Source organism: Cnephaeus nilssonii (assembly GCF_951640355.1).
Source record: "Cnephaeus nilssonii genome assembly, chromosome: 21".
Lineage (NCBI taxonomy): Eukaryota > Metazoa > Chordata > Mammalia > Chiroptera > Vespertilionidae > Cnephaeus > Cnephaeus nilssonii.
The window spans coordinates 36,445,007-36,580,627 of NC_137092.1; the positions used below are offsets into that span (position 1 = coordinate 36,445,007).

The window sequence follows — 135,621 nt, forward strand, 5'->3', positions numbered from 1 at the left end:
GACTGGGTAAGAAAGGGGACAGGGTCTCCTGGGGTCAGAGTTGGGAGCGGAAGAGGAGCTGGGCAGTGAGAATAAAGTGAGACCTCCAGTCCCTTCAGAGTGGCCTCTGGTCCCCTCACCTCAGAGATTAGATGCACAGGACTCAAGCCCTAAGCTTGCCTGTCAGTCCCCAGCACACTCAGGCGTCTAATTGCAGTCCAGTGAGGATTCCTTCTTTTTTTATTTTTTATTTTTAAGATATATTTTATTGATTTTTTTTTTACAGAGAGGAAGGGAGAGGGAGAGAGAGTTAGAAACATCGATGAGAGAGAAACATCAATCAGCTGCCTCCTGCACAGCCCCTACTGGGGATGTGTCCACAACCAAGGTACATGCCCTTGACCGGAATCGAACCTGGGACCCTTGAGTCCGCAGGCCGAAGCTCCATCCACTGAGCCAAAACGGCCAGGGCAATTCCTTCTTTTTTTAAAAAAAAAAAAAAATTTTTTTTATTGAGTTCAGAAAGGAAGGGAGAGGGCGAGAGGGATAGAAACATCAATGATGAGAGAAAGTCATTGATCGGCTGCTTCCTGCCTCCTGCAGGCCTCCCACTGGGGTTCGAGCCTGCAACCCGGGCACTTGACCGGAATTGAACCCAGGACCCTTTAGTCTGCAGGCTGACGCTCTATCCACTGAGCCAAACTGGCTAGGGCAAGGATACCTTCTTAGTTCTAGCTAAGAGAGGACAGGCCCCAGGTAGTACTTAGGGGCTGGGGCTGAATTGAGGTTTCAGGAGCAGTTAATAGAAAGTGCTTTTTCTTTTACCTCCCATAACTTCCTGCCTCCATACAGATGGGGACAGTGATTGGAGACTTGAGGAAGCTTTTACTTTGCGGGGGGGCGGGGGGGGGCGCAACTGGGATCAGAGGCTCTACTTTCTCATTGTTCCAGTTCCAAGGACAATGGGAATAATCTCCAGAGAGTCATTGTTTCCAAAACTGAAAATTGGGTAGGGGATTTCCGGAAAGTTTGAATGGAGGCCAGGCTTGGCTGAGAGGAGACCTGAGGAGCAAGAAGGGGAAAAGGAAGGAGAGGGCAGTCTGGGGTTAGGGGAAGCTAGTACTGGCCTCCTGCTCTCACTGCTCTGAAGCCAAGACTGCTTTTGGTTTGTTTAAATCCTCACCAGAGGATATTTTTCCATTGATTTTTTAGAGAGAGTAGAAGGGAGGGTGAGAGAGAGAAACATTGATGTGAGAGACACACATTGATTGGTTGCCTCCTGCACGCGCCGCCCCCCCCTCCCCCGGCCCCCTGACATAGCTAGATGGAGCCTGCAACCAACCAAATACTTGGCCTTGACCAGGACTCAAACCCGCAACTCTTCAGTCCTTAGGTTTACACTCTAACCCCTGAGCCAAACCTGCTAGGATCAAGACTGCTCATTTTTGTTCTGATTCTTGCTCTGCCCTTCTGCCTAACCCCTTCTCTAGCCAAAATTAGCTCTAGATTCTTAGTACTTGAGCATAAAGAGCAGCAAAAACAATTTGTCCATGCCTTGAGGGCAAGAATTGAGTCTGATCCACCTGCAACCCTAGCCCATAGCACAAAACCTAGAGCCCAGAGCATAGTACAAGCTCAGGAAATGTGTAAAAAAATGAATAAATGAAGACAGCATAGACTCTTGACCCCAGAAAGTCCCTTTGACTATTCCAGGATTCCTAGGAGGGTAGACAGGAATGGAAAGTTTGAGGTGAGAAAACCTAAAGGTAGGAATAATGAGGAGTTGAGGGTAGGGCAGGCGCATGGTACAGAATGTGAGGTGGATGTGATTTGGGCAGCAATGCAGACAATATTTTGCCTTTAGAATGAAATCCCCTATCTCAAGCCTCTTTCCCAGTTCACCCAACTACCTGAGCTATCTCTCAGAGATACAGATGTGATCACATTTCTCCTCTGTGTAAAACTATTTGGTGGCTTCCCCCTGCCTCCAGGCACATGTGAGTCTTTGAAATTGGAACTCCTTAAGGACAGAATCATCTGGATTGTTCCCTGTACCCACCACAGGTAACTGGCACCTAGCCAGCACTGGAGCCATCAGTACTAGTAAACCTGGAGCGGAATCAACTGGCAATCGTGCAAGTTAATTTTGCCAATTCTACCGTGCTCCCTGGATGGTACTGCAAGTTTGGTATAGTCACTGATTTTGACACTTAAATGTTTTATCCATTTTTATAGCTATTGATTTGATCTTGGAAAGGAGCCAAACACTGTGAAAATCAAAACACTTACATTAATTTTAAAAATTGAGACATGTCCCATTTAACTAAATATAATTGAGATTTAGAAAGTAAGCTAATGTACAATGTGGAACAACCAAAAGTGGTGGTATAAAGGCAATATATTCAATTTATTTGAGATGACAAAATATTTCCCTTGAATCTAGGGATGACCAATGTAATATAGGTGGAAGAGGTGAGGTGTGTCAGAACTTCCCCTAAAGGGGGTTGGCTCCGGTGGGAAGCATACCTTTTTGCCATTTTTACCTTCCTCTTTGTCCTGCTGAATGTGGCTGCAATGACTGGAGATCTAGCGGCTATCTTGTGACCATGAAGAGACACTGAGTTTGAAAACTTTATGTTAAGGAAAGCCAAACAGGAAAATAGAAAGTGCTTGGGTCCCTAATGACTGAGGAGCCACAATACTAGCTTCAAACTGACTACCTATAAAGTTTATTTATGTGGAGTAAAAAAAAAAAAGCTTTTATTAGATTACACCCTTTTATTTGTCCCTTTATTATTAGGAGTCAAACACAAATCTCTCTATTGCAGTAGCAGAATTTATATGATGAGGAAATAAATTTCTATACTATTTCTGCGTGCTGAACTGGTAGAAAAAGTGAAGGAGTCGGAAGAGAGATCCCATTGTGTACTAGAGCACGTGAAATCCTGGGCGTTTTCAAAGTGAAGCCTTGAGTTGAGTTTGGAGGCAGGGGCTGGAGAGAGCACAGCTGTTCTCCACCATCCCGAGGTGGCTGGGAGCAGTGAGAGGCGGAGGAACAAGCAGATTGCTCAGGGTGGTTATAGGGGCATGAGAAAGAAGAGGCAGCTGATAGCCTGAAAGAAGAGGAGAGAGAAAATCTCTAAAAGACACAGGAGCTAACAACAACAACAGAAGTTCCTTAGAATCAATGACACCCAGAGGAAATCCAAATAGTTCTATAAATTTCATCAGATGCTTTAGGAGCACCAGGCTTTTGCAACTTTACACAAAAATGGATGATTTAAAATTTCGTGAACATGTCATCAAAACAAGTTCACTCTATTTGTAATGCAGAAGCCAAGTTCTGGGTTAAGACATCAGGTGGAATGGATGCTGAAACCTCCTCCCCCTTCCCTGAACACATAAAATAGATTTAAAAACCCATAGTCACATTTTAAAACAAGAAAATAAAATAAACAGTATGGAGTTTCCTCAAAAAATTAAAAAATGGAACTGCCATTTGACCCAGCAATCCCACTTCTGGGAATATATCCTAAGAATCTTGAAACACCAATCAGAAAGAATATATGCATCCATATGTTTACTGCTGCACTATTTACAATAGCTAAGATCTGGAAACAGCCCAAGTACCCATCAGTAGATGAGTGGATAAAAAGTTGTGGTACATTTACACAATAGAATACTATACGGCTTTAAAAAAGAAGGAACTCTTACCCTTTGCAACAGCATGAATAAACTTGGAGATTAATATGCTAAGTGAGATAAGCCATTCAGAGAAAGACAAATATCACATAATCTCACTTATATGTGGAATCTAATGAACAAAATAAACTGATGAACAAAAATAGACCCAGAGACATAGAAGCATGAACAGACTGTTGAACCTCAGAGGGAAGGCAGGGGAGGGTGGGTGGGAAGCGATCAACCAATAAACTTGTATGCGTATACGCATAACCTGGACACAGACAATGGGGTGGTGAGGGCATGGGTGGGGGGGAGGGAGCAGGTTGTAAGAGGTTAATGGGGGGAAACGGAGAGCCCATGTAATACTTTCAACAATAAAGATTAAAAAAAAGATAAACAATAGAAAAGCAGCTCATGAACATGTGCAGAGTGCATACGCACTGGGGAAACTCAGCGATGTAACTTAAAGGGGCGGTTAGGACTCGGGGCTTATATAGCTTCTTAATAAAGAGCAATACGTTTGTGGAGAGTGACAGACGAAAGAAATGAGTTCAGGTTTTAGGGGTGGCAAACTGTGGCCAGGTAAGTATATGGAGAAACTAATGGAAGATAAAAGTTTTTTCCATTAAAAGGGTCCACCCTCGGCAGAACCTTTTCAGGACTGTCTTCATGGCCATAAATCTCCTCTGGAGAGGAAAGTTATGGCAGGACTCACTTTTTCAAAATGAAAGTGCACCAAATAATATTGAGCACATAAAACCATTGGACAGTGAGAGGCTCATGAAGAAATATGCTTACCAACAACTCAGGAATTTTCAGTTATCAAGAAAAATTGTGAAAGGCTTTGAACTGGATCAAAGAATTGCCAGGTATCTTCAATGCGTTTTTTAGAGCATAACCTTCAAGGTTATCTGATTCCCTGGGGTTTGCATCTTTCATTGTCTTTGAACTATTTTACAACATTGCAAATTGTAGATAGCAGAGCAGTGCAAATAATTCTGTTTTATACACATGCGACATTGTCCAGTGAAGGGACCATTGCTTTTTCTCCCCTGCCCTCCCAAAGCTAGTTTTGCATCTATTTGTAGATTCATTTTATGACCTACATGTACTAGTATGTCTGGCCTTTGAATTCTCCTTTAAACTGCTTGAAACATCTTAATTATTCCTTCATTAAGTAATGAGTTAAATAAAATTGTTGATTTGTTCTTTTCATATTTATAAGGGTGTATGTTTAATTTTTTTAGTGGTGTGGTTTTTTAAAAATACATTTTTATTGATTTCAGAGAGGAAGGGAGAGGGAGATAGAAACATCAATGATGAGACAGAATCATTGATTGGCTGCCTCCTGCACTCCCCCAACTGGGGATTGAGACCGCAACATGGGCATGTGCCCTGATCAGGAATCAAAATGTAAATGCCTGATTCATATATTTTTGCAAACATCCTATATAATAAAAGCCTAATATGCAAATTGCCCCCTCAACCAGGAGTTTGACTAGGAGTTCGATAGGGGGGCGGGGCCGGCTGGCCAACCTCCCATGTCCCCTCCCCCCTACCCATACCCCCTTCTTGGCCTGGCCCCGATCGGCCCCCATCAGGGTGGGCCAGCAAGACACGGCTGGACCCCACCCATGTACGAATTTGTGCACTGGGCATCTAGTATGTTATGAGACAATATTTTGAATTATTAGCTGTTGCCTTTCCTCATGAGTTTTTCCTTGACTCACACACCATTTGACCCAAGCTTGTTCCATCAGGTTTTTCCTCTTAGTAACATAAATCCAAAGGCAACTGTGAGTTCTCAAGCTGGGGGGTGAGATGATGACTTGGCAGTGTTGGGGCCACCATCTTCCGTGGGACTGTGGGTGGAAAGTTGGGAAGGTGAGCCCGGCTGGAGGAGGAGAGAGGAGAGGAGCCCTCAGCTCCATTCCAGACTCTGCCCACATCCGGACTCTCCTGGTGGCCTTTGATTTCTGAACATTATTCTGCTGGAAGCTATCCATTGTCTACACTATCAAGAAAGTGCAAACAGGGAACTTGGAAGGCTGATGGACCTTGAGCTTTAGCAAGGGCTAAAAGCTATGCACCGATTGTTCTGTTGAGACAATGGAGGCTTAAGCAATTTCCTGACCTAATAGTCTCAAAGTAAATCTTTACTAATATTTACTGACCTTTAAGATAGTCTGACTGCTATCAGAACTGCCTGCTTGACTAAGAGCAAGATGTATATTCTAAAATTGAATAAAAGCTAACAGGGCCTGGGCCCCAGTGAAGCCTTTCCACTAGAGAAGGGCTTTCCGCCTAGCCCCCCATGCCTTCTAAATTCATATTTCTTGTCTAGTGTCTCATTTGTGCATGGCCCTTCTCCAGATCCTGAACCCTAGCCATGCTGGTTGCGGCTTCACATTATTCCGAATTATTCATGTGAGCTGATTTCTCTTATTTGCAATCAGAATAAAACTTTAATCAAAACGAAGTGGAATCAAGAAGGAGGGCATCATACCATTACCCTGGTTCACTCTAAGTCTCTGTCTGTCCTACCTGGATCCTTGTGGCTGAAGAAAAACTCCCAACCTCACTAACTTGTTCTCACTTCAAATTCATGATTATCAGTCTCAGTGAATTTTCATGATGTCCAGGATCACCTTTTCCTTCCCTAGCCTATTCTCTCTCCCACTGTCTCCTCTCTCCTCATACTCCCAATCACTCCTCCACATCAGCACCCTGGGCAGTAAGCCTGACTTACTTCACTGAGAAAATGGAAACTATTATAACTTTTACAGATTATCACCACTTTCACTCACACAGCTTCCAAGATGTAATGATGTCTTGGTTTCCTTTCTGCCTCAGATTGCTCCTTCTCAGTCTCCTTTGCTACTCTCTTCTCCTAAAACTCTAAATCTGTGCTGTCCAAAATGGTAGCCACTTGTCTTGTGTGGCTATAAAGCACTAGAAATGGGCTGGCCTGAATGAGGCTGCTGTAAGTATTCAACACATGCAAAACTTCAAAGACTCACTAGGAAAAAAGAAATATGCAACATTTCATCAATAATTTTTATAGCTCAGCTGGCATGGCTCAATGGTTGAGCCTTGACCTATCAACCAGGAGGTCACAGTTTGATTCCTGGTCAGGGCATATGCCTGGGCTCGATCTCCAGCATGTGGCATGCAAGAGGCAGCTAATTAATGATTCTCTCTCATCACTGATGTTTCTATCTCTCTCTCCCTCTTCCTTCCTCTCTAAAATCAATAAAAATATATTTTAATAATAATTTTTATAGTAATCATATGTTAAAATGATAACATTTTGGATATCTTAGGTTAAATAAAATATAGTTTAAATTAGTTTGACTTGTTTCTTTTTTTTTTTAATGTGGCTAATAGAAAACTTAAACATAATATGGCTCACATTGTATTTCTATTGCCAGCACTGCTCTAAATGTTGTTGTGCCCTGAGCTCAGACTTCATCCTCTATCTCTCTCTACTCTTATGCTCTCATTCAGTTTTATGGCTTTAAATACTTTATATTTGTCAACATATATCCCAGACCTCTCTCCTGCACTTCTGACACAGGTATCCAATGGCTTGCTCAACTTCTCCACTTGGAAGTCATATGCATCTCACACTGGCTCTCTCTTGGCCTTCCCTATCCCAATAGATGACAACTCTGTCCAGTGTTTCAAGAGAAAGCCTTGGAGTCATCTTTGACTCCTTTCTTTCTCTCAGATACCACATTCATTTCTTCTGGTGGGCTTATATTCAAACTATATCCAGAATCTAATCATTTTTCACTATGATGGGGTTCAGGATACACTATCTGAAAATACGGCACATTGGCATATGGAATATTTTAAACTGAAGGAGTTTGAGAAACAGCAGAAGTAGGAAGGCCACTCTGACTCCCCCCTACCCCCTTTTCCTCAGAAGCAGGTCCTAAAATTTTCATGTTAGAGGATCCCTCCCTAAACCCTGAGGAAAGGAACATCCTTAACAGAGGAGGGACATGGACATGGAGAAGAATCTGAAGGAACGGGCCTTGCTCGGTTTTCTCCACTTTCCACACTTAGCTCATACTCTTTGCTCTATCATATCTTTCCATGACTTTCTGATCTTCATATTTTCAGGTCTTCATTTCCTTATGAATGCTCTCCTTCTATTAATTTTATCAGTTTGATTTTCAGACCCAACCAGGGGACCCTAAGAGAGTCAAACACGCATTTTCCTCTCCTACAACCACTTTCCCTGCTAGGACCATCATTTCTTGCCTGGCTTACTGTGATAGGAACAGGTCTCCCTGTTCTATGCTATCACTCTGTTTAAAATCCTGCTGATGTTCCCCATGTCACGCAGAGAAAAAACCAAAATCCCCCTGTTATCGGCGGAAGTGGGGTTCTTGAGGTACTGCTGGAATAAGCATTTCCGGAAGCCCCCATGAGAGAATGAGATATGGTGGAAAGCTTTATTTTCATGGAATTACATGTTTGGGTTTCCAAAGTCCCATTGCCCTGAGTCCAGTTGTAGAAGTGTAGCTGGGGTTTTAATAAAGCGAGAAGCAAAGCCAGTGTCCGGAATTTCTTTTCCATGTTGCAGCTGGGTCCAGTTCAGTGTTAGGCTAGTTACAGCCCATGAGTCCATGGTGTGTGGGGTCCACATAGCTGTGGGCCTTGTGAGTGAATGCAGGGGAAGTAGGAGCAAAAGAGCCCCACAAGCCCAGAGTCACACGAGTCCCAAGAGAGCCAAGAATACAAGAGGGTGAACTCCTTTGTTTAGGGGTTAAGTACCCCAAATCTTCATGCCCTTGCAGTGGCCATGCCCATTCTGGCCAATCATCTCTGTTCCCAGGTGTGATTGATAGCAAGCACCTTCCCTATGTCACCCCCAACTGTATTGGGGATGCCTCTATCTTCCCTTTGTCCAATCCCCTTCCCCCAATGTTTTACAGGGAACATGTCTGTAATGTCTGGCCTTCCCTTCATTCCTTTTCTGTTATTAATAACTAGCTAATTACTATGGTTTCACTTATACTGGCTAAAGGCCCCCATCACTTCTCTGACCTCATCACCTGCCACTCCTGTTCCCCCTGTTCTAGCCACACAGCTATTCCTTAGCATGCCAGGCAAGCTCCTGCCTTAAGGTTTTGGTATTAGTTGCTCCCTCTGCCTGGAATGCTCTGCTCCTAGAGATTTACAAGGTTGAAAATCTTTGATATTCACATAGCTGAAAATCTTAGTCACATGGCTGAGTATCTAATTCATCTCTTTCAAGTTTTTTTTTTAATTTCTTTATTGATTAAGGTGTTACATATGTGTCCATTACTCCTCCCATCCCCCTACTCATGCCCTCACCCCCCTGATGTCTGTGTCCATTGGTTAGGCTTATATGCATGCATACAAGTCCTTTGGTTGATCTCTCTCCCTTACCCCCACCCTCCCTTACCTTCCCTCTGAGATTTGATGGTCTGATCTATGTTTCTCTGTCTCTGGATCTGTTTTAGTTCATCAGTTTATGTTGTTCATTATATTCCATAAATGAGTGAGATCATGTGATATTTATCTTTCTCTGACTGGCTTATTTCACTTAGCATAATGCTCTCTAGGTCCATCCATGCTGTTGCAAATGGTAAGAACTCCTTCTTTTTTACTGCAGCATAGTATTCCATTGTGCATATGTACCTCAGTTTTCTGATCCAGTCATCTGCTGACGGACACCTAGGCTGTTTCCAAATCTTAGCTATTGTAAATTGTGCTGCTGTGAACATAGGGGTGCATATATCCTTTCTGATTGGTGTTTCTAGTTTCTTGGGATATATTCCTAGAAGTGGGATCACTGGGTCAAATGGGAGTTCCAATTTTAGTTTTTTGAGGAAACACCATACTGTTCTCCAGAGTGGCTGCACCAGTCTGCATTCCCACCAGCAGTGCACGAGGGTTCCTTTTTCTCTGCATCCTCGCCAGCACTTGTTGTTTGCTGATTTGTTGATGATAGCCATTCTGACAGGTGTGAGGTGGTACCTCATTGTCGTTTGATTTGCATCTCTCGGATGATTAGTGACTTTGAGCACGTTTTCATAGGCCTCTTGGCCTTCCTTCTGTCTTCTTTCGAAAAGTATCTACTTAGGTCCATTGCTCATTTTTTGATTGGGTTGTTTATCTTCCTTTTGTTAAGTTGTATGTGTTCCCTGTAAATGTTGGAGATTAAACCCTTATTGGTGATATCATTGGCAAATATGTTCTCCCATGCAGTGGGCTTTCTTGTTGTTTTGTTGATGGTTTCTTTTGCTGTGCAGAAGCTTTTTATTTTGATGTAGTCCCATTTGTTTATTTTCTCTTTAGTTTCCATTGCCCTATCCTTCAAGTTTTTGTTCAGCTGTCACATTCTAAAGGAGGTTCCTCTTTAAAATTGCAATCTACCTCCTTCCTCCCAATCTCTTTACTCCCATCTAGATTTTTTCTCACAAGTACTTACTTATCACCTTTCAATATCCTATACAATTTACTTATTTATTATGCTTATTGTTATTACCCACTGTCCATACCACTAGAGTGGAAGCTCTTCTGGGGCAAGGAACTTGTGTCTCTTGTTTCTTGATATATTCAAGTGCTTACACTAGTGTCTGATACATAGTAGACACTCAATACGTATCTGTTGAATGAACATTAGGCTAATCAGAGAGGGCTGATTTGCTCCTTTCTTGTTTAAGATTGGTTGATACACTTGAGTGAGAAAATGTGGGATCCTGAATATGGAATATGGGAAAAGCATCAAGGGTTGCTGGAATCCTGACCCTGGCCCCCTAAACAGCCTCTTTTCACGCATGCCTTTCCTGAAAGAGGCCTCCCATTCCAAGGCTCGAAATGGAATGCAGTTAGTGGGCAAGGGCAACATTCCTGGGGAGATTAGAGAGGATAGGTTCCTTTCTACCTCTTTGTTCCGGGCCTATGCCTGGAGGCTAAGGCCATTAAGCAGAAAACAATTGGTGATGCTAAGAAATGAATGACCAACCAGCAATCCTGTCCAAGGCCTGATATTTCAGCTCAGTAGGGATTGGGGTACAATGGTAAGGCCCAGCAATGTTACTAACATTCTTTCATTTATTGAGTTCCTTTGTTTTGTTTTGTTTTGTTTTGTTTTGTTTTGTTTTGTTTTGTTTTGTTTTGTTTTGTTTTGTTTGAGTTCCTATTATGTGTCAGACTCATGCCTGACCTTGAGGAAACAATGGCAATTAATATAAGTCCCTGTCTTAATGGAGCTGATGTTCTGGTTGGGGAAACAGAAAATAATCAAGTAAAATATGACTAAGATAATTTCAGGTCCTGGTACTTGGTAGGCACTGAGAAGAAAATGAAGATGAAAGTGTGATGGGAATAGACTGCTTTAGATATATGGTGGTCAGGAAAGACCTCTTTGAGAAAGACAACTTTTCATTTGAGACTGTTAACGTAAGAAACATTCAAACCTGTACAGAATTTTTATGAGTTTATTTGAGCCAAACTGTCGACAATTGTCGGGAAGCAGAATCTTGCCGTGGTCGGCAAACTGCAGGCTCGCAAGCCACATGCGGCTCTTTGGCCCCTTGAGTGTGGCTCTTCCACAAAATATCACGGCCTGGGCGAGTCTATTTTGAAGAAGTGGCATTAGAAGAAGTTTAAGTTTAAAAAATTTGGCTCTCAAAAGAAATTTCAATCGTTGTACTATTGATATTTGGCTCAGTTAACTAATGAGTTTGCCGACCACTGTCTTAACGTATTGAATTAATGCTCTGGTTTTTCACCTATTTTTATAAATTACCATCAAAAGAGGATACACGTAAGTGAGTTACATGAAATCCATTCAGGATAGATTAAGGAGGCGGGAAAAAGCAAAGGGGGAAAACTCTGGGATTGGGTAAAAAGCAAAGTGATAGGCACATGCTTCTTTCACATAGGCAGGTACTAGATAGTTAATAGTCAACAATTAACATGATAATAATAGCAATGGGGGAATTTGTGGTCCCCGCCCTAGCACACCAATATGTTGGCTGTGCCCTGAAGGGTCCAGAAAAAGGGAAGTTACAAGTTACCCTGACATTCCAAAGGTATGTTATCATAGATGCAAAAAGACAATAGGCTCAGTTAAGCTCACAGTTGATCTTTGTCAGGGAAGATACCAGTCTAGCACATGACTACCCACCATAGACTGTTTTTTAATTTAAAAAGTTTTAATTTCAGACCATCCTTGTGGTTACTTTAGATCTCTGAGTTTGCAAGGCCACCATGCAGGCCTTCCCTAAGTTAGTCAGGTTAGCATATGGCCCTTTTTTGTCCTCAAGACCTAGATGATGAAAAGGATCCATCATGTAAAGAACACTCAGGTAGAAAGAATAGCAAGCACCAAGGCTCTGGATTGAAAAGGATGTTCATGGAGACCAGAGGAAGCTTATGAGGCTCAAGAGTAGTGAGTGAGTAGAAAAGGAATAAATGAAGTGGGAAAGATCAGATGAGGTCAGACCATCAATGGGCAGACACTGACAGTTATAAAGAACTGAATATCATATTCTGACTTTAATTTTATAAATACTACTCTATATTGTAGGGACAATTAAAAAACTAGTTCAATAATTCAGGTGAAATAACAGCTTGGACAAGTGAGGCAGTAGTTGTGATGGAAATAAAAATACATGAATTAATTAAAAAGATATTTGATATTGTGGAGTGTGGAAGACAAAATGCAGTGGACAATTAACCAAAGTAACTTCTATTTGATGGAGAAAAGTAAGAGGTGTATAACTGTGTATTGTCTGTCACATATCAGCATTTATACACTTCCCAAAGGGCAGATATAAACACATTCATTAAAAACCAAAGATACAATCTTTCTGTAACATATAAAAATAAGAAGCATGTAAACTTAACGTTATACCTAGTAATCTGTAGTTCAGTAGTCTATCAGGGAAATAATCTAGGTGTTTAATAAATATAGCTACCAGTTCAAGATTTTTAAGTTCCCTAAGATTTTTGAAATTAACTTAAATCTAATTATTAATAAAATAAAGTTTGTCAGAATAATTATTCTATGTGATTAAACACAAATTTATACTTTTTGTAATTTTAAACATTAAGCACAGTCATGAGTCACTTAATGATGGGGATACTTTCTGAGAAATTCATCATTAGACGATTTTGTCTTTGTGTAAATATTATAGAGTGAGCTTACACAAACTTAGATGGTTCAGCCTACCACACACCTAGTCTATATGGCATAGCCTATTGCTCCTAGGCTACAAGCCTGCACAGCATGTCACTATAAAAACAACATGAGATTAAACCAAGCACAACCGAAAATGACGCAATCAAGAAACCTGGTAAACACATGTATAAGGCTGCTCCTGACATAACATGGTAGACTGTTTTACAGCAAACATTTTTTTATAAGTAGAAAAAGTACATTCTAAAAAACCATAGAAAGTGTAGTATAGTAAGTGGTAAACCAGTAACATAGTTGTTTATTAGCATTATCAAGTATTCTATACTGGACATAATTGTATGTGCTATACTTTTAATTTTTATTTTTTAAATAGATTTTTATTGACTTCAGAGAGGAAGGAAGAGGGAGAGAGAGATAGAAACACCAATGATGAGAGAGAATCATTGATCAGCTGCCTCCTGCATGCCCCACACTGAGGATCAAGCCCGAAACCCGGGCATGTGCCCCAACTGAGAACCAAACTGGGACCTCCTGGTTCATAGTCAACACTCAATCACTAAGTCATGCTGACTGGGCTATACCTTTTTTTAAAATATATTTTTGTTGATTTCAGAGAAAGATAGAAATATCAATGATGAGAGAGAATCATTGATTGGCTATCTCTTGCATGCTTCCCACTAGGGATCAGCCTGCAACCTGGGCATGTGCACCAACTGGGAATCGAACCATAACCCCTGGTTCATAGGTCCACACTCAACCACTGAGCCACTGTGGCCAAGCTGTATGTGCTATACTTTTATATGACCTGCAACACAGTAGGCATGTTTACACCAGTATCACCACAAACACATGAGTAACGCACTGAGCTATGTTATGATGGCTACATGGTCACGAGGCTGTAGGAATTTTCTATCTCGATTATAATTTTTTGGAACCACCATTGTACAGATGGTATATCATTGACCCAACATCATTGCGCAGTGCATGGCTGTAGAAGTAATGCTAGCTTATTCAGTCAGTAAACCTATATAAGTTTAAGAACATATCGAAGTAGAATATATTATACTTAATGCCTATGTTGGGGGCTAGGGCAGGCCACCTCCAAATATCCTACAATGGCAAATTGGTTACTTTGAATTAAATTTACTTAACAAACAGCTGGTGTGAAAAGACACATTGGTCCTCCCTTGCTCCTTGAATGCAGGAAATAAATCTCCCCTGTGAAAGATGCCTTTGTTGCTCATGGATTGTTGAGAGAGATAACCTTGTTGTAAGAGTTAAGGAATCCAGGGCTGAAAACCTGTATACACAAACCTTATTACTCCTTTACTAATTTACTATCCACAGGTAAAGTTTGTTTATATTTCTCACTATTGAGAAACCAAACCTAAATTTATTTGTCCTGTCAATTTTTTTCGAATTTATTGTTTGTCTAAAAGTATAAATACATACCATTTCTCTGAGATTTATTTATTTATTTATTTATTTATTTATTTATTTATTTATTGTCCTTCCCTTATAGGGAAATGAGCCAGGAACCCACCTCTCCATGCTCCATAACTGTACTTAAGTATCACTTGTATGAAAGAAGCTTAAAAGTATAAGGCCATACCTGACTGTAAGGGAAGCATTTCTTATAGAGGAGGTGCCCACAGATCAGATGCCACAAACTATGAGCATGGTAAAGAGGATTTAACCTCTTTCTAGGTCTAGATCAGTTCTGGCCAATAGAAGTGTAATATAAGGTACAAATGTAAACCACATATGCAATTTTAAAAATATTACAGTTCATCAAAAAGTAAAAGTAAACAGGTGAAATTAAATTTAATGGTGTATTTTATTTAACCTAAAATGTCCAAAATATTATAATTTCAACATATGAGAAATATAAAAAGTATTAATGACATTTTCATTTTTTTTTTTTTTTTTATGGGCAGAATGACTCTCTTGACCTAATCCCTGGAACCTGTGAATATGTTACATTACATGGCAAAAGGGACTTTGCAGATGTAATTAAGATTAAAAATAGAGCCCTCGCCGGTTTGGCTGAGTGGATAGAGCGTAGGCCTGAGGACTGAAGAGTCTCAGGTTCAATTCCAGTCAAGAGCACGTACCTTGGTTGCAGGCTTGACCCCCACCCCCACCCCACCCAGATTGAGGTGGTGCAGGAGGCAAGGAATCGATGTGTCTTTTTCACGTCGATGTTTCTCTCTCTGTCTCTTCCCCTCCCTCCCTCTCTGAGCATCATTTATGATCTCCTGTGTGCAGATATTAAATTGGCTTTTCTCCTGTTAATCTGGTCTTATGTTAACTTCATTATTAGTCCAGCCATAAGAACTCAAGAGGGGTGAAGAGGGGAATTTCCCCCTCTCTGACACATACAGCTCAGAGAAAACATATGTATTTTTATTAAACCAAAATTACTAACCTAGTTTTGTTTGCCAGAGATTTATCTAAATTATCTTGAGTTTTTAAAAAAAGGTTTCGGAGTTAGTTTCTACAAAAATGCCTCTTTCTTTCTCATTAAAAGTATTAGAAGTTCAATTTTCTTAATCTCTTAGAATTTTAGGACTATTTAATTTATATAAGTGCTTATTATCTCTAAACCAATCAAAATAGAATTCTAACATATTTTACTTTTTTTTGGTTTTGTTTTTTTAATAAATTTTTATTGTTCAGATTATTAAAATTGTTCCTCTTTCCCCCCCCCCCCCTTAGCTCCCCTCCACCTGGTTCCCACCACACTCTCTGCCCTTTCCCCCACCCTCTACTGTCCTCATCCATAGGTGTACGATTTTTGTCCAGTCTCTTCCCGCACCCCCACACCCCTTTTCCCCTAAGAATTGTCAGTCCACTCCCTTTCTATGCTCCTGATTCTATTATATTCACCAGTTTATTCTGTTCATCAGATTTTTTATTCACTTGATTTTTAGATTCACTTGTTGATAGATATGTATTTGTTGTTCATAGTTTTTATCTTTATCTTTTTCTTCTTTTTCCTCTTCTTAAAGAATACCTTTCAGCATTTCATATAATACTGGTTTGGTGTTGATGACCTCCTTTAGCTTTTTATTATCAGTGAAGCTCTTTAGCTGCCCTTCAATTCTGAATGACAGCTTTGCTGGGTAGAGTAATCTTGGTTGTAGGTTCTTGCTATTCATCACTTTGAATATTTCTTGCCACTCCCTTCTGGCCTGCATAGTTTCTGTTGAGAAATCAGCTGACAATCGTAAGGGTGCTCCCTTGTAGGTAACTAACTGTTTTTCTCTTGCTGCTTTTAATATTCTCTCTTTGTCTTTTGCTCTTGGCATTTTAATTATGATGTCTTGGTGTGGTCCTCTTTGGATTCCTTTTGTTTGGGGTTCTCTGCACTTCCTGGACTTGTAAGTCTATTTCTTTCACCAGGTGGGGGCAGTTTTCGGTCATTATTTCTTCAAATAGGTTTTCAGTACCTTGCTCTCTCTCTTCTTCTGGCACCCCCATAATTTGGATGTTTGTATGCTTGAAGTTGTCCCAGAGGCTCCTTACACTATCTTCAACTTTTTGGATTCTTTTTTCTTTTTGCTTTTCCAGTTGAGTGTTTTTTGCTTCTTTGTATTTCAAATCTTTGACTTGATTCTTGCGATCCTCTAGTCTGCTGTTGGATCTCTGTATATTATTTTTTATTTCAGTCAGTGTATGCTTAATTTCTAGTTGGTCCTTTTTCATATCCTTGAGGGTCTCACTAAACTTATCGGCCTTTTCTAGGAAATTCTTGAAAAACCTTATAACCGTGTTTTTGAACTCTATATCCAGTTGTTTGCTTTCCTCCATTTCTTTCATTTGTGTCCTGTTTCTTTGACTCCACATTTTGGCTGCTTCCCTGAGTTGAAAGAGTGGCTTTGTGTGCTAGGAGTCCTATAGGACCCAGGGGCTCAGCCTCCCCAGTTACCTGAAGTGGACACTCTTGGTGCACCCCTTTGTGGGCTGTGTGCACAGTCTTGTTGTAGTTAAGCCTTGATTGTTGTTGGTATCACTGGGAGGAATTGACCTCCAGGCCAATTGGCTATGAGGATCAGCTGTGTCTACGCTGGGAGAACTTCTGTGCTGGAGACACCCATATGAGACAAGACTTGCAAAAGCCTCTGTGCTCAGCTTGGATGGGGTGGAGTCTCAGGGCGGAGCAGACAGCAATGGCTTCCCGTCAGCCCTCCTCTAAGAGGGCCCCTGTGTCTCAGTGTCCCCCGGTAATCACTGCAAGCACCTCTGAGATAAAGCTGCCCTCGGGTTCCGCCTGCTGCCAGACAGTCCAGTTTCTCCCCGAATGAGTTTGGGTCCCCAGAGTCTCATCCAGAACTGGAGTTCAGAGCATTCGAGAGCTTTTGTTTACCTCCCGGTTGAGAAAGCCAGCTGGGTACTCAGTTGCCAGCCCTCTCCGCACATGTGCCTCCATACCTCTGCCTTCTGCAGCTCCTCTGAGTCTCAGTGTGCTTTTCTCTTTCCTTCTAGTTGTAGCATTTCCACTCAGCCAGCCTTCCTGTGGTTCTGGATGATGTTCGTTTTTTCTTTTAGTTGTAGTTTTGAAATTGTTGTGTGAGGCAGCAGTTTAGGTTTTTACCTATGCCGCCATCTTGGTTTCTCCCCATATTTTACTTTTTAAAATACATTTTTATTGATATCAGAGAGGAAGAGAGAGGGAGAGAGAAAGAGAAACATCGGCTGCTTTGTGTAAGCCCCCTGCTGGGATTTGAGCCCACAACCTGGGCATGTGCCCTAACTGGGAATCGAACCATGACCTACAGGTTCATAGGCCAACACTCATGACCTACAGGTTCATAGGCCAACACCGGCTGGGCATAACAGATTTTATAGAGGTGGGAAAATATTACATATTTACACAATGAGAAGTAAAGGCCTCCCTGACATGAAAAATACAGACACACCAAAAGAAAAGCTTAGAGCTTCAATTCTAAAATTCACACCACGGGTCAAGCATAACCATGAAGTGGGCCACACAGCTAAAGAGTGGGAGAGCCAGGATTCCAACTCTAGCAACCTGACTCCAAATGGTCAAGTGAACCACTTGCAGTAGTCCTAACTTTACAATAATGGAGACAAGCAGCTCAGTTACAATAAAGATTTCTTCTTGGAAAAGGAGAACAAACTGCCAGGACAGCTAGCTGCACCTTGATTACCAGTCACGCACATGCCAGATCCTTCTGGACAGGGATACGGAAGTAAAAGACAACACCTACAGGTTTTAATGGTTTTAGGCCAAGTATTTGTTTCCTTGATCAGAGATTGGATATATGTTTCCCGGTCAAAGAATTCAATTGCCAAAAATTCTGTCCTCTGAGAGGCTATATTCCCTTCAGACCATACCAGCATACTCGGAAGCCTGCTACCTGTAAGTGGTAGTATCTTTTGGTCCATGGCCCAACCAATGGCTGCAAAACTGCAAAAACAATACCTCCTTTTACCAACTAGTCTCAAAACTAGTGGAACTTCTGAGTGACTTAGGTTAAATCTCTATAAAATCTCCACCGCTCTTCCTCAAGGCAGACACCCCTTTGGAAAGGTTCTCACGCTCCAGCATTCTGAATGAGACGTATGCTTCCCAGGATTATGGTTGATTTTCTTTGACAGCTTCTGGTGCCGTAACCTGGACCCTCTGCTGTTCTGCATAGATCAAATACAGTAGAAACTTTTGCCATCTCTCCTCCTGGAAGTCCCAGTGACTGGACATCTGAATCAGTCCTATTCCTCATGAATGTGCCACTCTCTTCTATTGAGTATCATCTAAGCCACTATTCTTTCTCTGTATTGTCCTTGGTATAAGCTTTAAAATACATATATATATATATATATATATATATATATATATATATATATAAATATAATTTATTGATTGATTGATTTCAGAGAGGAAGGGAGGAGAGAGAGATAGAAACATCAATGATGAGAGAGAATCATTGATCAGCTGCCTCCTGCATGCCCGCTACTGGGCATGTGCCCTGACTAGGAATCAAACTGTGACCTCCTGGTTCACAGGTCAATGCTCAACCACTAAGCCACATTGGTGGTGCATTTGTCCCACTTATTTATGCCATTTATTGGTTGATTCTTGCATGTGCCCTGACAGGGGATTAAACCACAACCTTGCTGTGGCATATCGGGATGATGCTCCAACCAACAGGGCTACCTTGCCAGGACAATACCTCTTCATTTACCTCCTAACTGGTAAACTATTTGGATTTCTGCCTGAATCAGTGCTTCCCAAATACTTATTCTTTTGGATCTCAAAGAAACCCTTGCCTCTCACTTTGGCCTTTCATTTTTAGGTTAACGATGACTACAAGATGGTGAAATTGGGTGATTATAGGATTGTTTTGTGATTTATAAATTGTCACCAAATTACTTCTACTATATAAGGAGCAGTTCCTCAAAAAGGGAAGGGAAGTTGGACAGACACAAACTAGAAATCAACACATCACCTTGTCAGGTCCCTCTGTTTAGAACGTGCTCATCTAAATCCTATTTGTATTTCAAGATAAAGGTCAGATTCCACATAGAATCATAGACTCTCAGTAATGGAAAGGAGCAGGAGAGAGGGAAATAATTTATATTGAGATTTATTATTATGTACCTGTTTGGGTATTTGAAATTCATTCACATTTAATCCTTACAGAAAACTAGAAGAATTGGTTTGTTATCCCCATTTCATAGACTAGGAAATTGAAGTTCAGAGAGGTTAAACAACTTACCCATTGTCATCATACAAGCTAGAGGTAGAATGAAGACACAAACCCAGATCTTTTTCAGTTGAAGTCTATGTCCTTTGCATTTTACTATACTACCTTAAAGTTCACCTAATCTAAATAAGCGCAGCCCAATCTGGTGTTCAAATCCTCATTAAGACGCCACCATAAATGTTTATATCAGCCCGACCCTGTCCAGGGACAAAGAAATCCACACATTTTAATGCAGTCCATCTCTCTACTGGCTGCATTACAACGTTTCTCTCAATATGAAGCTGACATAGTTCTTCTGAAACCCTTACCCATAATCCTAATACCCTTACTAGTAAATCCTAACACCCTTAAACCGTGGAGCACAATGAGCTCGTGGAAGAGATTGCTAGTGGGTACCTACTCTCTTTTCTTCTTTCATGGGAATAGAATTTCTCCCTCAGCACAGAGGCAGATGTACCGTGAAGTTCATGAAGCTGTAGCTTGGGGCCTCACCCTCCTGAGCCCTGTGAGTCCTGGCTGGGGGTTGTGGAGTGTTCCAGATGGATGGGGAACAGATTGCAATTAGGAAGCATGTTTGGGAAATTGACTAAAGAGATCTCAGAAGAAAGGGACCTGAAACTCCAAAGCTCCAGTAATTTTTTGTGATTTATTTCTCATAATTAACACATACTTTCATACTGGAAACTTTGTGTTACTTTCCTTAAAGAGGGCTCCAAAAATAGCGCTCAGCTCCACAAAATCTGCCCTGACCCTTGGTTCAGTCCATTGCAGTCTTGTTATAGTTGCAATACTGTCTTTATATCTGAGACTTTACACAAGAAAAATTCCTATTTTACTTATTATTCTGGCTCTATCATAATAGCCAGACCAATATCGTGATACCGAACATTCAATTTTTATTCTGCCATCTTCATACATGAGCACCACTTTCCTACCACCTCTAGAGTCGAGTCAATTGGTCAGGGGAGGGGAGGTCAGGCCAGACCAATAATTCCTTGCCCACAATTTTCAAACTGGGACTGTGAAGAGTCGGTCCCTCTGGTTACCTGCACTTTAAGTTGTATAGCATTGGACCACCTACATGTGTGTCTCTTTACAATTGTGTCGCATTGCTTCCATATAGAGAAGCCAGAAAGTGTTAAGAGAACATGAGGGAAAGAGAAGAAAGGAGAAGAGCTATAGAACCTCTGCATTTCAGTTGTTCCTTGAGCTCAGATGAATTTCTGTCCTTCTTATAGTTTGGTTCATCAATTCTCCCTTGACCAGAGAATTATACAAATATCATTCCAATAAATTCCCGGGTTTCCTTAAGCTACTTAAATAGGTTTTCTGACTTTTACAAACAAGAAACCTACTGATTAACTCGTCATGCACTCTATTAAGGCATATAAGAAGCAAGCCAGGAAAAGGCCCAGGGAACGCCCACCCTGTGCCTTTCCCCTTAACAATTTGCCTATGACTCTATCTCCTGATCTAGATCCATAGATCCGACTGTCTAACTGACAGGATATTACTAATGTACCTCAAGCTCATTGTCAACTTTCCTCTCAAACCTCTGCCTCCAGGGCTCCCTGTCACAGTAAACGACATAACTACTCACATTCAGGAGCTCAAGTCACGAACTTGGATCAGGCCCATGATTTATAAAACCTAGTGTCCTGGCCCCTGACCACCCCTCTAGTTGAACTGCGTGCTGTTCCTGCCTACATTCTCTACCTTTCAGCCACACTGGCTTATCTGAAATGACTAAGGTAACATCTCCATTTCTTCCAGTGTTCCTCTTTCAAACCTCTTTTGCATAGAACTTTCCTATGCAAAGCCATATCTCCCAGGAAAAGCACTTACTATGGTCAACTATGGAAGTCCCTGCACCTACAGACTCCTCTGCCTTCCCTGGGTCTTTCATATCAAAGATAGAGAGACAAGTACAAACGCATGTACCAGACCCAGCTCTGAGAAATAGGGCATCCCAATCCTCATACTCACAGGGCCCCTCCTCATGGCTTACCCCAGCCAGCTCATGGCATTCCTCTGGCCATGGAGGTTGCTTTGCAGTTGGCATCTCACCCATTTCAGACCCATGCGATGTTGGGTAGGTTTCAGGGGTTGTTGTAAAAGGATATGGGATGGAAGAGTCTCATTCTTAAGGTCTACTGGAAGCCAGCTCTCCCTCTTTCTGGACAATTTGATTTAGGGATATGAGGCCTCGAATTACTGCAGCAATTCGGTCATCATGAGAAAAGCTATGCCCAGATGAAGTTAGCGCAGTGAGATGCAGAGTGGAGATATGGAAGGCAGCGAGAAACAATTTCACCAGTCCCAGAGCTTGCGCACTATACCTCTGGATCTTACAATTAATTACGTGAGCCAATGTATCATTTAAGCCAGTTTGTTTGTCTAAAAACCACACACATCTGACAAAGGACTTGTATTCACAGTATATAAACAACTCCCTAAACTCAATAATAAAACAAACAAGCCAATTAAGAAAATGGGCAGCTTGGCTGGTGTGGCTCAGTGGTTGACCCATGAACCAGTAGGTTGGGTTTTGATTCCTGGTCAGGGCACATGCCTGGGTTTTGGGCTCAATCCCCAGAAGAGGGCTTGTAAGAGGTAGCGAATCAATGATTCTCTCTTATCATTGATGCTTCTATCTCTCTCTCCCTCTCCCTTTCTCTCTCTGAAATCAATAAAAATATACTTTAAAAAAAAGAAAATGGGCAAAAGATTTGAAGATGCACTTCACCAGAGAAGATATACAGATGGCAAATAAACACAAGAAAAGATTATCAATGTCATTAGTTATTAGGAGCAAATTAAAACCACAATGAGAGGAGAAACCAAGATGGCGGCATAGGTTAAACACCTAACCTACAGCCGGGCACAACAATATCAAAAACACAACTAAAAGTCAAAACGAACATCATCCAGAACCACAGGAAAGCTGGCTGACTGAAATGCGCACAATTAGAAGGAAAAAGAAAACCACAAGGAAAATCAGAGAAGCCGTAAAAGCTTGAGGTATGGAGACACGGGCGGAGACACGAGCCCGCGCGCGTGCGGGGAAGCCGGAGCCGGAGAGGAAGGGGCGGCTGGCGGCCTGGCTGGCGTTCTCTGGCGGGAAGGAGATAAAAGCGCCAGATTGTGCTGAACCCCAGCTCCGACTGCACTGAACCCCAGTGCCCGGCGAAACCCTGGGAAGCCGGGCTCATGCTGGGGGAGTCTGAGCTGTGGGACGGAGACACAGAGGAGCTGCGCCGGAGCCGCGCACGGGAATGTGCGCAGAGGAGGGACTGTTGCCTGTGCCTCTGGATTGCCCTAGCGGGAAGGAGACAAAAGCTCCGGACTGTGCTGAACCCCCAGTTCCAACTGCACTGAACCCCAGTTCCGGGAAAGACCCGGGGAAGCCATGCTCATACTGGGGAAAGCTGGGCTGTGGGGCAGAGATGCAGAGAGGCGGCGAAGAGCAGAGCACCGGAGGCGCACACAGGATTGTGCGCGGAGGATGGGCTGTTGACTGTGCCGCTGAGTCGCCCTTGAGGGAAGGAGACAAAAGCGCCAGACTGAGGTGAGCCCCAATTCTGACTACACGGAAACCCAGTTCCGGGAGAGAATCTGGGAATCCAGATTCATTGGGGGAGAAACTAGACTGTTTGGCAGCGCGCGAAACTCCAGGGCGCTTTTCTCTCAGAGGTGTTTGCTGGGAGTACAGAGGGACACTGAGACACAGGAACCTCATAGGGCGGGGCTGACGGGAAGCCTAGGCGGTAGGCTCCGCCCTGTAACTCCGCCCCATCCAAGCTGAACACAGAGGCTTTTACAATTTTGCAAGTCTAGTTGAATGGGGCTGTCTCCCGGCATAGACACAGCTGATCCTCACAGCCAATTGGACTGGAGGTCACATCCTCCCAGTGTACCAACAGCAATCAAGGCTTAACAACACCAAGACTTTGCACTCAGCCCACAAAGGGGGGTATCAAGAACGACCACCTAGGGAGAATGGGGAAGCTGAGCGATAGGGAGGCAGCCAAAAGGGGAAGACACCGAAACAGGTCACGAATATAAGGGATGCTGTAATTCCTGCTGAGGGGCCACAGGCAGTAGCTGACCTACACTCCATTGGAGAACCAGAAACGAAGGCATCTAGTGGTCGGTGTGAGATGACATCAGATTTCGACCACTCCCATAAGGGACACATTCAAGAGGCAGACGCAGTGAGCGCCGAAGCCTTGCTGCACCAAGACCCGGCACATAGGCGTGTCTCCCGCACAGCAACTCTTCCTTTATAGACACAGAGGGTCCGCACGGCCAATAGGCCTGGAGGACAATTCCTCCCAGTGACACCAACAACAATCAAGACTTAACTATACAAACAAGGACCAAGATGGAGGCATAGGGCAGAAGCCTGATTGCTGCCTACCACAACAGTTTTGAGACTACAACGGGAGAGCGGAGCGGACACCATCCAGAACCACCGGAGGGCTAACTGAGCGGATGCTATACAACTAGAATAAAAGAGAGGGGTACGCGGGATGAAGCTGATGCCGGTGACCCAAAGACCACACTTTAAAAACTACGGCTCAGGCGACACAATGGCGGCCTGGAACGTGCTCGGCGCAGTTCCCCCAGCGGTCTCCGGCTGAGGGGAAGGCTTCACTCGCTGCCGAGCACGGACAGACGAGCCCCTGGGAGACATGGGGCGGGAGACTACGCGCTTGCTGACCTCCGAGTCCTTCAAGAATCTCAACGCCCCGGAAGCGGCCAGGTGCGCACGCTCGGCGACCGGCCACCGCTGCAGACCCAAGGGCCGACGCAGCCACCCCGGACCAGCCCGCCGCCGCGCACCGGGCACACCGGAGCTTTGCCGAGCCCGCCGCCCAACGAGTTCTGCGGTGGCTGCCCTGGAACTCTGAGAAAATGGCCGAAGGAATTGCTGAGAGGGAATTGACCAACAGGAATTGGGATCAAGAAGACGAAACTCCGCTGGGTCCCGGATCCGGGTGAAGCCGCGTGCCCCTGGGTCCGGGTGAGGCTGGGAACTGGGTCAGGGTGAGGCTGGGCCCCGGGTCCGGGTGAGGCCACGTGCCCCTGGGTCCGGGCGAGGCCATGCGCCCCTGGATCCGGGTGAGCCTGGGTCCCGGGTCCGGGTGAGGCCGCGGGCCCCTGGATCCGGGTGAGCCTGGGCCCCGGGTCTGGGTGAGGCCGCGGGCCCCTGGATCCGGGTGAGCCTGGGCCCCGGGTCTGGGTGAGGCCGCGGGCCCCTGGATCCGGGTGAGCCTGGGCCCCGGGTCCGGGTGAGGCCGCGGGCCCCTGGAGCCGGGTGAGCCTGGGCCCCGGGTCCGGGTGAGGCCGCGGGCCCCTGGAGCCGGGTGAGCCTGGGCCCCGGGTCCGGGTGAGGCCGCGGGCCCCTGGAGCCGGGTGAGCCTGGGCCCCGGGTCCGGGTGAGGCCGCGGGCCCCTGGAGCCGGGTGAGGCCGCGGGCCCCTGGATCCAGGTGAGGCCGCGGGCCCCTGGATCCGGGTGAGCCTGGGTCCCGGGTCCGGGTGAGGCCGCGGGCCCCTGGATCCGGGTGAGCCTGGGTCCCGGGTCCGGGTGAGGCCGCGGGCCCCTGGATCCGGGTGAGCCTGGGTCCCGGGTCCGGGTGGGGCCGCGGGCCCCTGGATCCGGGTGGGCCTGGGTCCCGGGTCCGGGTGGGGCCGCGGGCCCCTGGATCCGGGTGGGCCTGGGTCCCGGGTCCGGGTGGGGCCGCGGGCCCCTGGATCCGGGTGGGCCTGGGTCCCGGGTCCGGGTGGGGCCGCGGGCCCCTGGATCCGGGTGGGCCTGGGTCCCGGGTCCGGGTGGGGCCGCGGGCCCCTGGATCCGGGTGGGCCTGGGTCCCGGGTCCGGGTGGGGCCGCGGGCCCCTGGATCCGGGTGGGCCTGGGTCCCGGGTCCGGGTGGGGCCGCGGGCCCCTGGATCCGGGTGGGCCTGGGTCCCGGGTCCGGGTGGGGCCGCGGGCCCCTGGATCCGGGTGGGCCTGGGTCCCGGGTCCGGGTGGGGCCGCGGGCCCCTGGATCCGGGTGGGCCTGGGTCCCGGGTCCGGGTGGGGCCGCGGGCCCCTGGATCCGGGTGGGCCTGGGTCCCGGGTCCGGGGGGGGCCGCGGGCCCCTGGATCCGGGTGGGCCTGGGTCCCGGGTCCGGGGGGGGCCGCGGGCCCCTGGATCCGGGTGGGCCTGGCCCCGGGTCCGGGGGGGGCCGCGGGCCCCTGGACCCGGGTGGGCCTGGCCCCGGGTCCGGGGGGGGCCGCGGGCCCCTGGACCCGGGTGAGCCTGGCCCCGGGTCCGGGGGGGGGCCGCGGGCCCCTGGATCCGGGTGAGCCTGGCCCCGGGTCCGGGTGAGGCCGCGGGTCCCTGGATCCGGGTGAGCCTGGCCCCGGGTCCGGGTGAGGCCGCGGGCCCCTGGTTCCGGGTGAGCCTGGCCCCGGGTCCGGGTGAGGCCGTGGGCCCCTGGATCCGGGTGAATCAGTGCCCCTGGGTCCGGCCGAGACCAAACCAGAGGGAGTCGGACCTACATTACCACCATTTGTCCACCATCCAGAGCTGAGGGGTCAGTGCCGACATGTACTCATAAGGAACTGGTGGACATTGATATTGGGTCTCAAAAGAACTGTTGGTCCAGAAAGAAACTCACTACAGACTGATTCATTTGCCTGTCAGCATAACTATTATTGCTCGTCGCACATTCAATTCTTGTATCTCTAGTGACACATGATTTCGCTCATCTAGGGGAAATGATGAACAACATAGACTGATGAACAAGAACAGAACCAGAAACAAGGAGGCATCGATCGGACTATCGGGCCTCAGAGGGAGGATAGGGGAGGGTGGGGGGAGGGGGGAGAGATCAACCAAAGGTCTTGTGTGCATGCATATGAGCCTAACCAATGCTTAAGTTCAACAGAGGGTTGGGGCATCCAAGGGGAGGGGTGTGGGATGGGAATGGGGGGATGAGGACAAATATGTGACACCTTAATCAATAAAGAAATTAAAAAAAAATAAAAAATAAATAAATAAAAAAAAAAAAAAGGAAAGAATAAATCCTGCCAAAACCGGTTTGGCTCAGTGGATAGAGCGTCGGCCTGCTGACTGAAAGGTCCCAGGTTCGATTCCGGTCAAGGGCATGTACCCTGGTTGTGGGCACATCCCCGGTGGGGGGTGTGCAGGAGGCAGCTGATCGATGTTTCTCTCTCATCGATGTTTCTGACTCTCTATCCCACTCTCTTCCTCTCTGTAAAAAATCAATAAAAACAAACAAACAAACAAACAAAAAAAGAATAAATCCTGTTTCCCATACTCAAAAAAAAAAAAAAAAAAAACCACAATGAAAAACGACTACACACCTATTAGAATGTCTAAGAATCAAAATTCTGACAATGCCAGGTGCTCATAAAGATGCACAGCAATGGGAACTCACACAATGCTGGTGGGAATGCAAAATGAACAGTCTCTGTTTGGAAAACAGTTCCCCCTCCCCCTCCTTAGTAAAGACTATATTTTAGAAGCAGTTTTAGGTTCACAGACAGTTTCTTTTAAAGTTAAACATAGTGACCATATGATCTAGCAATCCCACTCCTCCATATCTGTTTAAGAAAAACAAAAATTTTGTTCCCACAAAAACATGTACATAAATATTTATAGTAGCTTTACTCATAATCACACAAAAACTGGAAACAGCCCAAATGTCCTTCAGCTGGCGAAAGGTTACACAAACTATGGTATATCATGCAATGGAACACTACTCAGCAATAAAAAGAACATGCACGAACATGGATGAATCTCAAATGCATTTTGTTAAGTCAAAGAAGTCACACGCAAAAGGCTTCACATGTATGATTCCACTTATATGACATTCTTGAGAAAACAAAATTATAGGGACGGAAGACAAATCAGCAGTTGCCTGGGGGTAGGCCATTGGAAAGATTGAATACAAAAGGGCAGCGTGAAGGAATGGGGGGAGGGTGTGAAACTGTTCTGTATCATGATTGTGGTGGTGTTTACATATTTGTATACATTTGTCAAAACCTATAGAACTGTTCATGCACAAAGAGTGAATTTTACTATATGTAATTTTTAAAAGTGAATATATATATTTTTAATTTCTTTATCTACAGTGGCTCTCAATCTATTGGATGAAACCGTTTTAGTCCTCAAGGAACTTTTAAAAAATATATATTTTTTAATGTCTTCAGAGAGGAAGAGGGTGCGAGAGATAGAAACATCAATGAGCCCTAACAGGTTTGGCTCAGTGGATAGAGCATCAGCCTGTGGACTGAAAGGTCCCAGGTTCAATTTCGGTCAAGGGCATGTACCCTGGTTGCGGGCACATCCCCAGTAGGAGGTGTGCAGGAGGCAGCTAGTCAATGTTTCTCTCTCATCGATGTTTCTGGCTCTCTATCCCTCTCCCTTCCTCTATGTAAAAAATCAATAAAATATATTTAAAAAAAAGAAACATCAACAAGGAGAGAGAATAATTGATCAGCTGCCTCCTGCATGCCTTCTACTGGGGATCGAGCCCACAACCTGGGCATGTGCCCTGATGGGGAATTGAACTGTGACCTCCTGGTTCACAGGTCAACACTCAACCACTGAGCCACACCAGCCATGCCTTAAGGAACTTTTAGTGCAAGTGGTAACATGAAGGTGACTGCTCTAAGAAACAGTCTAATGTAAGATGTACACATGTAAACACATATCAAAGATAGAGATACAAGTACAAATGCATGCAACTTCAAAAACTGGAATAAGTATAACAAGGTGAAGTTAGTGGGAGGAAGCTTCTTAGGAAGGGTTAACTCGGGTTATAAAAACAAAACCTTGCAAAGATCTGAAAGCACTTTGGAAAATATAAAGATTTGTAAAAGTACAGATTTAATCGTTTTCTTGGCATCCCCTACAAAGCCTAGTATAATAGTGTGCATATTGCTGGCATTTGGTTAATAATTTTTTATTATTGTTGTTACATAGGATTCATAAATAAAATAAATTGTTCAAAGGAGTAGAAAGGCATTCGCATCAACGAGGAGTGTCCAGAAGAAGTTTCTCTTAGTTCCAGACTGGCTCAGATCCCAAGGACTTTTCCCTTCTAACGGCAAAGTTTAGGGGTGCCCACCTTGTGTAATGCCTCGATGCAGGATAATTTACGTCCTGCCTTTAGCTGTGGCCTGGTTTGAGTTTAAGTAACTGGTGTCCATGTTGTGCTCCCTGCTCTATACAAATACGAAGTTGCTGACGGGTGTAGGGGCATAAGCACCCACCTGCGCAGGTGGCCGTACTTCCTGGCAGCCCCTCCGTCTTCCTCTCCTGCTGACTGCCGGCTCGGCTCACTGCTCCGCAGAAACCAGCCTTGATGCTATCTGGCTTCCCAGATCTGCAAGGGCCTCTCAGCTGCAGATTGGCGATGTGACAATTAACCTTCAAAGTGGCCTGACCCCAGGTAAGGTGCACACAGCAGCAGCCACCTCCGGAAAGTCAGCAATCTTGCAAGCCCACTAGTACCTTCAAATCCGGTGCGGCTGTGATTTGCCAGCGGATGAAAACTGTTTCATTAACTGTCTTCACTCACCCTGCCAGGGCCCTAAAGCCCTTGACTTCTCCCCATCAAAAGGATCCCTTCCCCAACAAGCTACAGCTGAGAGTGTAAAGAAATTTTATTCCGATAAACCCTGTCATTCCCTCTCCTTTAGGACACCTCCTAGTTGAACAATTCCCTTGCACACCGGACTCTCAACTTTTTTTGTCATTTCCCTTCATTGTCAACTCAAAAACCTACTCATTTTTCATGAAAACATCTTCCTCTTACTTCACTATTGTTTTGGTTTGGGTTTTCCGTTATTGCAGGTTGGTCCTTCCTAAGTACACCTGCCTCTGAGTTTAATGCCTTAGAAGGCAGGCCACTCTGATCTTATTAGTGGAACCTAGCAACACATGTTTTTCAATAAGAAACACGTTACGTAGATGGGAAAACAACGGCCTAATGCAGAGGTCGGCAAACTCATTAGTCAACAGAGCCAAATATCAACAGTACAACGATTGAAATTTCTTTTGAGAGCCCAATTTTTTAAACTTAAACTTCTTCTAACGCCGCTTCTTCAAAATAGACTCGCCCCTCTTCCCCTTACCCCCGCCCTCCCCTGCCTTCCCTCTGAGGTTTGACTGTCTGATCGATGCTTCTCTGTCTCTGGATCTGTTTTTGTTCATCTGTTTATGTTGTTCATTACTGTTCTTGATATATCAAATTTTAGATACCTTTTTTTAAAAAAATATATATTTTATTGATTTTTTACAGAGAGAAAGAGAGAGGTATAGAGAGTTAGAAACATCGATGAGAGAGAAACATCGATCAGCTGCCTCTTGCACACCCCCCACTGGGGATTTGCCCGCAACCAAGGTATGTGCCCTTGACCGGAATCGAACCTGGGACCTTTCAGTCTGCAGGCCGACGCTCTATCCACTGAGCCAAACCAGTTTCGGCAAATTTTAGATACCTTTTAACTTCCTATCATCATTGGTGAAGATTTATTTTTTTTAACCACCACTATTCCTTCCCATATACCTCACAATATAATCATAATTTTTAAGCCACTTTTGTTAAACCACTAATCATACATTTTATTTCAACTAAATATTGTTCACTGATAAAAAACAAAAACAAAATAGACTCGCCCAGGCCGTGGTATTTTGTGGAAGAGCCACACTCAAGGGGCCAAAGAGCCGCATGTGGCTCGCGAGCCGCAGTTTGCCGACCACGGGCCTAATGGAAAACATTCACAGTCGTAGACTCCCCCTCTATTAAAGTCCCATCCTGTATATAAGGAAACAGAAGGGGATTCCATGAATTACCAAGAAGTCTAGGGACAGAAAGACACTCATTCCCTTCTACAAGGTTTTCTGGGTATTTTGTTTGTTTGTTTGTTTGTTTGTTTAAATCCTCACCAGAGTATATTTTTCCACTGATTTCCAGAGAGAGTGGGAAGGAGGGAGGGAGGGGAGCAAGAGAGAGAGAAACATCTATGTGAGAGAGACACATCAATTGGTTGCTCCCCGAACATGCTCCCACCAGAGCTAGAAAACCTGCAACCAAGATACTTGCCCTTGACTGGGAATTGAACCCGAGACCTTTCGGTCCCAGGCCGGAAGTTCTAACCATTCAGCAACTGGCCAGGGCTGGGTATGTATTTTTTTGTTTGTTTGTTTTTTTGTTAATCCTCACCCAAGGATATTTTCCAATGATTTTTAGAGAAGTGGAAAGGAGGGGGAGAGACACACAGAGAGAAACATCGATGTGAGAGATACACATCAATTAGTTGCCTCCTGCACGTGCCCTGACCAGAACTGGGGTCGAGCCTGCAACCAAGGTGTGTGTCCTTGATCAGAATCAAACCCGAACCTTTCAGTCTGAGGGCTGATGCTCTGGGCCGGGGCTGGGTATGTATTTTTTAAGTGCAATAAGTCACAAGAACTGCCTTCATCTCTTTTCCCTACTTCATATGCTCAGAACTACAAGGGTTCCAAACAAATGATTCATAGATGAGAAGTCATTTCGCATATATTTGTATTTATTACATATTTTAATTTACATGTTTCCCATTTAATGCCGAAATACAGACACTGCACCCTACAACCTTATACACTCCTAGCATACTCTCCCCCTCTCCTACTTTCCTCATAATGAACAGGCAATGCTTAAAGCCCCTGCCTACCATTATCTCTTACTTTGCCCCAATTCTCCCAATAGGGCTCAAGTGCCCTGTTAGTTCCATCCTTCTGGTTGTGGCCAGGCCGAGGAGATTACCTTCCAAAGGTAGGAAGAGCTGTGGCAGTTTGGGGAAATTTCCCTATCCAACCCACAGAAGAGAAGTTGGAAGAACATACAGAGCAACTTGTGGGCTTTAAGTTCATGCATCCCAAACAAAGGCAGCCCCCGCCCCCCCCCCCCCCCAACTGCCTCCCCGGGGAACTCAATCACAAACCATGGAATGGCTGGTAGGAAGTGGGAATTTTCTAGCCAATTGGCTTTTCCCCAGGGCTGTGGGGAAAAGTCTCTGAGGAGGAGACCAAATCGTGGAAAATGGAAAACAGCACCTGGGTTAGCTAGATGCAGGAAGAACAAGCAAGCCATCCCCAGGGAGCTGGGAGGCCCTCCCCACAACAATGGGATGCATACGTTAATGCTGAACTTTGGAGATCAGTCCACAACCTAGCAAATCCAGGCAGGAAAGCAAGCCAGAGCTCGAGGATGTGTTTAAAGTGATGGGACAGGGTGATGGGACAGGAAGGGCTGTGAGCTTGTTTTTGTTTTTTTTAAAATATATTTTATTGATTTTCCACAGAGAGGAAGGGAGAGGGATAGAGAGCTAGAAACATCGATCAGCTGCCTCCTGCACACTCCCCACCGGGTATGTGCCCGCAACCACAGTACATGCCCTTGACCGGAATCGAACCTGGGACTCTTGAGTCCGCAGGCCAATGCTCTAACCACTGAGCCAAACCAGATAGGGCTGAGCTTGGTTTTTCATTCCAGGCTGCTGTAGCATGCTTGAGGCAGGCACCGCGGCCTCTGGGCCTCCGTATCTTCCAGGACAGCAGAAACTTCCCAGGCAATGCAGACCTAGGCCCTGAGTGCTCTGGGTTTGAAATGTTTGGTCCCCGTGTGCTTGTGAGAAGTTAGTCTAACTTCATAGGACACTTCACAGCTGAGCGGGGTTGCACATGTATTCTCTTATTTCATCCTTACGATAACCGCCTGAGATGGCTACACTTTCCATTTCACAGAAGAGGAAGCGAAGGCTCACAGGTATTACAGCTCACAAAGGTGCAGTCACTTACACCCAGAGGCACACTTAGAATTCAGGGCTGGAGATGCCCGGCCTGGTGTTCCCGGCATTACCCAGTGTGTTTCACACTTAGCTTTCCTAGGCCTTCAACAATTCCTTCGAGGCGTTTGTGGGGATTCGTGAAGGTTTGTGGGGATTCGAGGCGTTTGTGGGGATTACAGCGGGTCAGGAACTTTTTACGGTAAAACACTGCTCAGTGACACCTGACCTTGGGTAGAGCCCTTGGATTCCATGCATATTTGGTTCCCTCAGCAATCCTCAGAGCGTTGTGAGGCCTCGGTTTCCCGACGCTACAGTGATTAAGCAGAACAAGTAACACGTAGACAGGGCCTGGGCCCGGGGCGCCTTGAAAGCAAGCCTCCCTTCTGTAAGAATCCCAGCCCCAGGGGGCTGCGGTGAGAGAAGCAGGCAAAGGGAGAGGAAGTCTGTTACTGATACTCTGAGCCGCCGAGTGATAATGCAACCGTTCGTCTTCCTGTTGAAGAGTTTGAAGTGCTCACGGTTAGGAAATTCTCTCAGATTGGTCTTTAAAGATCCTTTAAAACACCTAGCTCTTAAGTGAGTTCCAGAAGCTTCCTGCATGAGCAGGCGAATACATTTCCAGTGACTGCTCTGGCAGAATGTGGTGGACATTGTTTTCGTGGCTGCCCACCGTCTGAACCTCCTTCCTGTAGCTGAAGGATCCCTCACCATTCTGCCCTAGCCGGTTTGGCTCAGTGGATAGAGCGTTGGCCTGCTGACTGAAGGATTCCGGGTTCGATTCCAGTCAAGGGCACATGCCCGGGTTGCGGGCTTGATCCCCAGTAAGGGGTATGCAAAAGACAGCCAGTCAATGATTCTCTCTCATCATTGATGTTTCTATCTCTCTCTCCCTCTCGGAGATCAATAAATATATATATATATATAAAGAATTCCTACCATTCTAACTCTAGTAAAAAGCCATGTCCTGCCATAGAAGTGAAAGGACCACATGCCTCCCAGCGCCTGTGGCAGCCAGAGCATAGGTGTGTGAGCTGAGGACGTGCCCGCCTGGGATTCTGACTCAGGAAATATCAATGCAGAGACAGAAGCAGGGAAACAGAATTCATTCCAGCAACAGCAGCATCGTTTCCAGCCCAGGGTGGGATGCGGTGTCCAGTGCTGGCAGGAGGCGAGGCTTCATCAGATTGGCTCTGTGGTAAGATTTTATCAGTGGTCACACTTCCTCCCTCCTCTTCATTTATGCCCGTTTTCAGAGCTCGAGTCTCCAGGAAATCCAGCGACCTGTCCAACTGCTTCTTTTGGTTGCTGAGGCCCAAACTCTGGCTACATCACTGTCTTCTTTGGAAGGCTATCCCCCGATTCGTCAGGAAACTCGGGGTGTGCCTAGCCCCTCCTGGGCCCTCCCTGGCCCCAGCTGCCACTGTCCCTCACTGGATTACTGCAATAGCCTCTTAGCCGTCTCCTTGCTTTCAACTTTGTTCCCACACGGTCCTGTCGCCACACAGCGATCTTGTAAAATCATAAGCCAGGATCCTGTCACTCCTCTGCTCAAAACCATCCTACGGCTTCTCAACTTAAAATAAAATGCAAAATTCCTCTCAGGTCTCTGTGATTGGCCCTGCTTGCTGTCTTTCTAATCTTGTCTCCTATCACTTCCTCACTTGCTACTCTGCTCTGGCCACAATGCCTCCGTTATTCTTCTTCAAAATGGGGCGCACACTCCTGTGGCTGGGTGTTTAGCCTGCTGTTCCCCCTGCCCGGAATGCTCTTCTGCAAGGTCCCCACGTGACCTGTTTCCTCACTCCAATCACGCCTTCACTTAATGTTACTTTAGCAGATAGGCTTCCTCAACTATCTCATCTAAAAAAACACCCTCGCCCTAGCTGACTTGGCTCAGTGGATAGAGCATTGGCCTGTGGACTGAAAGGCCCTGGGTTCGATTCTGATCAAGGGCACATACCTCAGCTGCAGGCTCCTCCCTAGCCTGGGCCCTGGGTCTGGGCTCATGCAGGAGGCTATCCATCAACGTGTTTCTCTCTTCCACTCTCTCTAAAAATCAATGGAAAAATATCCTTGGGTGAGGATTAAAATAATAATAAATAAAATAAAGTAAAATAAAATAGCATCCTCTCCTCTGCCAGATTTCTTCTTTATTTTTCTTCTCTAACAGCTGAATTATTCCTCTTTATTTTTCTTCTTTAGCACCTGAAACATGATATACTTATGCATTTGTTTGTTGCCTGTCCCCACTACTACAATGAGAGTAGGGACTTTGTTTTCTGTTATATCCCCAGGGGCTGGAAGAGTGCCTAGCACATAATGAGCACTTGGTGAATAGACATTAAGTAGATGTGTTGAGGAAATAATATTCCATTTCTGTTTAAATCAGCCAGAGTTGTTTAAGTTGTTTCTTTTTTGTTGTTGTTGTTTTTAAAATATGTTTTTACTAGAGGCCTGGTGCACGAAATTCATGCACAGGAGGGTGTGTGTTCCTTAGCCCAGCCTGCACCCTCTCCAATCTGGGACCCTTCTCACAATCAAGGACTGCTGGCTCCCAACTGCTCGCCTGCCTGCCTGCCTGCCTGTCTGATTGCCCCTAACTGCTTCTGCCTGCCAGCCTGATCACCCCCTAACCACTCCCCTGCCATCCTGATCGACACCTAATTGCTCCCCTGCCGGCCTGATTGCCCCCAACTGCCCTCCCCTGCTGGCCTGATCACCCCTAACTGCCCTCCCTGCCGGCCTGATTGCCCCCAACTGCCCTCCCCTGCTGGCCTGATCACCCCTAACTGCCCTCCCCTGCAGGCCTGGTTCCCCCCAACTGCCCTCCCCTGCAGGCCTGCCCCCCCCCCCAACTGCTCTCCCCTGCAGGCCTGGTTGCCCCCAACTGCCCTCCCCTACAGACCTGGTCCCCCCCAAACTGTCCTCCCCTGCAGGCCTGGGTTCCCCCCAACTGTCCACCCCTAGAGACCTGGTCACCCCCAACTGCCCTCCTCTGCCAACCCGGTCACCCCTAACTGCCCTCCCCTACAGGCCTGGTCTCCCCCAAGTGCCCTCCCCTGCAGGCCTGGTCCCCCCCCAAGTGCCCTCCCCTGCAAGCCTGGTCCCCCACAACTGCCCTCCCTTGCAGTCCTGGTCACCCCCAACTGCCCTCCTCTGCTAGCCCGGTCACCCCTAACTGCCCTCCCCTGCAGGCCTGATCACTTCCAACTGCCCTCCCTTGCAGGCCTGGTTCCTCCTAATTGCCCTCTCCTGCTGGCCTGATCGCCCACGACTGCCCTCCCTTGCTGGCCATCTTGTGGCGGCCATCTTGTGTCCACATGGGGACGGACATCTTTGACCACATGGGGGTGGCCATCTTGTGTGTTGGAGTGATGGTCAATTAGCATATTTCCTCTTTATTATATAGGATTGATTTCAGAGAGAGGGAGAGAGGGATAGAAGCATTAATGATGAGAGAGGATCATTGACCGCCTCCTGCATGCCCCCTATTGAGGATGGAGCCCGCAACCCAGGCATGTGCTCTGACGGGAAATCGAACCATGATCTCCTGGGAGGTCAATGCTCAATCATAGAGCCAGACTTAAGTTGTTTCTTATAACTTAAACTCCAAAGAGTCATATCTAATAGATTTAGTGTAGGACACAGTACACTGGGAATCAAATTTCACTCTTATTTAGTAACCTTGGGCAAAGTTGTTTAGTACCCTGGGACTCAGATTCTTTATATGTTGCCCCTTTTGCTCTAAGATAATTTTACGTGTTTTTTTTTTTAAAGCCAAATTTCCAAGCAATAACAGAATAGTTTTTTTTTCCAAATGACTTCATTCTTTAGCTTTTACAGTTAACATTTATATGCTCTTAGAAATGAGTCCCGCCGAAATGGGTTTGGCTCAGTGGATAGAGCGTCGCCCTGCGGACTGAAGGGTCCCGGGTTCAATTCCAGTCAAGGGCATGTACCTTGGTTGCGGGCACATCCCCAGTGGGGGGTGTGCAGGAGGCAGCTGATGGATGTTCCTCTCTCATCGATGTTTCTAACTCTATTCCTCTCTTCCTCTCTGCGAAAAATCAATAAAATATATTTTAAAAAAAGAAAAAAAGAAATGAGTCCCTCAGCTCACAGTATATTATTCTCAGTTAATTCTTATATATTGCCAATGCTATTTGTCACTGTTGCCACCAGTATCACCAATTTAATAATCATTATATAAAAGTAACAAACTAGCCCTAGCCAATTTGGCTCAGTGGATAAAGCGCTGGCCTGGGGACTGAAGGATCCCAGGCTTGATTCCGGTCAAGGGCACATGCCTGGGTTGCAGGCTCGATTCCCAGTAGGGGACATGCAGGAGGCAGCCGATCAATGATTGATCTCTCATCATTGATGTTTCTATCTCTCTCCCTCTCCCTTTCTCTCTGAAATTAAGTAAAAAATAATAAAAGTAACAAACTAAAAGATAATATAGGATTCGAGATAAATAAATGCTAAAGAAGTTCACAGGGGAACTGGGCTGAGAAATGGATGGGACTGGAGTTAGGTTTTCACAGAAGATAGAATTAAGGTGAGCAGAGAGGGAAGGTGCTCTGCAGACAGGGCACACACGAGAGCAGAATGCTACAGGTATATGCTGAGGTGGAACAGCAGGAAGGAAGCAAGGTCCAGTTTAGTAGGGATACTCTCAAGCTATGCATTAGCTTCTTTTGATTTCTAGGAAAATATTTAGAGTCCACAGCTTAAAGCTTTGTCTCCTGGCTTTTCTTCAAATTGTACCCATATCTATGTCCTCAACCCATCTTGCTTATTCTATCTTCTTGCCTCTAAAGACTATATAAACACTAGAAGCCTGGTGCACAAATTCATGCATGGGTGGGGGTCTGGCCGGCTGCCCTGATGGGGGCCCATCGGGCTGGGCTGGCAGGGTGGGGGGAAGGGCCATGTGCGGTTGGCCGGCCGGCCCCACCCCCAATCGGGGTGTTACGGGCCAATCGGGGGCTGGGCCGGCTAGGGGGCGGGGGCGATCAGGGCCTGGATCAGGCTGGTTGGCTGCCACAGTGCACATCATAGCCACCGGTCATTCCAGTCATTCTGCTATTTCAGTCCCTGGGCTTTTATATATATAGATTTTTTTTTAAGTTATTTTGCATTACTCATTGGCTCCTATTAATTTCCAGGCCTTTTCTTCATGAACTGCTACCAAACCAAGTTAACTTTTCAATCACCAATAAATAAATTCATCCAACTGTACTGTAGGGAAGAGATTGTGGTGTGTAAATAGAGGAATGTACTGAGATTCCTATGAACATGATTCTGACTCAAGCTTTGCCCTGACCTTGTTAAGTCAATTAACTAATCTTAAACTCATTTAGAAAATGAGAGGGCTACACTACACTTATTTCCTGTTCTAGAGTTCAGGGATTCTATCATCCAATCCATATTTTCCCATAAAAAATAGACAATATTGTACTGTCTCTTTAAAAATCCATTTCCTCTCTCAAAGACAAGGCAATAATATTTCTGTTTGGTCTAATTAATGGTATTTTAGCAAAGGTGAGCCTCACAATATTCTCCAGAACAGACAGTCTAATTTTTATTCATTCCCCAAACAAATGTCAAGTAACAAATGTCAAGTGCATGCTGTGCCAAGCATTATACTAAGGGGCTTCTAAAATAAATCACCAACAATAAAAAACAGAATTAATTGCTGAATAAACTCTGCATTCCGCATTCCCAAATTTGCTTCCTGCTCATTGATTGTGGATCTGTGCTGCTCTGTGAAACTTCATCTCAGACTCCTTTCCATTGACACGAGCCAATGTTTCCACAGCATCAAACTTTATGCATCTGACTGAAAGAACTGTATATCCCGTACCTGAATTCTCTGAGATACTCTCCCATTTCCTCTGAGGCCAAATGCAATTAATCATATTCTTTATTCTATGTTGTTGGTGTCCCCTCTGGGACCTTTAGGGAAATGGGAATTATATCAGTTAGGATTAGATCAAGGCAGCAGACCACTCTGAGTGATATAGACTAAGGATTTATTATAGGGATTAGGTCTTTTGTAATCATGGGAGCTATTTAAGCCATCTATATAAGTCTGTTCTTCTGCATGTGGTGCTAGGCCTGAAGTCAGCAAGGCCAATGTCAGAAAGGGAAGATAGACATGATGTGGGAAAGACAAAGGACAAAGTGAACCCCCTGAGGACAGACTGGAACTGTGTGTCTTTATCACTCGTTCTATTCTAACCCTGCTGGCAATGTGCAGAATAGCTGGTGCTGCTCACTATGGAGTGTAAGTGCACCTGGCCCAGGATTTGGAGAAGATGAAGGAGGAAATCCAGTGGGAAATGCCTTCTGCTCCAAACCAACAATATGAGCCAGTAGATAACTGGAAAATGTGAGCGCCATCTGCCTACACTGAGCTTCAAAGCACAAAATTGACTACCACTTCACTTTTACCTTTAAAATCTTATGTAGCCTGGCTGGCGTGGCTCAGTGGTTGAGTGTCGACCTATGAACCAGGAGGTAATGGTTCAATTCCTGGTTAGGGCATATGCCTGGGTTGCAGACTCAATCCCCGGTGTCGGCTGTGCAGGATGCAGCCAATTGATGATTCTCTTTCATCATTGATGTTTCTATCTCTCTCTCCTTTTCCCTTCCTTTCTGAAATTAATAAATATATTTTTAAAAAACTTATGTAAATGTCTGTGGACAATTCTAACCAAGAAGCACACAGGGATGAAAATTATGGGGAATGTAGTTCCAGTTTAGCTACTGTTGACACAGTACAAAGCCCTCATAAAAATCAATATATAACTGGATGGCTCTTACAAATTTTTCCTCCCTTATTCTTCAGAGCCCTTTGAGTCCTCATTCTCAATTTTTCTGTCTTTTTCCCATAAGAAATAGACAATATTGTACTATTTCTATTATCAGCAATGAAAAAAAAATCTACATAAAAAAACTTCAAAAATCTTTACAGAGAAAATTCTGAAACCTTATTTTAAGACATAAAATAAAACTAACTAAATAAAAAATACAGTATTCTTATGAATGGGAAACTTCAATATTAAAAGTTAAAAAGAAAGTTAGGCACAATTAATCTAAAAATTCAATGAAATTCCACACCAAATCCCAACACACTTGCTCTGTAGAAACTATACTTCACATGAAGATTAAAGGACCAAGAATAGTCACAATAATTATAAAGAAAAACAAGATAGAGGGACTTATTCTCCCAGATAACAGGACTGATAGGTGCTTTCCAGAAGTGGAGGGTGGGAGTGGGAAAAATGGGTGAAGGGGATCAAAAGGTACAAATTTCCAGTTATAAAATAAATAAATCATGGGGATGTAAAAACACACAAAACTTATAATAAAGAGATGCTATTGAGCACCATGGTAATAGAACAAGATGATCAAGCCTGCCAGTAAACCAAAATAGAGAACTAGGCACAGATACATACAAATATGATCAAGGTGGCATTATAAATTTTATAGCAAAAAAAGGAATATTAAAAAATATTAGATCTCGGAAGATAAAAAATATTAGAATGATTAATAATTCATAATTGAAAAATTATAATAGATCCATATTTTAAACGCTACAGGCAATGTGCAGAATAGGCTGGTGCCCCTCATGTATAAAAGGAAAGATCCAGATAGATCAAAGAACTAAATGCAAAAAGCAAAATTTTAACATTTTTAGAAAAAAATATTGGAGAATTTTTTTTATGACACTGGACCTAAACCTTAAGGAAGAAGACCAATTATTTTAATGGTATTGTAACTTAAAACTTCTATAAAACAAGACACCTTAAATAAAATGAAAAATAAGCTATAGGATAGGAGAATATAACTACAATAAATATAACTGACAAGGAGTTAATATTTAGAATAAAGAACCCCTATAACACAATAAGGAAATAAAAAATAGCAATAAAAATGGGCAAAATATATGAACAAACAATTCATAAATCCAAAAGCTCAAGTGACCAATAAACACAAGAAAAGAAACTGAATTTCTCTACTAATAAAAGAAATGTAAATTACAACAGATTTCATTCATATTCATCAGACCAAAAGGAATTTTAAAGTCTACAGAAGCAAGTATTGGTGAGGATGTGAAGAACTAGAAACTTACAGACTGCTAGTATAAGGTGAATTGTAAATTGGTACAACCACTTTGGGGAGTGATTTGGCAATATTAACTAATAAAGCTGAAGATGCATGTAACATATGACTTAAGAGCTGTATTCCTAGAGAGCTCTCGTATGGATGTACAATGAGAAATATACAAGAATATTCATTGCAGCATTAAGGTAACACTGGGATTTGGTAATAATCTACATGGCCATCAATAGATAACTAAATAAATGTAAATTAAGGTATATTCATTCAATAAAAATATTCAATTGTTAAAATGAATGTACTACAGTTACATATACCAAAATGGGTAAATATAAAAAATAATCTTGAATGAAAAAAAGCAATTCATAGAATGCTATTTATAGTGTGACACTATTTAAACTAAGTTTAAAAACAGGCAAAACACTAGCATATATGTAGTATATAGTAAACATATAAAGGCATGCATGAAAATGATATATACTAATATAATGAGCACCACAGGGGAGAAAGCGAGAGGGTACAAAGTGGGTTCAACTATACATGTACGGTAATGTTTAGTTTCTTTAAAAATGAAAATCTGAAGCAAGCATGGCCAAATGTTAAGATCTGATAAGCTCATTGGTGGATACATTGTTTTAAATTAGTCACTATATTTTCCTATTTGCCTGTAATTTAAAAGGAAGAAAGGAAGGAAGGAGGGAGGGAGGGAGGGAGGGAAGTAAAGAAAAGGGACAAAAAGGAGGGAAAGCAACATCTGTACCCCATGTCCTGTTCAATGCCACAATTTTGCTGCTCTTCCTTCATTACCGTGGAGCATAGTGGAAAGGAAAATGTCCTATTAATCAAAGATTTGAGTTCTGATCCTAACTTGGTCCCTTTTGAGTTGAGTGACCTTACTCAAGTCACACAATTCAAAAGGTACAGAGCGAGGATTATTTGAATTAGTACTGAGTCGGTTCCCTTACCGCAAAATAGGAAAAAAGTAAACCCAGCTCACAAAGCTGTGACGATGGCCTGAAATAGCTTATATAAAACTAGAGGCCCGATGCAAAATTCGTGCAAGGGGCTCCGCGGGCCGTGGCAGAAGCAGCCCGGCAGCCACCTCGGCCCTTGCAGCCCCAGCTTCATCCGGATATCCAGAAGGTCGTTCGGCCGTCCGGTTTAATTAGCATATTGCCCTTTTATTATTATAGAAGATACCTAGCAGAGTGCCTGCCATGTAGACACATGATAAACGCAGTATGAATGAGAGATTCCCTTCACTTGTTTCCAACTTTCTGCCCCTTCTTTCCCACTCTCAATGCCCTATCCTCAGCCCATTTTTTGCTGAAAGGCATGAATTTTCTTGGCTTTCTCATAAACTTTTACACCCCCCCCCCCACACACACACTCCTAAAGGTAAGGGCAGGTTTGTTTGTTTGTTTTCCACACTTTGTAGATGGGGAAATTAAAGCCCATAAAAATGAAGGCATGAGCCAAAGTTACATAGGCATTTAGGAGAGTAGCTGGGACTGGATTAGAATTCTCTTGATGTTTGGCCTGCTATTCTAAATGCTCTGCTATAATATTTAAAAAAAGAAAAACAGCCGAAACCGGTTTGGCTCAATGGATAGAGCGTCGGTCTGCGGACTGAAAGGTCCCAGGTTCGATTCTGGTCAAGGGCATGTACATTGGCTGCGGGCACATCCCTGGTAGGGGTTGTGCAGGAGGCAGCTGGTCGATGATTCTCTCTCATCGATGTTTCTAGCTCTCTATCCCTCTCCCTTCCTCTCTGTAAAAAATCAATAAAATATAAAAAAAAAAAAAAAAAAAGAAAAACACACAAAAGTATGTAAACAACCAATTAAAAGTACACACCTCAGGACTTCTGAGATGGCAAAGAGTAACTGCCTCAGACTTCCCATACTCTCCAAGATTCTAAAAATAACCAATCATTGAAACAAACAAAAATAATCTCGATATCAACAGTAAGACTCCAGAAATGAAACTCAAGGCCATTAGATGTACACATGAAAGTAATACAGTGTCTAGAAAAATAACAATACCATATTAGTTCACAATTAACCCAAACATTGAAATCAATGAACCACATGAACTATTGAAATGCTAAAGCAGAGCTGAAAATTAATTCCTGAAGATGCAAGGGAACATCAAGTCTAGAGAATTCTTATATATATTTACTAAGCAACACCTGGTCAGGATTATCACATTACCAAGTAAGATAATTGTATAAAACAGTGAAAAGCAAAATGGATCCAGCAGAAAAAAGTAGAGTCAGTTAAACAAAAAATAATTTAGAGAAATATATTAGAAAATAAAAAATATAAGTGAATTTTAAAAGAGGGTGAAAAAGGGAGGAAAAACCAACCTTTGAATAATAGAAGTTTCAAAGAATACAGAAAAATGGGCACAGAGGAGATCAATAAAAGTATAAAAGAATTTTTTTTCATCTGAAAAAAGAACTGAGATTGGACACAAAGAGAGTTCAGAGAGGAAATAAAAATTAAGTAGCAGAGTCCAAGACCATAGCTTTAGAAAAATAAATTAATTTACTGGTAAAAAAGGACATAATTCTAAGCCTTCCAACCTGAAAACAAGTGGGCTATATGCAAATTGGAGAAAAAGACATTTATTTCAAATGTAAGTTTTATTTGTAATGAAATGGACCAAAAAGCAATATTAGCATGGCAATCCTACCTAATAAAAGAGAAACATGCAAATTGACCGTACCTTCGCTACACCCACAGCCAATGAGAGCGAACAAGATGGCAGTTAATTTGCATATGCGGGCGCTGAGCGGCCTGGGTCCCAGAAACATCCTCCAGACCCAGGCCACTCCTAGCCTATAGGCCCGCGCTTAGGTCCTGAGCAGCAGGGGTCCCAGAACGCCCCCTGGCTACTCGAAGCCTATCGGTGCAGGCACCAAGCCTCCTGGCGGGCGGGAACATTCCCACATCGCTATATCGATGCGGGGATGTTCCCGCCCCACCCCCAGTGGCTTGCAAAGGCTCACGCACGAAGCAGCGGTTTGGGGCCATGCCCCCAGCCAGGCACCCATGACTGGGGGCTGGCTGCTGGCCTCTGGGGTGTGCCGAGACCCTAGCGGCCACCGCTGCATGCTGCCCAGGGTCCCTGCATGCCCCCAGCCTGGGGCCCATGGTGAGGCTGGCTGCTGGCCTCGGGACGTTTGGAGATGGGGATGTTCCCACCCCGCCCCAGAGGCTTTCCAACCTCCAGCACCAAGTGGCGGTTCGTGTCCACTCCCCCAGCCCAGCTCCCTCCACAGGGGGCTGGCTGCTGGCCTCTGGGGTGTGCGGAGACCCCAGCAGCCACCACCAGGTGGCAGGGACACGCCCGTAGCCCAGTGGACACAACCCAGGGGCTGCATGAGCTGCAGAGGATACACCTTTTTAAAAATATATTTTATTGATTTTTTTTTACAGAGAAGAGGGGAGAGGGATAGACAGTCGGAAATATCAATGAGAGAGAAACATCCATTAGATGCCTCCTGCACACTCCCCACTGGGGATATGCCTCAAACCAAGGTACATGCCCTTAACAGGAATCAAACCTGGGACCCTTCAGTCTGCAGGCCCACGGTCTATCCACTGAGCCAAACCAGTTTGAGAGCAAATACCTTTTCTAACTGCTCATTGGCTAAGCTCCCTGTAGGCAGCCACTTGCAGTGTTCTTGGTAATTTGGGTTATAAGAATCCAAGAAGGTGATCTAGAGTTTTTCCACCTCACTCCTGGAGGAAAAAATGAAGGTCCCTTGAGGGGTCCCAGATTGGAGAGACTGCAGGCTGGGCTGAGGGACAACAACCCCCCACTCCCCTCCCACTCCCGTGCACAAATTTTGTGCACCAGGCCTCTAGTGTGTTAATAAAACATAGGAAGCATATTCCTTGTATATTTGGTATCTTCAAGAGCACCAAGGGCTCTGTAAACTATTGTTTGAAGAAACATGATTTTGAAGAAAAGTGATGTGTTATGTCAACTTGGTGAGGCTATAGCTGTAGTTATTCAATTAAACACCAAAACAGGTATTGCTTTGAAGGTATTTTGCAGACATGACTAAGGTTCATAATCAGTAAAGGAGGTTACCTTAGATTATGTGGGTGGACCTGATTCAGTCAGTTGAAAGTTTTTAAAAGCAAAACTGAGAAGCAATTCCACCTGCTTCAGCTTTCTAGAGAATTCTAGCCTGGCCTTCCTGATGGCTTACCCTATGGTTTCGAAGACTTTTAGCCAGCCCCCACAACTGCAAAAGACTATTACTTGCAACAAATCTATTAATATATAATTCCTAATGTTTCTCTTTCTCTGGTGGAAACTTGACAATGGTATTAACTATAGTTATTAATAAGTCTTCTTAATTGATATATTAGAAAAAAAGATATAGAAGAGAGATTGATTTTAGGAATTATAAAACCCCAATAGTAAGTTAATAAACAACGAGAAAGTATGAGGAAATCATAAGATAAAGAAGCCTAATGTACTATTTATCTTATAATTTGATAGCCCAAGTTATTTTTTATTAGATTTCTCTATATAGATAAATATAGAGTTAAGGATGTTTTTGGACTTAAGATATTCACTAGATTTAAAAACAGGGTCGTTAAGGTAGCCAGCTTCCAAGATAGCTCCCAATATCCCTGCTTCCTGGTATTTACATTCTTGTGTTGTTCTTTCCCATATTGCACTAGGGTTGGGCTGTATGATCAATAATACAGCAAAAGCCGAAACCGGTTTGGCTCAGTGGATAGAGCGTCGGTCTGCGAACTGAAGGGTCCCAGGATCGATTCTGGTCAGGGGCATGTACATTGGTTGCGGGCACATCCCCGGTAGGGGATGTGCAGGAGGTGGCTGGTGGATGTTTCTCTCTCATCGATGTTTCTAGCTCTCTGTCCCTCTCCTTTCCTCTCTGTAAAAAATCAATAAAATATATTTTAAAAAATAATAATAATACAGCAAAAGTGGTAGTATGTCATTTGGGAGATTAGGGTTATACTGGCTTCTATCTTGACCCCTCCCTCTCTCTTGGATCATTTGCTCTGGGGGAAGCCAGCTGCTATGTCATGAACAGTCCTGGGGATAGGTCCATGTGGGAAGGAATGAGGCCTCCAGCTAACAGGCCCCCAGGAACTAAGGCCTTTTGACAATAACCATGTGAGTGAGCTTAGAAGCAAGTTTGGAAGCAAACTTTGCAGCCCTTGCCAAGTCTTCAGAAGATTCAGTCACCAGCCAGCATTGAGACTGCAACCTTGTGATCTACCCTATGCAAGAACTGCCCAGCCAAACCACTCTCAGATCCCCAACTTTCAGAAATTGAGTAAGATAATAAATGTTTGTTTTTTATCTTTTTTTTTTTTTTTAGAGAGGAAGGGAGAGGGAGAGAGAGATAGAAACATCAATGATGAGAGAGAATCATTGACTGGCTGCCTCCTTCATGCCCCCCACTGGGGATCGAGCCTGCAACCCAGGCATGTGCCCTTGGCCGGAATTGAACCTGGGACCCTTCAGTCCACAGGCCGACGCTTTATCCATTGAGCCAAACCAGCTAGGGCAAATGTTTGTTTTTTAAGTGGCTAAATTTCCCTTCCAAATTGATTTAAAAGGCAAAAGGAAACAAAGTGAAATCCATTAAAAAGGCAGAAGTAAAAGAAAAACAAGAGCCCTGTCCGGTTTGGTTCAGTGGATAGAGCGTTGGCCTTCGGACTCAAGGGTCCCAGGTTTGATTCCAGTCAAGGGCATGTACCTTGGTTGCAGGCATATCCCCAGTAGGAGGTGTGCAGGAGGCAGCTGATTGATGTTTCTCTCTCATCTATGTTTCTGACTCTCTATCCCTCTCCCTTCCTCTCTGTAAAAAATCAATAAAATATATATTTTTTATTTTTTTTAATATATTTTTTTAAAAGAAAGAAAAATAAGAGTTAGGAGTGTCCGTCTTAAAAATAAAACAGCAGTTATTTTCACCAGCAAAATTGGTTTATTCAGAAATATCAGGGAATTGCAATTAGGGACAAGCATGCTATAGCAAAAAATTATAGGCAAGTTCAACAAAGAAGAGGAATGTTACTTTATAGTGAAAAATGCAGGAAGTTGGGAGAGAGTTCAGGGTGGTGATGGTTTCTCATTGACTGAGTTGCAATAGTTCCCATTGACTGGGTTTGTTGCTGGGCAACAAGAAAACCTTCCTTCCTCCTTTGGGGTAGTGAAAATAGAGACACTTCTTATTGGGAATGCAAGGTAGTTTCTTCCTGTTGGGTGTGTAACTAACATTTAGTGGTAGCACATGAGAGTTCCTCCTTCTAGCCTCCTGACTCATTTTAAATGAGGTTTCTTTTACTCAATTTCACAAAAGCATAAAATAGAAAGTAAGCAAAACCAAGTATAATAATTCAAATTATTCTAAGCAGTCTATATCTTGCTATTAGAAGGCAAAAACAGCATAAATTACTTAAAAATCAATTAAATAATAAGTTATTAATATAGATACTTAAAAGCCAAAGGCCTAGAAAGGCTAAACATCACAGAGTAGGCAAAGATAAACTAAACTGATAAAAAGGAAAAGCAGTGATAACAATATTAATGTTAGATAAAGTAGAACTTAGGACAAAAAAGCACTTAAGCCAGGTGGAGTTACTATAGGCAATAAAAGGTAATAATGAAAATATAATAAGGGATTGATATAAACCAACATGACAGCTAAATATAAAATGTAGAGTAAGAGGATTATAATGAGAAAATGATAAAAATACAAATATAGTGGGAGATTTTTTTAAAATATATATTTTATTGATTTTTTACAGAAAGGAAGAGAGAGGGACAGAGAGTTAGAAACATCGATGAGAGAGAATCATTGATAAGCTGCCTCTTGCACACCCCCCACCGGGGATGTGCCCGCAACCAAGGCACATGCCCTTGACCGGAATCGAACCTGGAACCTTTCAGTCCACAGGCCGACGCTCTATCCACTGAGCCAAACCGATTTTGGCTAGTGGGAGATTTTAATCCTCTAATATCAATGACAGATTAAGCAGATAATACATAAAGGCATGGAGTATCTGAACAACACAATTCATAATGCAGAACATTATTCCAGATTTTATATTCTACAAATAATGACTACACATGTTCATGTATATAAACTGAGCATCCTAGGTTATGGAGAAAAATCTCATTAAAGACAATAAAGGAAAACATTTTATGGGATATATTTTCTGTTTACAATTAAACATTAATTGGCTTAAATGTGTTCTTGTACTAATAGTACTAATAGTCCCCAATCACCTGTAAAATAAACAAATATCCACAAATTAGAACTTGAACAAAAGAGAGGAAAATGTGAAAAAAGAAAGCTTTGTGGGCTATAAAAGTGTATGGAAAATACTATTAATTACTATTAAATATTTAAAAAAGAAAATGCCAACCTCCCTAAATCTTTGTGATAAAGTCAAAGCCATATTTAGAGGAAAAATGTATAGTTTAAAATATTATATTTCTTGAGAGAGAAAAAAGATGATATAAAAAGCAACAACAGCCTGGCCAGTGTGGGGCATGCAGGAGGCAGCTGATCAATGATTCTCTCTTCATTGATGTTTTTATCTCTCTCCCTCTCCCTAGCTCTCTGTAATCAATAAAATATGTGTATATTTTTAAAAGCAACCCAAAAATCCCCAAAAGCAAATAGGAGAATGGGAATAATTAAGACCAAAACAAACTTAATTAGAAAATAAAAACGTGATTATGCACACATTCTGAAATAGATAAGCCTCCAGTAAATCTAATCAAGAAGAGAGAAAATATACACAAAATATGAGAAACAAGGAGGTAATAAACAAATATGCTAAAAAATTTTTTATCCTAAAGAACCTTTCTTTTACTATAGTTCTCTTTCTCTCTCCTTCTGAAAGATTCAAAACCAAACAATTTTTTGGAAATAATGTGTTTTTATTATAAAAGTAATGCAAGACTTACATTCTGGTAGTATAGAAGACTAGGCACTAGAGAACTAAAGCACCTGCTAAAATCAACTAAAATTACTGGATATTTAAAAAGTCTCAAATGTACTCAGAAGCTGACAAGAAAGAAAAGATGATTTAATGTATTACATGTATTGAAAGAGATATTGCTTTATTTACTACCACGAAAGGAGAAAATGCTGTTGAACTATGACATAATGCTTTCTAGTCATTTAAAACTTTTATACTAACTGAAGGTTATCTTTTAGACTTAGGAATCACATAAACAGTAAAATTTCACTTCATAGATGCCAAAAAATTCCTCCCATTTCATCTTACTCTTCTACACAATGCTCAGTGACATCAAGAACAATTGGTGATGTATTATTTCATAAAATAATCCTTAAAAGAATGAGGAACCATTGACTCTGGGCTCTGAAGCCTGACTTTGTAATTACAGAGCACTGACCTACCTCTGACTCATATTTCAGGAATGTTGCTAATATGTCAGGATAGCTCCACTCCACAGGCATTTGATTCCTAAGGGTTAAAAGAATACTCCTCTGTCAGCCCCAAGATTTTCTTCCAAGCCACTGATGTTCATCCTGCACATTTTAATGCTTTACTTTGATAGTTATACGCATAAACAATACATCTATTCTATGCCTGACCCTGGCTGATAGTGATTGTCGGACACTATCATTTCAAGGTACATACTGATTTCAAAATGTGAAAAAAAACACCCTACATTTTAAATAACAAAATATGATAAAGTAAGATTGAAGTGAAATATGGGAGATACCTACCAAAACTGGAAGAACTTGGGTTCACGTTTTGTCATTGTTTTTTTTTTTTTTTAAATATATTTTATTGATTTTTTACAGAGAGGAAGGGAGAGGATAGAGAGTTAGAAACATCGATCAGCTGCCTCCTGCACACTCCCCACTGGGTATGTGCCCACAACCAAGGTTCATGCCCTTGACTGGAATCGAACCTGGGACCCTTGAGTCCGCAGGCCGACACTCTATCCACTGAGCCAAACCGGCCAGGGCTGTTTTGTTTTTTAGGGTTCATTTTTGATAGTATTGTGTGGCATGCAAATTAGAAATCAAAGCCCAGGAGCATCTAAACATAGAGAATCTAAAAGGAGATCCTCCCTTTACCCCCCATAAAGCTGAGTCCCAGAGCATTATACTGTCAGTATGAGGCAACTTAGACATCATCCATTTCCCCACCACACCTATCATCACCGGGGGTCTCCAACAAAAATTGCTCATCTCAAAACCTGGCGCTGAGATGGAAATGAGATTATATCTCCTAAGAATCTGTAACCACAAGCTAGTTTTAATGAAAGTTTGTAGCACAAATACATACAATCTGGATACTTAAAAAAAAAAAATCTAAAGCCAAGAATTAGGTTTAATGTAGTCCTGGTACAATGATGCCCTCAGGTGCCCAAAAGAAGCTAAAGCAAATCCCTGGAACTCATCTTCATCCCAGCCCTTAAGGATTTCCGGAAAAAAATGTTTTTAAAAATCAGTCCATAGTAAAACAACACAACACAACAGAAACACAAAACAAATCTAAAACCACCAGGAAACAAAGCACCATTAGCAAGAGTCAGCAGAAATGACAGAAAAATCAGAACTGCAAACATATCACAGCTGTAGTACTGTCAACAGTAAAAATAAAAAACACACAAAAAAGCTGCAAACACATCAGATGTTGAAATTACCAGGCATCAAGTAGAAAAGAATAAAAAGTATTTTTTTGCCCAGCCGCCATGGCTCAGTGGTTGAGTGTCAACTTATAAACCAGGAGGTCATGGTTTGATTCCTGGTCAGGGCACATGACTGGGTTGTGGGCTTCATCCCCAGTGTGAGGCATTGCAGGAGCAGCCGATCAATGATTCTCATCATTGATGTTTCTGATTCTCTCTCCCTCTCCCTTCCTCTCTGAAATCCATAAAAATATATATTTTAAAAAGTATGTTTAATACATTTCTAGAAATTATAAGAGGGTGGAAAACATGGTTAAAAGTCAATATATCTGAAAAGAAACCAAAAGAACTTATAAAAATGTAATATATCAATTTTAAATTTTCTAGATGGGTTTAAATTTCCTGTATATGTCTTTAGACATGGTCAAAAATGTTAAACTGGAAGATAGATTTGAAAAAATTACATAGAACAAAAGGAAAGATGACAAATATAAAAAAGACAATAGTTTTCTTTAAGTGGCAGTTAAATTCCTTGAGGATTACCTTCATCCTTAAATGCCTACTTAAAGTTCCAGAATAAGGAGAGAGAAAAAAATAGGGCAAAGAACTGAAGACATATGGCTAACACTATTTTAGAACAAAAGAAATAACTCCGTTCACAGATGCAAGAAATCCAATGAAACCCAAACAGTATAAGTAAAAAGAAAGTTATACCCAGAGACCTACAACAAGGAAACTACAGAACAAAAGCAAAAGAAAATACATTTGCAGCAGCCATTAGAAAAAGAGATTACCATCAAACATGTCATAATTAGAATGACAGATGATTTATCAACAGTAACAGTTGAAGCTACATGTTAGTGAAGTAATATTTTTAAAGTGTTTAATGTGCTGAAATCAGTAACTGTCAACCTAAAATTCTGTGACCAGTGAAAATATATTTTAAAAATGAAGATATTATTCAAATAAAGATATTCAAACAAATGCAGAGTTTGCCACCACAGATCTTCATGAAAGGAAATTCTAGAATGTATACTTTAGGCAGAAAAAGAAAAAAAAGAGATTACAACAGGTGGGTGGTCTAAGAGGAAAGACAATAAGGAAAAACAAAATGATAAATACTGTCTTGGCCGGTGGTGTTAAGTGGTACTAGGGTCAACCCCCATACCAAAGGGTCTCCAGTTCAATTCCAGCCACCATCAGGGCATGCAATGGAGGCAACCATTTGATTTATCTCTCTCACATTGATGGTTTTCTTTCTCTCTCTCTCTCCCTCCCTCCTTCTCTAAAAAAATCAATGGAAAAAATATCCTTGGGTGAGGATTAACAAAAATAAATTATAAATAAATAAATACATCGGTAAATACAAACATTGATCACATAAACTATAATAATAATGCTTTATGCAATTAAAAAAGACAAGATATCATTAAAATACATGATAACACTAGCATTTAAAATTAGAAGGGAGTAATTGGAGTTGAAATGTTTAAAGTTCTTTTGTAATGTTGAAGAGGAAGTTAAACATTCTAATTCACAATAAATGTTTTATTTATCTCTTCATATTATTTTCCTTTAAATTCCTGAGTATATTTAAAATAAAATTTAAAATTTGTACTACTAATTCCATCATCTCTATCATTTCTTGATCTGTTCTGTTGACCATTTTTTTTCTCCTGGTTATGGGATCACATTTCCCTGCTACCTGGCATACTAATATTTTTAACTGAATGTTGGACATAGTGATGAGTGATGTTTTGTTGCCTTTTTAAAAAATGTATTTTTTTATTGATTTCAGAGAGGAAGGAAGAGGGAGAGAAACATCAAAGATGAGAGAGAATCATTGATCAGCTGCCTCCTGCACGCCCCCTACTGGGGATCAAATCTGCAACCCAGGCATGTGCCCTGACTGGGAATCAAACTGTGACCTCCTGGTTTATATATAGGTCAATGCTCAACCACTAAGCCACACCAGCTGGGCTATTGTCTTCTTTTAAAGAGTGTTGAGTTTTCTTTAAGTGGCAGTTAAATTCCTTGAGGATTACCTTGATCCTTTCAAGATTGTTTCTAAGCATTATTAGAGTTGGTCTACAGCAGCCATTACTCAAGGACTGGTTTGGTCCTACTAATAAGGCTTGACCTTTCTGCAGTCTCTAGTGAAGGTCCCAGCTCTTTAGAAGTTCTCTTTTTTCTGGCTGGTTGGAATTCAAATGTCCCCCAACTCTATGTGTGCCCTGGACCCTCAGTAGTTCTTTGCCCAGCTTCAAGGAGCTTTACCCTATAAACGCACATATTGGTATTCAGTAAAAACAAACAAACCCAGTGCAGATTTCCAGAAATCCTTCTCTATGTAGCTACCTCTCCTCTGATACTCTGCTACATGAATTCCAACTGCCCCAGCTTCTCCAAATCCTCACCTCTGTCTCCTCAAGAAATTCACTGCACTCTGACTGGGTTCTCCCTCCCAGTACCCTGGTCCAGAAAGTGCCTCTACATGGAAAGCCAGGATGATCTCAGGACTCAGCTTGTTTGTTTCTGTTCTTTCAGGGGTCATAATCCTTTCCTGCCATTGATCAATGTTGGAAAAGTCATTTCATATGTTTTTCCCCAGTTTTCTAGTGGTTTGTAGTACATGTAGGGAAGGGGCAAATCCAGTACTGGTTACTCTGCCATGGCCAGATCATGATTTACTTTAGACTATGAAAAATTAGGCATGGGTAATAAAATTTTTAGAGTAATTTCTAAAAACATAAGAATGGATAATATATACTAGTACTTGTGATAGATTGCAAAATGGTCACAAATTCTTCCCATCCCCAAAAGAGGTGAGGTCTATTTCTCTACTCCTTAAATCTAGGTTGGCTGTGTGATGTGCTTCAGCTTTAGCATATAAAAAACAAAGTCATGAAAAGTGTTTGTGTATTGGAGTTCACTCACTTGGAGCTGCCACAAAAAGAAGTCTAAGCTAGATGAGAGACATGTGGCCCTGTCGGTAGTCACCCTTATTGCTCTGGTCAACAGCCTGCCAATCACCAGACATGCTAGTGAGGTCATCTTAGATCATCAACTGCTAACCAAGCTGCCAAATGGCCACAGATGCAGAGATCCACTGAGCTAATGTAGACAAGTCGCAGGGTCCAGATGGCCCAGGAATGGTTATTGTTTTAAGCCACTGAGTTGTTTTTGTTGTTTGTTTTTGGAGAGGAGAGAGAGATTGTTATGCAGCAAGAGCTAACTTTATATAAACCACAAAGACTAGGAGTATAAACTAAAAAGAGATACTCTCTTCAAAACCAGAAAAACAAACAAATAAGAATGATTTTTTAAAAAAATTATTAATCTAAATGTCTGAACTTTCTAGCCAAAGATTGAGAATTTGAAAGAAAAAGATGTTTATTTCCAGTAATGGTAGTCTAGGTTATTTGGATTGACCCCTATTCCCATTAGTGTTGCCAAATTTAGCAAACAAAAATACAAGATGCCCAGTTAAATTTGAATTTCAAACATATTTGTACTAAAAAATTTATTGTTCTTCTGAAATCCAAGTTAAACTGGTGTCCTGTATTTTATTTGGCAGTCCCATTCCCTCTCCCACTAAAAACAATTCAAAATGCTGGAGAAACACACACAACATATTCGTATAGAGCTACATACGAACCAAGAGGTGACAAGATAAAAAGCCATCCAGAGGTGACAAGGTAAAAAGGGGTTATTGCGTAAGTGGCTTTGTATTGTGTCAATGAAGAGTGTAATTTATTAATATACTCAGAGATAAGTAAATGTTGCAATTTCATATAATAAGAGGCAAGCATACAGACACAAAGACTCACAGAAAGCTTGCAGCTTTAGTTCTACAACTGCAGCTATGGGTCAAAGTAAACACAGAACACAAAATCTGATCAGTCCCAATCTCAAAGGGATTTTCCTTTTCAGTGTATACAGAACGTCTTATTAATTGACTTGACCTAAATAGGAAAGCATTCAGAAAGAAGAAATAACAAACTATAATCTGTTATCTATTAGCTAACAGAGTATCAATCCCCATCATGCTGATATTGATAACCAAATAAATGTTCAGGCCATAAAGTCAGATCCCCAGTTGTTGCTGTTACCAATTGAGAATAGCTTGCCAACAATGTGCAAATCAGAACTAGAACCAAGTCTGGCCAAGAATCAGAAACAAAAATAAATGCACGAGCCCTAACCGGTTTGGCTCAGTGGATAGAATGTCGGCCTGCTGACTGAAGGGTCCCGTCAAAGGCATGTACCTTGGTTGCGGGCACATCCCCATTAGGGGGTGTGTAGGAGGCAGCTGATTGATGTTTCTCTCTCACCGATGTTTCTGACTATCCCTCTCCCTTCCTCTCTGAATATAATCAATAAAATATATTTTTAATAAATAAATAAAAGCGCGGTTTCAAGAATAGAGAATCAAGAGTAAAGTTAGACTTCCTTTTGGGATTTGCTCTGGGGCAAAACAAACAAACAAACAAACAAACAAAAAAACGTACCCATGGGCTTAAATATCCCATGAGGTGCGCTTCTGGTACTCATTAGTTGGCTCTGGTAGAAATGCCTACGTGGGCATCTCAGTGGAATCATATCAAAGTAAAATATTCAAAAAGTGTAAAATATGGCTCTGACACAAGTAACAGAATGAAGCCATGCCAAAAATTTAACTCATTAATGATGGGCACAGAATGATGATAAAGCTGGTTCCAAGAGTATCAAAGGAACTGTGTGTTTACATGTAGAACTGTGCATTTATAGATATTTAAAATATCTATAAAAATAATGTTATTTTAAAAAAGTAATGCTAGATTAAGATTGCTAGTTTAGATACAAACTGATATATGAGTTTCAGGGCAATCAAACTACAACCTTGGGGGTTGTCTTTTCTACTGGGCAGAAATTGGCAGGTTAACAGGTGGAGTTTGAGCTCTACAGATGGTACACAGTAAAGTCAGACACAGGTACAGTCTTCCTGACAAAGTCAATGAGACACTGAACAGACAGGCTACACTTCCTTTTGCTTATTTCCAAGGGTTTGATTTCTGTCCTCTTCTCTAGCTGCATGTGCTCAGCTGAGAACTGGAAAAGTGCGCTCCCAGAGTACTCCGTGCATCTCTCTCCTATTGGATACTTGGTCCTGAGAACTCTGGCTGCCCTGGCCTCCCCGTGACCCAGTTCCCTCTTCAATTCAGAGAGATGTCTGGTCTGGACTATACCTTGGTTCCACCTCCCCTCATCCTGGAATCTATTTTCAGACAGGATGTATTTATTTTCCATCCATCAATCATTGCTACACTTAGTTGCCCTATGTCCAATGTCTTGAAAACCATTGTTTCATTTATTTAGTCTAGTTTTTTGGTTGTCACAGGCAGGAGGGTAAATCCATTTCCTATTACTCTCTTGGCTTGCTATTTTTTTTCTTGCCTCATTGCACTGGTTAGAACAATCAGTACAATGTTGAACATCATTGCCTTCTTCCTGATTGTACAGGGAAAGCATTCAATCTTTCAACAAAAAATCATGTAGATTTTACATAAATTACTTCCTAATTTGCTGAGAGTTTATGAGAAATGGATGTTTTGTTAATGTTTCTGTGTGCAAATGTTGAGAAGATCTTGCCTATTTTTTTTTAATCTTCACCCGAGGATTTTTTTTTTTTAATTGGTTTTTGAGAAACATCAAACAGTTGCCTCCCATATGCACACGGACCAAGGATTGAACCTGCAACCTTTTGGTATACAGGATGCTCCAACCAACTGAACTGCCTAGCCAGGGCAAGATCTTGCCTTTTGAAAAATTCTGGGGACCTAGCCAATTTGGCTCAGTGGATAGAGCAAGGGTCTCAGGTTCGATTCTGGTCAAGGGCACATGCCCAGATTGTGGGTTCGATCCCCAGTGGGGGGCGTGCAGGAGGCAGCCGATCAATGATTCTCCCTCATCATTGATGTTTCTCTCTCTCCCTTCCTCTCTGAAAGCAATAAAGGTACCTGAGATTTAAATCCCTCCCAATATATATATATTTTTAAAATATATTTTATTGATTTTTTACAGAGAGGAAGAGAGAGGGATAGAGAGTTAGAAACATCGATGAGAGAGAAACATCGATCAGCTGCCTCTTGCACACCCCCTCCTGGGGATGTGCCCGCAACCAAGGTACATGCCCTTGCCCGGAATCGAACCTGGGACCCTTGAGTCCGCAAGCCGACGCTCTATCCACTGAGCCAAACCGGTTTCAGCAATAAAGGTATATTTTAAAAAATAATCTGGGTGCTCTCCTGAATAATAAATTTACTTACATAAATGTAAAGATCAAAAGTAAAAAAAAAAAAAAAAAGTCTCCTAGTGTGGAGAAATACACAGATTGGCTTCCTAGAACAAGGAAATACTCTGTCCTCTTCAGCTTTCTTTTTGTAAAGAACTGGTTTTGTTGGGGTTTTCCCTTCTTTAAATGTATGGTAGAATTCACTAGTAACGCCATCTGAGCCTAGTGCTTGTGGGATTCCAAACTACCAATCCAAATTCTTTCATAGCTATATAGTTAATAGGTTATTTTTTTTTCACCTTTTAAAAATTGAGATATAATTTACATATATTAGTTTCAGGTGTACAACATAATGATTCAATATTTGTATATATCGCAAAAATGGTCACAATAAATGAAGTTAATGTGCACCCTATTTCTTCTTGAGTAAGCTTTAGTAAGTTTGTCTTTTAAAAAATATTTTTTATAGATTTCAGGGATAGTTACATCAATGATGAGAGAGAATCATCAATCAGCTGCCTCCTGCACGCCCCCTTCTGGAATCAAGTCTGCAACCCCGGGCATGTGCCCTGATGGAGAATCAAACCGTTCCTTCCTGGTTCATAGGTCAACACTCACCCACTGAGCCGCACCACCCGGGCTGGGTGGAAGGCTTTTATTAAATGTAGGCAAAGGGGAAGGAAGATGGTATGGTCCTTCGCTTCTGACGCTGGTGGGGTGACTGCCGACATGGCTCGTCCTGAACCCTCCTCTCCAGATAGTGATTTCTGTTTGGTCCTCCCAGAATTGCCATGGTGACTGGCGGGGGAGGCAGGTGTGTTCTGAAACTGCAATGCAAATTTACTACAAAGATATTATAAAGGTCCTGTTGCTCACTTAGGTCAATATGGCTGCCAAGTCTGATTGAGACTTGTTTTTGTCTCAACTACAGGAAATTGGGGAGAAGGAAGCAGGGAACAGGTGGTCAGTAAAAGTCAGGTCTGTGATGTCCAACAAGGATGGAAAAGAGGAGGGGTAGAGATTGAGGCCTTCATTCCCTTTCTAACTTTCCTGCTTCATAAATCCCCTTGTGAGATTTCAACCCCATAATCTTTTGGGAAGATGAAGGTTGGTGGTCAGTCTTCTGTAGTTGCTTCAGGCTGAGATTGGACGATCCCTGCCTAGCCTGGGATCGAAAATCTCTTTCTGCCTGAATTAAGGGTCCGAGCTCCATATCCCCTGGATGTTGAGGTCTGAGCTGGAATCCTTGGAGTGTCATCATCTTTACATGACACTGTTGTTACCTAGAACATATAAACTTAACGAGAAGATTAAGGAGGCATGGAACAAATAATTAGAGAATAGTTATTACTGGGCTAAGGAGTGCAAAGAGCCAGGTGAAAGAAGGGAGAGCCTTTTAAATCACATTCCAGATGACAATGGAATCTGTTTCTTGGTTATATCTACGAAGCCAGGTCATCTGTTCATAGATTTTTTTTAATATTAAGTTTAATCTGACCTGACTTCACATATGTGCCACAGGTTTTGTCAATGGCTGCACAGACAGACACCTCCCTGTTTGGCTAGGAGGTAGTCTAGGGCAAGTCTATTGTCTAGAACTACATTAGGTAAAGAATATAGGAATTCCTGAATTCCCTGTAGGGCCTCCCCTGTATTGGTAACTAGGTCATCTAGGGCCTGAGTTAGACTGGGCAAGGCTGCCTCGTGATAGGTGAATGCTACCCAAAGGGGTGATGGGGCTACACCTATGCCTTCTAGGATTAGGCCTACGGCTCTTTTGGCTCTTGTAGGGGAAGTTATTCCCACTTCTGTGTGTCCTGTCCCTTGAACTGGGAGTTGTCTGTGCAGGGCAGGCCAAGGCCTGGAGTGGAGAGGTAGAAGTTCCAGGGGACCGTCTGTCATGGATTTGGTGTTCAAAGTGTCCACAAAGAAAGACATCCTGGGGGTGCCAAGCTCTCCGAGGTGATGTGTGGTTTAGCCAGTTAGTAGTTGGGGCTCCACATAGGGGTACCACTTCACAGCGAAAGTGGCCCTCCTGTTAATTTGGCATCTCTGGGCCCCCTTGGGGCCATGCAAGCTTGAGGAGGGTGATAAATCAGTCTCCAAGCCTGGGATTTAAACCCCTCCCAGTAAGTGCATCTTCCAGAGGGAGATTGCTTTTCCTTTCCATCAAAAACTTTGTGAGAGCCCGGCCGTTGTGGCTCAGTGGTTGAACTTCGATCTATAAACCAGGAGGTCACGGTTTGATTTCTGGTCAGGGCACATGCCCGGATTTCGGAATCAATACTCAGGAGGGGGCTGCAGCAGGCAGCCGATCAGTGATTCTCATCATTGATGTTTCTCTCTCTCTCTCTCTCTCCCGTCCTCTCTGAAATCAATAAAAATATATTTTAAAAAACCTTTGTGAGGCAGGAGAACAATGTGTAATGTTAGGATGACAGAACTGTAAGGTGCCAAAGGCCTTGGGAAAGATAGTAGGGATGGTGAGTCACCCAGTAAATGCTCAATTTGGTGCAGGCTTATTTGGGTAAGGTTGGGGCACAAGTAAGGTTGAGGGAAGAACAAGTAAAAGTGTATGGCCGTTTGTTTTGGGTGTGATTATAGAGTGGAGTGAGGTGAACGCAGCCAAAGGGAGTCTTTGATAATGAACCTCCAGAGGGCGAGGCTTTTGAAGGTATTTTGGGGAGTGGGAGAGGGGACCAGGGTCTGGGCTTGTCATTACAGGGAGATACTAAGGCTTATAGTGTTGACCTAAGGTGGGGGATGGCAGATCCAGCAGACAGATTGTTTCCTAAAGCGATGACATTCGAAAGGTTGACGGGACAGTTCTCTAATCCCCATAGGTAATGGGGAAAATTAAAACATACAGCGCTAGAATTAGCATTTTAGGAGCAAGGGAGACATTTGTTACGTGGTTGCCAGGCAGTGCTCAAGTGAAGAGAAGAATGAGAGCTACAAGAAACCCTAAGCAAAGTAAGACCTGAAATTTCAGTGGCCAGAGGTGGGTCATTTACTTATTGGTCGAGAAGTCTTCTTTGAGTTGTTAAAGAGTAACTTTAAGTCTTCCAGGGGTTCACAGGTGAGCTGTCCTCCTGATGTTCCTGCAAAGGCTCAGGAGAAAAGGGTTTTATTCTAGATAAATCTATCTGTCCAGGATTGTACACCGGATAGCCTGACCGGTGTGGGAGTGGCCAGCAAGACCTGGTAGGGCCTTTCCATCCTGGAGTTAATTGGTCCTTCCTTCCAAGTCTTGAGGAGGACCCAGTCCCGGGAGATGTGCTGGGCCTGGGAGAGGATCTGTTCAAGGATGGGAGGACTCGATTGACGTAATTTTGGTCTGTTGCACTGTCCTACACCAATGATTTAAGTTCTTTCTGGATCTCTGGTCAAAATGTGTCAGAGGGAAAAAGGGCCCCCCTTAAAACATCTGAAAAAGGTTCAGTTCTAAGTTTGATTTGGGAGCCCCTCTATATCTTAGGACTATGAGCAGGAGCCAAAGCCTTGTCGCCAAGGTTTCCTGGTATATATAATTTTGCTAAGATGTTCTTTAAGGTATGATTAGCCTTCTCTACCCTCTGAAGACTGAGGCCCATGAACTATGTAAATGGTAGTTAATGTCTAGGGCTTGCGCTGTTTGGTAATTTTGGCCACGAAGGAAGAACCATTGTCACTTTGGAGGCTTCGAGGCAGTCCAAATCTCAGAATGATCTTCAAGGAGGGCTTTGGTTATCTCCACTGCCTTTTCAGTCCTGGTAGGGAAGGCCTCTACCCATCCAGTAAAAGTGTCTATAAATACCAGGATCTAGTGGAGACCCTGAGAGGGGGCACTTGGGTAAAATCTATTTGCCAATCTTCTGGGAAGGTACCCATTCTCTGAACAGGCTTGAGAAGGGGTTTATTTTTCTCCCTGGCTCATTAACTGAACAGAGGGCATAGGGTCTCTTCCAATAAATATTTTTGATATTAAAAAATAGGTGGAATCTCTACCTAGATGGAATTGTGAGAGCATTTTATGATCTTCCATTGCTCCTTAGGTGGGAGCAGCAGCCTGTGATCTCCAATCCTTCGTTGTTTATGGGGAAACCTTGCGTTTCTGCCCAGGCATTTTCATCAGGGGCATAGCTTGGTGTGATGTGCAGAGGAAGAGTATATGGAATTAAGGCCGTAACAGAGGTATCTGACCTGGCAGCCTCCTCTGCAACCCTGCTGGTAAGGAGTTTCCTTTAGATATTTCAGTGAGGTCCCTTACATTGGAGCATGGCTACTTTTGGGGGGACGTTTATTACCTCAAGTAGCCTTAGAATCTCTAGGTCATGTTTAATAGAGTTTTTGTTTGTTTTGCTGTTATTAGTCCCCTCTTCCCAGATGGCAACATGAGCATGTAAAACAAGGCAGGCATATTTGGAGTCTGTGTAAATGCTGCCTCTTTTGTCTTTTCCTAGTTAAAGAGCTTGGGTCAAAGCTAGGAGTCCAGCCTTTTGGGCCAAAAATTCCCAAGAAGTGCGGCTTGGCTTCTGCGGTCTCCTGAGGGCTTAGGATTGCAGAGCCTGCCCCCTTTCCCTGGTTGATAGAAGTGCTTCCATCTGTGAACCATTCTACCTGGGAACTGCCAAGGGCTAGGTCCTTTAAGCCTGGTCTACTGGAAAATACCTGTTCAATAGCTGCAACACAGGCATGTAAGATGTCAATTAAGGTAGCCACACTTAGGGGAATCTAAGAGAAGGGCCTCCCTATGGCCAATGGTGTCCTTGCGCCACAAGGACAATTTGTGGAGTTTGGATTTCTAAAGTTGTCAATGGCTTCTTCAGCTAACAAGGCAGTTGCCGCTATATGGGCAGCTCTGCTGTTACATTGCCACAGTCTGTTTTGAAAAGTAAGCTACTGGCGAGGGACATAGTCATCAGCCATAACCGGGGATCCAGATTTGGCAGAAACCCACCATTCCTAAAAAGGTCTCAATTGTTTCTTTGTCTGGGAGACTGCAAGATTTAGAATAGCCTTTTTGTTCAAGAACCCTGGGTTAGGTGGTAGCCTAAATATTTGCAGTCGAGGAGGAAACCTGAACCTTTTTGGGAGACACTGGGTATCCCTTTCCCCCCAGGAAATTAAGGACTAAGGTAGTGTTATGGTCAAAGTTCTGTTTGGTGGAGCTAAAAAATGAGACTATCATTCACATATGATCCCATGCAGTAGCTCTAGTTCCTGCAGACTTTTTCCAAGTGCTTGTCCAAAAATATGCGGACTATATGGAACCCTTGAGTAAGGACACTTCGAGTCTATTGAGCTGTTACACGGGTGTCCCACCCGCCAATTCTAAGGCAAACAGAGGCTATCTGGGTGACGTAGGATGCAAAACAAGGCATCCTTGAAATCTAGCACTGTAAACCATTTGGCCTCACGGGGAACTTAGGATAAGAGAGTATATAGATTGGGTACAATGTGGTGAATGAGAATCACAGCTTCAACAAGAGCCTGTAAGTCTTAACCATATGATACTCTCCATTTGTGTGTTTTTTTTTGTTTTTTTGTTTGTTTGTTTTACAGGCAGTATAGGAGTGTTGTAAGGAGATTGACAAAGAACTATAACTCTATGCTGAAAGAACTTGTGAATAAGGGGTTTTAGTCCCCTATGGGCCTCTGGTCTTAGAGGGTACTGCCATTTATGGTGGGATCCAACCATTTCTCTTAGTATGTACAGGGGGTACCTGGGTGGCCCTCCCAGGTAGTTTCTTGTACTAGACTATTAGATTGATAGCAGGTTGTATATGGGCTGGGATGGAGTCTAAGGGTGGGCTGAGTCTTGGTTAGAGACCTAGGAAAGAACAGGATAAATCTCCAGAAAAAGAACTAAATGAAACAAAATCAAGTAAACAAGCAGATACAGAGTTCAAAACAATGGTTATAAGTATCTCAAGAAACTTACTGAGAATATCAACAACATAAAAAAAGGACCAGTTAGAAATGAAGGATACACTAACTGAAATAAAGAATAGTTACAGGGAATCAACAGTAGAGTAGAGGACACTGAGAATCAAATCAAGAATTTGGACTATAAGGAAGCACAACACACCCAACCAGAACAGCAAAAAGAAAAAAGAATCTAAAAATACAATAGTTTAAGGAGTCTGGGACAACTTCAAGGGTACCAACATTCACCTCATGGGGGTGCCAGAAGGAGAAGAGAGCAAGAAATTGAAAACCTATTTGAAAAAATAATGAAAAAAAAACTTCCTTTACCTGGCGGAAAAAATATACAAGTCCAGGAAGCCCAGAGCGTTCCAAATAAGATGAACGAACCCAAAGAGGCCTACACTAAAAGACACATCATAATTAAAATGCCAAAGGTTAAAGACAAAGAGAATCCTGCAGCAAGAGAAAAGTACTTACCGTAGCTACCTACAAGGGAACTCCCACGAGACTCTCAGCTGATTTCTCAACAGGAACTTTGCAGGGCAGAAGGGTGTGGCAAGAAATAGTCCAAGTGTGAACAGCAAGGACCTACAACCAAGATTACTCTACCTAGCAAAGCTATCATCTAGAATTGGTCAGATAAAGGGCTTCCTAGACAAGAGAAAGGTAAAGGGGTTTATCACCACCAAACCAGTATTACAAGAAATGTTGAAGGGTCTTTTTTAAGAAAAAGAAAAAAGATCATGAATAGGATCAAGAAAATGGCAATAAATACTAGTATATACCCATCAATAATTGAATCTAAAAATCAAAATAAGTGAACAAGCAAAACGAAAACTCATATAGAACATTTTGATGGTTGCCAGATGGGAGAGGGATTGGTGGAATGGGTGAAAAAGATGAAGGGATTTAGAAGTACAAATTAGTAGTTCTAGTATAGTCATGGGGTGTAAAGTACAGCACAGGGAATATAGTCAATAATTTTCTAATAAGCAGGTATGGTGTCAGATGGGTATAAGATTTTTTTGGGATGATCACTTAGTAAGTTTTATAATGTCTAATCACTGGGGTGTACACCTGAAACTAATATTGTATGTCAACTGTAATTGAAAAATAAAAAATGATTTTAAAAAATAAGGCTACTTTTCTGGGAAAAATAATCCCTTCTCCACTCGACTCCCACCATCCACCTTCTCTCTGGTTGTCCACCTTCTCTCTAGTTTACTAACAGTCCACCAGGAAAAGGTATTCATTAGCTTATTCTCTCCAGTTCCCCAATGCAATTTTCCAGCCCAGCAAAACATCTCTAACTCAGGATGGCCCTGGGGGCCAGGCTAATCTGTTAACACTCCAGAGACAGCAGCTTCTGTGGACATGGAATGATGACTCAAGATCATCTTTCTCTGGAATTATTTTAACTAAGGAAAGAAGTTTACTGTTTCATTGAAAACACACACACACACACACACACACACACACACACACACACACACAGACACAACAAAACAAAACCCCAAAAAACAAAAACCAGTCACATCACTTCATTTGTATGCCCCCTAGAGCCTAAGATTTTCACTTCAATTGCCAACTTTCTCAATCTTGGCATTTAACAATTCTTCACTGAACTAATCCCCTTCCAAGCTTAAGAGGTACTAAAGACAGGTACCCCTGTTCTGACATTTTCTGTTACAATGCTTTAGTTACAACAACAAAAATTCAACCAGGAAGTTTTTCTCACATAACAAGGTCAGTGGTAGGGAAGTTCCAGAGCTGATTCAGTGGTTGAAGTCATCAAAAAACCATTTCCCCCCCCTTTTTCTACTCTGGAGTCCTTATGATACTAGAAGTTATTATTTCATAGTTGCCTCACAATAAGCCTGTGCATTTCATTAAAACTGCTGCCTACCACTACCCTGTTTGGCTCAGTGGATAGAGCGTCAGCCTGCAGACTGAAAGTCCACGGTTTCTATTCCAGTCAAGGGCACCTACCTCCGTTGTAGGCTCAATCCCTGGTGTGCAGGAGGCAACCAATCCATGTCTTTCTCACATCAATGTTTCTCTCTCTCTCTCCATCCCTTCCACTCTCTATAAAAATGAATGGAAAAATATCCTTGGGTGAGTACTAACAAAAAACAAACAAAAAAACAACAAGAAAACCAAAAAACTGCTGCCTAATGGTTGGCTTATATGAGAAAAATAATTTTCCAATTTGTACTATCAAAGTCTATTTAGAAAATCTATAGAATTTTTAAATGTGTATATCCTTTGGTCTACCAATTCCACTTCTAAAAATTAATCTCAGAAAATCTGAGAGAAAAACAGATATAGAGATGTGATTATAAAACTTTTAACAGCAAAAAATTGGAAACAGCCTAAAATATCCACCAATGGGGGTGGGTGAATACTTATATTAAGAGATTCATACAACGGAATACAGCTCAGCTGATTAACAAGAAAATATGTCTAAGTTTTGTTGATAAGAATCAAACTGCAGAAGTATGTCTTCACAAATAAACAAAAATACCTAGGACACCAAAAGCATATGCAACAAAAGTAAAAACGGACGCACTGAGTCACATTAAAATGAAAAAAGACTGTGCCTTGAAAGACAGTGAAAACGCAACCCACAAAATGGGAGAAAATATGTAAAAAATCTCTTAACAAAATAATCTGTTTAAAAACGGGCAGTGAACTCTTAAGACATTTCTCCAAAGGATATACAAATAACCAATAAACATGAAAAGATAGTCAACATCACTGTTATGGGAAAGCAAATCAAAACACAATGAGATTACCACCTCACAACCATTAGGATGGTTGCTATCAGAAACAGAATTTTTGCCAAGGATGTGGACAAACTAGAACCCTTGTGCATGGTTGGTAAGAATGTAAAATGTTGCAGCAGCTGTTCCTCAAAAACACTTCTGGGGATATCCTCAAAAGAACTGAAAGCAGGGTCTCCAAGAGATGTCTGTACACCCAGGTTCATAGCATATCATTCACAATAATCAGAAGGTGGAAGCAACCCAAGTATCTATTGACAAGTGAATGTATAAACAAAATGTGGCAAGTATACAAGTATCTAAAATAGTCAAACTCAGCCCTAACCGGTTTGGCTCAGTGGATAGAGTGTCGGCCTGCGGACTGAAGGGTCCCAGGTTCGATTCCGGTCAAGGGCTTGTACCTTGGTTGCAGGCACATCCCCAGTGGGGAGTGTACACGAGGCAGCTGGTCGATGTTTCTCTCTCATCGATGTTTCTAGCTCTCTATCCCTCTCCCTTCCTCTCTGTAAAAAAATCAATAAAATATATATATTTTAAAAATAGTCAAACTCAGAAACAGAAAGTAGAATGGTGGTTGCCACAGGCTGGAGGGAGAAATGGTGAGTTGTTTAATTGGTAGATTTTCAGTTTTGTAAAATGACAAAGTTCTAGACTAGCTGTACAACAATGTAAATAAACTTAACACTGCTGAGCTGTACAATTAATATGGTTAAGATAGTAAATAGCATGTGTATTTTACCAAACTTAAAATATTTTTTAAAGAAATAACCATTGAATTCTTGGGTGATTATCAATGAAAAATACTGATGGGGAAAGGAGGACTTATTTTCTACTTTGTATCCTTCTGTAATGTTTGCATTTTTATCATAAACATGAAGTTAATATTTTTAAATTCACTTTAAAAAAATTCCATTGGATATATTTTAAATTAATATTAAACTCTAGCCCTAGCCGGTTTTGTAGTGGTTAGAGCACTGGCCCACAGACTTATTCGATTCTATCCAAGGGCACATACCTCAGTTGCAGGCTCGATCCCAGGCCTGGTTGGAGCATGTGCGGGAGGCAACCAATTGTTCTCTCTCACATCTCTTTTCCCCCTCCCATCCACCCTCTCTAAAAAAAGGGGGGGGAGGAATCAAATGGGAAAATATCCTTGAGTGAGGAATAACAAAAAAATTAAACTCTAGGTACTGACAGACTTAAATTCTCATGCCACCTTAAGAAGTTTTACCAAGCATCTCATCTCCTCCCAAAAGCATACCATAAGTAGGTGGTTATGATTAGTTCTAGAAGGAATAATTAATTTTAAAAAAGCTCCTGGGTCAGTTAGCATGAGATACTGCCTATTAGGTTTACTCAAGGTACTGCCCATGACACTTCCTGGCCAGTAATGCCTTATCCAAATTAGAGATCCACTCTCTAATCCTGAAACTGACAAATGCAATACTGGTGCCTGCAAACACAAAATCCTAGAGAATTCAAACCATTTTTAGCCTTCGTTCTCCCCACCTATTAAAGCAGGGGTGGGGTACGTCCAGCCTGTGGCCATACAAGGCCCGATAAATTATTTGATCTGGCCCTGCCAAAGCATTAGGGGTGAGTTAATTAAATGTTTGACCAAATACAGCAGGTTAATTTTTAAGGTGATAATTTTGTATGGCCCTTGAATGTTATAACGGTCATTGGTAGAAAAAAGGTTCCCCACCCCTGAACTGAAAGAACACCAAGCCCAGTCTACTTTTCTCCTCCCCTTTTCAACAATGTTACAAGAGAGTTAGTGGGTGGTTAGAAGACCCCCTTGGAAACCAACAACCATTCCAGAAAAGTAACTGCTCACTTACCAAGGGCTGCCAACAAGAGCAGCTTCTCACAGCATGCTTTAACAACCTTAATGAAGGAGAACGCAATGCCTCCTATAATACAAATTTAGTTGGAAGAAAAAAAAATCTAGACTGTGGAAAAGTACAACTTAAAAAGCAAACACCACAGGTTATGGTAGAACACAAAAGCAAGCAGATCTCTAAATACAGAACTCAATTATAAGAATTCGACTGCACCTTATTTCTCACTATCACTTGCTGTCAAAAACAGAACCTTGCACATCTTGATCCATTCAGAATAAGCCACAGCAGGCAGTTTTGCTTACACAGGGCAGCCAGGTCAGAAGGGTCGCACAAGGAAATGGAAGCAGCAGCCGGCATGTTTTCTTTATATATATATATATATAAAAATTGATTTTTTACAGAGAGGAAGGGAGAGGGACAGAGAGTTAGAAACATCGATGAGAGAGAAACATCGATCAGCTGCCTCCCGCACACCCCCCACCGGGGACGTGCCCACAACCAAGCACATGCCCTTGACCGGAATCAAACCTGAGACCTCCTCAGTCCGCAGGCCGACGCTCTATCCAGAGCCAAACTGGTTTCGGCACGGCATGTTTTCTTAGGGATTACACTGTTCCTGCTTTTATCCTTCTTCCCAGCTATTTTGGTGCCAAGATAGCTGCAGCTCCCTCTGCTGCCTGCTGTTTCCTTTGCATGCTATGCTGCAGCAGGTTCAATGAATTTCAAACCCAACCGTTAAGAGCTAGAACAGCCCTTTATTTCAAAATATTACCAAGAAAGCACAAGTTCAAATAGTAGTGGAACAGCTAAAATGCCAAGTTGTAAGCTAGGTCTCCCCTCACCTACAAATCTTCCTCACAAAGGGTTTCTTTTACTCAGTTTAAAGAAAAGCAGGAAATGGACTTCTTGGTCCTTCCTCACCTACACTTAATAATACTGCCCATTACCAGAATTTTAAGGTAGGCCTATCCCATCTTTCAAGATCCAATTTAAATAGCACTTAACGCATGGTATTGAAGCTATTTGTTTGCCAGTCTGTTTCATTGTATTTATTTAACTTTGTGTCTATCCAACAGCAGATGTTCCATAGCTATTTACCAGAATTCTAACTAGAACCATCCTGAGATATTGGGGAAGGAGAGATTTGTCCACACAATTCAATTAGAAAAATAAGCAATTACTGGGGGAGGAACCAAAATTCTTGGAGATAGGTGTTTTTCCAGCTAACATGATTTATTATTCCACTTAACTTACCAGTGCTGCTTATGGTCTTTTTTCAGGTTACCAATCCCAGTGTCCCTCTTGTTAACTCCGAACAGAGCTCATTTTAAATGTACCTTGAAGGGACTTCATTCTTTGCCTATATCCAAATACTTCTCACATTCGCATCTTGGTGATAAAATAGCAAAGACCTTATACAATGACTCTATTTTTAAATACTGTAGCTGTTATATCCCTAACCTATTGTGGTTAGAAACTGTAGTTCCAGCACCCACAATTAGAACTGATGATAAAGACATAATAGTATACTTGCCTTTATTTTTGTGAACCCTCCTGTTCTCTTCCACCCAATATCAGAAGCTTACCTGTCCAACAGAATTCCTATTCTTTGCTTAAGAATCTAGAGATGTGGCTCTGTGAAAAGCAAGTGCCAGGGCCAAGAGCCACCCTTCAGAAAACTAAAATACCAACAGCTAGCTAATGGTGCCACTATGTAAAAAGTCTCTACCACTGGCTGGAAAGAAACAATGTAAATTTTTTTAACAAAAACAATTCAACATCATTTATTGTCATGGTAGTAACTTAAGGGTACTGTAATAAGCCAATATGAATAAATGGGTAAGACATATTCTCCCAACAAAGGACACCATAAAACACAAACTGTATTGCTTCTCAGTAATTCCTCACTTAACATTTAAGTCATTTCTAGGTGGAGACACTTTGGAGCAGAGTAATATTATCTCCTTTCAGCATGATCCGACCTGCAACACAAAATTAAAAGTGCATAAATTAGAGCATATGCACTTTTCAACTATTACCTATTGAAGATAGAGAAATGTTATTTTATGCAAAGTACAGTTTCTGTAGACTAAGTTAACTAAATAGGTCTACCCCAACATTTCCCAATGCTCAGTGTTTGCAGAAGTTGGGAAATGAGTTGTATGTCAAGTTTAGAAAATGCAGCATACTATAACCTATTCTTAGAGCTCTTAGTATGTTGAAGATTTCATCCTTCAATAAACGTACCTGTTTAAGTTTCACCCAACATTTCCTAAACCTTTTTGAGCAAAGGATACTTTTTTCCTGAGAAATATCTATAAATATCTTCAGGAACACTGGTGTTCAGTAAAACAGTTTGAGAAATGCAAATCAACCCCAGTAATGATCAAATGGTTTCCCTTTCCCAGGCTTCCACTACAAGTAATATTATTTTCTACATTTATAAGACACTACTATGGGAATTCAACATTTCATAAATTATTTATAAATAATATGTCAATAACGCTAGGTTGCCTTTCCTGATACATGTTTAGATTTTAAAAATCTAGGCTTTCACAAAAATAGCCTAAGCAGGAAGAAGCAGAGCAAAATATAACACTTTCAGAAACTACTCTCCCCATACCCAGTGTAGGCTCAAGAGAATCCTCAGGGTCCAGAAAGGAGACACCTGAAGCTCACCACTGATCAAGTCCTAGTGAGCTGTGAACCAGGCAGTAAGCAACTAAAAACACAAAATGCCTACATAAACCTAAGTTAATGGGATTTTGATAAAAATGATTCAGTTATTCTTGATGAAACCATGAACGCTAAAGACCTTCTGTTAATTGGGTTAAGAAATTGTGTTCATTGATCATTTTTCAGTTTTTATTACATGCTAGGCACTGAGCATATTAAGGAGCAAAAAGATGGGACACATGCATGCACTTATGGAGCATCTGGTCCAGTGGGGGAGAAATTAATAAAATAATACCCACTGATGAATGCTTTATTACAAACTCAGAGAGCACAGCACACCCTGTCTGTGCACCCTCACATTCGGATCTTGGTGATAAGTTCCGCCCAATTCCCACTCCAAGCAAAACCAAACCCGGGAGGAGGTGACATTTCATGAGTCCTAAAGACACAAGGACAGGATATACAAAGATTTATGGTAGAGTAAATGTGCAGATTCAAAGAACTGAAAAAAAAAAAAAAAAAAAAAAGACAAATGTGGATGCTCAAAAATGAAGCAAGTGCAGATGGAGATAAGCACAGATCATAAAGAACCTTGCAGAATACATTAAAAACTTTCTTATCCTACAAGCAGCAGGAAGCCATTGAAGGAAGGACATCAAGCAAAGGAATGACAAGGTCAGATTGGTGTTTCTAAAAGATTAGTGCAGCCCGAGGAGCAAACTGGAGAGGGATGAGGTAGTTGAAGAGAAATCAATTAGTAAACTGAATAGAAATTGGTGCTATCACTAAGGCAGGGAACACTAAAACAGCTCTAAAAGTGTGAGGGGTAGGAACTGAGTGTGATTTCTGATATACTAACTTTGAGGAGCTTTGAGACATTCAATTCAAGTAGAAATGTTTAACAGGCTCTGAGAGGTAAATTTAAGAGTCAATGTAGTCATTAAGTGACTTCACAGTTGTGCAAGCATAGAGTGCATTTACACACTATGCTCTATGGTATACCACCACGGTATATGCAGTCCATCATTAACCAAAATGTTGTGATGAGGCACATGACTATATATATAGATGGTAACTGAAGGTGTAGTCTTGAGTGCCTAAGAAAATACAGAGTGACAGGAAGGAATACAACCAAGCTTTGAGCAATTTAAACATTTAATGATTGGGTCCCAAAGAATGAATATATAAAAGTGTGAAAAGGAACAGTTAACTATAAATGAAAAATGAAAACCTGTGTATAGTATCACAGAGCAAGGGAACAATATATTAAAAAGGGAGTGGCCAAATGCTGTTCAGACAACAGTAAAATGAGGACTGATAATGACCATTAGATTTAACTCCATTAGTCTTTGGTAACATCGGTGACTAGTTGAGTGGAGAGGCAGAAGTTAAAATGGTGTGGAGTAGAGTTAAGTGACAGAGGATGATTTCAAATGTAACCTCCCCCCGCCCCCCCCCACCAAATATAACTTTCCAAGTGCAAACTAAATGTAAAACATGAACTAAGTTGCAAATCACTCAATTCTGCAAGTGAATAAAAATTTCTAAAATTCTGTAAGACTATCTATATTCTTACCTAGTTGTTTTCTTGACTTTGTTTTAGAATGAATCTCTTCTGCATCATCTAATACGAGGTTCATATACTCATCAAAACCCTAGAAAAACAAGCCATTAACTGTCATATTCAAATAAGATCACATTCAAACCATCCTATCTAAATAAAAGTAACATGCAAATTGACCATCACTCTAACACACAAGATGGCCGCCCCCATGTGGTCAAAGATGGCCACCACAGATGGCCAGCAGGGAAGGGCAGTTGTGGGTGATCAGGCCAGCAGGATAGGGCAGTTAGGAGGGACGAGGCCTGCAAGGGAGGGCAGTTGGGGGCAATCAGGCCTGCAGGGGAAGGCAGTTAGGGGTGACCGGGCTGGCAGGAGAGGGTAGTTGGGAGTGACCAGGCCTGCAGGGGAGGACACTTCGGGGGGACCCAGGCCAGCAAGGGAGAGCAGTTAGGGGTGACCAGGCTGGCAAGGGAGAGCAGTTAGGGGTGACTGGGCCTGCAGTTGGGGGGGACCAGGCCTGCAGGGGCGGGCAGCTGGGGGGGACCAGGCCTGCAGGGAAGGGCAGTTGGGGGCGACCAAGCCAGCAAGGGAGGGCAGTTAGGGGTGACCTGGCTAGCAGGGGAGGGCAGGTGGGGGCGACCATGCCTGCAGGGGAGGATAATTAGGGGCGACCAGGCTGGCAGGGGAGGGCAGTTAGGGGCAATTGGGCTGGCAGGGGAGTGGTTAGGGGATTATCAGGTTGGCAGGCAGAAGCAGTTGGGGCAATCAGGCAGGCGAGCGGTTGGCAGCCAGCAGTCCTTGATTGTGAGAAGGATATCCAACTGCCCATTTAGGCCCAATGCCACCAGGATTGGGCCTAAACGGGCAGTTGAACATCTCTCAAGGGGTCCCAGATTGGAGAGGGTGCAGCCTGGGCTAAGGGAAACACCCCTCCCCCGTGCACAAATTTCGTACACCGGGCCTCTAGTTCTAAATAAATATACCCATTTAGATACAGAAATGCCAACTAACTTCAGAAATTCATCCTTTCACTGATCTTTCAGATGAAGAACGTTCTTCCACTCTAAGCCTTTTTAAATAACAAAGAAAGCCAGAACACACTCCATTAGATCTGGAACCTTTTGGCCTTAAAAATTCATTAGCTATGCCAAAAGGCACTCTCCCTATCTTGTATAACCTATTCGATATATAGTATGTGTGTACATGCATGAATTACCTTCTGCTACTGCTTTTCCCATGTTCCACACAAAACACTATCACCACTAACCACCACTCTTGTTTTTCAACTAATAAACAGGGAAAGTGAGATTATTAAAGAAATCTACAATGCCTAAAGGGCAAATTTTCAGTCATATTTCATCTTTCTTTAAAACATCATTTAACCCCAGCCGGTGCTGCTCAGTGGTTGAGCGTCGACCTATAAACCAGGATAGGGGGTCACAGTTTGATACGGGCAGGGCACATTGCAAGCTCAATCCCCAGTTGGGGGTGTGCAGAAGGCAGCTGATCAATGATTCTCTCTCATCACTGAAGTTTCTATTTCTCTCCCTTCCTCTCTGAAATCAATAAAAATATACATTAAAACACACACACAAAAAACATTACTTAAGACCCAGCCGTGTGGCTCAGTTGGTTGAAGTGTTGTCCCATACACCAAAATGGTTACGGGTTAGATTCCGGTCAAGGCACATACCTAGGTTGTATGTTCAATCCCTGGTAGGGGTGTACACAGGAGGCAACCAATAGATGTTCCTCTTTCACATCAATCTAATCAGTAAAACATATCCTTGGGTGAGGATTAAAAAAAAAAAAAAGCATTCCTAAAAAACATTATTCAAGGTACTCTGTCATCCTGAGAAGCTTATTTAATCCAACTCAGCTCCATCAGGTATGGCCTAAACCAGAATTATGCTCCATCAATCCTCAACCCCAATTTTTTATACCCCTCCTTCAAATATTAATGTTTATCAGTGGTTCTCAACCTTTCTAATGCCTCGACCTTTTAATACAGTTCCTCATGTTGTGGTGACCCCCAACCATAAAATTATTTTCGTTGCTACTTCATAACTGTAATTTTGCTACTGTTAATGAATCATAATGTAAATATCTGTGTTTTCCGATGGTCTTAGGGTCTACAGCAGTGGTTCTCAACCTGTGGGTCACGACCCACAGGTTGAGAACCGCTAGCAGGGTCGCCTAAGACCATCGGAAAACACAGATATTTACATTACGATTCATAACAGTAGCAAAATTACAGTTATGAAGTAGCAATGAAAAGAATTTTATGGTTGGGGGTCACCACAACATGAGGAACTATATTAAAGGTCGCGGCATTAGAAAGATTGAGACCCACTGGTTTAGATTATTTTTAAAAATTAATTTTCCTTCTATTTTATGAATTATCCAATCTCTATCAAGTAAAACAAGGAGGCAAGGGCAGTGGGTCCCGAAACACTTTCCTTGGGTTGGGTCTTTGACTTTTTGTACACTGCTCTGGCTGGCCATTTTTTGTGAAATCTTTTTCTTTTTGGTGAGATCTTTTTCTATAACAAACTGCTCTGAGATAAAATATCCCGGGTACTCACAATGATACAGCCTTCTATCCGCATATTCACTTGCTCATAAAGCCACACCTGAATCCGAGATCTCTGAAATAATCATAAAAATAGAAATGTTAAAAAGTAAACAAAATCCAATCACTGTGCTCAAACATTAGAGAAATATGGCTCCTTAAAAAAACTAAACTAAAATAAATAAAAACCAAGAGTTTTAACCATTTGACTCATATCAGAATTGGTAACCAAGACTCACTCCTTACTTGACAATAAACATTCTCATGTAGTAAATGCTGCACTGGGACCAGACAGTCCCAAGCTAGACACCTTAATCTTCCTGTGACTTGGGACTCAATCATATTTCTTACTGCTTCTAGTTTCCACACATTTAGAGTGAAAATTGGTGTCAGTAGAGCACAAAGCAGTACATTCTAAAGACCAAGGCCTTCTTTCTTATGTGCCATAGTAAAATCCAGCTCTAAAACAGCTTACTCTAGTTTCTCCGTTTTCCAGGCTTCACATTTAATAACCAGGAGAGAAACCCTCAATTCTGATGATTAAAAATTACAGTGGCTTGAAATTAATGTTTTTCAATTGTGTTGTCACACACTAAAATTTGTCAGAGCAAAAGGCACTGCATTTTCTTTCAGAGATGATTTAAACACTCTGTTATTGCCAACGCAGACTCTGCTGCTAAATATCCCCCAAAGGAAAGCAGGCGGTCCCCTAAATCCTCGAACCCTATCCCTCCCCTCTTCCTTTTGGAGTGTCTTTTCTATACCCGAGTTTCCCTCTAGGTGTTCAAACCACTACGTTGTTACATGGTTTAAAGCTAACGGGAATTTTCCTCCCAACGTTTCATCCTAGGGGGAAGAAGGGGAACAGGGCCAATGTTCTGGCCATAATCACCACCCCACTGACATGTCTGCCAATAATTACTTTTTGAAATGAGTCCTTTTTGGTCTTGCAGAGTATGAACACAATTCTTTACATGCTCGCCGTTACCATGGCTCCACACCATTTTATTACATTCTACTCTCCCTGCACCCCTTCCCCTGGAATACACCCCCACCTCCACAATGCCATCTTTTTAACTGTACAACACAGTGCTCAGACGGGGTGACGAAACAAGTTAACAACACACAACTTACGTACATTTTGCAAGTATCTGAAGATGAGGTTCTGCACCAACGGTTAAAGAAAAAGTACCCGCACGGCATACTCTCTGCTCCCAGGAACTGGTCACTAACCCCCCACCCACCCGCCCGGATGTTTTCGGAACGAGGTCTGGTGCCCAACTAGGCCCTCCTCGGGGTTCCTAAATACTCTGCGGAACGTCTCCTCTCTCACTCTCCAGGAGTTTCCTTTGGCGCCATTTTCCTACTCCTTCCCCTCCCCCTCCACCAAACCCACACCTCCCGTTGGCTCGCAGCACCTACCTAAAACTGCGCCCCTCTGCTCCCCACCGCCCTCCCGCGGCCCCCGGTAGGGTGTGCCCACGCCATCCCCGGCCCACCCCGCTTCCTCCAAGCCCCGCGCCTTCGCCGGGCCTCGGCCGCCGCGGGGGCTCACGGGATGTGGAAGGCGCACACCGCTCCTCCGAGCCCGCTGCCTGCCTTTCCGCCCCGCTCTCTGGCCCCAACCTCCCGGTCCTGGCATCCTGCGTAGGATACGATGGGCTGCACCATCACCTTCTGCACCTTCTGGCCCTGGCCACGGTACGCCATGGTGGAAGCTAACAAAGACGACACTAAGCCCCACGCTCCCTCAGAGCCACTTCTGGAATAAAGGACCGGAAGCGGAAGTGCGCGGTGCTCGCATAGCGGCCCGCGCAGTTCCTGGGGAAGTGCTTCTCTAGCTTTTCTCGGTGCTCTGTAGCCTCCGGGGGAGGCCAAATGGAGGCAATCGCCTTTTGGACCCGGCGCGGGCCCTACAGCGCCATCTGGAGGGAGGCGGGGGAGACACCGGCCTGTTTGTGTCTCCATTTTCTGAGTGGGCTTCCCCTCCCCCTCAGTATATTTTTATTGATTTCAGAGAGGGAAAGATAGAAACGTCAATGATGGGCGAGAATCATGGACCAGCTGCCTCCTGCACGCCCCCCACTGGGCATTGAGCCCGCAATCCGGGCATGTGCCCTTGACTGGAATTGAACCCCGGACCTTTCAGTCTGCAGGCTGACACTCTATCCACTGAGCCACACTAGCCACTGTGGCTTTAAAGAATATTAAATATTTATTGTTGAAAGTATTACACAGGCCTCCCTCCCCCCCCATTGACGTCTTCTAGCTGCCTTCACCCCACTATTGTCTGTGTCCATGGGTTATGCACATATGCATCCAAGTTCTTTGGTTGATCTCTTCCTACCCACCCACCCTCCCCCACCTTCCCTCTGAGATTCCTCAGCCATTTAAATCTTTGAATGAGATTTAATCTATGCTTCTATGTCTCTGGATCTATTTTGTTCAGTTTGTTTTATTTTGTTCATTAGATTCCAATATGAGTGAGATCATGTGATACTTGCCTTTCTCTGACTAGTTTCTTTCGCTTAGCATAATATTCTCTAGGTCCCTGCATGCTGTCTCAAAGGGTAAGAGATCCTTCTTTTTTATTGCTGCATAGTATTCCCTGGTGTAAATGTACCACAGCTTAAGAGACAAATCATCCTGTTGCTTAGCTCTCTCAGTAAAATGGGTTGGTTTAGTACTTTTCCTTTTCCATTTGTTTGTTTTTGGTGCTGAAACCCAAGACTTAGTATTTTTTTCTAAAGCCTATTTCCTTGGAATTTAGGCTTGATGGCAGTGTTGTGGTGCAGAGGATAGGGCGGCAAGAAGCCAAATCCACCTGACACTCTTAGCCACAATCTGATTAAAAAGCCAGCCAGTAGTGGTTTGCTCCATTATGAATTCAACTCTTACCATCTTTGTGGGAGTTATTGTAAGGGGACGACAGAGCATGGCAATTTAGCGTGAAAGCCCTGAAATCTGATTGCAGGGCTCAAATCCATTTCACTTGTAGTGTCTGACCAAGGATCAATTCTTGAGCTTTGCCATATCTTGGCTTAGTTGTTACCAAAATGGAGATACAAACATTCCTTCCTCATGGGACTGAAGTTTTAGGGAAGTAGTATGTGTATACATACTAAGTATGTGTGTACATATAAAGGCCTCAGTGTTCTAACATAACTGTTTCCTGGGTAACACAGAAGAAGAGCTGGAATTTATTAAGTTATGTCATTGGCTTGTGGCCTGACAGATATTTCATTTAATTGGAATACCCATTTTATAGGTTAGGAAACTGAAGCTCAGAGTTGTAAAGCACTTGTCTAAATGGGCAATGGCAAGTGGCAGAAACAAAACCTGCTTAACTGAATGAAGTCTTCTGTTTGAGGATAAATAATATTAATGCCGACCTCATAAAAGTGTGGAGATCAAATGAAATGAAAGTGACTTTTAAACTGTAGGGAGCTAGAAAATGCATAAGGTATTATTTCTTTTAAGAAAATTTCCTGCCTCAAACCCAATAGAGCAGTGGTTCTCAACCTTTCTAATGCCGTGACCCTTTAATATAGTTCCTCATATTGTGGTGACCCCCAACCATAAAATTATTTTCGTTGCTACTTCATAACTGTGATTTTGCTACTGTTAATGAATCGTAATGTCACCACAACATGAGGAACTGTTAATGAATCATAATGTAAATATCTGTGTTTTCCGATGGTCTTAGGTGACCCTTTCCGATGGTCGCGACCCACAGGTTGAGAACCGCTGCTGTAGAGCCTAAGACCATCGGAAAACACAGATATTTACATTACGATTCATTAACAGTAGCAAAATTACAGTTAAGGAGCAACGAAAATACGAGGTAGATTTGCTGAATTCAGAGACAGCACGGATAGAACATACTGGTATAGCTATTCCACCAGAGATGCTTAGCTACTTGTTTTGCATCTTCCTGTTCCTAAAGTCATGATTCCTAAACTTTTAAGGATTGATCCCTGTAAGTGATCATTTGACTGATTATACAACTCATCAGAAGTGGTTTGCTTTAAAAAATGATTTTGTTATTTTACATTTAAATCTTTGAATGAGATTTAATCTAGAATTTATCCCAGTGTGTCCTGGAATTGATAACAGCTTTATACTTTCAAGATGGCTGCCCAGTTTTCCATCATCTTTACAAAAAACAACTCATTGTTCCTCATTCAACTTAAAATACATTTATAAATATAACAAGTATGTGTGTATGTATACAGTGTTGTTCATTTGATCTTGGCATCTATTTATGGACCAGTATCACTGTTAAAAAATTATAGCTTTGTAATGTTTTGTTTATTTGGTAGGACTAAAAAGTAGGTAAATTTTTCCTAACTATTCTTGGTTATTTCCCCCACAAACTTAATTAGCTTCTCTAATTAAAAAAAAAAATCCTTTTGGTATTTTTTGGTGATTACATTAAACTCTAGAACTTAGAATTATTTTTTAATCTGAATACATGATGTCTTTCTGTTTGTTCATATTTTCCTTTGAGTCTTTGAGAAGTTTTTTTCTTTAGTTTTTTCTTTCTAGTTTATCTGGTTTAATCATAGATATTTCATCTCTCGTTCTTAAAAATTATCTTTTTAAAAATATTTTTATTGATTTTAGAGAGGGAGAGGGAGATAGACACATCAATGATGAGAATCACTGATCAGCTGCCTTCTGCATGCCCCCCCCACTGGGGGTTGAGCCCACAATCCGGGCATGTGCCCTTGACTGGAATTGAACGCATGACCCTTCAGTCCACAGGCCGATGCTCTATCCACTGAGCAAGACCAGCCAGGGCTAGTATGCTTTTGTATATGAGGGAGTCCAGGGCTATAATAAACCAAGGCTGAAGTTACTCATAAAGGCCTGGAACTAGTCTAGTATTCATACCCCAGGCCAGATTTAGAGCTGGAAAATAGAGCCCACCTCTTCATAGGAAGTATGTAAAAGAATTTGCAGTCAGATTTAATCTAATACAAAGACCCAAAATAAAAATTGGCAATGGAAGTGATCAGTTTATAGCAAAGGAAATACAAATGGTCTTCAAATATATGAAGTGTTGCCCCACTATCTATCTATATGTGTATATATATGTATATGTATGTATATATATATATATATATATATATATATATATATATATATTCACTTGTTCAATAAGCAGTTGTCTTATATTTGAGCATTCTTCCTTCTCTGCATTTAGTCTGAACTTGGTTGTTTACACTTACTCTTTAAAAAATAAAAATGATTTTATTGCCCTGACCAGGAATTGAACCAGTGACCTCTTGGAGCATAGGATGGTGCTCAATCCACTTGGCTGAGCTGTTTACCCTTACTCTTAACTCTACAGATTTTTGCTTTACTCCTAAGGACAAATCAGAGTCTAAAAACCAAAACATCCAGGGACAGGCAATACCAAGTTTTAATACACTGTTTTTTGCTCATTATCATAGACTGGGGTGGGGAACATCCAGCCAGCGGGCTGTATAAGGCCCGTGAAATAATTTGGTCTGCCCTGTCAAGACATTAGTAGTTAATTAAATATTTGACCAAACATAGCAGGCTAATTTTTAAGTTGGTCATTTTATATGGCCCGTGTTATATCCAATGGCCCTTGGCAGAAAAAAGGTTCCCCACTCCTGTCATCGACTATGACAGTAACAACATAGCAGTTAAATCCAACCAAAATCTAAATACTTTCATAGGCCCACTCAGTAAATCTTGGGACTCCTGATTTCTTAAATTTAAATTCCAGATGGCTGTTCTTATCTAAGGTAATTGCTTATTCTTTGTCTATTTTATTTTACCGTACTAAGAAAATGGTCAAGTATTTTCTTTGTGCTCATGCCCTTAATTGACATCGTTTTGAAAATTCAAATGGAACCTGAAAAAAATAATGCAGTCAGATGTGTGGGTCGTGGAAACTTGCACCGATTATTGAGCAGCTTTCAAAGATGATTTAAGAAAAAAAGAGCTCTTGAAACGAATTGAACCCAATTGCACATAATAATATGCCTGTACGTTGTTAAATCTGATGACACTTTGACACTACCGTGAAGACAAAAGCAGTGATCTTCAATGCAGTGTAAGATTTAGTATCAAAATGGTTATGTAAAATAAGAGGTATACACTAAATTATCAATAAATGTTAAGCTAGTTTAAAAATGTTTCCTATTAAAGAGTTAGCAACTGGTAACCTCAGTTCCTGTTGCTAAACTGACAAATTCAAAGCAAATATTTTTAAGAATTGCAAAAATATTCCAGCAACATGAAGCCAGTTTTAGGAAAGGATCATAAAACTTTGGCCAACATAGAATAAGCTTTATTTCTGAAACTATACTAAACATCAGTCTAATCTCTACAGTTCCCAAGATTGGTCAAGATGAAAAGCAGCTTTGGCCCTAGCTGGTTTGGCTCAGTGGATAAAACGTTGGCCTGTGAACTGAAAGGTCCCAGGTTCGATTCCAGTCAAGGGCATATGCCTGGGTTGTGGGCTCAAACCCCACTAGGGGACTTGCAGGAGGCAGCCGATCAATGATTTTCTCTCATCATGGATGTTTCTCTCTCTCCCTCTTCCTTCCTCTCTGAAATCAATTAAAAAATATATATTAAAAAACCCCCACACAAATGTATTAAAAAACACACAAAACTGTTCTGGCCCTATGAGAGGACCCATTAGAATTTTAGGTTAAGGTCACAATTTTAGAAATCATTGATCTTGAGACAAATATAGGAATCATAAACTATTTTGAAATTTTTGGCTTTAGCCAAACTGTATTATTTGGGCCTTTTCTCTATTTTTAAAATTGAAAATCATCATCACTCAAAACTAAATATAAATGTTTTGCTTTTTGTGAAAAGCTGATTCAACTTGTTGGTATTACTATTTGGCAAAGAAAAAAAAAAATCTATGTTCTTTGGTGGCTAACAAATTCTTATGTAACCCCATAACAAAATATTGGCACACTACTGAAAAAAACCTGGACTTTCTAGAATTAAAAATTTTAATTGCCTTCATGCTTGAAAATTCTAAATTGTTGAATCCATCTAAGATCACTTATAAACATTCTCTCCTTTAAGAAATTTAATGGCATTACTTGAGTTACAATGATTATGGCTGAGTGCCAGAAAAGAATCCTCACATACAATATGCATTCTTACCTAAAGCGTATGTAACTAAAATTGAGCAAGCTTGTGGTAGGTTTGGCAATATGTCCTTGTAAAAGATTTCTAAAGCCAAATAATACCTGTGAAATTGGAGCACTTACACAAAAGGCCAACACCATTTCGATTGGGGCCTCTATTGAGGCAGATCCTAGGCTGACATGAGGTATGACCACTTAACTCACAATGTCAAGACTTTCCTACACCAGTTTTATTTAAAACACAAATAAGTATTTCTCTTTGTGTAATGAATGGCAAATGGTTCAAACAATGCTGAACATGAATCATTGACTAATACAAGGGCTTTAAATATGAAACAAAATTATTTTTTAAAAGGCAAATAAAGGTTATATACAAAACGGACCTGGAATCTAAGCTGATTCCAGAAATGAAATGAGTAGAAAATCTGTGGTGAAACCAAACATTCCACCCCTGCTTTGGAGAAGGGCTATGATACAACATTCAGTCAGCTGAAGATCGATTGACAGAGGTGTGTCTGTACATAAATCTCAAGTCACTTTTGCTTGTGCAGAATCATCCAGATCTTCCCAAGACTGAATGGGCAGTCCTGTGGCTTGCTTCCTTTTCCATATTCTCAACAAGGCTACATGAAGTTCAACTCTTGATGAGCCGCTTACAATAGCAGTTCCTTAGGAGCCAACATGACAGGTGGGTCAGATTCCCCATGAGAAACAAAACTGGCCACCTACAGCGAAATATCAAAATGGACAAGTCCTTCTTTCCTCTTCCGAGTATGTATAATGTCTCCTTTTAAGACTATTAGCCCCACATACTTGTTCCTTCACAGTCTAAACCTTGAGGTGATATGAAGGAGGGAGACCAACATCAAAGAAAGAAAATTCAGTTCAGAAATGAAGAAAACTGGATGGTATACAATACACCTCCAGAATATCTCAAATAATCCCTTCTTGTAGTACAATTCATTGTACGCTACAGTCCACACATAAATATTGGCAGCTTGAATGAGTTCATTTCCCCCCCTCTGATAGTTACAGGACACCAAATAAATACTGGGTAAGAGGAGTTTGCTGGGAGAATTAGAAATATAAAATTAACCAATTTTTATTCCTGTGATGATTCAATGCCAGTAGGAGGCAAGTACTAAAGAGAAGGGACAACTTTCACACTAAAAAGAGAATTCCTCTAATCATTATGTCACCATCTCTTAATAAGAATCCAGGGAATCCCAGAAATAGAAAATTAATTTCAGAGAACCCCTGAGGCACTTTAAAGCCTTAAAAAATTACAGTAATAATAAATTAGCTATGGATCTTCAGAGGCTTACTCAGCAGTAGAAACATGAAAATCGGGTCCAAACGGTTATGTCCAGATTACAGGCTTCCTGAGCTGCTCAGCTCTAAAGCTTAGACGAATCTCCAAATACTTTAAAAAAGACATACAATTTAACACAGACTGAATGAATTTTTTGTTTAGTGGTAGCATGAAATTTGGTCCTTATGGTAGCAGCTGTCTTCATCCTTTCCAAACTCAGGTAACAGTAAGTACATTAATACATAAAATAATACAACAAAGGGGGAAAAAAGCCAAAACTGACAAACACCTCAAGGAGTCACCAAGTTCTCTTGCATCCTTTCACTTGGATCTCTCTCAGTCTTTTTGTGGAGAGAGGGGTAAGAAAGAACTTTTTCTTGAAGATGCTAAACAGTGGCATCAAATGGACAAAATGGTTATCAAGGGACATTAAAAATCTGACCCCAAGGAATCTAGGACACATACAGGTAATTCAGAGGTATACTTCTGATCTGGGGCAAATTCTAGACTAAAGAAATGATCATCTTGGGTAAATGTTATAATAGATGAAACTAAGTGCAGTTTTTTGGTGAGTTTTTTTGTTTTTGTTTGTTTGAAATGTCCTACTATCACCTTCAGCTATCAATCATTTCTGATAGCTCAAGCAGAAGGTCATCTTCATCTTTTCCAGGATCCAGGTCGATCTCAGCTTCTAATTTGCCTCCTGAAATCTCCCATATTAGCTTCTCAAAATCATCCTCCACAGAGAGCGGGGGCTTTCCTGTCGAAGCAGTGCTGAGTCGGCGAGTTTTCGTGGCCATTTGGGATGAGGAAGGGCCAGATACTTCTGGTGGAGAGGGATCTGATGAGGATTGGGCTGGAGGCAGCACAAGACTGTAAGGAAAAAAACACCCAGGAGATTATTAAAAACTGTCCTTTTTCAATGACTAGCTGGACTACCTAGTTTCAGTGATACAAAGAGTTAGCAAAGAGTTGTTTGAGGACTCACAAAAGGAATTGTTTTACTCATTAGGACAAAGCATCTTCCCTTTAAAGCAGAATTCAGGCAGGCTTTCAAAACATTTTTGAAATAATACAGGCAAAATATAAACAATGGCACCTAAGGAGACTAGCAGCCCTGAGCATTATGTTTTCTTAAAATTAATTTGAAGTTCAGCAGACTAATTTAGATATGGCTAAATTGTACATGCTTAGAATTATTTAGTTTTATTCTCTAGAGAGCATAAACAATAGTAGTGGCCTAAGTTTGATTTAAAAGAACTGCAAGGTATTACCTGTCTCTAGGTCTCTCTGTCTCAGGAACAGTGACTGCTTTGTCCTCAGAAAGGAGTGGGACAACAGCCTACGGAAGGAAGAGCAATGTAATTCAGTGGGGAGTCGGGCTTTTTAATGTGAGCACATTCACTTTCTTTTGCCACCTTCTTAGAATTATGGCTATCTTTCTTTAATCCTGGGAATCACGAGTAAATAATCCAAAGGTTGGGTGTACAAATAAGCAAAATAGTTTAAGCGCCCAAAAATTAGCTTTCAAAAACCTAACCTGCCACTTCACAAATGTCTGACTGTAAACATAAAATACAGTAACAACTAAACAAATAAAATGCTTAGAAAATGGCAGGAAGTATCACACACGGATATAGCTGGAGAGATCATCTCCCCTGCTTTCCTACCGGAGACGGAAGCACTGCCACGCTGGGTCTGCTCTTACCATGGCTGCTTTTTTGGCTGGGCTCTCCTGCAGGACCCCGCCAGCGCTGAGCGGCTTCACCGCTGCGATGACAGCAGGGTGGATCTCCACTGCCTTGCGCTTGGGGGCCAATTTGGGGGAAGAGACCACTTTCACCACAGATGGCTTCACATTCACTTTGGGCTTAGCTACAAGAAATGGAAAATATTTGATTAATAGTTTAAAATATCCCTATTTTACATGGAGAATAACTCAGAATATCAAAATTCCTTCACAGTGATATACAACATATAATTAAACAAAGTGATGACCAAAAAAACCCAGATTGAAAATGATCCACAAGCAATCTGCACTACACATGAACATAATGAACATATATACTCAAATGATTCCTTTCAGTGGCTCTGGAATTTGCCACTGCTCTTCTATTCCTTTTCTTCAAAACCAGAGGAAAAATGTACCACAGAAAGTTAAAAAAAAATTTCTAAATAGCAATTTTAAATGCTGAAAAAGAGACTCATCTCGATTTGTCTCTTTAAATAGAATTATAAGAACCATTACTTACTATCTACTTTTGTGTAACCAGTATATAAGATAAATGAAATTCAACCCAATGGCTCCAGGGATTTACTGAAATTTGATAATTCTGAGATCCTAAAGCAAGATATACTAGAAAGAACACTCACCTTTAACCCTTTTTTCCAAGGTCTGTGCCGCACATTTCACATTTAATATCGAGTCGCCAATCCCTGCGGTTTCCACCTCTGCCTTCTGGGATGACTTGGTGGGAAGCCGCTTTGGTAGGCTCCGTGTGAGGCTCGGCACAGTAGTGAGCACTGGCGTCTCTGCTGGCTGGGCATTACCAGAGTCCACATCTCCCCAGAGGGATGGCAGCACAGATTTTTCCTTCTGTGAGGTTCCCTTCTCTGGCTGTTTCTGTATGTGCTTTTCTCGCATCATCTCACATTTCTTGACTGGAATTTTAATGCCAACTCCTGTTGTCTCATTTGAAGCCTATGTATAAATTTAAATGACAGAATTAAAATCTAGTATCTCTAGCCCTGGCCTGTATGGCTCAGCTGGTTGGGTGTCATCCTGTACAAAAGGTTGCCAGTTCGATTCCCAGTCAGGGCACATGCCCAGGTTGTGCGTTCAATCCCTGGGAGGGGCTGAGGCAGCATCAATCGATGGTTTGTTCTCCTATCTATCCATGTTTCTCTCTCAAAAATTCAATTTAAAAAAATATTTAAAAAATTCTAGTACCTCTAACAACCTACATGATAATTGCTATTTATAAGTTATAAGTCAAGCAGTGTCTCATATAATTCAAAACACAAGAGCTTGTTTTGCTCTTTGATATTAAATAAAAACCACCTGCCCGTCCGGTGTGGCTCAGTTGGTTGAGTGTTGAACTATGAACCAGGAGGTCATGGTTCAATTTCTGGTCAGGGCACAAACCCAGGTTGTGAACTTGATCCCTAGTGGGGGGCAGGCAGGAGGCAGCCAATCGATGATTCTTATCTCTCTCCCTTCCTCTCTGAAATCAATAAAAATATATTTAAAAATAAAAACAAATTCACTAAGCTGCTCTGGCTGGTTTTCTCAGTGGTTACAACGTCAGCCTGTGAACTGAAGGATTTCGGGTTCAAGTCCCAGTCACATCTGGGTTTCGGGTTCAATCCTGGCCCCAGGAGGGGCGGAGGCAACCAATTGATGTGTCTTTATTACATCGATGTCTCTCTCTCTCTCTCTCTTCCTTTCCCTTCCTCCCTTCTTCCTTCCTCTCTCTGCATAATGGAAAAAAATATCCTTGGGTAAGGATTAACAAAAAAACAACAAAACATACCCCACCACGCTAAAGAGGAAAGATTAAATATATGTGCAACAATAAAATCCCAGATTCTTTAGGCTAGATAATCATGACCCCGAGTCTAATACAAATGATTTAAAATAATCAGACACTTGCACTAATATACACAGATGCTCATTATCTCAGGTAAAACAGTCCAGAGACAGACTACATTTGTATAAAGAACACTCTGTGGTCAATATGGATGGACATCTTGAAGAATTATTAATGTGGTAAAAGTTAAAGCAAGCTACAAAATGAGCACTGCCTTTACATTCTAAACACGAGTCAAAGATTAAATGAGTTCACACATGTGTATGTAAACAAAAGGCTTGAAGGAAATCCATGAAAAACAAAATGAATGGTGGGTACATGTAGACTGGAATTACAGGGTTTCTCATTCTTTTAAAAATAAAAACTACCAAGTTTAGTACAATGAATTGGCATTACTCTCAAAGGCAAGAAAAAAAGCTCAGTTTAAAAACACTGATGCCAATTAAAAAACTTTCAAAGGGCAGAGGACACTGGTGATATACATAGAAGTACAGAAAACCCCCATTAGAAAAAAAAATGTTTCCCTGTAGAAATTATACACATAGTGAAAGACTGTTTACGTATAATAAAACAGAAATTTATTATAAACTAAAACTAAAAGGCACATTTTACCATTCATCTAGCCTTCACTTGCCATGAACAAAATTATAAAATGATTTTAAATAAACTAACCTCTTTAGCTTCTGTTCTAGCAACACTGCTCTGAAATGCAACTTCACTTTCTTCTTGAAGTTTCTTCTCTTCTTTTATACCTAATTCATATTAAACAGATTTTGAGTTATTTCATTTAGGCTCCAACTTCATGACAGATGAAGTCAAACAAAACTTTTAGTGAAAATAATGCTAACACAAGGCTAATAAAATTGTAGATAAAGCTCTTTAGTCCTTATAAACTTTCAAAATGAACATTAAAATATGAAAGGTCTATGGGTGCTGCTATACAGAAACAGCTTCACTTCATGTAACCCAGTGGTTTTCACAGGTTATCTGAGTAAAGAGAACTTGACAGAACTCCTAGGAACTCCCTGCAGAGCCCTGCCCTTGGAAAGACTACTTGGGCAAGTGGTACTCCAGTCCAAGCTTTCTCATTACCTGACTTTTTGGTGATTCGTAAAAGCCGCCTGGTCCCCGGGGCGGCCTCGGGCTGCGGCTGGGAGCTGGTGCTGCTCTTGGAGCTCTGCTGCACCCTCCGTGCCTTCTCCAGTTTAATTTCCTCCAGTGTCTTGATATGCACCTCCTGCATAGACTTCGTTCGCCCTGCAGGCTCCTCTGATTGTCCTTTGTTGGCAACCATTGGTGGCAAAACCGATGTTTTTTTAATCTCACTATCCGTCTTTAACTTGCCGCAAGTTACATCCTTTTTGCTTTTTTGTCTCTCTGCTTCCTGCTGCCGATGTTTCTTTTCAGCCAGGACCTCAGAGAAGGTTTTGATTCGAACAGCGGAAGAGCTTCTTGCTCCTGAAGTAGAATCATCAGCTTTTGAAGGGCCTTCTGTCTTGAGTTTAGTTTGCAATTCTCCACGTTTCTGACTAGCTCTTTCGAGAAGGATTTCTTCTAAGGTCTTCACATGGATCTCACCAACTTTAGTAACTCTCTCTGTTTTCAAGGGGGAACACAAGTCACTTTATTTGGAGTTCACCTCTTTTAAAATATGTATTTTTATTTATGTCAGAGAGGAAAGGAGAGTGAGAGAGAAACATCAACTATGAGAATCACTGATCTGCTGCCTCCTGCCCACTATTGGGGATTGAGCCCACCACCTGGGCATGTGCCCTGATTGGGAATCGAACGGACCTCCTGGTTCACAGGTCAATGGTCAACCATTGAACCACACTGGGTGGGCTGAATACAGCTTTTAACGGAAGAGGAAAATAAAAAATTATCCTTTTACAATCTTAAACACATGTTCTGAACTTTTGAATGTGCTATTGCTTCTACATGTAATAGTCCCTACTGTCCTCATTTCTCTTCCTAGTTTTAACTGAGTTCATCTTAGAGCCTGACAACCCCAAATCTAGTTTGCTACACTGATCACACAATACCATAAATGAGTGATTATTTCCAACCACACTAACATTAGAACAGTGACTATTACTTATTTTAGTACCTGCTAGATAGGAAACACTCCAACATTTACTGAATTATTTCCTTAAGTTTTTAAAGTAAAAATTCTTCCATTTTTAAAGTAGACTGATCTCAAAACAACAATTCCAAGAAAGTACAATATGAATGGTGCCATGGCAACCCTGTTTCCCCACCCTTCCAAAATTTCATCAAAATAATAGAGAAGACATTAAAGGTAGACTAAATCGCCCTGGCTGGTGTGGTTCAGTGGCTAGAGCATCAGCCTGTGCACTGAAGGGTCACAGGTTCAATTCCCGGTCAAGGGCACGTACCTGGATTGTAGATTCGATCCCCAGCCCCTGGTAGGGATGTATGCAGGAGGCAACCAATTGATGTGTCTCTCTCACATCCATGTTTCTAAATTTTGTAAGTAACATTTATTGAACACAACCCACACTCATCCATTTTCATATTGTATATGGTTGCTTCCATACCATAATGGCAGAGTTGAGTAGTTGTGACCTAGTTTGTAACCTGCAAAGCTTACAATATTTACTCTCTGATCCTATACAGAAAACAAGCAAAGATCATAATAAAAGGTGAAGCAAGAACCCCGGATAGAAAATATGAAGGCAAGGTTAAAAAACAGGTGGTGGTGGAGACTATGTTCAAAAGCTCCAACATCTGTCTAATAAGAATTGCAGGACGTGCCCTATCTGGTTTGGCTCAGTGGATAAAGCTGGCAGACTGAAGGGTCCTGGGTTTGACTCCAGTCAAGGGCACATGCCTGGGTTGAGGGCTTGACCCCCAGTAGGGGTTGTGCAGGAGGCTGCCGATCAAAGATTCTCTCTCATCACTGATATTTCTCTCTCCCTTCCTCTCTGAAATCAATAAAAATATATTTAAAAAAAAAGAAGACTTGGCCGAAACCGGTTTGGCTCAGTGGATAGAGCGTCGGCCTGCGGACTGAAGGGTCCCAGGTTCGATTCCGGTCAAGGGCATGTATCTTGGTTGCGGGCACATCCCCGGTGGAGGGTGTGCAGGAGACAGCTGATCGATGTTTCTCTCTCATCGATGTTTCTAGCTCTCTATCCCTCTCCCTTCCTCTCTGTAAAAAATCAATAAAATGTATTAAAAAAAAAAAAAAAAAAGAGAAGACTTGCAGGACACAGAGACAATGGCACCAGTTGGGTGAGCATGGGGAAAAGTGGCCCTCACCTGAAAGCCACACAACTCAGTCTCTCCCTATATAACTCCAATTTTCTTCAAGCCACCGTCCCTCTACCAGAGCCTAGGAGCAGTTGTGAGCATTTCATGAGATAGCATACATGAAGCTGCCTGACACCCACAGGAACTTGGGCCTGGTTCTAAGTCACAACATAAGCAGCTTGAGGCTCACTTCCCTGGAGGAAAGAGATGTCCACGTCTGCCATGGTGCACAACTCAAGGGGGTCAATTGTTATGGTAGTCTATGTTGAACACCAGGGTACAATGTGAATAGTCCTTTCTGGAACTGTATAACACTGGAATATTAGATAATTCCCTGCTCTTCTCACTGTACTATATGACCAATTGTAGGAGGAGGGTGCAGAATAGGGAGGAATCATACTATACTTTGTTCATTTTAGACAAGATCGGGAATCGAGGTTTTGAGGTTCTTAAAGATTGCAAGGTAATTATCAAAGAAGTAAAAGAATTACCAGTGCTTTAATGAAATGTCAACATTATTTTCAGAACAGATACTGATATTAACCCTTTGCACTCGCTTGCTTTTTTCTCGATTCCTTTATTCTAATGCTAACCGTGTCGAGTCCCACTCGACATCCGAGTGCAAAAGGTTAATACTAACGAAGGATTTCTGAACAAATTCTCTTCTTCTCAATAAAATATTTTAAGAAAAATTCCACAAAAAGAAAACAAAAAGTTTGTTTCAAAAAGAATAAGAATGGCCCTGGCTGGTGTTGCTCAGTTGGTAGGAGTGTCCTCCTGTGCACTGAAAGGTTTGGGTTTGATTCCCAGTCAGGACACATGCCTAGGTTGCAGGTTCGATCCCCAGCCCTGGTTGGGAAGCATGCAGGAGACAACGGATCAATGTTTCTCTCTCCAAAAAAATCAATGAGAATGTCCTCAGGTGAGGATAAAAAAAAAAAAAAAAAAGAATAAGAATGTTTCACACCAGATTACCTTTTTATGAATTCTGGTAAAATCTTAATATTCAAATAAGATAAGGATAAAATGAAAAAGGAAAAGCACAGGATAATATCATTCATAAATATATAAAAATTAAAGAGCATTAAACTGAATCCAGCAATGTATAAAAAAGCTAGATGGTTGAGTAACAGAATGTTCATTTTACTATTCTTTAAATTGTATGCATATATACATTTACGTAGTTATATCTCGCAACTTAAAACTTCAACATTAAATTAAAGTATAGGGAAGAATATAAAGAAAATTAAAATGATCTAAAACCTCAATACCCAGATAAAACCAATGTTAATATTTATGTATTTTTTGCAGTGTTTTTCCTAAGCATACAATTTTATCTTTACAAAATTGGAATTATCTCATACATATGAACTTCTGCCTGAGAATAGGTTTCTATTATAAGAATTTTTTGGAAAGAAGATTCTTATTTTACCCTAATGTTAAAGATCAAAAGTGGTATGTTCTTTTGTAACCTTTCTTCATTCAATATGAGAGAAGTTTTCTCCATCACTGTTGTTCAGAACATGACTTTTCATGACAACAATTATTTTAAATGTTTTTTAATTGATTTTTTAGAGAGAGGAAGGGAGAGGGATAGAGAGGTAGAAATATCTACGAAAGAAAAACATCACTGATCAGCTGCCTCCTACATAACCCCTACTGGAGGTCAAGATGGCAAACCAGGAATGTGCCCTGACAGGGAATTGAATGGGTGACCTCTTGGTTCATGGGTCGCAATTACAATATATAACTACCTTAATTTAATCTACTTCCTTTTTGTTGGATACTTAGATAGTTTCTAATTTTCTATTATCAATACAATGATGAAAACTCAGTATGCCACTTTTAAAGTACAAAAACAGAATTCATAACTAAGTAACTAATTACTTAAACAAAGAAAAGCCACACACACAAAAAACACAAAATACACAAGCCCTAAACTAACTCAATAGATAAATAGGAGAAAAAGTAAAGATTTTATGGCAAGAAAAAGAATATCAGCAGCTGGTCTTAGGGTTTACCTACCTGCTGCCTCCTCATTGTTTTGACCAGCTGACACACCTAATCGTTCCTTTAGAGACTTGGAAACTTGAACTGTAAATAAAAACCAAAAAACCCAAATGTTGAACAGAGAATTTTTTAGAGATCAAATATCTTTTTCAAAGTTCATAAATTAGGCTTATATTTCTCTTCTAATACAAATGTTTTTAAAAAATGTTTTAGGTCAACTGGTCAGCATGACTCTATTTTCTTAAACCTTACCCGAGGATATTTTTCCATTGAATTTTTAGAGTGCAAGGGAGATGGAAAGACAGAGAAATATCGATGTGAGAGAAACACATCAATTGGTTGCCTCTTGCATGCGCCCTAACCAGGGCCCAGGCTGGGGAGGAGCCTGCAACCAAGGTACATGACGTTGACCGGAATAGAACCCAGGACCCTATCCACTGAGCCAAAAAGGCTAGGGCTAAATGTATATGTGTGTGTGTGTGTGTGTGTGTGTGTGTGTGTGTGTGTGTGTGTGTGTGTGTGTGTGTATAAAAATGTTTTCAGGTCTTAAACTTTCCTCTCTATGCATTTCCCAAAGCACTCTGGAGAGCTTTAAATATTTTTCTTTAGATTTGAAAAGCAGAAACTACTGAATTTAGTAAAATAATTTTGTTACCATACAACCTTCTAAAATCTTATTGACATCAAAAGGCTTTTCCCCCTAAATCTATCTGAAATATGTTCTTTAGTTAAAGAGAGTCTTCAATATAATTGATTGTCAAGGAGGAAGGGAATTTGGCTGCAAATTTTGTGCTTTCATAATAGAAATTATCACAATACATACAAGTATTTCTACTATAATCTCTTGAGGATTGTGATGGTGTTTATTTTATACAATGATGTCTACCTAGAATCTAGTAGAGTAAGCAACTCAAATGTTTGTTGAATGAATAAAATGTATACCAGAAGCTAATCTAATTTACATGCACAAAGAGAGTAACAAACTATACCTGTTAACATTATAGAAGATAAGTGTCAGGATTACACACACACACACACTAAGTGTATTACAACAAAGGTACCTTTCTTTGGTGTTTTGTCAGTTTCTGAAGCATCAACTTTCTTCCCTAGCCTCTGTGCAAGGCTACGTTTTAACGGAGGATCACTGTCACCATCTACAAATAGAGGGAATTTAGTTTAAGAGTTCAAGTCAACCTTCTGCAAGGTCAAGATATACAAGCAAAAACAGAAAACAGAATACTTCTTTATTTTTCTTCTTTTTATGGTGTATTTGTTTACTAGCTTATCTATAACTCAAGGTTAGAGAAGGAATAAAAATGTCCAAAAGAAGAAGGGACAAAAAATTAGAATGCACAAATTAACATTTACCAAATAACTGACTAAAATTACAAATGGAGGATTATAAATCCTGGCTAAGATTGAAAATCAGAATTAGGAATATATGAAAACAAACAAAAAACCCTCCATATACAAAAAAACCCAAAAAAACTTCACTCCCTGTTTGCTGAATTCTAAGTAAATTCGTGGCTTAATGCACCAGAGATTAGGACAGCAAAAGAATCACAAAATTAAAAATTTTTCTGTGACATGAAGACTCTGAAGGCCAAATAGCACCTGTCTTCAATCCCAGATAAGAAATCTAAGGTTATGAAGGATTCTCTATCTTAGGCAAGTCACCAATTATTGATGGAGCCAAGATCTGGACAAGGTTTCCCGACTCCTGGTTTATTACATTACACTGTTCAATACAAGTTGTTTAAATGTCATGAGTTGATGTTTTTAGGATTGCTTGACTGAAGATACAATCTTTCCAGGGTCCCATTAAAAACTTGAAAGACTCTGCAGAGTATGTTTTCCTCTCTCCTTTCACTGATAATTTAAACATGAAACCAAAAATTCACAATGTTTACATGTATGCTGATATTAAAATAACTTATTTCTGTATTTTTTACTTAAAACTTATCAGGCAATGAGAATGGTGTCAAAGAAAATTCCAAATAGGTAAGATTTCATATTTGCAAGCACATTTTAAAAGAGTATAAAGTCAGAGGAGACTTTCAAAATAACTTTTTTGAAAGCGACACGCTAGGGTAGATGCACAACAGTTCAGTAATATGGTAAATACGTCCCTAAATATAACCTAGCACTAATAAACGCAGGGACTGAATTTATATTAAATGGACACTTCTTCCCCTCTAAAATGTCAAATTTCAATATGTCCATAGAAACAGAGATATACTTTACTGCTTTTTAAAATGCTGGCCATAATCAAATTAAATTGTAACACAAATTTCTCTGACTTCAATGAAAGGTATAATGCACGTGTGAAAAACATGGAAAAATTTTAAATGTGCTTTCAGCCAAGAATATAGGGGGACTACAAATCAATTATGACAGGGCACTTATATAAAGAGAAGGTTGGAAGCGGTATCATATAAATGCACAAACAAGAAGAAAACAAAGGATATGTACAAAACTTATCTCACCTACAGAAAATTTTCGTTTCCCCAGTCTCTCGGTGAGACTCAATCTTATCAATGGTTCTTCTCCTGAAATGGCAAAACAGAATTTCTCTACTATTAGGCAATTTTTCGGTATTCAGTAACCACTAATGGATATAAAGCATGCGCCAATATTAACATAAGTCCACTTAATTTCTTGAAAATCAGTTCTCAGTCTTAAGAAAGACTATCAATAAAAAAAAAATCAACATGTTAAATAATAAATTTAAGTAGCCAAATGCTAAATTGAAGGGAAGCAATAGCAGTCCTAATAACTAATAGTAGCCAATTATACAATGACAAGTTGTGTTCTAATCAATTGATTATAAAAATCTATACTTTTGCTTGTATACTTTAGTATGCTAAAAAAAAAAAAAGAAATCATACTATCATACTCCACTCCTATAACCTTCTTTGACCACTCCAAAAGTGAGTGCTTCTTCTGATTCTTTGTTGTTTGAATGGCACAAACACTTAAATGTATCTGCATATCATAATCACTTGTGTCCTATTCCTTACTAGATTTAAAACTATGAAGGGAAATATTTCTATAACTTAAAGGTGTTTTTTTTTATAGTTCTTTATCCATAATGGGCAGTCAACAAATTTGGTGAATGGATACAAATAAACAGTAAATGAAAAAGTTAAATATACATAAATGTGAGAACTGCATTAATTTCAACCTTTTTAACAGCAGAGTCAAATGCACTAACTTTTCTTTTCATCCTTTTATCCAATCAACATTCCTAACTCCTCCTGCAAATCCACCAAAGGTAAAATGCACACAGGATTTTGCTCGCCCAGATATTTATGAGTCTACAGCCTACCTATGTCTCACCTTGTTTGTTGGAGAGAGTTACTGTCCTCACCACAGTCCGGACATTCTCTTTTTCAGGACCTGGAATGGGCTGAGGCTGGAGTAAAAGACTGGAAATTCCTGAAGAACCTTCTAAATAAAGCAAATCAAAGAACAGTAAATAATTTGTGAAAAATAAAGCTATCACAAGTCAAGAAATTTGATCTATGACCAGGTAAGTCCAACACAGACCACTGGACTACAAGCCAATCAGTTTCTCTGTTTCTGTTTGCCTACAGGGGTCATGGTGGGAGAAGGGGAGATAATCCCTATTTCTTATCTTCCTTGGACACAATATGTAGATAAAACAAAATTGTTTTTTGGGGGAGGGGGTCCAAAAATTAAAAAAAAATTGTTTTGAATGACTTAGGCACTCAATCTACTTTTATTGACTAACAAGGCTAACATTATTCTAAAGTTAATCTCAGAAGCACACTAGCTGTCAGGTGTGTCAATCCAATCTTTCTCATCTATATTCAATTATATGCAAAACACAACTCCAAGGTTCCTATAGAAAAAGTTTTACCAAAAGAGTACTGGAACCAACCACTTGATTCTCTCTAAATATTAATTTGACACAATAATTTTTAGGGTTGGAAATGTATACATCAATCAAGCTCCAGAAGAAAGTCCTAGCAGCTTGTGAGAATTCATCAACTACAAAATAAAGTGTTGTTTTTTTTAATACACTTTATTTCTCAAGATAGACAAGTTCTTTTGGGCTCTTTAGTTGTGGTGCTTAGCTGTGAATAGTTAGGAACTGAAACACAATTGCAATGAATTAAAAGTAAGTGATTTAAGTAAGTCTGTGTTTTAACTTCAAACCAGCCACAGAAGTCAAATTCACTTTGGCTGTTGCCAAGGGTCCTTACCATCGGAAGTATACTAATTATTCTTCTCTAGCAACATTCAATGATCTAGTCAAAACTAATAACTTACCACCTTGCTTCTTGGACTTTTCCTTCATTTTCTTTGACTTAATTTCCTCAAGAGTTTTTATTCCAAAATTCAAACATTCACCTGAGAAAAGTAAAGAGAAATCACATGAGGAACTAGAACCTTTTTCACCTTTGCATTTTATTTGTACACTAGAGGCCCAGTGCACGAGTTTGTGCACATTGAAAGGAAATTATAAGAAATATTTTATATTGCTACCCACCCTTTCTCTTTAATAGAAGTGTCAACCAAATTCACAATTAACAATGACAGATTGAAACACACACATGCGATTAGTGCCAGCAAGAGCTTTATATGTCAACTTAGCCTTTTATATATATCAAATAAACTTGCTTAATTAGACCTTTCTGATTTAGCTAAACTTTTTCCAGCCCAGTGAAGCACCCCAACTTCTCTTTCAGGTAATTGTCAGCCAACACAGCAGTAAATATCAACATGAAGCAGATTATTATTGTAGATCACGCAATGAGAAAGGGTAAAATATTTAACTGCATCAGTGTTTGACTATACTCTGTGCAGTGAGAAAACCTGGTCATTTTCAAGGTCCACCATTTCTTCTTTTCAGATGGGTCAAGTTTCTAAACTTTCTAAATCTCTGTTTTCCAGGTAATGAAAATAGGATTCCACAAAGCCTCCTATCTACCTACTCCAGGACTTCTGTGAGGATCAAATGAGATGAGGCACAGGAAAACACTTCACAAACATTTGGTTAAAGTGTGAAATGTTTCCATCTGGCTATAAAGCAAGTCGTGTTCCTGGGCTGAAGAAAAACTCCAAGGAGGCTAGTCGCTAGGGAGAGGAAGCCGGGTGTTGCTACATGACGTCATTACCCGGCATCCACAGTCACCATTTCTGGGCTGGGCTGTGGGCCTCATTTTGCGCCATGGGGTCTTGGCAGTGTTGGTGGGGTGTTGCTCTGGGGTGGTGGCAGGGCCTGTGTCCCACTTGGAGGAAGCCGAGTGTTGCTTTGTGGGCACCAGGTCCGTGATGCTGTTTCTCTGTAAATGGCCAGTGCGCGTCACAGCAGCTCCTGAATTGAGCGGCTGCCCTCTGGTGGTCAGTGAGTGTCATAGCGACCAGTCAGACAGTCGGACACTTAGCCTATTAGCCTTTTAGATACATAGATAGCAGGTGCTCAGATGTTTTCTAACTAAGAGGAGTACGTTTGTGTATGTATAACAAGGGTAGGGAAGAGGGAGGTGGTGGTAATGGTGAATTAAATTTTTTTTAAGTTTATCTTTAGTGTTGTAAGTATTACAGATGTTCCCCCTTTTTTCCCCATTGACCCCATCTACCCTGTATCTGCCCCTCCCAGGCCTTCACCACACTACTGTCTCATATATGCATATAAATTCTCCAGTTAATCTCTCCCCACCCCCCACCCCCACCCCCACTCCCACTCCCACCTTCCCTCTAAATTCATCATTCTGTTCCATGCTTCTATGTCTCTGGATCTATTTTGTTCATTAGAATATGAATTAAATTTCAAAAGTATTTAAAATAGTTTGGACATTCAATAGTGTTGCAAGATTTAAGAGTGGGAGCCAGCATCGATACAGCCTCCTCTTACCTTGTTTTAAATTGACCCCAGGTTTCCGGGCAGAAGCCCCTCGTAATCCATTATGAACTTCGGGAGTTGGTTGCAGGGTCGGTGTTTTGGTTTCATCACCTTCCTCAGAAAACTGATCTATATTAACATTTAAGGCAAATTTACAATTAAAAACAGGCCTAGAGCTTTAATCCTAATTCATTAAGTGATCCTGATCACTTATTTGCCATAAAGAACTAAAACGTACCATCATCATCTTCATCATCATCTGCAGCATTGATCACAACTGGTGGATGTGTGGGGCTAGGAACATTTTCTGAACTTTCTACTTTCATCACACTTCGCAGTTGAGGGGAGGGATTGGACTGGACAGACAATTTGTTTTGTTGAACTGTGAGCTGGGAAGCCTTCACTTCCTCCTCTGGTGACTCAGGCACAGCAGGCAACACAGCTAGATATGCAAAATTAGTCATCAATAACAAAACTGAAGATATAATCCCAAGTCATCAGAACACCCTCACCAAAAGTTTGGTGCATTTTCCTTATGAGCACTTAATGTGTTTTTATTTAACATCCCCATTTTCCCAATTAGGTTCTAAATTTCCAAGGAGGGAAAATTTGGCTTTTAGTTAACTTTTTACTATATGTACACTCAAAGTGGGCATTCAAAATATAGATTATACAGGAGGCTAGATGCATAGTGACTATAAATTCTAGACATGTAATTTAAATATTGTAATTTTCCTCCCTTAAAGGTGAAAATATGTAGCCATCAAAATTTAATCACACAGCAGATGTAGTTTTTAAATGGCTGATCATTCCACTAGGAAATCACTTTATAAGGGACTCTGGAAATAAATACTAGCTTTTGGTAGAGCGTAGTTTTATTTTATTTTATTATTTTTTAATATATATTTTATTGATTTCAGAAAGGAAGGGAGAAGGAGAGATAGAAACATCATAGATGAGAGAATCATTGATTGGCTGCCTCCTGCACACCCCCCACTGGAGATGGAGCCCGCAACCTGGGCATGTGCCCTTGACTGAAATTGAACTTGGGACCCTTCAGTCCTCCGGCTGACATTCTATCCAGTGAGCCAAACCAGACAGGGTGTGTAGTTTTATTTTAGATTACTCTACAGCAGGGTTAGCAAACCTTTTCTGTAAAAAGCTGGATAGCAAATATTATAGGCCAGTGGTTGGCAAACTCATTAGTCAACAGAGACAAATATCAACAGTACAATGATTGAAATTTCTTTTGAGAGCCAAATTTTTTAAACTTAAACTATATAGGTAGGTACATTGTTATTAACTTAATTAGGGTACTCCTAAGCTGGCCTTTGCTAAAAACTCAAGGGGCCAAAGCGCCGCATGTGGCTCACGAGCCGGTTTGCCGATCACTGTTATAGGCTGTACAGATCTCTGTCTCAACTACTCAACTCTGAAGCAGTAGCACAAAATTTGGCCATAGACAATATGAAAAGGAATGGGGATGGCTTCATTCCAATAAACCTTATTTTATAAAACAGGTGGAGGAAGAGATCTGCCAAACACTCTGAGAGAATCAAGTTTCTTTCAAAAACCGCTGCCCAGCCATAATAGGTCAGTTGGTTGGAGCATGTCCCATGCAACGAGGTGTTCCTGGTTCGATTCCCAGTCAGGGCACATACCTGGGTTTGGGGTTCGATCCCTGGTCTGGGCACGTGTGGAAGGCAACCAATATGCTCCTCTCTCACATCCATGTTTCTCTTTTTCTCTCCACCCTCCGCCCTCCTCTTTCTCTAAGCATGACCTTGGGTGAGGACTAGAGAGAGAGAAAAAGTCAAAAGCCTCTATGGGTCTGATAAGAAAATGGGGAATGAAGCAAGCTATAGTAATCTAAACTGTAATGCCAAGAAACACTTATGAGGCACATGGCTTTTGGCAACAGGATTGTGACTCTTCTACTTACTGGTTTATACCTGTACAAATCACCTAACCTTAATAAAGTAGGTTATTTCCACTTTATCTGTAAAGTGGAAATACTACTCTCTCACACTAGGAAAATAAGGCAAGTATATAAAGTACTTTGTACAGTGTGCATAGTAGGTGTTCATTATATAGTAATTATTCTTTTAAAATTAAAAACATCTTACTTTTGCTTGGAGGTAGAAAAAGGCCATCCACATAACGTCCTCTGTTGTGATGAAAAGCGCAGTTTAGTTTTTGACATCCCACTGGTTGATTTTCCCAATAACAAGGAATCTCACTCCGTTTTTTCTGTAAGAGGGAAAAACATAGTTTCCAAATAAAAATGAAGTATGACCTGTATTAATTTGTTCATCTGTTTTTTTTGGGATTTGGTTAGTGACAATGAAGGGGAAGATAGAGTGTTGGAAATATTCTATTTCTTGATCTAGGTGCTGGTCAAGTAAGTATATTACTCACTTTGTGAAAATTCTTCAAGCATATTTCTATATATACTTTAACAAATACTTCAACGAAGAAAAAGGACCTGGTAAGCATTCTGAAAACTAACTAACCTCTGATTAATAACCTGCATTATTTTGGATGTCTCATCATTAAGAGCCTAATGTTTAAAATTCCCAGAAAGAATAGCAGCATTATTTCAGAAATTTTAAAATATGGAGGAAGGAAACAAAGAAATAATGGCTATTACAAAAAGATCCTTAAATGTATGAAAAAGGGCAAAGATCAAAGTCTACTACTCTGAGAGACTGATAATTTGATAATACACTGTGTTGTTAGGGATGCGAAAGAATTATGCAATCTCATATACTTATAATGAAAATATAAAGTAACTCAATAGCTTTAAAAGGCAACTGGCAAAAACTGTTTTAACAATTTATGTCTTGAATTTACTGCCACATGTATAAATTACCTATTTTCTAAAAGTACAGCAAATACCTCTAGCTCTGGATAAAATTTCTTAGTTCTAGTCACATCCAAAAGTAGGTATATTAGCTACCACTGTGTTTTAGATAATAATAATAATAATTACTCAACTCCTTCCTCAAGGCAGAACCTAGTATCAATCAATCTTCCTTGTTCCTAAGTCTGTCTTTGCTTAAGGTTTTACTACTTTTCTGGAAGCAATTTTCAAATTACTAGATGACTTCTATACTAGCAGCCTCCATATACAAGAATCACATGACATTTATTTGATCTGTTTAATACACTTACTAGATTTTGTTTCTAAATGAAAATAAAATACAAACAATAAAGACAACGTGGAAAACAGAAATAAATGCATATTATACTATTACCTAAAGAGAATCACTTATTTTGGTATAGAATCTTTTACTTAAAAAAAAAAAAAAATGTAGACTGAGAGAAACCAAGATGGCGGCATAGGTAAACACCTAAACTGCTGCCTCGCACAATTTCAAAACTAAAACTAAAAGACAAAACGAACATCATCCAGAACCACAGGAAGGCTGGCTGAGTGGAAATTCTACAACCAGAAGGAAAGAGAAAAGCACAGAGACTCAGAGGAGCTGTAGGAGGCAGAGGTTCTGAGACACGCACACGGAGAGGACTGGCAACTGAGTACGCAGCTGGCTTTCTCAAGCTGGAGGGAGACAAAAGCTCCCGACTGCGCTGAACTCCAGTTCCAGGTGAGACTCTGGGCACCCAGACTCATACGGGGAGAAACTGGACTGTCTGGCAGCAGGTGGAACTCGAGGGCGGCTTTCTCTCAGAGGGGCTTGCAGTGATTACCACTGGATACTGAGACAGAGGGGCCTATTAGGGCAGGGCTCACGGGAAACCAATGCTGTCTGATCCGCCCTGAGACTCAGCCCCATCCAAGCTGAGCACAGAGGCTTTTGCAAGTCTTGTCTCATATGGGTGTCTCCAGCACAGAAGTTCTCCCAGCATAGACACAGCTGATCCTCACAGCCAATTGGCCTGGAGGTCAATTCCTCCCAGTGATACCAACAACAATCAAGGTTTAACTATAAGACTACACACAGCCCACAAAGGCGTGCACCAGGAGTGTCCACCTGTGGTAACTGGGGAGGCTGAGCCACTGGGCCCTATAGGACTCCTAGCACACAAAGCCACTCTTTCAACTCAGGGAAGCAGCCAAAATGCGGAGACAAAGAAACAGATCACAAATGAAAGAAATGGAGGAAAGCAAACGGCTGGATATAGAGTTCAAAACCACGGTTATAAGGTTTTTCAAGAATTTCCTAGAAAAGGCCAATAAATTTAGCGAGACCCTCAAGGATATGAAAAAGGACCAACTAGAAATTAAGCATACATTGATGAAATAAAAAATATTATACAGAGATCTAACAGCAGACTAGAGGATCGCAAGAATCAAGTCAAAGATTTGAAATACAAAGAAGCAAAAAGCACCCAACCAGAAAAGCAAAAAAAATCCAAAAATATGAAGATAGCGTAAGGAGCCTCTGGGAGAACTTCAAGTGTACCAACATCAAAATTATGGGGGTGCCAGAAGAAGAGAGAGAGCAAGATACTAAAAACCTATTTGAAGAAATAATGACCGAAAACTTCCCCCACCTGGTGAAAGAAATAGACTTACAAGTCCTGGAAGCGCAGGAATTCCAAACAAAAGGAATCCAAAAGAGGACCACACCAAGACACATCATAATTAAAATGCCAAGAGAAAAAGACAAAGAGGGAATATTAAAAGCAGCAAGAGAAAAACAGTTAGTTACCTACAAGGGAGCACCCTTACGATTGTCAGCTGATTTCTCAACAGAAACTATGCAGGCCAGACGGGAGTGGCAAGAAATATTCAAAGTGATGAATAGCAAGAACCTACAACCAAGATTACTCTACCCAGCAAAGCCGTCATTCAGAATTGAAGGGCAGCTAAAGAGCTTCACGGATAAGAAAAAGCTAAAGGAGTTCATCAACACCAAACCAGTATTATATGAAATGCTGAAAGGTATTCTTTAAGAAGAGGAAAAAGACGAAAAAGGTAAAGATAAAAACAACAAATACATATCTATCAACAAGTGAATCTAAAAATCAAGTGAATAAAAAATCTGATGAACAGAATAAACTGGTGAATATAATAGAATCAGGAGCATAGAAAGGGAGTGGACTGACAATTCTCAGGGGGAAAGGGGTGTGGGGGTGCGGGAAGAGACTGGACAAAAATCGTACACCTATGGATGAGGACAGTAGAGGGTGCGGGAAAGGGCAGAGAGTGTGGTGGGAACCACGTGGAGGGGAACTATGGGGGGAAAAAAGAGGAACAATTTTAATGATCTGAACAATAAAGATTTATTAAATTTAAAAAAATGTAAATGTGTAGATGCACACTTTAAAAAAAGGTTACTTCATATAATTCTGTACATTTTTCATTTAGCAACACATTGTCCACAGTAACATTCTCCAACATGATTATTCCTTTAATTTTGCACTCGGATGTCGAGTGTGACTCGACACGGTTAGCATCGGTAGCAGCTCGATGAAAAAAGCAAGCGAGTGCAAAGGGTTAAGTTTTTTTTTTTTTTTTAATATATTTTATTGATTTTCCACAGAAAGGAAGGGAGAGGGATAGAGAGCTAGAAACATCGATGAGAAACATCGACCAGCTGCCTCCTGCACACCCCCCACCGGGGATGTGTCCGCAAACAATGTACATGCCCTTGACCGGAATCAAACCTGGGACCCTTCAGTCCGCAGACCGACGCTCTATCCACTGAGCCAAACCAGTTTCGGCATTCCTTTAAGTTTTAATAGGTAATACAGCACATAGACCAAAAGTATTAGGTTCCTACAAGCTTCTGGTCACAATATTTTTATCAACTGATCAATACATAATCTTGTTTTATGTGTATTTGTGTTTAAAGTCACCTTACTTAATACGTATTGTTGCCCAGCTGGCATGGCAGAGTGGTTGAGCATCGACCTATGAATCAGGTCATGGCTCGATTCCCGGACAGGGTACATGCCTTGGTTGCCGGCTGATCCCCAGTGTGGGACACGCAGGAGGCAGCCGATCAATAATTCTCTCTCACTATTGGTGTTTCTCTCTCTCCCTTCCTCTCTGAAATCAATTTAAAAATATAAAAAAACCCAACATATTGTTGATTCACTAATATTGAACTCAAGGCCAACACACTATAAGTCACACTTGAATGAAGCTTTATCTATTACATGTATTTTCTTTCCTGTGCTTAGAAACATTACACAATATTGAAGCACTACTCTTGGGGCCATTTCAAATTGGAAAATCACCAACAAAAGGGGGAGGGGCACTAAAATAGGCCACAAAAAGTACACTTGTTTACACTATGAGAGCTGAAACAAGAAAGCAGAGCATCGCTTTGTTTGTTCTCAGCTGGAAATGAGGTGCCTCAAGAGATTCAATTTTTAGTGACCTGCACATGTCTGAATGCCAATCAAAGCAAGTATTACTTCAGAGGTTACAAATAAATTTTAGCGAGTAGACAAATCTGCAAATATGAAACCCACGAATAATAAAAATGGACTGCATACAGAAGGGGTTACAGTAAAATGGCCCTTTCTCAATCCTGTTCCCACCCCAACAGCCATTGTAAAGTTTCTCTTTTATACTTTGATTTTTAAAATTCATATACAAAATACAAATTATTTTCCCTCCTTTTTTTTTTTTTACAAATGGTAGCAAGTTACACACCTTATTCTGATCCCTTTTCGCCAATAATATATCCTGATCTTTCTGTGTCAATTTAAATAGTTTCCCTTTTAAAATTTTTTGTTTACAGTTGCCTAGCACACCACTGCATGAATAGAGTAAAATTTTAGTTTAAATGAAGGTTAGGTTGTTTCATACATTTTACTAATACAAATTATGCTACAAAAAGTTAATTCTGCATCTCACTTTGCACATGTGAGACACAGATATAATAGTTTTGTAAGATGCAGCCAAATAAGCCTCTGTGCAGAAGAGCGGACAGAGCAGCCCTCAAACTGCTACCCTTAGACAGCCTTGCAAGGGTGGCCCTTGGCTGGCACTGGAAACTCAGCACTCAAAATGTGCCCTAGACCAGTGGTCGGCAAACTCACTAGTCAACAGAGCCAAATATCAACAGTGTAATGATTGAAATTTCTTTTGAGAGCCCAATTTTTTAAACTTAAACTTCTTCTAACGCCACTTCTTCAAAATAGACTCACCCAGGCCGTGGTATTTTGTGGAAGAGCCACACTCAAGGGGCCAAAGAGTCGCATGTGGCTCACGAGCCGCAGTTTGCCGACCACGGCCCTAGACTGTTTGTGCAAATACAGTTTACACTGAACATCTCCAATCCTTCTGGGAGTCTGGAGTTTGGTATGTATTTGGTAGAGGGTGCCTAAGCCACCTGCCCCAATAAAAACTTTGGGTCTCTCATGGGCTTCCCTGGGCAGAAACATCACATATATACTGGTGCATTTCCATGGCTAGAGGAAGCGTTCGCTCTGCGTGACCTCTCACAGGAGGGAGATCATCAGAGAAGCCCACACATGGATTCCTCCAGACCAAGCATGTCAAACTTGCGACCGGCAGGCTGCATGTTTGACAAGCTTGCTCCAGACTCTGCCTATGTCCTTTTCTCTTACAATCAGAATATCCTTACTGTGTCACTATAATACTAGCCAAGAATACAATTAAATGCTGAGTTCCATGAGTTCTTCGAGAGAATCTCTAAATGTAGTTCTTCTTAGAGACCCTGACACTTAGAGATCTTTCCTAGGAGTTGTGCCAATTTGAAAACTATGCCAGCAGTGTTACAATATGACTTTTCAAAAGTTACCAAGTATACCTTTCTCTGAATGTTAGTGAATTCCTTGCTATTTGGAAGACAGGCAGCATAGAAGACAATTAAGAAACTATAAACCTGGGACCAAACTAGAGTAGCTATATAAGCCCAGACATCCAAACTGCATATTTAGTCTCTTCCTTCCTACACCACCCCTCAAACAATTCAGACCAAAGTCATTAGGTAAGGCTGAGAGAGGCAGGCATTCATGTGGAAAAGGGAAGGATATGTGGCCGAGAGCAAGGAGTTAGAGCCGGACTGAGGTGGAGTCTACTGGACAAGGTGGGACTGGCACAGGGTGTCAGAACCCACAAGGAATTAGTATGACATTTGCATAAGAGGATGGCCTGGCACAGTGTCGGAGCCTGAGCAGCGTGAGAAGGTGAGCAAGACTTCTGTGCAGAAGGGATCCCAATGTAGTTAAGGAGGGTGTACTTATGGAGGGTCTTCCCCGAACGAGCATCCAAGACCAACCAGCGGGAGAAAGGCAGGGTCTTCCTGAGTGGGGACCAGGTGCAGAGTTGGAGAACGAACAGGGTGAGCACCTCACATGGGAGGGCTGTCCAACATAGTATCAGAGCCCAAGGGTGTGGAAAGGGCATCCACAGGGGTGGGGCATGGGGGGTGGGGGTGGGGGTAGAGGGCTCCAGAATAGAATGCTGAGGTCCAAGAAGGCTGAGGAAGGAGTCCTCACAGTGAAGCAGGGGGGAGACCTGGTACAGGTGTTGGCATTGACATAAGGTGAGAAAGGTGTCTCTGTGGAGAAGCAGCCTCAGGTGTGATGTCAACACCTGAAGAGAATTAAAAATGGTGGCTGAGTAAGTGGATGCTGCACGCTCCCAGGAACAAACTAGAATTACAACTAAAATACAGAAAAACTTCCTGAACAATCAACAGAAAACTCACAGGAGAGAACCCTGACACCCAAGGACTGAAAGTGGAGACCACATAGAGACTGGTGGTGGTAGTGGTGGGGAGGCGCAAAAGAGCTGGCTGGGCACCCACAGATGGCAACTGAAGTCCTGAAGAGATATCTCAGCTGTGGGGGGTGCCACTGAGAACTCTGGGATCTAATCCCCGAGCTGGGTCCCCCAGCAGAAAGCACCAAAACTGAAGAGGAACCCACATAACATCTGGCTGTGAGAAGCAGCGGGGGCACTGTCTACCAGGGAGTAACAAATGAAAACACAGGCACCCTCTTAAAGGGCCAATGCACAAAAATCCCTGTGGAGCCATCAACTTTGTGTTCCAGCAGAGGGAGGGTGAAATGGACTGGAGCTGTGAGAGCAGAAGCCAGGAGACTTGGGGGATAGAGCTCAGAAGGCAGACCCCCCCAAGTTTCCTGGACTGAGTCATTTCCCACATAGACATTTGCCTTGCTGGGGGTGAAGACAGTTGACACACCCTATTGGAAAACACCTTGCCCTGAAGCCACCTGAGATTAAAAATAACAATTAGCCTCCAGGCAGAAGCAACTGCCTAATCCTGTTGAAGAAAACTCTCACCACACCTGAGGATGACTACATGGGAGGGCAATTCAAGTCGGAATCCTATTAGTCTGTAGCCAGAGGCATATCTGGAGGCTTTTGAGTCTTTACCTGATCTAATTAGTCAGAAACAGCCTTTAATACTGTCCTGCACTGGAGATTGAGAGGTGTAAAGGATCTACCTAATACGTAGTCACAAACCCAAACAGCCAGCCAAAATGAGGAGACAAAAAAAACAATCTCCACCCTCCCTGGAGAAGAAACCCGGGTTCCACAAGATATGTGATCAGTGCTGGGCATGGAGGCCACGGGGGCATAGGCTACCAAGGAGACAAAACTGAACCTCACGTCACCCTGCTTGGCCCCGGAGGATGGCTGGTTAGCCAGAGACGGGTAAGATTCCTCAAGGAAGGAACAACCTAAGACAGGCACAGTCGCAGAGGGACCATCAGGAGAGAATTTGGGGATCAACAGAGGTGGGGCACAGACCCTCACCCCCCCCCCCAACATTGCAGGGGCCTGAACCCTGTCCCCTTCTGAGGGAGGTCTCCTGACCCCATGGCTGCTTCGTGCTTCCCATGCCCAGCTCAGATCAGGACCCAGGTGACTGACAGAGACTTGGCCGACAGCAGCTGCCCTCTCACTCCAACAAGAATTGTTTGAGTTGTCTTGTACCCATGGTGTGGGGAAGCGGGTTTACGATCTCTAAATCCAGCCTACCACCAGGAATGCTCAGGACCTACTCAAGAAGGCAAATAATCCCTTCCACCAATACTTACAGGGTAAAATAAGATTGTTGTTAGAGTAATAAATTTGACAGTAAAATAGTAGTCAAGTTTTCAGGCAAGTTTAAATTGGCTAGTTGAAACAAGCGAATATTCTAGAAAAATTAATTGTACTGGACAAAAAGGTGTTCCTAAAGTGTTAACTAAAATTTTTATTGGTACTTCATCTCATGATAAAATTGTGCACCATGTAATGAACCTAAAACAGTAATATTATAGTGCAAAAAATTAAAATTTAAAAGCCAAGACTACATTATAAAATTTTCAAAAGCCTCCTAACATTTAAACCAAAAAAGGAGGGGATAGTAGAGGAATATCATGTAAGAAAAAATATCCTGTAAGTAAATTACATCTAGAAAATTAATACTTTAGAAAATTAATTGTAAGGCTAAAAGCAAGATACCCATGAAAAACACACAAGGTGACAAAACAAGCCAGAGGAAAATCATTTGGGCAAAAAATGAAATAGGATCCCAAGTCAAATTTATAGAAAATATTCCTTTATTAACTTTTGGTCGAGAATATGTTTGTATATTTTCAGAAAACAACTCCGAGACCATGTGGATTCCAGCAACAGAGAGGAATCGACAGGACTACTCCAGCCATGAAGACAGAAGAGAAGCAGTCCAGAGACGGAAGACGCTGATGTGGCCTTCCCATACTAGCAGTTAGCAGCTGTGCATCACTGCAGGTTGCCCAGGACCAAACCAGAGAGAGTCGGACCTGCATTACCACCATTTTTCCACCATCCAGAACTGTAATGTCAGTGCTGACATGTACACATAAGGAACTGTTGGACATTGAAATTGGGTCTCAAAAGAACTGTTGGCCCAGAAAGAAACTCACTACAGACTGATTCATTTGCCTATCACCATAACCATTATTGCTTGTCTCATTTTCGGTTCTTATAAGTGTATTTCTAATAGCACATGATCTCACTCATCTAGGGGAAATAATGAACAACATAGACTGATGAACAAGAACAGACCCAGAAACAAGGAGGCATGGATCAGACTGTCGGGCCTCAGGGGAGAGATCAACCAAAGGACTTGTGTGCAAGCATATGAGCCTAACCAGCTGTTAAGGACAACAGGGGAGTGGGGGCATGTGTGGGGAGGGGTGTGGGATGGGAATGGGGGGGATGAGGAAAAATATGTGATACCTTAATCAATAAAGAAATTTAAAAACAAACAAAAAAACAACAAAAAAGAAACAATCTCCAAATAAAAAACTAGAGAATTCTCCAGAAGAAGAGATAAATGAAACAGATTAAGAAATTTATCTGAAACAGAGTTCAGAGTAATGATGGTAAGAAAAGCTCAACAGCATGAAAAAAGATATAATAACTATGAAAAAAGAACAGTCTGATATAAGGAATGACACAACATAAATAAAGAACACATTGGAAGGAATACACAGCAGATTAGGGGAAACTGAGGATCAAATCAGTGAATTAGAAGACAGAGTTGAAAATATCACTCAATCAGAGAACCAAAAAGAAAAAAAAAACAATTAAAAAACAGGAGGACAGCTTAAGGGAGCTGTGAGACAATGTGAAACATAATAGTATTAGAATAGCAGGTGTGCTAGAAGAGGCAGAAAGGCATAGAGAAGGTGTTTGAAGAAATAATGGTAGACAACTTCCCTAACCTGGTAAAGGAGAAAGTCACACAAGTTTAGGAGGCACAGAGAACCCCAAACAAGAAGAACCCAAACAGACCCATGCCCAGACACATCATAATTAAAATGCCAAAAATTAAAGACAAAGAGAGAATCTTAAAGGCAGCAAGAGGAAAGCAAACTATTACCTACAAAGGAGTTCCCATAAGGATGATACCTGATTTCTCATCAGAAACTCTACAGGCCAGAAGGGAATGGCATGAAGTACTCAAGGTAATGGAAAGCAAGGCTCTGAGACCAAGATCACTATATCCAGCAAGGCTATTGTTCAAAATAAACGGTCAAATAAAGAGCTTCCCAGACAAAAAAAGGCTAACGGAGTACATCACCACCAAGCCAGCATTACAAAAGATGCTAAAGGGATTGCTTTAATGAGAAGAACCAGAGAGAAACCTAGCCATACAGAATTAAAAAGGCAATAAATAAGTACCTATCAATAATAACCCTAAGTGTAAATGGACTAAATGCTCCAATCAAAAGGCATAGAGTAGCTGAATGGATACAAAAACATGACCCAACTACATGCTGTCAATAAGAGACCCACCTCAAAACAAAAGACACACACAGGATGCGAGTGAAGGGATGGAAAAAAATTTTCCATGCAAATGGAGAAGAAAAAAAGCTGAGTAGCAATATTCATATCCAACAAAATAAGACTTTAAAATGAAGGCCATCACAAGAAACAACAAAGGTCACTGCATAATACTAAATGGATTGATCCAACAAGAGGATATAACCCTGGTAAACATATATGCACCCAATATAGGAGCACCTAAATATATAAGAAAACTTCTAAAGGTCTTTAACGGAAAGATCTGACTTCGCCTTGCCATACTAGCAGTTAACAGCTGTGCGTCACTACAGGTTGCCCAGGACCAAACCAGAGAGGGTCAGACCAGCATTACCACCATTTGTCCACCATCCAGAACTGAAATGTCATGTCCAATGTACACATAAGGAACTGTTGGACATTGAAATTGGGTCTCAAAAGAACTGTTGGCCCAGAAAGAAACTCACTACAGACTGATTCATTTGCCTGTCAGCATAACCATTATTGCTTGTCTCATTTTCGGTTCTTATAAGTGTATTCCTAATAGCACATGATCTCACTCATCTAGGTGAAATAATGAACAACATAGACTGATAAACAAGAACAGACCCAGAAACAAGGAAGCATGGATCAGACTGTCGGGCCTCAGAGGGAGGGTAGGGGAGGGTGGGGGTAAAGGGGAGAGATCAACCAAAGGACTTGTGTGCAAGCATATGAGCCTAACCAGCGGTTAAGGACAAAAGGGGGGTGGGGGCATCCGTGGGGAGGGGTGGGGGATGGGAATGGGGGGGATGAGGACAAATATGTGATACCTTAATCAATAAAGAAATTAAAAACAAAAAAAATTATATATATATATATATGTACATATATATATATATATATACACACATATATATATATATATACACACACATATATATATATAAATGAAAACTTCTAAAGGTCTTTAACAGAAAGATCAACAACCCTACCTAATAAAGAGGGAATATACTAATTGATCCTCACGCCATTGCAAAGATGGCGACGCCCACAGCCAATAAGCAGGGAATATGCTAATTGACTGCCACACCCACAAAGATGGTGGCACCCATAGCCACAAGATGGCGGTGCCCAGTTCCCTCAGCCCCGCCAGGGCGGCAGCTGCGCTGCAAGGCAGGCCCGGCTGCTCCGCACGCCTGCCTCCAGAGTCCCCCAGTCTCCTCAGCCACCCAGGGCCAGCCCGAGGTGCAGGCAAGCCTCAGATGGCAGCTGCCCAGGGCCTGCTGAGGCTTGCGCTACAGGCAGTGGCAGCAGCAGAGGTGTGATGGGGCATCGCCTTCCTGATCACCAGGTCGCCTCCTGCCCCTAAGGGCTCCTTGGACTGTGAGAGGGGGCAGGCTGGGCTGAGGGACCCCCACTCCAGTGCATGAATTTTCATGCACCAGGCCTCCATTACAGTCACATTAGGGTACTTTAACACCCCTCTGACTTCACTGGATACATCTTCCAGACAAAAACTTAACAAGGAAACAGAGACTCTAAAGGACACACTGGATCAGATGGACTTAACACCTGAGAGGTAGGAAGAGACTGGAATACAATATTGAATTACATAACCAGGGGACTGATCAAATAAGTAATATTAAGGAGAATGGAAGCCACGTTTCTCCCTTTCAGAAAAGAGAGTTATAAGTATGCAAAAATAGAAGATTATAATGTTTGTGACTTGAAGGTATCTATGTGAACTCATGATTTTCAATACAAAAGCAGAAAGTAATAAATAATGACATAAATGTGCGTATGCATATACATTTATGTATTTCCTTCTTCTGTCCACTGTAGGCCTAGAAGCAGTAATACTCCAGGAGCAGCTCAAAGCTCATTTCCATATACTACTTTTCACTAAAAGGAACCAAAGCTCCTTGGAGATATGGTTGATTCCAAAACTAGAGGAGGAAAAAAAGTACAGGATGAGCCTAGAAAGTCTTATTTATTAAGCCAGAAAGCAAAGAGGTGTGTGAAGAATGATGGAAATATCCAAAGGACACAAAAACCAGCTTGAAGGGCTCTTACTGGCCAAATCCAGGTCTATTTGAGGATAAAATATAATAACAATGGAATACAACACATTGAATAAAATAGGAAACCATGAATTTGCACAAAATAAATCACTGAAAAAAATGGAAAGTTTGATAAGAAATGGGATTATTACAGGTTCTCAAATTACTTTGCCATAAAACACTTATAACAAAAAGAAAAACTTTATAGTAAAGCAATCTGGTAGATCCACTTTAATGAAATGATCAGTAACATCACCGGTAATGGGATAATTAAAATTGTATGCCACCTGCCCTGGCCAGGTGGCTCAGTTGGTTGGAGCATCATACCAGACACTAAAAGGCTGTGGGTTCAATGTCCTTAGGAGAGGATTTAAAAAAAAAAAACACTGTATGTCGCCTAATAATGGTATTCAATGAGAAGTATCAATTCTGATGTTCTGGCCAAAGGTACAAACACTGAAATTAGTCATGAGGAAATATCAGACTAACCCTAATTGAGGGACACTCTACAAAATAACTGACCTGTAACTAAAAGTGTCAACGTCAATGAAAGGCAAGCAAAGATTGAGCAACTGTTCTAGACTGAAGGTGACTGAAAAGTCATGACAACTACATGCAACACTTGATTCTGGACATGCTCCTTCTGAAATCAAAAACATTATTGGTACAATGGCAAAACTTGAGTTGGATCTGAGGATTAAATGAAGGTAATATGTCAATGTTAATTTTCTAATTTTAAAGGTTGTATAATGGTTATATAGGAGAATGCCCTTCCTATTTGTAGGAAACATTCATGAAAACATATGGAAGTGATAGGGAATGTCAGTAATTTATTCCCAAATGTCTTAGAAAAAAAGTTTTATATTGTACTTGTAATTTTTCTCTTAAGTTTGAGATAGTTTGAAAATAAACAGAGATGTAAATACTCCCAATATACATACACAACCAAACTGCCTTTCAGAAAAATTATACCAATTTATACTCCGTAACATGTAGGCATTAAGTGAGCATTATGACAGAAATTTCACTGGATCATTTAAAAAAATTTAAATCACATAACATGTCATTTCCCCATTATATTTTTTATAATACAAATTCAAAACTTACATCAATCTCCATGTGCCGAAACCTGCACACCTGTCGAAAACAGCGTCCTTCTTGCCATAATGTGCAAACAGTTTCATTTCCTAGTGCAGCTTCACAGTGACGGAACGGACAGCTGTCACCCTGTCAACAAAGAGAGTAATACAGAAAAGAATTGTGAAACTGAAAGAGATCTCAAGTGAAATGTTCATTATAACAGTTTCCTGGCATCTAGACAAAGAGAAAACAGTAAGGAGAGACAGATAAGAAAGAAGACACCTGAGATGGGATAACAAAAACAATCAGAGATCAACAAATTTATAATTTTCTACAACCTATTTCCTGACACTACCCTTCATCTTATCTGACAACATGAATAACAAAAGCTGAGTGATGACATAAGTTAAAAAAAGACAAGTGGGAGTATTAGATATTCTTTAAAAATACATTATACAGTTCATCTTCAACTGTTTCATATATCCCAACTAATGTGATCAGTTTTTGAAAAAAGGCCAGAAAGGAAGTTAATAGATGAGGATTTAAGTATAATTCTATGCTTCATCCATACTTTATAAAATGATATTATCCAAATACTACTATTGTGCAAAGTGCTATATGAGATCAGGGCTTTGCTCAAAACTGTTAATTTTAAACAAAGCACCAAGATGACTAAAGAAAAGTTTTTGTAATAACATGTACATTTATAGAATTAAGTCACAAAGGAACAACAGAAAATAGCACATTGATCTAAATGGAGCTGCAGTACAACCAAACAGAAAACAAGGAAGTTTTGATGAAAAACAGAAAAGCTACAAAAGCATATTCAGATGGCTTCAGTATTCAGCAGGAAATCTGAAAGTGAATTGAACTCACAGCAGTTTCTAGAAGTACAATACAACCCACAACAAATAAAATTAAAGTTGGTAAGCCACAGGCCAAAGTACTCCTAATTCCAAAGGCACCCTAAACAAGTTAATTATAGGTAAGAGACCTTTACACTTTTGTAGAACATGAAGAACAGAAAAACGAAGAGGAAAACATGAAGAACGAGTTCACCTAGGAATGCTATCCTTTACTAAAAAGCTGACAGCAGATAATAAACAGTGCAGGAAACAAAACATGGAAACAACTTAGTGTACTGAAAATAATTTCTCCAATTCTTACTTTGGTACATGTAGAATAGAAAAAAAAATAGCAGTCTTCTCCTTGATTAGGCATGCTGGGTAGATCCTGAGATCAGAAATGGCTTCTTGAAAACAAGCCACTGCTTCCTCAGGGTGAGGACCAGCTTCAAGTCCTCTTGAAATGGATTTAATCTTCCAAAGACAACTCAATCACAGAAATCGCCTTTAAAATGTAATGCTAAAATGAGGAAACAATGAATTAAAATATTTCAGGTAAAATCTTCCAAGTCCCTCCTCCAAATCATCTAATAAAACCACACTGTTAAAACAAAATTTTAATAGTATTTACCTATACAGATGGAATTACAGGGAGATTTCACCTTGGCTATAATGTTCTTACCTTTTTTTTTTAATGTGCACATATTATCAAAAAAGGGAAAGGGGGTGCCTTTTTTCCCAAACCAAAAGCTAATAAGCAATTACAAGAAAAAAAATGTTTTGATGATGGTTCATTTCTTACTGATCCAGGAAAATTATGCCTTAAATTACAAAAGTGTTTATTCCTTTAAGGAGAAAAAACCAATTTCCACACTTACATTAGCTGGTTGCTCTCAACAGGAACATCTGTGTCTTCACTGAGTTCCAATCTATCACGCCTGTAGGTCGAACCAACACTCAATCCATGAATTAATAATAATGAGGCAGAAAAAAAATTTCCTCCTCACATTGCCAAGGAAACCTCTCAGCCACAATTCAAACACAGGATGTGTTTTTAAAACATTTCCCAACTATTGGGAGATTAAGTCCATTCGAACAACCTTTGTCAGACTGGAGACAGCTATGGCTAGTTATCTCCTCAAAATAAAAACAAAAACAAAAAAACAAACAAAAAAGTTCATTTAAAGATGAACTTGAAATTCAAAGGATTATTTTTTAAAAAATCCATCTTCCATAGTCGAACAATATAATTTAAAAAGAAAAAAAGAAAGAGAAAAAATAAAAAGAACACCAAAATTCAATAAGATCCAATTTCTGGTCTTCAAGATTTCTTCACCTATTAAGAAAAAAACAGAAACCTTCCCCCATCTTTATTATCTGTATAATAAAAGCACACTTGTATGTAAAAATATAGTGTTTTATGTACATAATATACATATATACTAACTGGCTTATACACACATACACACACACACATACACACAAATGTGTAGAAATAAAACATTTGGGTAAGTTTTCCCTTTTAAAATACACTACAAAAGCCTTTAGATTTGGATTCATTATAAAAGTAGTGAACTTACTCTTATACCAAAGTATCATGAAGTATGTTACACAAAATTTTGCCCAGCCGGCAAAATCAAGATGAAGGGAAATCTTTACACATATATCAATGTGTATAATATGGATGCATGTATATCATAATCTTTTTCATCTTCAGGGAGTGTTTAACCAAAAAAGATAGAAACGTATAGTTATAGAGTAACTATAGAGAGGTGCAGCAAGCTGTAGAAGGCAGAGCAGCATTATAGCCATACTGAGCTGGCACTGTCAAAATACAAAAAGCTTCTATTAAGGGAAGATTGTTTTTCTTTTATAGCAACCAGTGTCAACTGGCATGAAATTCAATATTGGCCCTGCAAAGGCTTGCTTATGCAGCCTAATTTCAAATTCTTTACTACTGATGGCTACAACTAAAGACGTTGCAATTATCCATTTACTCTAGTTAATAAAAGGGTAAACTTTTGAAGTTGAAATTTCATTCCACAATGGTACATTTACCATTTAAGAATTAAAAGAAAAAAGGCCAAAAAAAAAAAAAAACCCCACCAAAAAAACGATTTGATACATAGAAATGAATTCTAAATTTTGAAACCAGCCCAGTAACAAAGCAATTTTGATTCTCATGTAATAGATACTACATTATTTCTAGGCTAAATCTTGCCAAATACTATCCAAGACAAAACTAAAATAAAAACTTAAAAAAAAAAGTGGACACCTTTTACTCACACTTAATACTAGTCAATTTTCCAGGAAATTTTTGGGCAGGGAATATCCCCAAATCTAAAATGAAAAAAAGGAAAAATTGGGATCTTACATTAGTTATTCAGTCTGAAAATTTTAATAGACTTTTATTAAAAGTCATCATTTTCTGGCCTCCCAATCAATCATAGAAACATAGAGTGGAAAGGAACCTTAAAAATCACTGAGATTCATTCTCGCATTTTACCAGTGAGGAAATGATTCCTAACACATGAAAATATTGATTGCTTATTTTTAGTTAAGAATTGAGGCCAAAACAATTTCGTAGTTAAGAATACGTAGTTATGAAGAATTCAGTATATATTTAAAAAGTATTTAAGATCACTTAATATCAGAAAAACATTCTTTGGAAAATGGATACTAGGATTGTCAAAGTATGCTCATGTATGGGGCTTAGATTTTAATTCCCTTGCAATCTTATTAAATTTTATAAAACTTTTACTATGTCATTTACCCATAATTAGGCAAAAGTACCTATGCAATCTTAGTTTTTACACTATTTTAAAAAGGTTAAAAAAGGTAATTCAAAGATTAAAAGTAATTTTTCCTAATTGTAATGTTTCCCTTTTATATAGATCCAATCCTATAAAGGGTAAACTCAGTAAGCTGAAAATTATAAAGCTGACCAGTATGAGGAGGCAATTAGAAATTTCCAAATATAAAACAATTTTGTGAGTTTTGTTTTTGCCAAGCTTTAAGTATGACTCAGGGTTTTAAAAGAAATAGAAAAATGGGGGTGAGGGGAAGGAATACCAGCTTAGTATGTATTTGTTTTTTTTTTTCAATATTATTGGTTTTAGAGTAATCAAACTTTTCATGTTGGGAGAGATTTTTGTTCAAAACCAATTAGTAGTTCAGTTTACCAGTAAGAAATAGCACAAGGCCTTTCAATGCTGCACTATATTTTTTAAATTAAAAAATATATTTCTCTCAACTGATATAAACAAAATTTCATGTGACAGCCACATTGAGTTAGTACTGTGAAATCATTAAAGTTAATCTTCACTTTGCCAACGTTACCTCTGAGGAATTTTCAGTCCTTTTTGTGTTTTCAGGTTTCCCCAGATTCATGTATAAAGAATAATTAGTTAACAATATGTAACAACTATAGCAATTAGAATACAGTAACAAAGCAAGAAGTTGCCCATTTTAAACGGAGAAAGGAAAATTAAGATAATATTTCTTTTTCATTGCTTTGAACAACTTCATTTTCAGGATCCCAGCTCAGAACCAATGTAGAATAATCATATTTAACATTTTTCAAGTTCATTTTCAGAAACATCAGCTGTTCTATATTGTCAAAGTCCAGGCTCATGGTCTGCTTTGGATGAAAGTGGCTATTTGCAGTAAAGATACATTCAGATTGCCAACTACACATAGGGCAGCTTAGATACTGAATGGCAACTTGGGTCAAAGCCGGCCATACGCTCACCTTCCTCTGCCAGTAAATCAAAGGGTCATCACCTCCTGAGATCTCTGAATACTTTTCTTTGAAGTATTCATCCACTACTGCTACAGCAGACGGAAACATGAAGCTTTTGCCTCCAATGCCAACATTATCTGCAGCTGAACTATCAAGAGACCCTGAACTGGAGGTGCCTTCTCTTGTAGATGAAGTAAATGAGTCCGTTTGTACTATAGCTGAAGGACCAGAAGCTTCTGAAGTTGCAATATGGCAGACCTCTGGTGAAGATTCCATATAATTACAAACCTCTTCTGCAAGGATCTGCTTATACATTTCTAAATCAGCACCTTGAGGGAAAAAGTCTTCCAAACTATTTTTAAAGCAAGGATCTAACAAAGCAGCCAAGATACAGGGCTTAGATTTGAGCATGGCACTTAGTAGGGTGTCAGTTTCAAGTTTCAGAGATAAACTGTCCACCAGATTGAGGGCCTGTGTAATACCTCTGACTTGAAAATCTTCTCTGAGTTTCTGCAGGGAAAAGAGTAGATGATGGACTGTTGGTAGCACCTGATTCAATCCTGTGGTCTTCACACTAATTTTCTGGGTGGCCTCTTCAAACGGTTTAAGAATATCACAAACGTAAGTCATTAGGGTCCACTGAAGGGAGGTGAGTACAACTCCACTGGCTCTACCAAGACTGTGGTGAACTGAATAGCAATGCTCCAAGAGCCATTTTAACATATAAAAGGTAGAAATCCAATGGCCAGTTTCATCCTGCTTCAAATTCTTCCACGGAAGTTGGCGATCATTTTGGAACTCTTGCAGTATCTGACGAGCCTTGACTGAATGACTAAAATGATGACAGGTTTTCCTAGCAGCCACTAACATGTTCTCAATGCTTTTGTGCTCACAGAAAAAATCCTGAATGACTATATTTAAACAATGCAGGAAGCATGGCACGTGGGTAAAACCACCATCTTTGATTGCATGTACCACATTAGAGGAATTGTCAGAAACAATGAAGCTGGGAATGAGGAAATTAGGAGAAAGCCACAGACCAATCTGGTCATTTAATTCTTGTAAAATGTTGGTTACCAAACAGTCTTTGGCCAAACCTGTTACACAAAGCACTGCCCATTTTCTAAAATTGGGGATCCAGCCATTATTGGAAGAAGGTACAGTGTCCAAGGAGACCCAGTGTACAGTCACAATAAAATAATCAGTGGATGGGTCATGAGTCCATATGTCCACAGTCAGGTGGATCTTTTGGCTTTGAACATTCTCCAAAGTTAAGAAAATTTTTTCTCTGACCCAATCATATAACTGAGGTACAGCCTTAGTGAAGAAGTAAGTCTCAGATGGTAACCTATAATCAGGGGCCACAATCTGCATGAACCTCTGAAAGGCTGGGGTTGAGAAGTAGCTGTAAGGATGCATATCTTCCACAATCATTTGAATAATCGCCTGACTTATTTGACTGGAGACTGAATTTTCACAATATGTTGTTTCTCTCTCGTGGGCATGCATCAGAGTATCTTGCTCTGCAACAGGAATAGGACTCTCAGATATCCTATTTTCAATCTCTAACACAGGAGGTTCATCTGAATCAGAGTCACTAAGGTCCTCAGCTGTCAAATCTTGGCTGCCTGTAGACTTCTCTCCATGCGAAGTATCACTCAAGAGATTTCTCTCTGTCTCAGTCTCATCTAATCCATTTCCAACCGCACCACTGTCTTTGTTGGCAACAGCCCAATGGATGGGATGTGTGGCCTGCAGGTGTCGTTGAAGTGTTGAAGTTCCTAAGTGAGAACCTGGCCTACCTCGGCTCACACTTCTTTTACATATATTACATACAGCTCTTGAGATGTGCTGAGGATCAGTATAAAAAAAATTCCAAACTGCAGATGTCTTGGCTCTCGTTCCAGGAATTAAGGCATGCTTGACAATGTTACTTTTGATGAGAAATCTCCCCCTTTCTGCCCTCAGGGCATCAGATACTGATTTATCCCGTTTCTTACCCATTCTATTATCGTTTAATGGATCAGTAGGAATATATTCAAAGCTTCCATTGCTTCCAGCAGAAGAGGGAGATAAAGGTACATCCAAAGTAAAGTCCTCCTCCCCACTAGTGACTCCAAATTTGTTGGCCCTTGTCCAGTGAGGTGAATGCCTTGCCTGCAGATGTCTTTGAAGAGTAGATGTCCCAAGATGGCTGCCTGGTTTACCCCTGCTAACACTTTTTTCACAGAGGTTACAAATAGCCCGCCAGGTATACTGGGGGTCAACATGAAAGAAGTGCCATACAATGGAGGTCTTGGCTCTAGTACTAGGTAGGTAAATCTGTTTTTCTATATTGCTCTCAAAAAGACTTTCTTCATCCTGCTCAGGAGTACTGGAAGCTAACAAAGCAGGGGCATCTGCAACAGGCCTCCCAGACCCCAAATCCTTACTAAATTTTTTTACAAGGATCAGTTTCTTTCGTCGCCTTTTCCCCTTTATTCGCAAGCCCTTCTTTCTTTTCTTTTTAGCAGGCAATTTTGCCTCTTTATCCATTCCTTCTGCCACCATCTTTCTCTCTACCACATCTTCTTTGTCTGTATTAGAATTAATAGGAACACATCCCAGAATTCCAGCACTACTAAAAGTGCTGCATCTTCCGCCAGGAGAGAGTGAGGAAACTGGTACACTTAGGGTACATACGTTCATTCTCTTTATGCCTCCAAAATTCGTACCAGAATCTGTTAGTGGGTTTATTACTCAAGAAATACAGCTGTTCCTCTCTACTTGCATTACCTGTTCTCCAATTTCTATGGGGAATCAAATTCCCTTTGGACCAATGACTTCCAAGCCAGGTTATTTTTGGAGGAAAAGTGACAGTAATGGAGAACATTCCCAAACTCTTTCTCAGAGGGCTTTAAGATCCCTTCCAACTTTCTGAGTTCTGAATTCAAATTGTCCAATCCACTCATGTTACAGAAAAAAGAACTGAGGCCCACTTTCCCAGAGTCATAGAGTTGGTCAGCAGCAGCTAGAAGCCAGGTTTTCCAAGTCCCAGGCCCATGTTCTTTCTGCTTCATCAAGAACTATATCTGCTGGAAATGCCTTCACCTTTAAAATTGTGTTTTTATGAAGCTTCACAACAGCAACATCAATTTCCATTAATCCTGAAATTAATTATTTTCAGGAAGTTTCATTTAAACAAAAACATAGTGCATCATTCAACATTGACATTTAGGACTGATTTGTCAATACAACCCAAAAAGTCAATTCTGAAATGCTAAATCAGACTCCACATACTGGTCATTAACAACAAATGCTAGTTGACCCCTCTCAGCTCTAATTAAAAATAATACAATTTTTTAAAATGTGGGTGGCTAAAATAAAATGCTTTGTGGGTAAAATTAAAAATCAAGGTCACAAGATGTATTTTCAATTTACTTTCAATTATTTACAATTAATCCAAGTTTAGTTTTCAGACACTTTTAGACTGCAGAAGCTTTCTGGCCTGTAAATGAATTAACTCATAAATTGGACCCTACATGAGCAACAAAAACTAAAATGAGCTTTAAACTACTTCCATGCCTTCTCGGTTGATCCCTCCCTTTCCCCCAATACCTACATACATTTACCCTAAAAAGCATCGCTATCACTATATCCACAGCCTCCTCCTTCTCAACGTCCAGAACCAAGGCCTGTGAGATGTCAATAACATGGGCCTTCCCCCAGAGGAATCCGCACCGATTATGGGAGTTTAGGGGGTGTTCTTCATTACGATTTCATCAATCCTACAAGGAGAACTGAAGTGTCCCTGTGGCTCTTGACTCCGATGCTGAGGGCTGGGGGTGGGAGTATAATTAAGATAAGGAAGGGGTGGAGGATACCGGAATAAGGTCGGTGGCTTTCTGTATGTGGAATGTGAGAAAACCTCCAAAGTAGTGAGACCCTGGAGAGGAATGAGAGTAGGTAAATTCAGCTCCTGGCACTCAGGTTAATTTAAGCAGTGGGGGTCCGCTGAACTGGGGAAATTCTGGCCCCCTCCCCAAAAGCAACCTAAAGTCAGTTCCTGCTCCGGGAGTCGAGGAGCCAGTGGGCTTTCAGGAGCTGCTCTGGGCTCCCCATTTCGCCAGCACCGGATGTGGGGGAGGGGAGGAAGGTCGGCTGGGAAGGGAGCAGGCGCTGTGGGGGTGGGGTGAGGTGGGCTGGAGGCGGACAGGGGGAGTCCGGGGGCTCCCCGCCCGCCCGCCCCGGTGAGGGCAGCGGCCGGGGTGGGGGAAGGGGGATGCTGTCGTTACGGCGGGGCCGAAGGACCCGCTGTGACTTCCCGGACTAGGCCGCGACCCAGGGGCGAGGGGAGGCCGCGGCCACTCCCCTCGCCCTCACCCCAACCTCCCCGGCCCCAAGCAACCCGGGAATCAAAAAAACGGGTTTAGTTACCGGAAAAACAGAAACTTTACCGAACCGAGGACACTATCCCCGACTCCCGCTTGCTGCCACGTCTTTCTTCTTTCTTAGCCGCTGCCCTCCGCCGTCCTCACAGCAGCAACACCAGCAGAAACCCAAGACTGCCAGCGTCAAAGATGGCGCCCGGCTACAGGCTCAGCTCTAAGACCGGGCGGTTAAAAGTGCCAGCACGACGCAATCGCGAGGATTCTGGGAGATGTAGTTCCTCTATGAGGCGATACGTAAGATGGCGACCCGGCCGCAGGGTCACGTGACGGCGGGGGGCGGGGCGGTAGGCCAACGAGGCCGTTCCTTTCCCATCAACGCGTTTTATGAAGTTAACGGGTTTATTGAAACCGTCTTTGATTTAAAAAACGAAACAAAACGGTTTTTGTTTTGTTTGTTTTAAATCAAATGAGGCACTAAGCGAGAAAGCTGCGAGAACTGTGTCTACCAGACAGTAGGCGCTCAGTTTTTTCTCACCAAAGAAACTTTGGCTTAATGAATAATAAATGGTCCCAACTGTGTAGACATCTAGTTTAGAAATAAATTATTTTCCCCATGCAATCTTGAAGGATTTGTGCATTTATTTTTATTTGAAGAAGTGAAATTAGGTTTTTGGTTTTTTTCCAGTACAAAAATAAATTTCTTGTATTGGAAAAACATTTCATAGTCACTAAAAAGCTCATGAGGGTTTGGGGAGGAGGAGGAAGAACATCAGTTTTGGCCTCCTCAATTATTGACATTAGCTTGTATTTTCCCATTTGAATGTTTTTACCTTTTTTCCTCCAGTTATAAAAGTAATACATATGAGTGTGTTTTTTTAAATCTAAATAATACAGATAAATGGATTAGAAAGCTTAAATCTCTATTAATCTCATTCCTGGGAAATAATCTCATTAATTTAGCATTTATTTTGTCTTCTTTGTAGTCTTAAAATATACTTAAGTATATTATACTGGTAAATTAGGCGCCTAAAATGCCCCCTGGGTTAGAGGCTCAACAGAACTTGGTTAGGTGGCTACATTTTACTGAACTCCAGAGGACACAGTTATGCTACTAAGAAAGGATACACTTGATGGTAAAGCAGATGGGACTCCAGGCACCTTTTATTTCCTCCTGGGCTGCTTCTGCCAGAGACCAAGTTGGTGAGGGAGTCCAGCCAGCTCACAACTGGGTCCTGAGACTCCTCACGCTTTGGCTTCTATCTTCTTCCAAAGTAAGAAGTTACAACATTACAATCCTAGATCCAGAGCCTTACATGATAATACTCTGTGGTTGCCATGTCAACCAGACCTAATAAGCAAGTTCCACAATCTACATGCCACTTATATCAAGATATGACCTCTGGCCCTACAGCTTTGGGTCATAATGCCAGATGAGTCCACCCAGTAGGTAACAGGGGTATTCTTGAAAGCCATTTTTATACTTGCATGTCTAGCAATAGCAACTCTAATGAAAATGACTGTAAATGGCATTAATATAACCCAAAATAATTGTACCCCAACTCATCTTTCTCTTAGCCAGATCTCAAAAATGCCCAACAAGGGGAAGTTATTGGAGAGAGTCTGTGTGAAAAAACAATAACAAAACAAATAAGAAAACACATGGCTTTTAAGCATTTTCTATTGAAAGACCTTACTTTTGCAAATTTTATAATGACCACATGAACACATTACTATAGTAGTCCTGCCCAGAGCATCAAAGAAGGCTTCTATAAGTAATGGGCCCTGGAAGTTAAGCTCCATTAGCTTCATGGTAAATCCTCTCTTCGTGTTGACTGACTGTGGAGTCATATGATCTGGATTCCAATCCTGACCTATCCTTCTCCCTGAAACTCTAGTCAACTCTGTGGGTCCCACAGGTTGGGAGTAGCCTCGGTTTGTACCTTTTCACATTAGAAAATAGAGTGAAAAAAAATAACTGCCATACAAATAGATAGTCCATCCTCCAACTCAGCGTCCATCACCACTATCCATCATCCTTTCTCTTTTTCTTTCTGCCCTTCGGTCTCAGTTGTCCTACATGAGTGAGGAAATAGAGACCAATGGATTCTTCCAGAAAGAAGCTTTGGATGAGAGGCACAAATACGTACTAACCAAATGGATAAATTTCAAACTTCTTAATCTAGCTGCTATCTCTCAAGTCAACCTTCCTATACTGCCTCTCTGCTGTCAATGCTTTCTTAGGCTGTTTAATATCCTCATACAGAACTGTAGTTTTGTTAGGTGTGGGGAGCGGGATGTAAGATGACACGGTCCTTGCACCTGTAGGGGCTAGCAAGGCTGGTACCCTACCCACACAGATTTCCCAGGCCTGTTTGGATGGCAACTAATCAGTATAACGAGAGCAGCCCCTGCCTACAGAGCTTTCCCAGGGTTTGTTTATATGACTGCTATCAGTAGGATAAGAGCTACTTTCATGGCTTACCAAGAAATATGTGTCCAACTAGTGAGATTTATTGTAACAAGAGACCTGTCCTTCAACTTATACTTCCAGTAGTGATTTTAGAGAAACAAAGAATGTTTTCCTTGTGATTGATTCCCTGCTTAGTGTCTTATGTATAAAAAGCACTGTATTACTAATAAAAGTCGCCGGACCTCCCGAATCCCGCTGTCCTGTCTTTCTTTCTTTTCTCAAATCCCACCTCCCTACCTCAGCCCGGTTCAACCCGTCAGGCTGGACCTGACAGTTAGGTGATGGGTTAGTTAAGAAAAGGCAGACTAAGTTTTCATTATCAACATCATCATTTACCTTACACTAAACAAGTATTCTCCTATGTTTAGGTATTGTGCTAGGCATTGTGGGGATCCCAAATAGGTATGATATGTGGAACTTTTCTGAAAGACATGATAAATGTAAAGATAAATAATGATCAGCTAGTGTACACCAAGTGTTCAGCCATAGTTTAGACCTGGTGTTACAAACTCAAATGCTTATACAGCCAGGCACCTGTATACATGATAAGTATGGTGAGACAGGTATAAGAATAAAACTTGAGTGCATGCCCTAGCTGTTACCACTCAACTTCAACTCATTCTTGCCAGGAGGGAATATAGAACCAGTGTTAATACATTTCCAATTTTTCAAGAGAAGCTGGAAATTCAGTTTTTTAAATGTGAAAATTTCTGATTTGTACATTTGGAAGCTAACTCAAAACAAAGTAAAAAAGTCACTTTATAGGCTGGTTTACAACCGCCACTTTAGGTCCAGGAGAGTTAGAAAGGAAGAGGCAGTCATTGGTAAGCACAGTTTCAGAAAATACTTTCTGAAGGGAGGGAGACTTAAATTGACATTAAGTAGGACAGTGGTGAAAGGCTAAGTGAAGACAAGGAAAGAAGCTATGTTAGGAAGAACCCTAACATAGTAAGGAGAAAAATTCAACTAGAGAAAAGTCCACAGTTTGTGGAAAGAGTAAACTTCATAAAAGTAGGTTGGAGCAAGATTACGGAGGGCCTTGAATATTGGGAAGGCATTTGAATAATATTCTAGGGACAATAGGAATTCCTATTGAAGGCTTTGAAACAGGGAGAAAAAAGTAGAGGACGTGATATTTGCAAAGTTGTTTCAGAAAGGCTGAACTAGAGGTAATGATGGGCAGGAGTGACCACAGTGAAGAGTTAATGGAAAAGCAAAGAGTGGTACCTTCTTGATCTACCCATTATCCCCTTTGTCTCTTGTAGTTTTAACTTTCTCTCGGATTGTTTCCCAAAGCCTAGTAACACATTGATTTTAAAAAAAGTTGGGTGGGGGAGCATTATGCTCAATTATTTATTTCCCTCTGGCACACCTAATTTCCCAACTTATCTTCATTGCCAAGTTCCTTGACTATTTTTTCACCTCTCAGGTACTCGTCAATATATTTCATTTGGAATTATATCTCATGGCTTCTCTAAAATTACGGTAGTAGAGGCATCAGTTTTAAATTGGATGGACCCTTTTTAGTACTTATTTCCCTCTTATTAACAAGCATTTATTGATACTTTATTACAAGTAAGTGCCAGGTTTTGTGCTGGCACATAATAAAGTATCCAATGGAATTCTTACAATAACTCTATTAGATAATATTATTTATCTCTTTTTAGAAATTATTACAAAGTTCTAGTGATGTGTCCAAGATGTCATTGTTGTAAGTGGCAAAGTCAGGATTCACACCCAGATCTGTCCAACTCCAAATCATGATGCAATCATTGGCCCTTATTCACCATTTTCTGTTTCTTTAAACTATGCCTTCCATGGTTCAAGGACAAAATTCTATCTTAGCCAGTCCTTGTAGCTGATTGGCCTGAGGGTAAATACCTCCCATTGATGTACCAACAGCAATAAAGGCTCAACTACAACCAGAGGGTGTACACAGCCCACATGGGGGTATGCACCTTGAGTGCCTAGCTTGGGTAATCAGGAAGGCTGGGCCCCACAGAATACCTATTTCATAAGGCCACTCTATCAAGCCTGTGAGATATAGCAGCTCTACCTAATACATAGAAACAAACATAGGGAGGCTGCCAAATGAGGAGACAAAGAAACATGACCCAAATGAAAGAACACAGCAAAACTCCAGAAAAAGAACTAAACAAAATGGAGACAAGCAACCTAGTAGATATAGAGTTGAAAACACTGCTTATAAGGATGCTCAATGAACTTAGGGGAAGAGTAGATTAACTCTTAGTTAGAACTTCAACAAAGAGATAGGGAACATAGAATCAGAACTAGGTAACATAAAAAGGAACCAGTTAGAAATGGAAAATACATTAACTGGAATGAAGAATATATTACATGGAATCAACAATGAAGTAGATGAAGCAGAGGATCCAATCAGAGACTTGAAAGATAAGGAAGCAGAAAACACCCAATCAGAACAGGAAAAAAAGAAAGAATTAAAAAAAAATGAGGATAGTGTAAGGAGCCTCTGGGACAATTTCAAGCATACCAATATTCACATCATGGGGGTGCGGAAGGAGAAGAGAGAGAGCAAGAAATTGAAAACCTATTTGAAAAATGACAGAAAACTTCCCTAATTTGGTGAAGGAAATAGACATACAAATGCAAGAAGTACAGAGATGGGTTCATTCCAAACAAGATGAACCCATACCAAGACACATCATAATTAAAATGCCAAGGGTTAAAGACAAAGAATCTTAAAAGCAGCAAGAGAAAAGCAGTTAGTTACCTACAAGGGATCTCCTATAAGACTATCAGCTGATTTTTTCAATAGAAACTACAGGTCAGAAGGGACTGGCATGAAATATTCAAAGTGATGAAAAGCAAGGACCTACAATCAAGATTACTCTACCCAGCAAAGCTATCATTTAGAATGGAAGGACAGATAAAGAGCTTTCCAGACAAGAAAAAGCTAAAGGAGTTTATCACCACCAAACCAGTATTATATGAAATATTAAAGGGTCTCCTTTAAGAATAAGATCTAAAATATGAACAGCAAAATGGTAATAAATACATACCTATCAACAAATGAATCTGAAAAACAAAATGAATAAGCAGCATAAAAACAGACCCATAGATACATAGAACATTTTGATGGCTGCCAAATGGGAGGGGTTTGGGGGATGGATGAAAAAGGTGAAAGGAGCCCTAACCAGTTTGGCTCAGTGGATAGAGCATCGGCCTGCGAACTGAAGGGTCCCAGGTTCGATTCTGGTGAAGGACATGTACCTTTGTTACAGGCACATCCCCAATAGATGTTTCTTTCTCATCGATGTTTCTAACTCTCTATCCCTCTCCCTTCCTCTCTGTAAAAAAATCAATAAAGTATATTAAAAAAAAAGACAAAGGTGAAAGGATTAAGAAGTACAAATTGGTTGTTACAGAATTGTCACGGGGATGTAAAGTACAGCATGGGGAATCTATCTATATATATAAAACCCTAAGTGATCCTTGGGGGTTGGGCCGAAACCTGCAGTCCGACATCCCCTGAAGGGTACGGGATTGCAAGAGGGCACAGGCCAGGCTGAGGGACCCCACAGGTGCCTAGGTGACTGAATGACCAAACGACTGGTCGCTATGATGTGCACTGACCACCAGGGGGCAGACGCTCAACGCAGGAGCTGCCCCCTGCTGGTCAGTGCACTCCCATGGCAGGAGCGCTGCTTGGCTGACTGACAGGTGCCAGACGCAGGGCTCATGGCTGGCTGCCACAGCCTGGAGACCGCAGCAGAGTGGCACAGCGGGGCTGGGATGAGTAGGAGTGGCAGGCAGGAACAGCAGGTGGCACTGGACTGTCGGTTTCAGCCCTATCCCTCAGACAGCTGAACGACCTTCCAGACGTCCTTCCGGATGACCTTCTGGATGAACCTGGAGCTGGGAAGGCCAAGGCAAGCCGCCACGGCTGCGAGGACTGAGACAAGTCACCGCAGCTGTGAGGGCCGAGCCCCTTGCACAAATTTCGTGCATCGAGCCTCTGGTTGAAAAATAAAAAACTTAAAGTTTAAAAAAAATAGAATGTTTTTTCCTCTTCTGCAGAGTCAGGGTTCTCCAGTACACCTGAGCTAAACCTGAGCTCTGTCAGAGATTCTCAGCATCTATGATCAAGTTACCTAGGGATCTTGTATATTTAGCCTAGTGGAGCCCTCCCCTGATGTGTCTGCCTGCCATCTCCCAGGGCATCGGTAGCTCTCTGTGTCTGTGTTCTACTTTGATGTTTGCTGTGACTCCCTTAGATTAATACCGTATCTGGTACACAATCTAAATCAGTTTACCAGGAAACCAGCAAATGTGTCAGGCCTAGCAGCATTCTTCTCATTTCTTCTTTTGAAACCCAGACGTTGGTGTGTGCCTGTGTGTGCTCATATCTTTTTACTTCTCTGATTTTTTTAATGCATATGAAATGATCACTTTATGTCAAAGGAAAATCTCTCAGGCAGGCAACAGTACACGCCCTGCTGCATAAAAAAGGCTGACATATTACATTACCGCCTCCCCACGTCCCCACCTCTCCGCCCCCCTCCCATCCCCCCCAGCCCACTGGCACTTCGGTGAACATGCTGATTTCTCAGGACAACGTCCCCTTTCCCTGAGAAAATGCATAGAAGCAGATGAAGGAGCAAATTCCAGAGGAAGGGCATGATGGCTGGGGACCCAGGACTCAGAACTGCAGAGGGCCGAAACCGGTTTGGCTCAGTGGATAGAGCGTCGGCCTGCGGACTGAAAGGTCCCGGGTTCGATTCCGGTCAAGGGCATGTACCTTGGTTGCGGGCACATCCCCAGTGAGGGGTGTGCAGGAGGCAGCTGATCGATGTTTCTCTCTCATCGATGTTTCTAACTCTCTATCCCTCTCCCTTCCTCTCTGTAGAAAATCAATAAAATATATTAAAAAAAAAAAAAAAAAAGAACTGCAGCGGAAGACCGGCCCGTATTTGCGCAGCTTTCCGTCCAAGTGCTTGTTAGAGCTCAGCTGCACGGCTGCCTCCACCGCCTGGATCTCGGCGGCGCTGTCCCAGTACAAGCGCTTCATTTGGGCCCGGCGCGGCTCGCGGGGGCTCTCGGATGGAGGTTCCATCTTCGCATCCTGGAGCGGCGCGTCTGGGAATACAGGTCACGGTCGGCTTCACAGGGTCCTCCAGGCGCTGCGCGTCCAGCTGCCGCCGCCGCCGCCGCCGCTCTTCCCTGAGCCTCTCGGTCTCCACAACAAACAGGCGGAGCTCTTCCGTGATCGCCACGTTGCTCAGGTCGTACTCCACCCCACCATTCTGAGCCGGTCTCCGTCTCCGCCGGTGCTGTCCTGAGGATGCTGCCCGGACCTGGGAGAATGTGAATAACCACCGTGGGAGTCCTGGGAGGCCAAGTGATGGTCACAGAAGGACCGAGGAGACCCACCTTTCTCAGCATAAGCGCTCTGGGGGAGACCTCCCGGAGTGGAGTGCCACCGGGAACTGAAATAAGACTCCCCGACAAAATAATGCCCCCCCCCCCCCCCCCCCCCGGGATGTTCATGTCTTAATCCCTGGAACCTGTGAATAGGTTACCTTACATGGTAACAAGGTCTTTGCAGTGTGATTAGTATCCAGGAAAAAGTGCTGTTAGAAGTTCTAAAATATAAAGCTTTTTCCTTTCTTCTTAACATCTCATGGCATTCCTTACTATTTCATGCCATTCTAAGTACAGAACAGTTGGAATTTTAATTTATTAACATGATTTTTACCATTCATCTTTATCTTGTGCAATGCCAGTTTAAATGCAAATATATCAGCATTTAACTCATATGTAGAATCACCAAAATGGCACAATATTTATTTTGTAGCGGGTACATTCAAACAGCCAATCCTTATTATTTGTAGATTCTGTGTTTGCAAATTTACCTACTTGCTAAAATCCATTTGTAACTTCAAGATCAATACTCTAAGCACTTTTGGTCATTCATGGACACGCCCAGGTGCAGAGCGGGAACATTTTCAAAGGGCCAGCATGCAAGTTCCCCCACCTGAGACTGAAGAAGGAAAAATTCTGCTTTCTCATTTCAGCTCTCAAACTGTAAACAAGTGTCTTTTTTGCAGTCTATTTAGTGGCAATTCCCCCCCTCCCCCATTTTTGTGCTTTTTGTTGGTAATTTCATTGTTTCAGATGATCTCCAAATGTAGTGCTAACGTGCTGTCTAGTGTTCAAAGGGCAATAAGGGTGGAGAGCATGTGTGCTAGCTAAGCCTCATTCAGGCGGGCATTATAGTACAGTGAGTGCCAATGTTAATGAGTCCACAATGTATGTTAAATAAGGTGTCTTTTAAACAGAAACTACACATAAAACAAGGTTATGTATTGATCAGTTAATGAAAATGTGACCAGAAGTTCAGACGAACCTAATGTATGTTTCCCTTAGGAGCAGTGTGGTTCAGTGTGTTCATTAATTCAGTGTTTATTGTGACTTTCTAGACTATAACTACCATGAATGACACAAATGAATTGCATTTCATTCTTACCAAAACAGTGGGAAGACTGCACAAAATAACAGTTTTTACTCCTGTGATACTGTGATTTATAATAAATATATATTTGGAGTTTGCTCCTAAAATACTTGGAATTTTCTAAGTGATGAGAATGACAAAGGCACCTTTTGTTATGTTAATAGTGACTTTTGATTTTTGTTGTTGTTAATCCTCACCAGAGGATATTTTTGCATTGATTTTTAGAGAGACTGTAAGGCAGGGATCCTCAAACTTTTTAAACAGGGGGCCTGTTCACTGTCCCTCACACCGTTGGAGGGCTGGACTATAGTTTAAAAAAAACTATGAACAAATTCCTATGCACACTGCACATATCTTATTTTGAAGTAAAAAAACAAAACGTCAAAAACACCTGCATGTGGCCCGCGGGCCGTAGTTTGAGGACGCCTGCTGTAAGGGATGGGGAGAGACAGAGAGAGAGTGAAACATCGATGTGAGAGAGACACATTGATTGGTTGCCTCCCGCACGCACCCCGATGGGGGCCCAGGAATTGAACCTGCAACCATGGTATGTGCCCTTAACTGGAATTGAACCTGCGACCCTTCAGTCCAAGGGCTGACGTTCTAACCACTGAACCAAACCAGCCAGTGCTTAATAGTGACTTTTGGATCACACTTAAAGAAGGGAGCAATTGTCAGAGAACCAACCATGTGATTAGAGGGTTGCAACTTTTAGTCCCACCCTCCTGACCTCCAGGGAGGGAAGAGGGGCTGGATGTCCAATCTATTGCCAATAGGCAATGATTTAATTAATCATGCTTATGTAATAAAGTCTCTATAATGCCTATAAGGGCAGTATTCAAAGAGCTTCTGGTTGGTGAACCACAGTTTATCCATTCACTTGTTGCAGGACATCTGGGTTTTTTCTAGTTTGGGGCAAATAGGAATAAAGCTGCTGTAAACAGTCATGTATGTTTTGTTTTTGTGTGTGTGAACACAAGCTTTATTTTATTTTATTTTATTTTATTTTATTGATTTATTACAGTGAGGAAGAGAGAGGGATAGAGAGTTAGAAACATCGATGAGAGAGAAACATCGACCAGCTGCCTCTTGCACACCCCCTACTGGGGATGTGCCTGCAACCAAGGTACATGCCCTTGACCGGAATCGAACCTGGGACCTTTCAGTCCGCAGGCCGACGCTCTATCCACTGAGCCAAACCGGTTTTGGCGCAAGCTTTATTTTTTATTTAAAATATTTTTATTGATTTTAGAGAGAGGAAGGGGGAGGGATAGAGAGATAGAAACATCGATTGGCTGCTTCCTGCATGCCCCCAACTGGGGATTGAGCCCATAACTGGGGCATGTTCCCTGTCTGAGAATCGAACTGTGACCTCCTGGTTCATGGTCTGATGCTCAACCTCTGAGCCACACTGGCCAGGCTGAACACAAGTTTTCAATTCACTTGGGTAAATACCTAATAGTGGAAAGGCTGGGTCATATAAGTAGTTTATAAGAAATTGCCAAATAGTTTTCCAAAATGGATGTTATGCTTTGCAATCCCATCAGCAATGAGTAAGAGTTCCTGTCGTCCCACATCTCCAGCATTGGTTGTCCATCCTCATTTTAAAGTGGAAACTGTCCCCCACCCCCACTCTGACTTCTCCCTTCCTGTTGGCCCCTGCTCATTTTACAAAATAGTCTGAATTTTTGCTTTGCAGTCTGCTGGTATTAGTGAAAGTAATGATTTTATTTTATTTTAAAAATATATTTCTATTGATTTCAGAGAGGAAGGGAGAGGAAGATAGAAACATCAACGATGAGAGAAAATCATTGATCAACTGCCTCCTGCAGGCCCCCTACTGGGAGTTGAGCCCGCAACCCAGGCATGTGCCCTTGAGTGGAATCGAACCTAGGACCCTCAGTCCCCAGCCTAACGATCTATCCACTGAGTCAAACCAGCTGGGCATGAAGGTAATTATTTTAGACTACTTTATATTTCCACTGTGCACTAAAGTGCTCTCTCATTTTTTAAAAATCTCCTAATAGTCCTAAAAGGCAGTTTAGGAAACATCCTTAAGTTGGTATGAGAGATCATGGCCTGTTTGAAAAGACTTTCTTTCTGGCTTTCCCAAACCTCTGCTTTTGTAAACCTCTTAGCTCCCTACTCATCTCAGCCTCTTTGTAGTCTAACCCAGTGGTCGGAAAACTGCGGCTCGAGAGCCACATGAGGCTCTTTGGCCCCTTGAGTTTTTAGCAAAGGCTAGCTTAGGAGTACCCTAATTAAGTTAATAATAATGTACCTACCTATATAGTTTAAGTTTAAAAAATTTGGCTCTCGTGGGCCCCTGGATCCGGGTGAGCCTGGCCCCGGGTCCGGGTGAGGCCGTGGGCCCCTGGATCCAGGTGAGCCTGGGTCCCGGGTCTGGGTGAGGCCGTGGGCCCCTGGATCCGGGTGAGTCTGGGTCCCGGGTCCGGGTGAGGCCGTGGGCCCCTGGATCCGGGTGAGGCCACGCGACCCTGGATCTGGGAGAGGCCACGTGCCCCTGGGTCCGGGTGAGGCCACGTGCCCCTGGGTCCGGGGGAAGCTAGATCCCGGGTCCAGGCGAGGCCGTGTGCCCCTGGATCCGGGTGAGGCTGGGTCCCAGGCCCGGGAGAGGCCACGCGCCCCTGGGTCCGGGTGAGGCCATGCGCCCCTGGGTCCAGGTGAAGCTGAATCCTGGGTCTGGGCGAGGCCTTGTGCCCCTGGATCCGGGTGAGGCCGTGGGCCCCTGGATCCGGGTGAGCCTGGGTCCCGGGTCTGGGTGAGGCCGTGGGTCCCTGGACCCGGGTGAGGCCACGCGACCCTGGGTCTGGAAAAGGCCACGCACCCCTGGGTCCGGGTGAGGCCACGTGCCTCTGGGTCCGGGGGAAGCTAGATCCCGGGTCCGGGCGAGGCCGTGTGCCCCTGGATCCGGGTGAGGCTGGGTCCCAGGCCCGGGAGAGGCCATGCGCCCCTGGGTCCAGGTGAAGCTGAATCCTGGGTCTGGGCGAGGCCTTGTGCCCCTGGATCTGGTTGAGGCTGGGTTCTGGGTCCGGGTGAGGCCGTGGGCCCCTGGATCCGGGTGAGCCTGGGTCCCGGGTCCGGGTGAGGCCGTGGGCCCCTGGACCCGGGTGAGCCTGGCCCCAGGTCCGGGTGAGGCCGTGGGCCCCTGGATCCGGGTGAGCCTGGCCCCGGGTCCGGGTGAGGCCGTGGGCCCCTGGATCCGGGTGAGCCTGGGTCCCGGGTCCGGGACCCTGGTCCGGGTGAGGCCACGTGCCCCTGGGTCCGGGGGAAGCTAGATCCCGGGTCCGGGCGAGGCCGTGTGCCCCTGGATCCGGGTGAGGCTGGATCCCGGGCCCGGGAGAGGCCACGCGCCCCTGGGTCCGGGTGAGGCCATGCGCCCCTGGGTCCGGGTGAAGCTGAATCCTGGGTCTGGGCGAGGCCGTGGGCCCCTGGATCCGGGTGAGGCCGGGTCCCGGGTCCGGGTGAGGCCGTGGGTCCCTGGATCCGGGTGAGGCCGGGTCCCGGGTCCGGGTGAGGCCGTGGGCCCCTGGATCCGGGTGAAGCCGGGCCCCTGGGTCCGGCCGAGACCAAACCAGAGGGAGTCGGACCTGCATTACCACCATTTGTCCACCATCCAGAGCTGAGGGGTCAGTGCCGACATGTACTCATAAGGAACTGGTGGTCATTGATATTGGGTCTCAAAAGAACTGTTGGTCCAGAAAGAAACTCACTACAGACTGATTCATTTGCCTGTCAGCGTAACTATTATTGCTTGTCGCACATTCAATTATTATAAGTATATCTCTAGTGACACATGATTTCGCTCATCTAGGGGAAATGATGAACAACATATACTGATGAACAAGAACAGAACCAGAAACAAGGAGGCATCGATCGGACTATCGGGCCTCAGAGGGAGGATAGGGGAGGGTGGGGGGAGGGGGGAGAGATCAACCAAAGGTCTTGTGTGCATGCATATGAGCCTAACCAATGGTTAAGTTCAACAGGGGGTTGGGGCATCCATGGGGAGGGGTGTGGGATGGGAATGGGGGGATGAGGACAAATATGTGACACCTTAATCAATAAAGAAATTTAAAAAAATTAAAAAAAGATTAAAAAAAATAAAAAATTTGGCTCTCAAAAGAAATTTCAATCGTTGTACTGTTGATATTTGGCTCTGTTGACTAATGAGTTTGCCGACCACTGGTCTAACCAAATAAATCCACTGAAATACAGGATGGTCAAGGGTCTTCACTTGCATTTGGCAGGAGAGACAAGTACATGTGGCTTTCCAGCTGGGTGGGAAGGCCTTAATTCCTCAGGAAGAGCCATGTGTCTTGTTCCTGCTCAGCATCGCTGCCTCCTAATGTGGCAGCCAGCACAATGTCATCATCATCGGAGCCCTCATTTGACATCTCTCCTCCACGTTTCATCTGACTGCTCTCACTCTGTGCAGATGGCTGATAGGTCACATAATCCCCTGAAACCAGGAACCTCCCTGATTGCATGACAAGGTGGACATGAGTCTCTATACCCCCTGCCCTGCCCTCCACATGGTTTGTGGGTGAGGATGTCACTTCTCCCGCCAGCTGCTGGCTTCCATTGGGATCTGCTGGTGGGACATTTTCATAATCTCGGCAGCACTGAAAGGACATCCAGGGCTGCTTCCCCTGGGTGGCCCCCAGGTCCAACTCTGCCGTGTTGACGTAGTCATTTGAGGTCTGAGAAGAACCTTCCTCATCGCTGAGTGGATCATTGCTCTCAGTTCCTGGAGGCAAAAATCGGGCGCAGTCACTGGCATGGCCACAGCCCTTGTCTCTTTCCTCAGTAAATCCCAGCTCCCGAGCACTTGGGAGGACAAAGAGGTTCCCAGGGGGGTGGTTGGTAGAAGCCAGCATCTCATCAATCTCTGCTGCTGTGGAGACATTGACATAGTCTCTGGAGTCCTCTGAAGAAACGCTCGGGCTGTCTCCAGCTGCTCTGACGTTGACGGAGTGCGCTGAGGGAGTGAGGTTCTCATACATCAGGGCGTTGTCATAGATGCCCACGGAGTGAGCCTGGGCTCTGTGCACCTGGAGGGCATGGCTGGCTCGGGAGGTCTGCGAGCAAGAAGAGAAAGCCAGTGACAGGACCGAAGCAGAGACAGGGACGAAGCCTTTCCTCTTCCCCACCCAGCACTCTTACCAGACCGTTCCTCCACCCAGTTCTCCACCTCGGAGAACAGTTCTGAATCAAATACAGAGACGTT

The 135,621-nt window shown here is 41.9% G+C and overlaps 5 protein-coding genes across 8 annotated transcripts in view; all 5 read right to left on the reverse strand.

Moving 5' to 3' along the window:
- Positions 1 to 67,482: 67,482 nt before the first annotated feature.
- SNRPE (small nuclear ribonucleoprotein polypeptide E) lies at positions 67,483 to 75,638 on the reverse strand. 2 transcript variants are annotated; one of them, XM_079761280.1, is made up of 5 exons: positions 75,524 to 75,635; positions 75,006 to 75,032; positions 73,881 to 73,943; positions 71,308 to 71,386; positions 67,483 to 69,037 (listed from the first exon to the last, which is right to left on the reverse strand). In XM_079761280.1, exons 1-5 carry the CDS (start codon positions 75,575 to 75,577, stop codon positions 68,982 to 68,984), a joined length of 279 nt encoding a protein of 92 aa, XP_079617406.1. In that variant the 5' UTR covers positions 75,578 to 75,635; the 3' UTR covers positions 67,483 to 68,981. The 2 variants fall into 2 exon arrangements, with proteins under 2 accessions (XP_079617406.1, XP_079617407.1); XM_079761281.1 differs by lacking the exon at positions 75,006 to 75,032 and having other exon boundaries at positions 75,542 to 75,638.
- A 5,588-nt stretch (positions 75,639 to 81,226) lies between these two features.
- Positions 81,227 to 113,757, reverse strand: ZC3H11A (zinc finger CCCH-type containing 11A). Its single transcript, XM_079760574.1, has 16 exons — positions 113,618 to 113,757; positions 112,478 to 112,597; positions 99,202 to 99,325; positions 97,314 to 97,517; positions 97,088 to 97,204; positions 95,500 to 95,580; positions 94,543 to 94,653; positions 93,690 to 93,752; positions 92,265 to 92,357; positions 91,219 to 91,287; positions 87,013 to 87,516; positions 86,593 to 86,672; positions 84,704 to 85,031; positions 84,039 to 84,205; positions 83,605 to 83,672; positions 81,227 to 83,203 (listed from the first exon to the last, which is right to left on the reverse strand). Exons 1-16 carry the CDS (start codon positions 113,669 to 113,671, stop codon positions 82,945 to 82,947), a joined length of 2,442 nt encoding a protein of 813 aa, XP_079616700.1. The 5' UTR covers positions 113,672 to 113,757; the 3' UTR covers positions 81,227 to 82,944.
- Positions 113,758 to 115,008: 1,251 nt separating this feature from the next.
- On the reverse strand, positions 115,009 to 115,107 carry LOC307092969 (uncharacterized protein; the record flags this gene model as incomplete). Its single annotated transcript, XM_079760575.1, has 1 exon — positions 115,009 to 115,107. The coding sequence occupies one exon, from the start codon at positions 115,105 to 115,107 to the stop codon at positions 115,009 to 115,011; it is 99 nt and encodes a 32-aa protein (XP_079616701.1).
- Positions 115,108 to 116,782: 1,675 nt separating this feature from the next.
- Positions 116,783 to 119,587, reverse strand: ZBED6 (zinc finger BED-type containing 6; the record flags this gene model as incomplete). The annotated part of the gene is made up of 1 exon (XM_079762076.1): positions 116,783 to 119,587. The coding sequence occupies one exon, from the start codon at positions 119,585 to 119,587 to the stop codon at positions 116,783 to 116,785; it is 2,805 nt and encodes a 934-aa protein (XP_079618202.1).
- Positions 119,588 to 134,437: 14,850 nt separating this feature from the next.
- LAX1 (lymphocyte transmembrane adaptor 1) overlaps positions 134,438 to 135,621 on the reverse strand; it is an 8,827-nt gene continuing 7,643 nt past the window's right edge. For all 3 annotated transcript variants that reach the window (XM_079760582.1, XM_079760581.1, XM_079760580.1), the window contains one exon: positions 134,438 to 135,472. In XM_079760582.1, coding sequence (XP_079616708.1) covers positions 134,684 to 135,472 — 789 coding nt within the window. In that variant the 3' untranslated portion in view covers positions 134,438 to 134,683. The remainder of the gene's footprint in view (positions 135,473 to 135,621) is intronic.

Excerpts from the sequence above, each read along its gene's own strand:
- SNRPE (XM_079761280.1), bottom strand. The coding sequence starts at position 75,577 with ATGGCGTACCGTGGCCAGGGCCAGAAGGTGCAGAAGGTGATGGTGCAG. Across the intron at positions 71,387-73,880 it reads GGATAGAAGGCTGTATCATT|GGTTTTGATGAGTATATGAA; the intron begins GTGAGTACCCGG and ends TTGTTTTTCTAG. Across the intron at positions 69,038-71,307 it reads AAAGTCAAGAAAACAACTAG|GTCGGATCATGCTGAAAGGA; the intron begins GTAAGAATATAG and ends TTTGTGTTGCAG.
- ZC3H11A (XM_079760574.1), bottom strand. The coding sequence starts at position 113,671 with ATGCCTAATCAAGGAGAAGACTGCTATTTTTTTTTCTATTCTACATGT. Across the intron at positions 91,288-92,264 it reads TGACAAAACACCAAAGAAAG|TTCAAGTTTCCAAGTCTCTA; the intron begins GTACCTTTGTTG and ends TTTTATTTACAG. Across the intron at positions 83,204-83,604 it reads ACAGAGAGACCTAGAGACAG|TCTTGTGCTGCCTCCAGCCC; the intron begins GTAATACCTTGC and ends TTTTCCTTACAG.